General features: G+C 42.7%; 5 protein-coding genes and 1 non-coding gene across 10 annotated transcripts; 2 read left to right on the top strand and 4 right to left on the bottom strand.

Annotated features, from left to right (window-relative positions):
* Positions 1-12,322: 12,322 nt before the first annotated feature.
* On the bottom strand, positions 12,323-17,885 carry LOC101163128 (toll-like receptor 1). The gene is made up of 2 exons (XM_004083114.5): positions 17,268-17,885; positions 12,323-17,170 (listed from the first exon to the last, which is right to left on the bottom strand). The coding sequence occupies exons 1-2, from the start codon at positions 17,279-17,281 to the stop codon at positions 14,704-14,706; spliced, it is 2,481 nt and encodes an 826-aa protein (XP_004083162.1). The 5' UTR covers positions 17,282-17,885; the 3' UTR covers positions 12,323-14,703.
* Positions 17,886-25,957: 8,072 nt separating this feature from the next.
* mkrn1 (makorin, ring finger protein, 1) lies at positions 25,958-41,438 on the top strand. Of its 2 annotated transcripts, XM_023952437.2 has the most exons (9): positions 25,958-26,214; positions 30,648-30,779; positions 35,354-35,535; positions 35,647-35,751; positions 35,883-36,106; positions 37,736-37,950; positions 39,900-40,010; positions 40,195-40,339; positions 40,764-41,438. In XM_023952437.2, the coding sequence occupies exons 1-9, from the start codon at positions 26,147-26,149 to the stop codon at positions 40,974-40,976; spliced, it is 1,395 nt and encodes a 464-aa protein (XP_023808205.1). In that variant the 5' UTR covers positions 25,958-26,146; the 3' UTR covers positions 40,977-41,438. The 2 variants fall into 2 exon arrangements, with proteins under 2 accessions (XP_023808205.1, XP_004083045.1); XM_004082997.4 differs by lacking the exon at positions 35,647-35,751 and having other exon boundaries at positions 26,012-26,214.
* A 2,666-nt stretch (positions 41,439-44,104) lies between these two features.
* On the top strand, positions 44,105-47,927 carry tmem121b (transmembrane protein 121B). Its single transcript, XM_004083113.4, has one exon. It carries the CDS (start codon positions 45,807-45,809, stop codon positions 46,941-46,943), a length of 1,137 nt encoding a protein of 378 aa, XP_004083161.1. The 5' UTR covers positions 44,105-45,806; the 3' UTR covers positions 46,944-47,927.
* Positions 47,928-51,831: 3,904 nt separating this feature from the next.
* Positions 51,832-61,942, bottom strand: il17ra1a (interleukin 17 receptor A1a). 2 transcript variants are annotated; one of them, XM_023952494.2, is made up of 11 exons: positions 61,713-61,942; positions 61,014-61,044; positions 59,683-59,829; positions 59,459-59,580; positions 57,204-57,330; positions 56,741-56,788; positions 56,525-56,667; positions 55,073-55,147; positions 54,699-54,771; positions 53,674-53,781; positions 51,832-53,607 (listed from the first exon to the last, which is right to left on the bottom strand). In XM_023952494.2, exons 1-11 carry the CDS (start codon positions 61,800-61,802, stop codon positions 52,343-52,345), a joined length of 2,229 nt encoding a protein of 742 aa, XP_023808262.1. In that variant the 5' UTR covers positions 61,803-61,942; the 3' UTR covers positions 51,832-52,342. The 2 variants fall into 2 exon arrangements, with proteins under 2 accessions (XP_023808262.1, XP_023808263.1); XM_023952495.2 differs by having other exon boundaries at positions 53,674-53,778.
* Positions 61,943-64,107: 2,165 nt separating this feature from the next.
* arhgef39 (Rho guanine nucleotide exchange factor (GEF) 39) lies at positions 64,108-105,442 on the bottom strand. 3 transcript variants are annotated; one of them, XR_013653638.1, is made up of 12 exons: positions 105,117-105,440; positions 104,424-104,625; positions 101,853-101,947; positions 95,042-95,162; positions 94,562-94,680; positions 84,394-84,464; positions 76,545-76,673; positions 72,189-72,418; positions 67,277-67,365; positions 65,758-65,918; positions 64,887-64,981; positions 64,108-64,612 (listed from the first exon to the last, which is right to left on the bottom strand). XR_013653638.1 is itself a non-coding variant. In XM_004082996.5 (12 exons), exons 2-12 carry the CDS (start codon positions 104,571-104,573, stop codon positions 64,576-64,578), a joined length of 1,224 nt encoding a protein of 407 aa, XP_004083044.1. In that variant the 5' UTR covers positions 104,574-104,625; positions 105,117-105,442; the 3' UTR covers positions 64,108-64,575. The 3 variants fall into 3 exon arrangements, 2 of the variants coding, with proteins under 2 accessions (XP_004083044.1, XP_078798058.1); XM_004082996.5 differs by having other exon boundaries at positions 65,758-65,845; positions 105,117-105,442; XM_078941932.1 differs by lacking the exon at positions 105,117-105,440 and adding an exon at positions 104,800-104,895 and having other exon boundaries at positions 65,758-65,845.
* A 30,678-nt stretch (positions 105,443-136,120) lies between these two features.
* Positions 136,121-136,192, bottom strand: trnaq-cug (transfer RNA glutamine (anticodon CUG)). The gene has a single exon. It is a non-coding gene; the product is annotated as a tRNA-Gln (tRNA).
* Positions 136,193-144,179: the final 7,987 nt, after the last annotated feature.

Below are 144,179 nucleotides of genomic sequence, written 5' to 3'. Positions count from 1 at the left end.
TACTCAATCATTCTATTTGTCAGAAGAACTATTGATGCTTTGTTTTTCCTATTAGATTTTCTTCAGAGTCCTCATTGTCTTTCATGATATTTTTTCTGTAGTGTAAGTTATTCAAGTTATAAACTGACCAATGTGATGCCTCAATAAAACTAGGTGGTCTTATGTCCAATGTTCAAAATGTTTGATTGACATTGAAGACAATTCCAAGTAGTTGGGGTGTGGACTTCCAAAAATCTCACTGATTGACCTCAGTGGTTGTCATAGAAAGGTAGACTCAGACTGACTCAGACAAATCCCTGCTTACCGACGATTTCTGGTTCTAACATTGTAGCATCTGTAATGCAAAAAAATGTCGACTGAGTTGACTTCATTTGGTTGGAGCCAGAGAAACCATTTTCTATGGATGATGCCACACTCATTCAGTCCAGTTCTTACATACAGTAAATAGCTGTGTGCCAATCACAAAATGGCTCTCTGTTGTGGGGGTATCAGTAATACCTCAACAGTCCGGTCCAGTCCATTTGAGTATTTTGAGTGTTTCCATGATAAAATGGACCCATTATGTCGGACTGGACTGTACCATTTTTGGACCCACATTGGTTGTAGGGCCAAGAAAATTGAACGGACTTGTTAGGGCGGAGCTAATTTTGGTACCTGTGAATTGGCTGAAGGTCATTATGACAAAAGGAAGTTCCAACAAAGGGGCGGTATTCATCTTCACCACACTTGATCTTCTCTCAAACAACATTAAATGCTTTGTAACTACAAAGAACCAAAAGCCAATGAGCTGCTGGATGACTTCCACTGTTGTTGTTGTTAGATTTACTCCACATGCGCCGTGACTGTCCATCTTTGAGTGGAAACGCTCACCTGAATTGCCTGGACCTTTTTAAACCAGACCCGACTGTACCACTCAGTGGAAACTAGGCTCAGGATGTTTTGGTTGTCTGACACTCTTCACGGATTTCTGTTAATTGTATCCACTTAGATTTAAAAACATGATAACATGATTTGAACATGTGTTTGAAGATATCCAATTTCATTTGACCTCTGAAAGTCAGAGATTTACTGTGGTTGGCACCAATATTTGGAAGCAGACATGATCGTAAAAATTTACAAGGGAACAAAAGAAAAATATCACCGTTCCAGGTGTGAAGGTGGATCCTACACTGATGTATAGCGTCTGGGAGTCCATCTTAGCAGCCCTACGGCTGGCAGGGGTCCGACTGGAATCAGTATGGACAACGTTTATGCCCGTTTGTGTGTCTTGACTTGTCGGACTGCTGTGTTCATGTTACTGTGTACCCCATCTCCAGAAACAACTTATGGACACACAGAGCTAAGCTGGAATTCTGGGATCTCTTCATTAAAAGAGTTCCAGGTGTGCGTGTTGCTTCCATTTATGCTGGGGACCGGTTTCCTTTCAAAACTCAAATGTGGTTTTCTGTAGAAAAACACATCATTTCAGATATGATGAAGAGACAGAACATGGGATGTTTATCTATTCAGTGTTTTTTTTTTATTAAATAAAGCAGCTGTGGATCCATTTCACAGAAACTGTGGTCTTTTTCCATCTTCTGAAACAGACACAGCTATAAGTTTTTCATCAGCCCTCAGTCAAACGTCTGTAAAAAAGCTTTTTACTGTGATGGTCTGAACAGGACTTTGAGCTCTTATCACCTGAAGTTGACACCAAACCACAGCTCCTATTGAATGAAAGCTTAGCTAAAATAGAAAATTAGGAACTGAAATTTTTATGTCAAACAGTTCTTTGTACAAAACACCCATAGATGAGGTGAATCCAAAGACTGTGAACTAAATAAGAGATATAGGAACCGGTGGTCTTATGACCCCTTGGTATTTTTGGTATCATTAGAAGCCAACTGTTCAGTCATGTTGATCAGATATAAAGACATTGAACCCTTTTTTTTCTAAAGAATGGGTGAAATTGCGGAGTAAACTTGTCTGTCAGTTGTTAAGACATGCCCACTAAGGCTGCTTCAGCAACAATAGACATATCTCTACATGTCCATCTGAAGAACATGCTTCACATCAGTGGACTTTAGACCTTAACCCTTTACCACCAAAGCTTCAGCTTCAATGTTTATATTCTTTCGACTACCGTAACTCTTCAACTGTTTATGCAATTTAAGTAAATCAGGCGAATTATGTAGCGGAGAAAAAACAGGCTTGTGCTGTCATGCAACTACATGTTTGAATAGTAGCAGATGGGCTTCATGACATGCGTTAATTTCTGATATGCACACTTTGTTGGTCATTATCCTACTTAGTAAGGGTCATAAATCCTGATATGGATCAGCCATAGTGAGGCCAGTTTACTTTGCCCACTGCAACAACATCCTAAAATGACCAGCTGAGGCAGGATAAAATTAAGCGAGTTTTGGTTGAGTTTATCCATAAATATACCTACCTGCTAGCAAAAATACACCCCCAAAATATTATTATTATTAATTTGAGCAATAAATAATAAATACATTTTTAATCCAAACACCTGCACACAGATACAGTATTTAGAGAAAATACAACAACAACAATAAAAGAATCTACACTGCACTGTGTAACAAAATTGTAAATCGTTTATTTTTGTTGTAAAGTTGGAGATTTTATTATGGATATCAATGGTAAATTGCTCCCTACCGCCACCAGCCTGCAGTGGTCATTTGAGGACCTGCAAACGTCTTGTTTGGCTTTACCCTTTAACATTGATGCTGTCAATGGCGACACCTTAAGAACACACACTCTTTGACGTACCGTACCTCCTCAACTGTTTATGCAATCAATGTGAATCCACTTTCGCTGTTGTATGGGAGAAGCAACTTTTCATGCCAACTTTGGACGGCGCACAGCTGCTTTTCTCCACTTTAGAATCCAATGGAATTGCTTTTTTTGCATAAAAAAAAGTCGAACAAATGTAAACACTGGCGCTAAAACTCAATTAAAACCTAAAACTTAATTAAAAAAGAGGTGGAGCCAGAGTATGAGTGTCTGTGCATTTCTGTGATGTAGTTGAAACATTACATTGAGGTGAATGGGGAATTCTGTGAAAGGGAGTACAAAGACTGTGCACTTTTCAGTTTTGTCTTTTAAGAATAAAGCTGTAGCAACTGTAAATGAAAAAAAGCATACCGGTAAAATGAATAATTGTAAAACACGCAAAGAGGGATATAAAGAGATAGTTGACCAAATGAACCTACGTTCTTCCAGATGTCTGTAAAATAATTTCACACTTGCACATAAAAGACTGTAGAAGTAACCCTTTCTCGGTTTGTTTTTCCTAGTGGATGCAGGAGCTGGAAGCTCTGCTCACAAAGATGACACATTTAAGTGCTGGTAAAAAGCTGGGACATTTGGGTTTTTTCATTCAAAAATGTGCCCTGTCATCACTGTCAGGTGGAGAACAGAGTGCTTAAAAGGGAGGAGAGATGGCAGTGCACAGAGATCACAGGTGCTAAAAATAATGTGGACACTCATGCGAATGTGGACAGAGCACAAGTTGACTGTCATGAAGGTTCAGCGACGCTTCAAGGAGCCCTTCTCTCACCAATTTAAGGCTTGCATTCAAATTGGCTGTAAAATGTACTCCTGTTTCCATTATGTAAGAGTGGTATGTGACAGAAACCCCTATACAGGGGTGACATCTGTGAAGGGCTGATGGGTATCAGGGATCTAAACACAGATAATGTTGGTTAATGCGTGTGGTGTGTGTACACTCCTCCAGGCACAGCACTGACAGACATGATTGACAGTTTACCATCATTCTACTCCGACATGCCACCTCAACAGCATCACAATCACTGCAGGACTGCTGCAAAAAAGGTTTTCACCTAAAAATATGTTGCTGTGTATGTCAGGCTGTCTACAGCTCACTGTGGGGTTAAAGAGTCATGCCTGGAAGTTAGCATTCATTATACATGGATCCATGGAAAGTGAAACCGCTCTGCCTCGGCAGGCCTCCTGTCTTTTTGTACATAGCAGAAACGCTGCAGAACTATTAACTCAGGTTATCGAAAGGATGGACAGAGAAGCCAAGGAAGCATTTATTATTCTTCCATTTATCTATCCATCCATCCAGTAAGTCATTCATAAATTTAATGGCCAATCCATTTGTTCGTCCTTCTTTTCATCTACTGAATGTGTCCTTTTGTCTATCAATCTACCATCTACCCATCGTTCGCTAATCTATGTATCCGTCCATATAGTTTTCCATCTGTCTACCTGTTTATCTATCTGTTCATTAACTCATTTATCCATCAAGCTATGAATCCATCCATTGATCCATTTGTTTATCTACCCATTTGTCCTTTCATCCATAAATCTTCCATCAACCCTTCCAAACAACAGTTCATCCATCCATCCATCTATCTTCAATTAGTTAAATGAGGATAGATGGATGGTAATCAATTCAACTTCCTATCTATTAATCTTTTTAATAATAAGTCTTCCATCCACTGTCAAGAAATCTGTTGATTCATCCATCCATCCATCATCCATCCATCCATCATCCATCCATCCATCCATCCATCCATCTATTCATCCATCCATCCATCCATCCATCCATCTATTCATCCATCCATCCATCCATTTATCCATCCATCCATCTATTAATCATCCATCCATCCATCCCTCCATTCATCCATCCATCCCTCCATTCATCCATCCATCCATCTATTCATCATCCATCCATCCATTCCTCCATCCATCCATTCATCCATCCATCCATCCATCTATCCATCTATTAATCATCCATCCATCCATCCCTCCATTCATCCATCCATCCCTCCATTCATCCATCCATCCATCCATTCCTCCATCCATCCATCCATCCATCCATCCATATATTCATCATCCATCCATCCATCCATCCCTCCATTCATCCATCCATCCATCTATCCATCCACCCATCCATCCATCCATCCATCCATCTATCTATCTATTCATCCATCCATCCATCCATTCATCCATCCATCTATCCATCCATTCATCCATCCCTCTATTCATCCATCCATCCATTCATCCATCCATTCCTCCATCCATCCATCCATATATTCATCATCCATCCATCCATCCATCCCTCCATTCATCCATCCATCTATCCATCCACCCATCCATCCACCCATCCATCCATCCATCCATCCATCCATCTATTCATCCATCCATCCATCCATCCATCTATCCATCTATTCATCCATCCATCCATCCATTCATCCATCCATCCATCCATCTATCCATCTATTCATCCATCCATCCATCCATCCATCCATCCATCCATCCATCTATCCATCTATTCATCCATCCATCCATCCATCCATCCATCCATCCATCCATCCATCCATCCATCAGTCCGTGAATTATTAATTATTAATTTTTAATCTGGGTCTGTTAGTTTCTAAAAAGAAGTTTGTATTTTCCTGTAAAAAGTCTCAGCTCATAACAATTTCCACAGTTATGTGTCTCTGCACTGTCTCCATCTTTTTTTGTTGAAAACCTGAAACCTCTCTTGTTGATGTTTTTTTCACTTTCTCTGAGCAGGAAATCCTTAAAGACGAAAATCTATTTTGAGGAAGAGCGTGGAGGCAGGTGAGGTTTGACCCACATTCAGAAACCGAGAGGATGAGGCTTCACTGAAGGAATGAAAGGCTCAACTTTAGTGCTTAGCTTGTTCCAACCTTTTTCTTCTTCAAACATTTGAACATCTAATGATAACATCCCAGTGGAAGACAATTTTTACAACTAATATTGGAAGTCATAACAAAAGCAATGAAAGTAGAAAATCACTTGTGACAAAGTAATGTGAAGCAATTCTAGTGACATTTAATTAAAAGTTTGATTTACATTTTCAGTCCCTCATGTTTACACCAGACTTACACCTGTGCTCAGGTGAGTGTCTGTGTTGTACTGTGGATAATTAAATGTGAAAAGAAGGGAAGTGCCCATTCACCTCCACACCAAGACCCTTGGTGAAGTAGCAGTGGCTGCCACGGCCCCCAGGGACCTGCACGGACCCAGACCAGGGCCGGAAGGACCACCACAGGGGCCCCCAGTGCCAGAGAGCAGGGGGACACAGAAGCATGGAGAATGCAATCCATTCAACCCAGCCAGAGAACAGCCTTCCTACCACCCCAGGAGGCCCAGCACAAGGCCCCATCCACAGAAGAGACCCTCATCCCCAGACAAGCAGCCCACCACCACCTGGGAGTTCTGAACATCACCCCAACCCCAGACATGAATCAGGGGCCCCCAAGGGAGACCCGCCCCACACTCCAGGCAACCACTCACTTCCCCCACAGGATATCCAGTAGAGAGCAAGGCAGGGCCCACTCTAAGGGTTGCTCCTTTAGCGGTGCCCTCTGTGCTTTCACTTAGCCGAAATGAATTGTGTTATTTATGTTTTTTATATAGATTTGCTGGATCCTTATGATTATTAAAAGGATCAGCTGCCCTCCAAGATTTTACCCAGCCTGATCAAAGCTTTCATGGGGGCTCAAACGGCACATTTCGCTTCACTGGAGCATTATCTGAGGCCTCTCAAATTTGTTTCTTAGTCACCATTAAGAGCTGATGGCACACTTTTCAACATTGTCCTTGTGTGCACAACGTTGTGGAGGTTCTCATCTGCAACTTGCTGCTCTCTGACAAATCAACCCCATAGAGAGGCAAGTCTGCAAAGCAAGAAATTGGATCAACAACTTCCATTTCCACTGCTTTCTGCACATGGAAAGATAGAGTCACCAAAACAGAGGTTTCTAGCTTCTGCATACAAGGCATGCTCACTTTGCATTTCCAGAAGCTTCTAAGGTGTTAGATGGAGCTTGGGCATCCCGCAGGAGAACTGAGGCCCAGCTAAACATCCAGACCTCGGCTTCAGAAACATCTGCAAGCATGACATGAAGCTGATTGGTTCTAAACTGCACAACTGGAAAAATACATTTGAAAACCGCATCCATCCACCGTGCAGTGGACTGTCAGCCTCTGTCAGAAATGGGGTCAAGAAATCAGGGGGATTTTTCTGCTTAATGCCAAAACAGCTGCAAGAAAGACAGGAATAACACTGACCAAAGCGCACCCCCACCCCTCCCACCTGTATGTAGTCAATGCAGAAGAGACTGTCACTCTAGAGGGTATTAATTTAGCCACTCCAGGAAATCTTTACAGAACTAATCTCTTAGATTGCTACTTCACTGTCCTCCCAGACAGACAGATGCCAGTAAATAGATGAACAATGTCAGTTACTGTGAGATGTGTGAGTCCAACTTTGTGACCCAAACCTCTATAAATAATAAATAAAAATGAAATACTCACTCACTTATATCACGACCTAAAATCTGATTGTGTAATACCAGCTGTGGAAGTTTCTGGAAAGCTTCATCAGTGCAGCACCTCTGCATAGAGCTGTTCTACTGACGATGACACTCTGGTTCTACCAATCAGTAACTCAAACGATGCAACAGGCAGTGATGGATGGATGGATGGATGGATGGATGGATGGATGGATGGATGGATGGATGGATGGATGGATGGATGGATGGATGGATGGATGGATGGATGGATGGATGGATGGATGGATCTGTGTGTTGTCTCCACATTGGTTGTACAAGACGTGTGATCTTGGAATTGCATCTGTGCTGCTGCAGAGTTCAATGTTGTGCATCAAACTGTTCTTACAGATAAATGTTTTAAGGCCCATCTAACTTGTAAGGCTGGTGCTGGTTGGCCATCAGCACATATTTTCTTTTTTATGTATGATTTATTTAGAAATTCTTTCAAGTAAGCAAAAACAAAAAATTCAAAACCACAATTACAAAAATAAAATAAATAAACAAAAAAACAAAAGAAAAAAATATATATAAATAAATAAATACTATGGTACTAATCTATGTCCAGCAAAGACATTAAATACTTCATACCTGTTAATATAGTTGAAAGTTCACTGGGTCGTTTCTAAGGTCAAGGACATGGCATGTTCTAAGAAAGGTGACCACATTTCAGAAATTGTACATCCAGAGCCCTTAAGAGAATGTCTGATTTTTTCCAGGTTAATAAAAGAAAGTGAATTCTTTATCCATTGTGAATGAGTGGGTGGGCGAAGATCTTTCCAGCACATCAAGATAGTCCACCGGGCAAGCAGTGTCAGAAAAGCTACAAGATCCTCAGACCAAGGAGAGAGGGAATGATTGTCCGGAAGTACACCAAAGAGGGCTGTCATTGGGAATTGCTGTACTATGACATTACAGACAGAGGATAGAGAGTCAAATACAGCGTTCCAGGAATCAGAAAGCGACGGACATGTCAAAAACATGAGTGAGACTTGCAGGGCCTAGATCACATTTTACACAGTTAGGATCAGTACCGGGAAAAACTCTGGCAAGTCTGTTTCTAGACCAATGAACTCTATGAACCATTCTACATTGAATGATATCAAATCAAATCAAACTTTATAAAATAGCGCTTTTCATGCATTTTGTGAGGCTCGAAGCGCTTTAACATTAAAAACAGAAACAGAAAACACACAACATTACAGTAAAAACCCAACCCACCCTTCACCCTTCCCACTCCCCTCCATTAAAACATATGACCCATGACCCATGACAATGAATATTGACTATGCAAGTTTGAATAAATAAATAAGCAAACAAACATGTATGGCTTGGCTCTGCTGTGAGGAAACGGTATTTGGGAATCTCTTCGTACCAGGAGCCAGCTCGGCCATGGGAGCATCGCCACAGCGCCCACCCAGACTGGAACAACACTGGGGTCCATCAGCCGTGAAGCTGCAAAGTTTAACTCCAGCTGCCCCAGCAAGGGCGACAACTGCAGCAACAACCACAGACCAAGCCGGCAAGCCCTGGAGGAAAAGATCCCCACAAGAAACACTGGGGCTAAAATCATGATAAGATACTAAAATTAAAGACATAAGATTTACATAAAAACATAAAACTGAGAATAAGATGCATAAAATAAAATTAAATACATAAAATAGCCTATAATAAAACTAATAGAATAAATTAGCAGTTAAAATCAACTAAAAGCTAAATTAAAAAGGTGGGTTTTGAGCCTCTTCTTAAAAACTTCTACAGTCTCTGTGGCCTTGAGGTTCTCCCGCAGGCTGTTCCACAGGTGAGGACTGTAATGGCAGAACGAAGCCTCACTATACGGTTTGGTCCTCACCTTAGGAACAACTAAGAGGCCAGCACCGGAGGACCTCAGGGTCCGCGAGGGCTTATATTATAAAAGACTATCATTTAAATAAGAAGGCCCAAGACCATAAAAACATTTATAAACCATTAAAAGAACTTTAAAATACATCCTGAAACGCACAGGGAGCCAATGCAGTGACTTTAAAACCGGTGTAATGTCTTCCCGCCCTCTGGTCCTCTTCAGAACTCGTGCCGCTGAGTTCTGCAATAGCTGTAGATTTGAGATTGACTTTTTGGGTAAACCAGAGAGCAGGGCATTACAATAATCTAAACGACTAAAAATAAAAGCATGCATCTCTGTGCAAGAGAGAGGAACGGTCGGACTCTGGCAATGTTTTTGAGATGATAAAATCCTGTCTTAACGACATTTTTAATGTGTGGGATAAAATTTAGCTCAGAGTCAAAAAGTACGCCCAGGTTTCTCACACATTCAGAAGGTTTAAAATTATGAAGATGTGGTAAAATCATCTCTCTCTTGTCTTCAAAACCGATGATTAAAACTTCAGTTTTGTCCTGGTTGAATGATACAGTGATACAATGATCAATACACATATTGATGAGGAGTGAAGAATTCGTCCAAGCACAGATCTCCACTGATCATCATTTGTGTCCACATGGAGCTCTTCTGACCAAGCCATGGGTAGATGTTCAGATGTTGAATCAAGTGTGGATTTTGCAAGAGGTTTTACATTTTTGATATTGTACCCTTCAGAGGGGGGTTGATCCCCATGAAAGTATCATTGGGACACTGGAAGGGTCAGGGAGGTGACGACGAATAAAACTACAAGCCTGAAGATACCTGAAGAAGTGAGTGTTGGGCAGATTCAACTTTTTAGATAGTAATTCAAACAGAGCTAAAGTTCCCTCTGTGCAAAAGTCTTTTACTGAAACTAGGCCACGACTTCTCCACAGGGCAAAAGTCTTATCAGTAAATGATGGAGGAAACAGAGGGTTAAGATGGAGTGACGACATGAGAGATATTTTTGGATTCCAAGGTGCTGTTTAACTTGTGTCCATATCTTTAAACAATGCTTAACTATGACATTATCGGTATAAGATGTGGGAGATAGTTTAAGAGGAAAACACAAAAGAGAGAGTGGAGTAGCAGAGGCAAGAGTACAAGACGACTCCTCTATTGGTAACCAGGCTGGCTTAACCCTATGACCAAAAGATTGTTGTTCTGATATTTGCAGCCCAATAGTAAAATAAAAGGTTTGGTAGGGAGAGGCCGCCATTATCTTTGCTTTTCTGCAATATATTTTTTCTCATTCTTGGAGGCTATTTTCCCATAAGAATTGAGCAATAGAATTGTCAAGGGACCTGAAAAATTGCTTTGGAATGAATACTGCTAGGCATTGAAAAAATAGAGAAGTTTAGGAAGCACATTCATATTGATGCAGCTCATTCTACCTGCGAGAGATAATGGCAGCATGGACCAACGCTGTAAGTCACAATTAATTTGATCCAGTAATGGGATAAACCAGCAAACATTTTCCTCATGTTGTTCTCATCTGTCCTGTGATTGATTTACTGTTCATCACTGGCAATCATGTGCTGCCACCCAGTGGTAAATGTGCTGAATGACAAAGCAGTACCGGTCCACTGAGGATTGTGACAAAGGAAAAGAGATGATCCAGAATTCCGAACTAGAACCAGACTGTTTCCTCTAACCCTTGTGCTATCCTAGGCACTTTAACATTGGGAGTTGGGTCATCTAGACCCACTAGACAGTGCTCTGAACCATTTTTCTTCAATGATTTGTGATCTTCACTGGTGTCCATGAATTACATGAAATCTTTCCACCTTTGTCCACCTTTGTCATGGTAGGGAGAACACGTCAACGTAAGGGTGGGGTCATCTAAGATAGCACAAGGGTTAAATATGAGCCTCAACTACTGATCCTACTCTCTGCTGAGGATTCCAGCGTTTAACGGAGTGTGGGATTCCTCTGTAACTGAAACACACATGCTTTATTAAAGAAGGGGGGACCTCCAGTTCAGTTTGCCATCGTCACTGACCATTTTTTTAATCATTGCTGTTTGTTTTGCTCTTATGGTTCTGCTGTTTCACCGTTTTAACACTTAACAAGATTCTGTAGCCTGCATTACTTTTTTCTTAGTTGATGTCAGAAAAGGTGGAAGACTGTTTAAGGGGAATTTACAAACCTGTCTTTCTATCTCCATATTTTTAAGTTCAAAAAGAGAACAAACCTCCTAGAACGGGGGGGGGGGGGGGGGGGGGGGGGGGGGCTGCTCTTCTGGTTGGGCTGGAGCTTGCACTCTCTGTCCCCCCTATGCTTCCCTGCTCTCTGGCAGTCTGGGGTCTGATGGCCTGGGTGGTAGATGTGATCGCCTGGCGGGCGGTTGTTCTCTATCTGCTACCGTGCGGGTGTTGGGGGGGTCCTGGCTGCCTCTGCGGCGGGGGTCTTGGTGTGGGGAGGACTGAGCACTCTCCCTCTTTTTTTTTTTACATTCCATCATCCATTTAGAAGGACATAAACAATCACTCGAGCACAGGTGTCAGCTCACCTTTGCACAAATAGTTTGCATGACTGAATGAAATGTTTCACACTGGCTAGTATGAATACATAAGTGTGCGTGTGTGAACATTAGTAGTACTGTATACTATGTCCATGTTGACATGTTTGTATGTTTGTATTATTGGAGCCAACAGGTATGTTTGTAACATCTGAGTGTGTGTGAACAGGCCCCGCCCCTTTTTAGAATTGTTTTACATCTAAACCTGACAGTAATGATTGTAAACATCCAGCAACTTGTTGCTCTATGATGCTTTCTGATTTTACCCCCCCCCCCTTCTATAATCACCCTCTACCCCCCCTCTCTGACATCCCTCTCTTCTCTCCTTTTCCTTTCTGTCAATTCCAACAAAAGATCTGCTACAAATATAATTAAGATGAATACAGTTTAGCATAAATCACAAAAGGGGTTTATTCAAATATACACCGTTTGTGTCTGAAGGTTCATAACCCATGTTGTAATAGTAAAGCCTGTCACAACAACACAAGAGGCTTTCAGCTCCCGTCTGTTTGCTCAGCTGTTGGACAGGACAAGCTGAAAAAAAAAAGAAAGAAAGAAAACAAACAGTCAAACAGGAACATATCCAAAAGTTGTTTTAATGTTCTTGGTAAAGTCTGGAAAGCGTACATCCCACAAATAGACCATAATTTACACTATAAATCTGAACAGGATTTTTTATATGTTTTAAAAAAAAACTAAAAGCTTTTAAAAGCACCACCCCTTCACCGATGCAAAGTATTACTTGAGCCATGTGGTGTTCAGTCACTTCATCATTTTTTTTTTTTTTTTTTTTGTTAACTTGTCCTGTCCAACAGCTAGGCAGACAGATGAGAGCTGAGGGCCTCTTGTGTTGGACATATTTTACTTTAACAAGAGGGGTTATTAATCTTCAGACAAACCAAAGGTATGTCTGAATAAACCCCTTTTGTAATTGAGGCCAAACTTTATTAATTTCAATCATGTTTGAAAATCTTTGGTGTTGGACCGGACGGAAAAGGAAAGAGGGGAAGAAGAGAGAGGGACGTTAGAGAGAGGGGGGGGGGGGGTAGGAGGGTGATAATAGGAGGGGAAGGGGGGTAAGACCATGAAGCAGCATAAAGCAACAAGTTTACTGGTTGTTAATCATTATGGTAAGGTTCAAATGTAGTACAAAAAGGGCGGGGCCTATCCACACACACACTCAAATGTTATAAACACACCTGCTAGCTGCAAAAATGTCCACCTGTCGACATGTACACAAAACAGATAGTGTTCACACGCATACTTATGCCTTAAAACCAACTAGTGTGAAATATTTCAGTCATTCAATCATGCAAACTGTTAGTGCAAAGGTGAGCTAACACCTGTGCTCAGGTGAGTGTTTATGTTCTTCTAAAATGGATGGTGGAACGTGACAAGAAGGAGGGAGAGTGCCCAGCCATCCCCACCCCAAGACCCCCACCGCAGCAGCAGTGGCAGCCGAAATCCCCCCAACGCCACACGAGAACCGGCAGGGAACAACCGCCGCCCGGGCGACCAAGCCCGCCACCCAGGCCAGGGCCAGCAGGACCGCCGCAAGGCCCCCAGAGCCAGAGAGCAGGGATGCACGGAGGGAAAGAGAGCGCCGCCCCAGCCCAACCAGGAGAGCAGCCCCCCCGCCGCGCCGGTAGCGCCCAACGCAGGGCCCCACCGGAGAAGGACCCCCACAGCCCCAGACAAGCACCCCACCACCACCCAGGAGTTCCGGGCATCCCCCCGCCCCCACCCCAGGTACGAGCCAGGACCCCCCAAGGGAGACCCGCTCCGCACTCCAGGCAGCCATCCGCCCGGCCCACGGTTGGTCCAGGGAGGAGCAACCGTTTGCAGTCACTTCATCATTTGATACAGCAGCAGCATCTTTGGATCTATGAGAACCACTGACTATAGACCGAGTGTGATGTCACCCATAAAAATGGTTTGCCTCTGGTTCAACCAAATGAAATCAATTTAGTCACCATTTTTCTGCAATATGGATGCCGCCATGTTGGAGCCAGCATTGACTGGTCATAGCAAAATTGTTGTGTGTGTTTGAAACCACATATCTTTGTGATAATAAATAAAACAAGGCCAAAGGATGAGCACTTGAATCACATCCTGAATGTGGCTGCCACTCAGGATGTGAGTTCTGTGGGGCTCCCACACTTTTTATCACTACATCAAACAGGACACTGCCCAACCGGACAAACGCCTGTCTGACCAGTAACCAGTGATCCAAAGACCCGCTGATACCCATCAGCCGCAGATTATAGAATTATTAACAATACTGTGCTTTTACTATTTTGGATACACTGTCTTCAGGCTACAGCCATATATTTTATATTGATCGGAAGTTGCTGTTTTTACCACAATTTTACTGGTCCAACCCACATGGGAATAGATTTGACTCCATGTGGCCCTTGAGTTAAAATGGTTTTGACACCCCTTGACTAGTGTGTGGTGAAAGGCGCTTATAATCTGTACGTCATAAGGGCGTATGGCTTACATTAGTTTTATGAATGCAATACAAGAACCACACGAACAACTTGAATTCATTTAGGGGGGTTGGGGGCCTTTAAATTCTATGGGCTGAAACTATGCAATAGAATGAAAAAATAATAATAAAGTCGCAAAAGTATCCTTTGTGTCCATAACAACCAGCCAGCAGTGGGGAAAAAACTTTTTTTCCCAGCTTTTATTTTTACAGAATTGCATTCATTAAAAAAAAACAAGGGGGGGGGGACTGTTATGTTAAACAAATTAACTAAACTACACGTGTTTCATGTTTTTTTAACTGTAAAAATGTATGAACCAAAAATTAAAAAAAAAAATTAAAAAATTGATTTTTACCACATTTTTCCGCAGAACCTCCCCCAAACACAGCTGCGGGTTTACAGTTAAATGTCTTTTTTTGTTCACTTGGAAAAAGCAGGAACTAAACATTTTCACTGAGATTGTCACGTTTGCTCTGTCAGCAGAGGGATTCTATCTAAAATGTCCTGTGCTGCATCCCTCAGAACCACCGCTTTGTCTGCCATGTGCAGCAAAGACTTCAGACTCGCCCAGAAAACCTGCTGCTTGCGCTCGTCACTGGGCCATTCCAGGTAGGTCTGCTGCTTCAACAAGCTCCGGAGTCTCAGGAACCTCTTGGGAAGAGAGTCTGGTGGGATTGGCTCCAACAGAACAAAGACTATGGAGTCGCTTTGGGTGCTGATGGATCTGTGCTGCGCAAAGAAGAGCTCATAGTTGCACCACTCACTCTGCACAAAATGTTTGGAGAGCACAAATAGCGTCTTGTAGCTGGACTCTACGCAGTTGATGATGTTATCCAGAATCCACTCACCCGGGACAAAGTCCCGCTCATGGACGCAGAGGGAGAAACCATTTCCTTCTAGAGAGGGCACCAGCTGACTGTCCACCCAGTTGGAGTCCTGGTGGCTGTACGAGATGAAGGCATGATAGTCGAATGAGGCGTTCTTCAGCAGGTTAGAACGCTTCTTGCCTCTCCTCTTCATCCTGATCCAGGTCCACAGCATCCTTGTGTACCAAGCTCCGTCACACTTCCAGAAAATGACACTGATGGCTGTGCAAACGGCTGTTAGCACAGGCAGAGCCACCACAGACTGAAGCCACATTTCGCAGGACAGCTTGCTGGTTTTGTACTCAGACAGAGACAGTCCAGTGAGGGAAGGCGGCGTGCTGCATGTGTAATCGAATGGCCAGTCTGGTAGTAAGGACTTATTGAAAGCAGTAATGAACCAGTGGATGTCACAGGAGCAGAAATAGGGATTGTTCCCAGCGATCAGTGTCTGAAGTCTGGGCAGCCCCGCTAAAGCCTCTCTGGACACAGAGGTGATGGCGTTCTGGTCCACATGGAGCCTGAGCAGAGTTGGGACGCTGAGATCTTCAGGGAAAACCTGGATGCTGTTAAAGCTCAGTGTGAGTTGCTCCAGTTTGGGAAAGCGAGACAGGACTTCCTGTGTTATGGCTGTTATTCCTGTCTTTGTCAAGTCAATCTTTACAAAGTTTGGAGACAGGTAACTGAACACAGCGTTGCCCAAATTGTTGTTGCCCAAGCTCAGTTCTGTCAGCTGAGCCGGCCAGAAGCATGCGCCATCCAAATGGATCGAGTTGAAGCTGAGGTCAAGAGATTTTAGTGTCTTCATTTGCTGCATTTTCTTAGAGATAAATGAAAGACTAATGAATCTATTTCTGCTCAAAGAAAGCTTCTGCAGCTTTGGGAAGGTGGAGGCATATGAACACTGAAACCACCAGAAGCCAGACTCTGACAAGAGGTTGTCCGACAGGTCAAGCATTTCCAGAGACGGTAGAGTTGAAATGAGTCCGCAGGGTAAAATGTTCATCCCGGTGCCTGAAAACCTCAGATACGTGAGCTCTGAGAAGGCCTTGGAACTCATGTTGAAAGTCGGATATTTGTACTGGTAATGGTTCACACTGTTGAAGGTAACTGAGCGGAGACTGATGCTTTGGTTTATGGTGGGGAGCTGAAACCCCTCCGCCGTGTCTTCATTATAAGTGATGTTAACAAACAGGAGTTCACGAAGAGAGGAGAGCCACACGTTCTTCACGAAACTCTCCATGAATGAACTGTTGATCCATGTGCTCTCAATGCTGAGTCTCTGCAGGAAAGGCATCGTCCTCAGCTTGAAGAAGGGGTCTCCTGTCACACGGCAGGTGTCAAGAAATACAGATGTGAATCGAATTGACCTTACTCGTGCCTCAGCCAAATCCCTTAGAAGGTTGTCCAACATGATGAAATCCTCACAGAATGACACGTGGAGGGAAATGTTTTGGAGGTTAATTCTTGCAAGAGAACCAGAATCATATTTTCGCCACGGAGTTCCAGCCCCCAAGAACAAATGGTTCAGGGAAACATTCACGAGCGCATCAAAGTCATGAAAACGAACCGTTGTGGCCGCTGTGCTTCCCAAGACCAGAAAGTCCAGAGCTCTTAGATCCCGAAAGGAAGCAGGAATCTTATAGCTGCTGTACAGATTATTGTCCACAGCAAAAACCTGCAGCCTTTTCAGTGAAATTGCTGGAATGAAAGACAAGCTGTTGTGAGAAATGTTGAGGACTTTAAGCCCCGGTGTGTGTTTGAACACCGTGGGGGGAATCACCCGTAGGCCACAGTGGGTTGCTTTCAGGAAGCACAGCTGGGACAATCCAAAAAACTGATCTGCGTCCCACCTGTGGATGGGGTTGTAAGAAATGTCCAAATACTGTGTGCTGTGGGGAAGATGGGAAGGGACAGCGGTCAGGTTATGGTTGGAATAGTCCTTCAGTCCTCGCCTCAGAACGCCACACAGTTGAAATCCTCTGTCATCTGTCTCTGCAGCTCTGGACACAGGATTCAGAAAAGCCACCACGAAAATGGCCCCAATCACTGGAGCAATGCTTGGCCTGGAACACCAAAGAGTTTGGAAAAAGTAGGTGGAACATAAGTGAAAGAGCACAAGGTAGGAAAAAGCAATGTGACGCATAAAAGAAGCTGGTTTACCTCTGCAACTTCATGACTTTAGAAACGGCAGCAGCTGTGACCTAAGCCGGCGGTTCCCCTCGGCACTCTGATCTGCTGCTGTCAAAAGCACAAGTCTTTCCTTCCCTAAATCAGTTTCTCCTTTCTGCCCTCTGCTCTCCTTTCATATGAGTGTGACTTACTAAAGGGGAAGTTCTAAGCTGGTGAAGCCCAAAAGAAAAACATGCTGTCTACACCATGAAACTGGAAATCATCATCAAAGTCTTTGTTTTAAAGACCCAATGTGCCAACATCAGTGCTTCGAAAGGATTCAAGCTTGTTTGAGACTTCTCCTGAAATGAGACAGGTCTAGACAACATCAAACAAATGCTTTAGAGATGTACTGCACCGTGACTTTACAGGTTTTCTCAGAGAACATATTCACCAAAAAAAAGTATAAAAAATAACTTTGATCCCAGCGCTCTTTATTTGAAAAAAGAAAAATCAGTCATTGAACCATAATTTGGATTGAGCGCTGTTTATTAAAGAATGTCATTTTTGATCTGAGTTGTGAATCCAGCTGACTTATCTGTATGTAACATTAATAGTAAATGAGAACTCGACTGAATGACCCCTCCCCCCCAATATTCCAAACAGGACGACAGGACGAGTTTTTACTCTAGTTACAAACTGACCAATCAGATGCCTTGATAAAAGAAGGCGGTCTCACGTCAACTGTTCAAAACCTTTGATTGACAAATTTTGTGTAGCTCCCCCCCCGTGGCCTTCCAACAAGCTCACTCCTGATTGAGAGTGGTTGCCATACCAGCTTTGACTCGACTGACTTGGACCAATCACTGCTTACTGATGTAATTTGGCTCCAACATTTCGATGTCTGTATCCCAAAGAAAATGGTGACTTAATTGACTTTATTTGGTTGAAGATGCAAGTAAACCTTTTTCTATGGGTGACGTCACACGCATAATTTAAAAGTGAAATGTGAGCCATATACACAATATAAAAGTTATTCATCGGTGGTATATGCGGGAAAAGTCTGTTAGACATACGTGGAACGATCATGGAAAGCCACAAATTTGCATATGCATCTTGCAAAAATCCCACACAATTGTGTAAGATTCATGTCATAATTGTGTGTAAACTATGTAAAATACGCATAAACTGTGTAATTCTCTACCAAACAAAAAATTTAAACAGATTAAAACAGAATTCATGATAAAGACCCATCGGCCGAAACCCTTGACGGACACTTGCAACTCATCGGTCAATGGCAAGAAACACTTATGAATTACATATTGTGTGCATCGCAAAAGACCAAAATTTAATTTGTGGAAAATGTACAAAATGTATGTCGTAGCTGTGTGAACAACATTTCTAAATGAAAGGATTTGGAGTTTACACAGAATATCTGTATATGCTGATGATACCCTAGTTTTTTTAGACCTGCTAGTCAGCTGTTTAACAAAATTTTATAAAACCATGTTGTAAAAAAAAATGTCTGAAAGCTCAGATACTTCTTTATAATTTTGCATGAGATCATTAAAGATGTCAAAATTTCTTTCTGTTAGTCACGGTTTTAAGCAAAGAAGAACAAGCTCGGGTTTTGTTCAGTCTTCTATTCCGACTGACTTATTGTGTCACAAATAAAATAAGCTCAGAATAAATAAAAATTAGTGATAACCTATTAAACACTCTGATAGTTTTTAGAACTAAGAACAGGTGCTTTGTAAATAAACTCGTACCTGAAATAAAACAGTTTTTTTTCTGGCTGGGTTGCATAAAGCATTCACTTGAAGAATCTGGATCATCCAAATGGTCATTGTAAAGACAAAGTCTCAAATTCAAACAAACTGACCTCATCCCACCCACAGCAAACCAAAAGACAAAGAATTGACTTTTTAAAGGATCATTGACCAAGATAAAAGAAAGAATGACATAAAATTATTCTCTATTCTTCCAAGTCTTAAAAATGAAAACAAAAGAAATGGGCTGCTGCTCAGAGCACTTCCTCTTCCACAAAGGAAATGTCCATAATAAAAAACAATATTTTTATGCCAATTTAAAATAACGATTTTGGAAACACCCGAATTGTGCCACCACATGATTTACGTGGCTCACACTTCCTCAACTTTCATGAACAAATACAACTCAGCTGAATTGTGTAACCAGCAAGTGTGGTTCCTGACCAAGCAAACATATTAATAATTCATTGTTCCATGATTTATTTGTTGGTAAAACAACATTAAAACAGTCTATAGTCTACACTACTGTTGTCAGAAAATGCCCAAATATGCAACTACTACTTCACACAACTGGAAGGAGCAGTTTAATTGCACTACAGAAGATGCTCCAAAGAGTTAATTTCCCCCAATAACCTGAAACAAATTTTTAGTTTGAATACACCCAAGCGCACACTGGACCAGGAACCCATCTTTCGAGTTGGTCTCAGTTCAATTCCAATCAGATTGAGCTTTGGTTGGCTCTGAGTATCCTCGGTCTGAATAGGCTATGTGCTTGGAGCGAAAAAAACAACTGGACGAAAACAGCCACTGTACACTGTAGACGGAATAATGGAATGTGGTTGGATGAATGAAGCCTCATTATAAAAACTTTTAACGTGATGCATATTGCTTCACACTTGTTTTCCCAACAAACTATATGTCAGCGTTTCAGCGTACCTTCTTAGCATAGCAGTCATCTCCTCAGTAACTGCCTTGCAGCATTCCTCCAACATACCAAAATAACAATGTGGGTTAAAAATAATCCTGAATCAAAATAGTTTATAATATATTGCCTTTCAATTACGGTAAATATCTATGAGGATTGTGCATCTTGGTTTGATTTTTGGATAGGTTTTTGACTGAAAAATTAACAGGGATCAATCAATTTATCCTCTTTTAAATCCAGGTCTTTTCTGTTGTTTATCCATGTGTATTTTCATTTACTTAATATTTTTGTGTTTTTGATAAATTTTTACAAAAAAAATCATTGTTTTATTTTAAACATGGTTGATTAGCCGTCATATCCTTTTTTTTTGGACAATTGCCTTGCTTTGCGTTTCCTTATGTGTGATACGTTTTTTGTGTGTCTCTCTTGTTTGAACACTTGATTTAGTTTATAATTACTTGTGTTCACCTGGAGGAATTCATTCAGCAAAACACTTTGCGCTCAAACAGTGTGTGAAAAGTAATTATTTAAGCCCCAAGTCACAACTGCCCTTATGGGTGGATTTGGGCTGTCTACAGGCAAAAAATTGGACAACCCTGTAGGGGGCAGGCAAGTGTCCCCCCACGAAATATCAAGGTCATGGACCGCTTTGTGAACCCTGAAAATAGGCACATTTTTTAGAGCACACTGTGAATGAGAGGTCCCAGTGGACACTTACACGACATGGAAGGGTGCAGTCATCGTACGGGCGCCCCATGAGCACTTGAGTATCACCTGCACACTCCATGCATGCAGCATTTGCGTGTGGCACGCAACACGCACATCACTAATGACTAGAGTGTGGCATAAGGTCACAGTACATGTGTGCGACCTATATTAGCCTTACATATACTTCACAATACATTTACCACACGCATGACAATGGTACATTCCATTTTCATGATGTTCCATTGAGGGACGAGCCTCAAGGGAACTATAAGACACACCTGCGTTCCCCTTAAAATGCGGTTGCTTCTCTCTACGACTCTTCACTGGTCCAGACAACCCAAAAGCCCACAGCACCTTTATGGACGGGTGCATGTGACTATTAATGACCGTTAAAGGTTTGTTGTCGTTCTGCTTTTGCTGTGACCATGTCAACAGCTTTTTTGGGTTTATTTGCACAGAAGCAAATTGGGAGAGAGCAATTGTTTTTTTTTTACTTTAACAAAGTCTTAATTATCCTTAATTTTCTAACTTGGACTTAATAAAAAAAGGTCTTTCAAACAGAAAATCTTTGATTCCATTTAAAATAAATCAGGGAAAGTCCGGGATGGACCCTCAGAAAGACATTAACAGTGCAGGTCTATTGCCTGATGTAACCCTCAGTTTTACAGTAATGCAACTCCAGAATTTACCATAAATCAAGCATTTTGATCTGCAAAGAGAGAAGGAAGTGCAGAATTTGACCAGTTTCAGAAGGGAAGAGAAGGCAGACTATGACTCAGTGGTACAGCAGTTGGAGCTGGAGAGTAAACTATTGTTGCATGCTTGAATCAAGGCAATTGAGAAGTTCTCAATTCCTTTATTTTACAGAAAAGTCAGCATGAAACATGGAGGAATGTCTCTGTTTATGGCGACCAAAACCAGAGCCCACATGCTTTACCTTCTGCCGGGACATTAGTCTCAGATGAAGCCAAATGGATCAAATCATCTGTAAAAAGTGGAAATGGATTCCTAGACCACCCAGGCAACCAAACCCTTTCTCTATTTGGCTGCACCAAGAAATTCTGTCCATTAAATTCATGATCAGAATTGGTGGTAAAAGCAACCTGGTTATAGTCAGAGGAGTCTGCTCTGTTTATAAAGAGATCACATGACCACATACGTCTCCTAATCTAGTAGTGGAAGGGGGGAAAGTACAGAGCAGATCCTTTAAAACATAGACAGTGTTCCTCCAGAGGCTAAGGTTGTACTACTACTGGACTATCATCTCTAGAACTCGAACATGGACACAGAATCTAGAAGTCTAGTTTCCCTTTTATGTGCTTCTGAGCATCACATGACAAAGCAGATTTTATTGATTCACGATGTTGGAGCCCGAATGTCTGATTCAGAAGTTTCCTGTTGCTGTTTCTCCAGAGGTCTGTGAAGTACCTCTCAGTCCTTCACTTCAGATGCTGCTCCTTTATGCTACATTCACACCAGGCATGTGTTGCACGTTCAAGAAAGCCCCATAAACGGTTTCATGAACGCAGATTTAGCCTGTGGTGTTCAACCAGACCAGCACCAGACAAGCAGGGAGCGGCAGGGAGGGGCTTCTTCTTCTTTTGTTTTTCTACTGTTTACTAGCGCATGTCCGCCCCGCACAGTTGGAAGAGGCTTGGTGTGAAATGTCAAAGCGGTGCAAATTCTGGTGAATCTTGATCCAGACCTTTTATTCCACAACTCCATTCCGACATATGAAAGTGATAAAAAAAAAATCCAGACGGGCACAAGCCGCAATCAGTAATCTCTCATCTCTCCAGAATAAAATCATTCTAATCCTCATCATGCACAGCACTTTTTCTCACCAGTCACCATTTTGGAGCTCCTCCTTTTAAGTCCTTAAATATTTATGTTTTTAGGTCTATGTTTTACTCTACTTGAATTTTTAATGGTCTATATCGCCTGCTTTTCTTAAGACTTTCAGAGTCAGCTATTTCCATATATATCAGGGGTGACGAACATGCGGCTCTCGAGCTGCATGCGGCTCTCGGCCAATAAGCATGCGGCTCTTTGCGTCTCATCACATTGTAGCGACCCTGGGGTTAGCCCCGCCCTTAGCCCCTAAGACTCATGGGAAGTGGGGAATTGTGGGTGTAAAGTTTGTCACCATAAGTGAGGGGGGCTATGAGCAGAAAGGAAGTTCATGCTGTTTGGTTGTGTGTGGGTGTGTTCAAAGAAATAGGCACAGATACAGTATAGGAAAGTATGAAATATAACTTTGTATTTGCTACTCTCTCTCTGTGAATGTGCAGTCTCATGTGGTGGACTGGTCATGGCTGTGTCATAGCAGTAAATTATTTATTAAGCCTGATTTTATATTTGTTTACCTTTAGGACTGTACTCATAACCATCAGAGGGTATTAAAAATAAATAATAAGAGTAAATTGGCACTATGTGTGTTCTGATTCTGCTCCCAACACATAAGTGACCGGCAATCATTTGCACGAGTTACGCCCAATGTCGGAAGAAATTACTAAACATTTGATGTGCGTGCAGACTGTTACCCTCATGGTCAAAATGGTGAAATTCAGAGTATAAAGATAAACACAGGACGTTTCTGGAAGAATGGGAAGAGTCTTACTTTTTTACTGAACGGAATGGCAAGTCACTATGTTTATTATTACAAGCTTTTGGAAGCAGTAAAATTGTTCATGGCAGAAAAGAACAAAACGTTAAACGAAAATTAAAAACTCTAAAAACTGTATGTTTTTAATAAGTTGGAGTTTTGTGAAAGTCATTTGTTGAGTGCAATGTATGTAACGTGTTTATTGTGAATAGGAATTATTCAGACACCAGATGGATGCTCTGTCCAGGTGTAAGAGTCAATAGCCGCGGTTACATGCGCAAATATCTTGATCGGATCAATGGTCGGATAAAAATTCAACCGTGTACATGGGCCCAGAAAAACCTTTTCCGATTAGAACGAACGTTCACCTGGTCACACTTTCGATCGGAATAAATCATTTGGGCATGCTCAGTAGTGTTGAAAATACCGGAAGAGGAAATGAATCCCACAGTAAACAAAGTGAGCTATACATTTATGTAGCAGCTCGGTAATATACGGGACGATCTTCTAAATGTGCTTTTATTATTGTTATGATTATTATGAAGCGCCTGTTCGCTCATTATTTTATTTTTGATCCCTGTGGTCGGTGCTTTTTTTTGTGGAAGAACGGAGCTGGAAGAAGCCAGAGTTATTAGAAGGCTGACACGCACGCATAACATTAGCCTTGTTTGATGAACATAAAATCGATGCAGGAAATGCAGCAATCTGCATCTTGGCTGCACGTAAATATGTGGGAATATTATCAGCCTTTATTTTGTCGGGACACGACTGGAAACACAAATCCACGTGAATGTTTGAACGGTATCTAAGGACTGAGCGACATTTCTGCCTTTGAAAACCTCACACACCCAAAGCCGCTGTGTGAGCTGGTGGCCCGAGCTCTGCTCGGACACAAGGTTCTCCTGAGTCCGTCAGCCGCTAACCCAGAGCGGCGGGGTCGGAAGCCTCCCCCCAGGAGCGCACACGCAACACAGCACCACCGCCCTGTCCGCAAACACAAAGCTATAAGTCCGGCTGCTCTGCTCACAGACACGGTTCACTCGCATGGAGCAGCCGGCCAGTCATGTATGAGCTCCAAAGCTTTCGCTGAAGCACCGCACCATTTATGCGTGACGTAAACCAGAGCAGTAGTGACACACGATCGGAGTTAACAGTTTACACTCACAACGATCGGATTAACAATCGGCATAACCCACCTATCTCGATCGGAAAGGTTTTTTGATCCGAACGAGTCTGATCGGGGCAGACTATTCCGAATGGCGTGTTTACGTGACGCATTTTTCTTCCGATCAGGCGTTCTTTCTGATTACTTTTGTCCATGTAATCATGCAGCTAGTGAAAGAGGAATGTTGAGATACAAAGAATTACCAGTTAAAAACTGTTGGATGAACAGTGAAACATTCAGTTTTTATCATCGTAAATCTGCCAACCATCAACCTCACTGCACGTCACTGAGTAGTTGTGTGTGTTAGAGAGGGAGAGAAAAGGGTGAGAGAGAGAGAGAGAGTGTGTGTGGAGGGGGTATCTGACCTCCAGGGTAGTCGCTGTGTTAACTTTGGCTAAGCTGCATTTAATGTGTGTATTGAGGGTGGACACTTTCCTTGAAATAAACACAAGTACAATACTTGCTGTTGTTTTGTAGGGAGAGGAATGTTTTATGGAAAATAATACGGCTTTAATTGTGTGTTTGTGTGTGTACGTCGTGGCAGGTCAGTGCCTGGTGTGGCTCTTTGACTCTCACAGTGAAAGAATTTGGCTCTTGGTGTCAAACTTGTTCGCCACATCTGATATATATGATCATATATCACCTTTGGCACATTAAAGAAGGATTTTTTTAAAATGAAATATTAGTTGTTTTTGCAGCAAATTTCTTAACCGGAAGTGAAACGCAACAATCTCTGAGGCTCTGCCTCCTTTCCTTGTGGTTGCCGCCTATTTCATGATGTCAATCGAGAGCTGGCCTCGATGTGAAATGGTCTGCATTTCACCCACAAAAATGATCAACATCCAAACTTTTGCATTGATGGATTTGCATATTTTGCATACAAAAGGAACGCTTATCGCCAATCACTGCTAGCTCTGCAGAGGAAGCGGGTGTGTGTTAACCTGGAGGCGGAGCTGGCAGCACAGACTCTTTCTGGAGGGACTGTTCCTCACTTTGTGACGTCAAAGTGTGAGAACCATTATATAATACATAAGTGAACGAAGTGCGTGTGACATCACCCAAGAAATTGCTTTGCTTCCGGGTCCAAATAGTTTAAGTCAATTCAATGGACATTTTTCCGTGACATGTCTGTTGCCGTGTTGGAACCCTTACGTCCTCAGTAAGCCGTGATTGGTTTGTCTACATTTCCATGGCAACCACTCCCTGAGTCAGGAGTGAGCATGTTAGAAGGCCACACTCCTCCCACTGAAACCGAACTGGGGATAATCTGTCAATCAAACACTTCAAATGCTTGACATGACGCCATCTACTTTTATTGAGGCATCTGATTGGTCAATTTGTAACTTGAATACCATGCATGACAGCAAAATATAATGATAAAAAAATAGGATTAGCAAGACCATGCTAATAACAGCTATCAGTGCAAGAATGTAAGAAGTTGATTTTGCATGATATAGGTCTTCTAAATCTTTTCCATGTCTTTGTTTTTTTTTTTGTTTTGTTTTTTTTTTGGACATTTGGAACTCGAGTTTAAAAAAAATCATATTCAAAAAATTCTAAAAGCAAAACAAAGAACCGCTTTAGATAAAAAAGTACATACATAAAATAACAAGAGAGAACGTTAGATATCCGGGACATACGACAGTCGTGTAAACAGACTCTCGGAAAGGTTCGTTTTGAAATGTGTGTGACGGAAATAGCCGAGTTGAGGCGGACCTGTCCGGAACATCCGGCTGGGGCTCCTCAACATAAACAGAAATGGCGGAGGCAGCAGCAGCGTCTACGGCGGCGGTAACAGGAGGTTGGACCAAACACGTAACCTGCCGGTGAGCCACCGTAACCCCGCGATATAGTGTCCAGGGGGCCTGGGGTGTTGTTGGGCCACAGAGAAGCGGGGCTTCGGGGCGCGCGGCCGGCCGGCTGACGCCTGTGTCCGTGTTACTGTTAGCTTAGCTGTGTTAACGTCACCAGATTCCTCCGTTGCTGACTTGCTCTGCGTTAGCGCAGCTCCGAGGCGACTCACCGCCGTCTGCGCGAGCGACGCGGTCAGGATCTCACCGACAACCCGGGTCACACACACGACACCGGCCCCTCGAACTACGACCAAACTTAACCCCGTTTTAGCTTTTAATTTGAACGGAAGCGTCCTGCCGGCTTCCTGGCTCTGTTGCGGGGTCCCCTCCGAATTCCGTCCCCGGCGTCAGCCCCGCTGGTTGTCGGCCTGTGTGTTTGAGCTCCAGAGGAGCAGCTCGGCTCAAGTGCTGCGGGGAAAGTGCGACAAGTCAGCAGATTATTCCTCCATATGGATCTGCTCCTCCGTCAAAACTGAAAACATTTAGTTCAGGTCGTTCACCGATCACCGGGTCAGGGCAGGAGAACCGACAGGTCTGTCTGTCCGGTCCGGTCCAGATCCACATGATCAGGTCGTCCAGACTCTGCTGAACGACAGCATTTCAAACGAGACTCCTCTTCTGATTGTTTTTCTTCCTGTTTTCAGCATCTTGCTGCTGATGTTCCTTTACTTTTGGTTCCAAAATAGAACACTGGTTTCTATTGAAAATGAATAGAGCAGTGTTAATAATAATACAGCTGGAAGGAAACTTTCAGCTGGTTCAAAGTTTACACAGTTTGAACACTGAGCACGACCCACTCCAATGGAAATGTTTTTGTAGCATTTTTCTGATGATAAAGGACACATTTAAAGAAAATTATGACTAAACGTTTCATTTCTGGTTAGTTCTTTATTCAAATCATTGGGAAATGGGAGCAAACGAGGAAAAAAAGAGCAGTTTGAAAAAGATTGTAGTTTTTTGTAGAAACTACAACCAGCACAAGCTCCCTGCTCCACTCCATTCTGATGCATCCACCTGCAGACTAATAGATCCATGAACGTCTTTGTTTTCCTCATCTGAGTTGGAATCTGGATCAAAATTTGGAGAAATCCATTTTTGTTGCACCGCTAATGTTAGGTTGGGGGTGTGAGGGGCTGTAGTCTAGCTGGAGAGAGTTGTAAACAAAGGGATCATGGGAAATGAGTGCAGGCTTACCACACCTACAGTTGTGCCCACTACTCGCAGGTGAATTTCCAATAAGCTCCTCCTGTTCTTCAGAAACTATGTCCTAGAATATGACACAGATTTTGGGGAATTTTGTTTTAAAAAAAATCACAAAAGAGCACTGGGAACACTTTAAAATAGATCAAAAGATGATCTAATAACAAAGGTTTTAGATTTTTTTATTTTTTTTAGAAATACATGAAATGTTCTGGGGGCTGCACAGGGGTGTAGTGGTTATCACTCTTGCCTCTCAGGGTTCAAATCCCAGCTGGTTTGTTTCTGTGCAGGGTTTGCATATTCCCCCTCCTTCAGGTGTAACCCAACCTGTTCTCCAGGTTCTTAGTTTTTCTCCTACAGTCTAAAAACTGGCTTTAAAGGGCAAATGATGAATCCAATCCAAATTGTCGTCGCTTGGTGTAAATATCTTGACTTTCTCATAAATCTAACTGTAAACTCAAATTCAAAAATGCTGAGAAAACAAGGACAGATTCAATAGAGATGTCCTAGTTCTGCTTCCATTGTATTTTATATAAAGTCATTACAAAAACGGCCTGAAAACAGTATAATGTTTTATTATTGTTATTATATCATTGACATTAAAGCTGCAGGTGTGTCACGAGGAAGAGGGGCAGGGGGATTCACACCTGACAGGTCACAGGTCACACAAAAAACTGTAATGCAACAAACACGCTGCTAAAACACAATTGTGTTATTTATAAAAATGCAGTTTTTTATTCATGTCCAATGAATTAATTTTGTTGTATTGATCCGTCACGTCTTAACGGCCGGTCTGTGAAAATATTGTCCGATTTTAAACCGTCAGTGTTTACATTTAAGTGACAGAGGGAACAGCTCGTTAGCATAGCATCATAGCATTAGCGTCTAATAACAGCGCGGTCTCCATATCAACACGTTTTATTCATCTGATTGTTGCTGCTGTAAGTGAAGCAGCTTTTTATCCTCCAGTTCTGACTGGATCCTGGTAAAAATCACTGCATATTCCGCTGTTTCATCACTCAAAACTGAAAGCTACACAGGTGAAGTGACCTCATGTGCTTGTTTCACTCTCGTGCAGGCTGTAGAGGAGGAAAGGAGAAACAAGAAATTTACCAAATTGAAACGACTAAGTTTATGCAAACATTAACTTGTCATGTGATGATTAACCCGCTAACTTTTAATCTATAGTGAGTCTATTTTGATAGACTCATTCTATTGAGAAAGTTATATCGAAATATGTTTTATCATTTTATTGCCCATCCTTCACATGACACATTCTGATCATTTGGCTTTCTTGTCTGACATTTTGCAAAAATCATCCAATTGACCTCAAAGTAATTCATCTATTTATTTTTGTTAGTGTTAGTAAAAATAATATTAAAGTCTTTTCAGCTAAATTAGCATTTAGTAAGGTCTATTTTCAGGAGGCATTATAGCTGCAGTTGATGTAAAGTTTGGTAATGTTTTCTCTTTCCACTTTATGTTGGGTTTAACCTTTTTAGAGGTACAGCACAAGGACAGAAGCACAGACCTTTAAAGTATTTATTAGTTATTTCAGTTTCTAAACTTCCTTTAGTTTTTAATTAAATTCCAGAATCTTCAGAGACCTCCTTTAATTAGTTTTTAAATGCATTTTTCTAGTAAGTGTAGTTTTAAGCTAATTTTGTTTTGCTAAGGACGCAAACAGATTTCACAAAGTGTTTGAAGCACGCCCAAGCCTTTCAACATTCACCAGAATTAGGCAGGAAACGGAGATTAGTTATTACATCTGCATGAAAGGAAAATATCAATGTTTCACCCGTAGATGAATAGACACTGGAGAATGTCTAACATGTGGAATCTGCTCTGTGAACAGGAAGTCTAAAAGTGAGACAGAAACTTAGACCTGCGCTCCAAAAAAGACGGTTAGGGAGGGCAACATAACCTTTGAAGCATTTTTGAGTCCTCCCACCTGAAAATAAAGGGGGAAAAAAACTCTAAATGTCTGCAAATTTGAAAAACTGATAAAAAAAAAACACACACACAGTTGTCAATGATGGGGAACAGAGAAACACACACTGAAAAGATCCTTGATACCCGATTTTATTTTTGGTAGAATTTCTCGAGCCTTTAACATGGGAGTCAATGGGAAATGGCTTCCTTTTGCAACCTGCCTCCAGTGGTCTTTGATGGAATAGCAAGATTTGGTGTTTCTAGTTTGTATTATATTCATAATGGAAGGCGAGACTTGTTTACAACCACATATATTCATGAGAAACAATGACCTAATTCTTTGAAGGAAGGATGCGGTCCTATTTCCATTAATAATAAAAGCAATATTCGTGTTGACGTCACAGTGCCAGCGGTTAGCAGCGTCGTAAGACTTTATTTGTTGCAAAACCGCAATCCCTGACTAAAGCAGATGCCAGCGATGGATGAAGAAGACAGAACATGTCACTTTACGTCTTGGCAGAGGTCATTAAGAACAGAAACAACTGATGGAGCTTCTGGAAGAAGTGAGGAGGCTAAGAGCCCGAAAGACTGCCAACAACTCTGACAAACACAGTGAGCTGGAGCGGAGCAACAGGTGGAGGCTTTTTCTCAAGTCTAAAGGGATTTCTCTGGATGTGAATAACCTTGAGACCTGCCAGCCCATCCCCAGGACAAAAGAGTCTGATAAACCAGAGATAATCACAAAAGTTGTGAATCAAAAACAAAAACCAGCTTCATTGAAGCAAGAAAATGTAAAATACTCATCAAACTAAATGGACCAGCAGAGCTGGCCAAGGTTATGGTAGCTGGGAGTGTTGAAGACTTGGAGAAGTTCTTGGTCACAACAGTCTCAGTTAAAGATAAGCAGTAAAAGGAAATCACCATGGTAACTGAGAACTTTACTGGACTCACGAGGTGAGAAGCTGAACTCTGCAAACAAGGACATCAAAACTTCAAAAGCTATCCGTGACCAGGATTTGCAACAGACTGTTCTGAACCGAGAACATCTTGACCTCAACGTCTGATAACAGCTTACACAGGAAATGGACCCTGATTCGTGTTTATTCTTCGGTTAGCATGGACTGCAAATATTACAGCATAGAGAACTTCAAAAACTGTAGAAGAATGTGGACCATCTTTGGGTTTGCTGTTGTTGTTTATTTGTTTGGCCCTCGGAGTTGCATAGAAAACTTTAAACAACGGTTGTCTAAAATGTTTGTCCTTTGTGCTTTCAGATACTTCATGCATGGTCTTTGCAAAGAAGGAGACAACTGCCGGTATTCCCATGATCTGACCAGCAGCAAACCTGCAACCATGATATGCAAGTTCTTTCAGAAAGGAAACTGCGTGTACGGAGACCGCTGCAGGTAAAGACCCGCGCAGCAATGCAGCGCCGATGTTATTGGATGTGGAGGAAAAGTTTGGCCCGTGGCTGTTGGGTTTTAGTCATCTACCTGTGATTTCATGGATTCTTCTGGGGTTCTGTAATGGTCCCTATGGGGGTGCGGCTACGTTCTGTCAGGGCTGTTTGTGTCTGAAGATGCTTTGCTGTTGCTGCAATGGTGACACATTTAGATCAAAACCAACCCATCCCCATTTTACCGCCACCTTAACCAGTATCGCCACCGTTTTGACTACCTCGCCGGAGGAGATCAAAACACGGGCAAACTAAGGGTTCCCTCTTTTACACTCTCATCTTCTCAGGACTAAACATCTCATTCTTATCAACAGTCACTCAGCTGTGCTTTCAAACTCTCACCCTCTATCTGTGCAAGCCATCTCCTTTCTGTCTGGAGAACGCTGCCAGACTCCTTCACACCCTCACTCTGACGCAGGAAAGCTCCTTCATGCTTTTGTCTCCTCCAGACTCCACTACAGCAGTGCTCTCCACCCCCACCCCCACCTCCTGGAAACTCAAGGACTTGCAGATTGTACAGAACTGGTCCTGTTGTTTCTCAATTCTTTTTTTAAATTCTGTTTGTATGTGTTCTGGCACTCTGAAAATGTCATTATTCTCATGACGTGAGACAGCTGCTCCTACAACTCTGCCCTTTATTTGTTTCTACCTCTAGTCACTGTTGACAGGGAAGAAATGACCGTTCCAAAGACACTCAGAGTGTCTCCTGACTTCTGATCCACGGCTCAAGAGCGCAACCAATTTAGTTGCAAAATCAAATTATTTTTTTTCAAAGGTGTGACCAACAACAGGTGCACTTTAAACCCATATCATGGTCTAAAGCAGCGGTCCCCAACCTTTATATCGCCACGGACCGGTATGACGTCACACAAAGTTTCTACGGACCGGTCTTTAGGAAGCAAAGCTATGCTGAAGAAGGAACAGACACGTGACAGGACTTAAACCGTGCTTTTATTTTGACACGCACAACATAGTATATCGCACAGGTGTCATCATTCTCTCTCCCCTTCCCACAGTCATGGTTCAAAAAAGAAGTACTGTCTATTAAATGTAGCTTTCTTTTTTTGGAAGTGGAAGGCTCCTCCTCTGTTTCCTGGCTGGGCGTTTTCCCCTTGGCAAAGAAACTTTCCAAAGACGTTTGTTTTTTACCCGGGGGTTGGGGACCACTGGTCTAAAGCAATCAGTGATGTACTATATTAGCAAAAGTATTGGCTCATCCATCCAAATGGTCAGAATCAGGTGTCTTAATCACTTGGCCTGGCCACATGTTTGTAAAATCAAGCCCTCAGCCATACAGACTGTTTTTACAGACATTTGGAAGAATAGGAGCTCCGTGAATTCCAGCGTGGAACTGTCATAGGATGCCACCTGTACAACAAATTCCGTCATAAAATGTCCTCGCTCCTAAATATTCCACAGCCAACTGTCAGCTCTATCGGAACAAAATGGATGAGTTTGGGAGCAATAGAAACTCAGCGCTTTTGGAAGAATGCTCAAAAATTCCTATGAACACACTCCTCAACCTTGTGGACAGCCTTTCCAGAAGAGTTGAAGCTGTAATGGCTCCAAAAGGTGGACCAACATCAAATTGAACTCTATGGGTTAGGAATGGGATGGCACTTCAGTTCATGTGGGAGTCATGGCAGGTGAGCAAATACCTTTGGTGATATAGTGTGGTTAAAGGGGCTGCACGGTGGTGTAGGGGTTGGTGCTCTCACCCTAAGTTGAATCTGGCTAGCTTAGTTCTCTGTGGAATTTGCGTGTTCTCGTGTATGTATGGATTTTCTCCAGGCACTCCATTTTCCTCCCACATTTCAACAACATGCTTCATAGGTTTAGTGGTGATTCTAAATGGCCCCTAGGTGTGAATGTGAGTGTGCGGTGCTGTAATGGAGTAATGAATGACCTGTTCAGGGTCTACCCCACCTTCACCCAACAGTAGCTGGGATAGGCTCCAGCAACCCAGTGACTCCAAAAGGGATATTCTCTCTCACTCTCACTCACACACCCAGTAGGGTGGACCATAAGCTCCCTGCAACCAGAGATTCTAAGAGAATATCATCGTCCATCCCGGTGGTTTACTGCAAACATCGTCAACTGCCAATTTAAGGGACATCGCCCAACCCTACCACCCAGCATATTTTCTGCATCACAACTACAATATTTTGTTTTAAAGGCCATTTTTTTCACCTGCTCCTGATTCAATATTTAAGTAAAGAAATACCCCGAAATGCTACTTCAGATCAAGTTTCTTTAGGTAAAAACACGTTTTACATTTTTTTTAATCAATCAGTCATAGAAAAGTTCTAGAAACTTTTTTTTTTGGTTTATAGCTTTCCTTTTTTAAACCATGTTGATGTTTCGTATCCCTATTTACTTTGGTGATGAAAATTCTTAAAGCATGATTTTAATTTAGTTAGCTATTTCAGGGATTATTGATCAACATTATTGTCAGTTCTAATAGTCTTTATAGCTGTTTGACTTTATTTTGTCTTTACTGCAATAATTTTACATTTAAAATCTAACTGAGCCTTTTACTTATTTTTCTTGTTATTCTAACAAAATGGGGGAGACAAAAATAATCCAACGTGCAAACATGGAGGAAGTGGAATGGAGAGAAAAACAAAACAAACAAAACTGTGGCAGGAAAATCACATCATGGGTTGTGTGTGAGTAAACAGACACTGTTCAGTGGATACTAATATTTATAATACTAGCATTACACATTACCAATAATGACAAAAAAAGTTACTCTTCGTTATCCCAAGTATTCCATTTATATTTATAAGTTCCTATAAAAAAGAAAGTACTTGCATGTAAATTAATATATGTTATTATGATCAGTGAGGATTATTTTACAAGGACCATTAAAGTAATTTTAGTCTCTCAAGTATGGCATGGCTGCCCCCCCCCCCTCCCACATCTAAAAATAGAGCCTGTCTTTCAAGGAGTCCAGTTAGCCTCCAACATTTAACTTGGCAGCTATTGCTGATCATTTTTCTGCATTATTGAAGCTTCTAAATTCGTTGGTCCAGAAGCCTCCTCGTCTGTCAGCAGACGTGTTTGCTGTCTGAATGTTGAACGTTTGTCAGCGGAAGTCCTGACAGGAACAAAGACACAGGAGGTGAGTGGGTTCAAGCTGGACTGATGCAGACAGCCTCCTTCACGCTCAGACTGTCTGCAGCAGCCTTTCTATAGCAGACCCCCCCCCCCCCCCCCTCCCATTAGCAGCTGGGATGCATGTGAGTCATTCACAGCCTCCATCCTTGCTGCCTGTTGTTGTGTTGTGCTGCTGTAGTCAGGGGGCTGCTTGCATTGTTCGTGTGACTCGGCTGGGCTCAGCTCTTTTCTCCGTTCTTTTGTGATGCTCTGTCTGGCGCCCTCTCCCTCTGCAGGAGTGCGTTTCTCCCCGTTCTGCAGCAGGCGCTGTCATTACATAACCCTTTCTCTGCTGCGCTTTGTCAGAGCTGCGCCTCCTCCTGTCCTGGGTTTGCAGGTTCGTCCTGCTTCCTTCTGCTCCCCCTTTCCCGTTCCAGCTGCCTTTACGTCATACCTTTACCCTCCATGTTCCAGGAGGCAGGCGTGTGCGTGGTCTTTGTGTTGGAAAATCGGCACACACTGACATGCAAAATCAACCGTAATGAATGAAAGCAGCTAAAGAGAGCACAAGGAATTCGAGTTGGTGCTGAAAGACGAATCCTCTGCTCACACCTGGCTACTCATACCAGAGTCCATTTCACCCCAGCATCCACTGGCTTTGTCTGGTTGCTCAGGTGGTCTAGAATTAAGGACTTGGGTGTGTGACTCCAGCATTTGACCCCGGGGGAGCGTGAGCTGTAGACACAACCATGCTTTGGACCCTCCCCCCCTCGATTCCAACCCCTAACTGCTGAGGGTCAAGCAGGTAGGGATTTGATCACATTTTCAGAGTCTTTGGTGTGACTTAGCCAGGGATTTGAACTCTCAACCATCCAGTCTCAGGGCACAAGACCACTGAGCTGCTATGATCACTAACACACTAATTCTCCAAAGCTATCACGTATGTCACACCCTGAATTAAAAACCAAACTTCATTCATGGGGATGGTCACGAAGAAGCTAAAGCTGCGTTCACACCAGACGCGGTTTGCTCGTCAGGTACGTGAAGTTTCAATGTTAAGTGAATGTGCAGACGTGATCTGAGGTCCTGTGGCACGATTTGGCCGTTTGAGGGACTCAGCTTTTGGGCACGTAGATCCAATAAGCTCCCTACTCTGCTCCACCTGCAGACAAATGGATCCATGAACGTCTTAGTTTTCCTCGTCTGAGCTGGAATCTGGATCCAAACTGTACGGCTGGATAGCTCTGATATTGCTCACCATTTATGTCCTAGAAAACGACAGCCTATTTTCAGCCTCACCAAAGCCTGTCTGTCATGTCTGACTTTATACTTGTCTGCGGTGCAGAGAAGGTTTGGAACTGCTGGCGTGGGCGTCCCATCGTCTGAGTCTACATGATCATGATCTAATCTGTCTGGTTCATTCAGGTTTGAACACAGTAAAGTTGCGCGGAAAGAGGAGCTGCCAACCTCCCAGACGCTGCTGCCGGCCTCCGCCTCGCTGTCTGACCCGTCACACGCAGAACCCAGTGGGCTGACACCCGCACAAGGGGGGCAGGACTGGGTCAACGCAGCCGAGTTTGTTCCTGGACAGCCGTACTGTGGACGCCGTGAGTCACCAGCGTTAATTCACACAACATTAAATATCTGCTGTTGGTTCTGGCGATAAATGTACATTTTTAAATAAAGAAAAACCTTCCTTCATCTCCTCATATATGAAGCTGCCCTTCCTGAAATTGGGGGTGGTGGTGTAAACCTCAGAGGGTCCCACCACCACCCGCTGTCTGACTGTTTAAGGCCGCAGGGTCAGACTCCAGGCCTCAACGGTTGGTTTGCTGCTGGTTTTTCAGCAAGTTTTCAGAGGAAAAACTTCAAAGTCACGTTAGTGACTAAATGACACAATATGAATGAGTGTTAAGGTTTCTCTAACCCCTAGTGTGTGTTTGTGTGTGTGCAGCCGAGCCGGTGAAAGGGGAAAGCTCTGTTCCTCTCATCGAGGAGTTTGACCCGGACGCGGCGCTGGAGAACAAAGACCTGAGGAAGGAGCTCTGTCCCTATGCTGCCGTTGGAGAGTGTCGCTATGGGATCAACTGTGCCTATCTCCATGGCGACGTGTGTGACATGTGTGGGCTTCAGGTCCTCCACCCCACCGACAACAACCAGCGCTCAGAGCACACCAAGGTGACGGCACACATGAACAGTGGGGGGCTTGTTTTTTAACATCTCTTTGGAAACTACAGTTATCTGTGTGGTAATATGACACTGAGAAAAAGCTGCAGTAGAAAAATGGACAAAATTCATGACTGTATTAGTACTCCCCCTCCCCCCATGTCTGTATCTGGCTACGGTTTGACCAGAACCTTGTAGAAATAGTCTTAACCTTTCTCTGTGTCTTCTCATCTTGTCCATGAACTAAAGGGATGGTGGGAGGAGTTTAAAGTCTGTCCATATAGAGTCATAAAATGACCTTCAGCAGTAGAAGCCTTAGCAGCTAAACTCAAGTCATTGCTTAAGGTCACCCTTAAGGTACCTCCTGAACTGTTGGTTCTACTAAATAGCCCCCCTCCATTTAGTATATGAAATTCAAGGAAGCGCCTTCTATGGAGTCCGTGACCTGATATGGGTAAAGAAAAAAATAATAATTCGTTCCCATGAAATAACCATTAGCTTCCCTGAAATAATCGTTCCCACAAAATAATAGCGGGTGAGCTATGCCCGGCTGCGGAGCACCAAGCGGGCGGCTGGCTGGCCGGCAGACGGAGAGCCGCTGCGGTAAGGGATGTTGTACTTTAAGGTCGAACAGGAATAATAATATTCAGGACGTCCTGAGGTAACTTGTCTTTTATTAACATAGTTGTTAGCAGTCACTTGGCATCCGATGGCTACATACTTTGTAAGTATCCCATCATGCATCACACATATCCCATAATGCATCTCAACCAATCAACATGTCACTGTACCTGAGGTGCATTCAAATACAACAGGATAAAATTATATTCTAAAATATTACAAGGGGAAGCAGCAAGCCATCTGTGTTTATGAATGACATCACGAGAATTATTATTTCGTGAGAACAAATTATTATTATTTCGTGAGAACAAATTATTATTTTTTCGTGGGGACGAATTTTTTATTCATTTTTACCCATGTCGGGTAACGGGCTTCGTAATCCTGCAGACTCAGAACAAAATGTTCTGTTCGGAAAAAATGGGACTATGAGGTCTTTGACAGAAAATGGAGCTTCTCTGTTTAAATCTTTAAATCTTAGTAAAAGAAATATGAAATCTATTCTGTTTTTAACTATCAGAAAACAATGAAAAGAAGCTAAAATGGGTTGAATATGATCTACCCTTATTTTTAGCAAACTCTGGCCGCAGCATTTTGGAGAACAGTTTGATACTAAAAAATAACCGCTGTCTAATCTTGATTTCCATAAAGTCATTTTTCTTTCTCATTCTGGATTTTGTAATATTTCAAATATGAAAGATGATGTTCTAGAAAATTGATTTATGAGCTGAAATTCAAGTTTTGATCAAAAATGATACCAAGGTTTCTCTCAGTTTGAACAAAGACCAAATGAAAGACATTCAGTGTGATGATGAATCCATGAGAAAAAAAATTAACCTCAGTTTGATCGGAGTATAGGAAAAGAAAAATCAGTCTCTAAATCTTTAAACTGGGAGAGATCTCCTGTTTATTTGATAAGCAGTTCAGTATCATCTGTATAAATGTCTGCTGTTCTACATGACAGTGTTGCTTCATGAAAGCCTGTTTGGACTAATCACTGAGTGCTTGCTCCTCTTTTTGCAGGCTTGCATTGAAGCGCATGAGAAAGACATGGAGATCTCTTTTGCCATCCAGCGCAGCAAAGACATGATGTGTGGCGTCTGCATGGAGGTGGTGTTCGAGAAAACCAACCCCAGCGAGCGCCGCTTTGGGATCCTCTCCAACTGTAGCCACTGTTACTGTCTCAAGTGCATTCGCAAGTGGAGGAGTGCTAAGCAGTTTGAGAGCAAAATTATCAAGTGAGTGAAGCTTGTTTTTAGCATAAATCAGTCTGCCCCAGGGCAGCTGTGGCTACAACCGTAGCTTACCATCACCAAGTATGAATGAGTAGTGAATGAATAATGGACACAATGTAAGCGCTTTGGGTGTCTTGAAAAGCGCAGATAAATCCAATCCATTATTATTATTATTATTAAATGATTTTGTATATCAGACGGGTGTTTAACAGGTTTGTATTTCCACAAACTTTGTTTTGATAATGAAAGCAGTTTGATTTAAAGCATCTGGATCCGATCTGTGCCAGCGGACTTCCTGAGGTGGTTCACAAAACGTTTTGTGTTCTTTAGCAAACTTCAAGCTTAAGCTCCATATCTGGGCGTATTCAAACGGCTGTCACCCGTTTGTCCATGGTCGGATAGGTCAGGGTTCAGTGATGTAATGTCACTTTTCAATCTGTCACTTTCTACTTGCGTAGTTCCTATGTATAGAAATGCTCTAAAGTTTTTCCATTACATAAAGTTGGGGATAGCCAAAATGTAAACAACTATCAACCTATTTCGGTTATTAATAATGTTGTGAAGGTTTTTGAGACAATTTTCTTGAATCAATTAATCAACTTCCTCTCTTCAAATAACATTTGCTCTTTATCAATCAGGATTCAGAAAGAATTTTCCTACCACTGCTCTTATAACATTTACAAATAATATTTTCTCTCATTTTGATAACAAAATGTTCACAGGTGCTCTTTTGTGGGTCTAACTAAAGCGTTTGATTGAGTTGATCATTATCTGCTTTTAGATAAATTGTATGCAGTTGGTCTTTCTAATAACTCTCTTCTTTGGTTTAATTCTTACTTTTGTTTATGCCACCAGTGTGTATCATTCAGGGGTAGCCATTTAGATTTTATTTGAATAAATAACGGTTTTCTTCAAGGATCTTTTCTTGGGGCAGTACTGTTCTCTATCGTTATTAATAACCTACCAAATTTCTGTACAAAATGTAACATCCATCTTTATGCTGATGATGCAGTTATTTACTGTTCTAAATGAAGCATCTCAGACATTATTGGGTTTTTGCAGCACGATTTCAAGAACTGTGTTCTTTCAAACGCAGTCTATGAACACTTAATTAAACCTTAATGTACATTTTTTGTATTCTTCTCCTCTAGAGTCAACAGTCTTTTAAATATCTTGGTGTTTGGTTAGAACCAAATTTATCTTCCCAAGCTTACATTCATTCAACATCTGTAACGCTTTAACTTGCATGTAAGAAAAAGATTAGTTTCTCAATAAATGCTCCCCGTTTTAGATTATGCAGACTTTATTTATTTTAATGGTATTTCAGCTTGTTGACATTCCCTGGATGTTATCTACAACAATAAGTCGTTTTGTTCTTCCCTGTCCTTATTTGACTCACCGCTGCTGATTCGATGTACGCCTTGGTTGGCTCTCAGCATCAAACAGAAGACAAGTTCACTGGCTACGATTTATATTTAGATGTTTTTACTTCAACTTTGTTTTTATTTCAAACTGTACTTCCTTTCCTATAGTTTACAATAGGACTGGGCAATATGGAATTTTTATCATCACGAAATAGATTTTTTCATATCGGGTGATAATATCTACCACGATATAAACTAAATAACGATATTTGTTGAAGTCGAAAACTCTACGGCTCTTAAAACAAATGTGTAATCATCATTTCCTGTTTGGGTGGTGATGTACCTGAATTATGATACCTGAAATGTATCCGTCATTTTCGTACCTTTAATCTAAAAAAGTGAAATAAATGGAGGCTTTCTTTTGAACCAAGCACAGCAGACGGCCTCTGAAAGTTCAGTGAATGGAGAAGACGACTGCTTCAGCGGTCACAAACTGACTTTCCTGTCATGGTTAACCCTTTGTGCACGGCAGTGTTCCTCCTCTCAGGTGAGTCTGTAAGCACACCTGTCTGTGTCTGCGTCTGGCAGGTCCTGTCCTGAGTGTCGCATCACCTCCAACTTTGTGATCCCAAGCGAGTACTGGGTGGAGGACAAGGAGGACAAGCAGAAGCTGATTCAGAAATACAAAGATGGCATGAGGTATAGAACACACACAGAAGAAAAGGCAGTGTGAGTGTGTCAATCCAGAAGCCCCTGTTGTGTAGATGTATCATCCAGGTTTCAGCTCCGTGTTGTGAAGACCTCCAGGATCTCCTTTTCCCGCCCAAAAGGCGAACAGAGCGAGTGTTGGTGGTTTCATGTGTCTGTTCTCGGGTTCCTGCAGGAACAAACCGTGTCGGTACTTTGACGAGGGCCGTGGGACCTGCCCCTTCGGCTCCAACTGCTTCTACAAGCACGCCTTTCCTGATGGGCGTCTGGAGGAGGCTCAACCACAGCGCAGACAGACCGGCTCCAGCAGCAGAAACCGGGTAACGCTCCCCCTCCCAAAAAATGCTTTCGTCTCACCTCCCAAAGCCCAGAAATGGAGAGGTGACCATGTGACACTGTCAAAACAAAAATCTATCGTCTTCCCAGCGTTGAACCTGTTCAAGTTGAAATTTACTCAAATTCACAGTGGGCCAAAATTAAGCAGTGAAGTAAAGTCACGGACTAAACTCAATATTTATTGAAAATTGATAAGTAATGTCCAGCTCTAATGCACATTTGATATGATCTCGCGGGCCAATTATAATTGCCTTACTTATGTGATCTATGACATCACAGACTGGGAATAGACGAAGATGGAGTCTGTCTGCTTCTACCTCAATGCCACGCAGCCCCACACCTCCCTTTTTGCAGGAGGTAACCGCTTTACTGAGTGCTGAGTTTGTTGTGTCCCCCCCTCCCCCACAGAGCTCGCGGAGAACCCCACTGTGGGACATTCTGGACGAGCGGGAAAGCCCGGACTCGCTTGACAACGAGGACGAGGACCTGGTGACGCTGGAGCTGAGCGAGATGCTCCTCATGCTGCTCACCGCAGGAACGGACGACGAGGTGACGGACTCGGAGGACGAGTGGGATTTGTTTCACGAGGAGCTGGACGATTTCTACGAGATTTACCTATAGCAGTCCCCCCCCCGACCCCCGACCCCCCTCCATTTATGCTAGACACTAGAATGGACTGTCTTGTGCAAGTTATGGACAGTAGCTCCCTCTGTGTTGTGGCAGTGCCTTGAAGCAGGCCATTCATAACTGAACTTCTAAAACGCTAAAAAAAAAAAAAACCACCTCAGTGCGCTCGTGCTAAATATTTTATAGACCTCTATCCTCGTGACTCCTTCCTGTTTGTGTCCATGAGAAGAAGAGTAACTGTTGCTAATAAACTGGGTCAGGTTTGTACATATTCTGACAGTCTGATGATGCACTTGAACTACTCTTACTGTAATCCAGCTGGGCATGTGGTCAGGTTTTACAGGCGCTTTCTGAAGGCCGGATCTTCTCCTGTTTGTTTATAAAAGCTGCTCAGAGCCAATATATTGTGCTGATGTTTAATAAATTGACAGTAATCATTTTCATGTTGTGCAGAAATTCTGCTTTGATTTGTTGTGTTTCAGTCGCGTTTGAAGAAGCAGAACCACCGATGGTGGAGTGTACTCCACTCACAAGAAGTTGAGGGTTTGATTTCGTCTGAATTTTGATGAAATACTCAAAAATCCCTTTGATATCACTAATAATGAATGAGAAAAAATACTACATTTTTCATTAGTTTGATATTCTTTACCCCATTAATGAAGACAATAATAAAGATAGACCCAAATAACAAACATTGATCATGTCAATGGCAGGTATTTCCACCAGTGACAGCTTGTCACCAGACTCATGATGTTCTGAGGCGTTCCACTCTACCACAAGTTCTACATACAGTTCTGCAGGTCACTTGGGGGTCCGATCATCCAGTTTCTGCTTCAGCTGGTCCCAGATGTGCTCAATGGGGTTCAGGTCAGAGGTCATTGCTGGTCATACCGTATGAGGCCACGCCCACTTCCTAAAGTCCAGTTGTGATCATTCTGGTACCATGTGGTGGAGCAATATCTTCCATGAACAGAACGTTGAAGGGTGTTCTGGTGGAATTGGGGGATGAAGGAGGTTCTATGATCTTTCTGAGGTAAGTACCTGCCTGCGACTGAACCCTCTACAAGAACCAAATGGGTTTTGCTCTGACTGGGGATGCCTGCCCAGACTGTTGCTCCTCCTCCACCACAGGGAACCCTTGGGACCATGTTGACCTCTGCGTATTGTCTTCTCCATCAACGCTGACCTCCATCATATTTATGTAAGGTTACCCGACACCCACCAGTGAACAGGACGGTAGACTGTTGCTGCATTGTCCAGGTCACATGGTCTTGTACTGCAAACGTTCACAGCGATGTCTGGGGGTCAGTGGAGTCACCTGCAACGGTGTCATTCCAGTCAAAGCGGTGGAGTCGCTTACCGCCCTGATGCCCCTCACATCTGGTAAACGGGCCTGCAGCTGTGTGGTGTTTACTAAACCATGTCTGAGGTCAGAGGTCCTTAGGTTCTGGTCATGGAGGTGGTCTGTCAGTCGTTCTGAGTGGTGGTGCAAGTCTGCCGATGTCACTTTAAGGCTCAGCAAGTCCACCTGCAACACCTGAATGCCTCTGAGATGGAATTTTTTCAAAGCTGGATTCTATAAAAAATTGAAAGTGAATCATTTAAGTGTGACGTTTGAATAGAATTCAATCAGGCTCTTTTTATTTATTTTTTTAAATCTGCATAGACTGAAGAGTTCTCTGGCACAAGGGTGGACTTCCCATAAGGCAAATTTCCATACCCAATATTGTTTAACTCGTAAAAAAACACTAAATCCCTGAAATGGCATAAGAGGGTTTATTGTCGTCCCCTGTCCCTCTGCAGCAGTGGACTATTCCACCAACAGCAAGTTTATTTATTTATTTATTCTAACTTGTCCAACAGCTGAGCAAGCAGATCAGAGCTGCAGTACCTCTTGTATTGGACAGATTTTATCCTTACAGTTGGGTTTTATGGATCTTCAGACAGACAGAGTGTGTATTTGAATAAACCTCTGTATTTGAGGCTAAGCTTTATTTCTGAAAATTATATTTGTATGCATTCCTTGTTGGACCGGACGGAAAAAAAGAAACAAAAGAGGGGAGAAAGAAACTGAGTGGGATGTCAGAGATGGGGGGGGGGGGGGGGGGGATAGTCGATATTACAAAGTTAAAACAAAAAAGTGTTGTAAGTAAATTAAATTACATAACTTGGGTCACACAGCAACAAAACAAACAAAAAATAACCCAGCAAGTTTTTGACTGGTGAGCTAGTTTGCCATTGATGCAGAGAGACACTTTGATGATATAAAAAAAATGAAGTTTTATGAGCAGTGGGGAAAATGATCATTATTGTTGTAATAAAAGAAAAAAAGAAAAGCATCTGACATGAGTTCTTAGTGGAAGTTCTCATTCATCCAGGTGACGACTTGGAAGTTGAGCCATAACATCTGAACTTTAGATCTTCCTCCTTGAAACATTTTGCTGCTCGTCCAAGTGATGAAGACGAGGAAAGGCAGAAAATGGTCATTTTGTGAATGTTTTTTATTTTTAACAGTTGCCACAAGGAGGCATTTCTCCGTTCACACTCTGAACCCGCTTGTTCCTGTACTTTATCAGGGGGTAGTGTGAGCGGGGTACGCCCTGGACAGCTCCCCAGTCCAAAAACACGCATCAGAGGTTACTAGTTGATAGGTGGTTGTTCTTTTTTTACCGTTTTGTGTTTTCATAGACCAGGCTCCTGGAATGTTCCTCGTCATCATGTTTCATGTCAACTGGACGGCAGCTCTGAGTTTGTCCTGGCTGAATGTTCTTGAAACCTGGTCTACAGGAGAGAGAAAACACTAAACGGTCATAAAACCATCTAGTTTGACGTCCATTCATTCTTTTTTGAACTCTAGTGGTATTCCAAGTTCTTGTGGTCAGTAAGCATGCGAATGGCAGATGTTTTTTAACTGATCCCCCGTTGCCACCACTGTTTTGATCCATCATTTAAGTACTTTTCAACCTTTTGCTTTCCTTCTCCAGAAAAACCTGACAAATTCTAGAAAAGACAGAAGATTGTCATTTGTTCCTGCTACAAAGTGAGTGGGGCATAAATAAGTGCATTCTGTAAATGGAATGTTGTTTTCCAAGTAAAACTAAAGGATTTAAAACACATTTGTTTAACATACATATACATTTATTTGGAGTTTTTCAATGTTCATCAAAACATTTTAGATTCTTGACATTGCTGCCGTCAAAAAGTGGTTACAAGGATTTTACAAAAAAATAACAATGAATACAACTGCTGCAGGGGAGGGGCCTGTGTTATTGTTCTAGTGGGGCCCCCAGACTGCTAAGTCCTCCACTGATCTGGTGCCCCACAACTAAAAGCGGTACAAAAGTTTCAGTCCAACAAACCCAAAACATCTTACACCACAAATGATGTAGCCGCTTTTCTACCTTTATAGAAGGCTCGAAGCACTTTAATCCCATTCACACACGCACGCACACACACACACACATATGCACGCGCGCACACACATATGCATGCACGCACACACATATGCATGCACGCACACACACATATGCATGCACACACACACACATATGCGTGCACGCACACACACATATGCACGCACGCACACACACATATGCATGCACGCACACACACATATGCATGCATGCACACACACATATGCATGCACGCACACACACATATGCATGCACGCACACACACATATGCATGCATGCACACACACATATGCATGCACGCACACACACACCTCTATGCATGCACGCACACACACCTATGCATGCACGCACACACACACACACGCACGCACACACACACATGCACGCACACACACATATGCATGCACGCACACACACACACACCTCTATGCATGCACGCACACACACCTATGCATGCACGCACACACACACATGCACGCACACACACACAAAGCATGCACGCACACACACACCTATGCATGCACGCACACCTATGCATGCACGCACACACACACCTATGCATGCACGCACACCTATGCATGCACGCACACACACATATGCATGCAACGCCAAACACTGGCACCAACCAATGACCACCAGGAGTGATGTGGGGTTCAGTGACCTAGCCAAGGAGGACACTTCAACACTTGGCGGGAACCAAACTTGCACTCTGACTAGAGGTCAACCGCTGTACCTGTGGACCACAGCCGCCCCATCAGAACACATGGAAAGTATTTTTTCACATAACCGTTTCATGCAACGGATTTGAGACAAATGGGAACTTCAAGATGTTATACATGATAATGTAATCAATGTTGGCAGAGTTTGAGAGTAAAGTTACTTTTACTCAGTTACTGCTATTCAGTAACTAAAATCAAATATATGTTCCCAGGTCCTGGATGTTAGTGTCTGAGGTGATGTTTGTGCGTCTGAGGAGGTAAAGATGTCTGTTTTTATCAGAATGGTTGGTTCCAGCTAACAAAGGCTTTTCTATTAGGAAGAAACTGCTGGGACTTGAACCAACAACCCTCCAGCCACATCAGAATTCACTACGTTTTTTGGGTGAAGGTTTTTTTTCCAGCTTTTGGATTAATTTATGATGGATCCAGAAACATGACAGTTTCAGGTTTGATTTCAGCTTCTCCCTTTGATGTGAATGGAAAAATTTCATAGATGATCAAATTGATCAAAGATGTCAGACCGGAAGTGACGAAAAATCTCCTTAAAAATCGTCTCAGATGAGATTTGGATTTGAAGCCGGTCCTCCTTCAATCCCCCCTCCCCGCCTCCGTCAGTCAGTCTGGCTCCTCTGCTCCTTTAAAGGCTCCAGGAAGCGGAGCAGCGATGGCGGGGGCGCGGCAGCTGCAGTAAGATGCTCTCTGAGACCTGGAAGCGCAACCCGCAGGCCGATCACCTCCACAGCTTTGGGCCGGACCCCCCCTCCTCTTCTTTCTCCTCCCTCTCCGGGGGAAGCACCCCCCACAAGGACAGCGGCACCCTCCAGCCCCTGGTCTCCTCCGGATCCTCGGACACCGCCCGAAGCATGACGTCCGGGGAGCTGATGCAGAGCGCGCCGCTCCTCGCGCACAGATCCACGCGCTGCGCGCTCTACAAGGCGCTGTGCTTCCTCCTCCTCATCCTCCAAGGCGGGGTTCTGGACTTTTACCTGATCTACACCGACCTGTACCGGTGCTCCTGGATCGCCACGGACCTGGTGGTCATCTCCGGCTGGGGCATCTTCTTCGTGAAGAACGCGCGTAGCAGACGGGAGCGCGCCTGCGGCTTCCACCAGAAGAGCTCCATGTTCGGCTGCAACCTGGGCGAGTTCACGTACGCGTACCTGGCCTGGCTCATCTACGTCATCGCCTACACGCCGAAGGTGGTGTTGATCCTGGAGACCTCCATCCTGGACCTGATCGCGCTGAAGCTCCCGTGCGGCGTGACCGGCTTCAAGGTGGTGGCGCTGCTGTCCGCGCCGCTGCTCTTCTGCCTCATCAGCTCCGTGGTGCTGGACCTGAACGGCCCCACGCGCCACCGCGCGCACAGCTGCTTCATGAGCACGTGCCTGGACCTGCTGGACAGCTTCACGCTGGTGGAGATGCTCCTCCGGAGCGAGGTTCCCTCCGCCTACCTGAAGTACGCGGTGATCGCGGCGTTCTTCGCGGCGCTGGCTGCGCCCGTGATCTGGCTGTACGAGCTGACGGCGGCGGAGCTGCGCTGCGCGTGGCTCTGCGCGCGCTTTTCCACGGGCCTGCTGGTCAACGCGCCGCTGCTCGTGGTCAGATGTTTCCTGGTCTTCGTGTACCGGATCCCCGTGTCGGTGTTCATGCTCAAAAACGTCTTCTTCCTCGCGTGCAGGACGCTGGAGCTGGTGGAGCAGTGCGCGGCGGTGCGCGGGGTCCGGAGGCTGGCGGGAGGAACCAACCCGGCCCAGTTCTCCCACTGCGTGTCCGATAATGACATGTGTCCTCACGATTACGTCAACACCCTGGCGGTCAGCCAGTCATAACGGGGGCGCGTCCAGCTGCGTGTCACGCGCACGGACATGGGAGTTTATTGATGCAATCAACAGAACCTTCTCCTCAGCAGTGTGGGTTTCTTCTGGTTCCAAAGATCTGTCACCCGTCTTGGTTTGACCTTTGAGGGTCCTCCTTGGATTTTTGAACGTTTTTCTTCTTTTCTTTAATTGTCTTTAAATTCAAACTAACTGCAGGAGCCACAAGCTCTTCTCCCAGCATGCAGCAGTGCTGGACTGTGGAGTTCAGGAGCACTCAGCACCTTCTCCATCCAGATGGACCCTGATGTTGGACATGTCAGGGGTCAAAAGCCTTTAGCGTGTTACCTTTTGTGCTTTAGTTTTAGCTCAAAGAGCAGGGCCTCGTGCACGTGCACGTGCAGGATTTTGCACAAATCGCTGCAGTTAGTTGTGGAAGGCCGTGTTTCTGTGAGGAGGATTTTCTCACTGGTTGGGTGACTTTACAGAGTTCTGGTGACGTCCTGTCCTCGGATCACAAGAACTCCCCGACACCACTAGTCTCTCTTATCAGATTCAGTGACAGGAGGGGAGCAACGGGAGGAAACACGCCGAGGACAGTTATCTGAAGAAGCACAAGTCAAAAAGATTCAAAGCGGGAGGGTCATAGTTCAGGCTGGGACATGTGCATTTCCTCCACCCTCATTTCATCACTGTGGTGCCCTTGAGCAAGGGACTCTGTTCTGGAGGGGCTGATCTGTGGTTGTAGTGGAAATGGAATAAGCCGCCGCTCACATGATGCAACCATAGCTCGTGTTGGGCTGGAGGATGGAGGATGGAGGATGGAGGGGGTCATTTGTCCACACAAACTAAATCCCTTTTTATTGGGTGGAGTGCAGGTGGAGGTCAAAGTGTGGTTTCAGGGTTAGACTTGGATTGTGGTCAGGATCAGGGGATTTATAGTCATGACGTCAAAATAAAATGCATTTCTGTATAAATGTGTGTAAAGGTCAAGCCCCCACAGGCCCTTTACTTTCATAACGGGGGGTGGGGGTGGGGGGGCTGTAAGGGTAAGTTGGTCCTTTGAACCAGCCTGGGTGAGTCCACTGCTCTAACCCCACTGCAGAGCTTGACAATAATTCAAACCACATTTTGAATGATGCAAAACATTTAGGTTCTGCAGAAACTCTGCAATGATGGTTAACCCTTGTGCTATCTTAGATGACCCCACCCTTACATTGACGTGTTCTCCCTACCATGACAAAGGTGGATAAAGGTGGAAAGATTTCATGTCATCCATGGACACCAGTGAAGATCACAAATCATTGAAGAAAAAAGGTTCAGAGCACTGTCTAGTGGGTCTAGATGACCCAACTCCCAATGTTAAAGTGCCTAGGATAGCTCAAGGGTTACACGCGTCTGTTCTGCAGCAGAACCGCCGGCTCATATAGACCATGAGCCGGCGGTTCTGCTGCCTGCTGGAGGTCTCACTGAAAACTCACACCTGTGGGTCCATGGACTCCACCAACCACAATTCAGAGCTCGACCCTCCCCAAGTGAACAAAGACTCAAAAAAGATCAGTGAAGAACAATTAAAAGCCTGTGTAAAGAGGTGTGTATGCAGTCGTGTATGTGCATGTTTGTGTGTGTATATACACAGATGTGTGTGTCTGTATACAATTGGATGTATGTTTACAAGTGTGTGTACACACATGTGTGCATACAGTTCTGCGTGCAAAGGTGTGTGTATACACATACGTGTGTGTGTACACAGGTGTGTGTATACACATTCGTGTGTGTGTACACAGGTGTGTGTTTACAAGTGTGGGTACACACGTGTGTGCATACAGGTGTGTATGTACAAAGGTGTGTGTAAACATATACTTGTGTGTACACAGGCGTGTATACAGTTGTGTTTACAACTGTGTGTACACACATGTAGAACTGTGCGTGTGCAGGTGTCTGTATACAGCTGTGTGTTTGTTAACAGGTGTGTGTACACAGTTGTACACACACTTGTAAACACATGTGTGTAACCCTTGTGCTATCTTAGATGACCCCACCCTTACATTGACGTGTTCTCCCTACCATGACAAAGGTGGATAAAGGTGGAAAGATTTCATGTAATCCATGGACACCAGTGAAGATCACAAATCATTGAAGAAAAAAAGGTTCAGCGCACTGTCTAGTGGGTCTAGATGACCCAACTCCCAATGTTAAAGTGCCTAGCATAGCACAAGGGGTACATGTGTGTGCCTGTACACAGGTGTGTTTTCAGTTCCAGCAGTGAGGAGAATCCACGGTTCTGTTCTGTAGCTATAGCTCCGTTTTGCTTCTGTCTGGAGTTTTTTTTGTAAAAAACATTTTTGTTGCTACGGTTTTTTTGCACAAAAGATCTTCAGAAGAAGTGAAAAAGCTGCTGAATGTTTTGGTGCCGCATGAACATCAGCTGAACTCCTCATGACCTGCTTCCTCCATCAGGACGCCGGTTTGGACTCTGATGTTTCAGATCTTCTGCAGGAAGCTCCTTCATGTCAGGCGGCATCTGTTCATGAAACGGTTGAACGTTTTCCTCGGTGCTGCTGTCAGACTGTTCTTACACTTTAAATGTTTGACGTAATGTTCTGTGGACGCTGGAGAAACATCTGTCAGCATCAGGATGTCTCTGCTGACCAGGAGACATCTCAACTCATCAATGTGGTGTTTAGAAGCAGAAAAATTCTGAACGTTGCTTTGTTTTCAGGAGAACTGTGTGTTTATCATCTTGCAACAACCCACAAAAGCACATCAGATGGAAAACTGCACGGAAACCTCCTCTAAACCTTCATGAACCCTGATGGGACTCTGTGCTTCTCCTGCCTTTGTCTTCATGAAGGTTTCCTCTCACCTTTGGCCAACATTTTTCTATATTTGATATTGTTTCTATCAGAAGTTGTCAGATGGTGCCGACCCGCGTCCTCGGGCCCAGTTTGTCGTGTTTTAGCTGCAGCTCTCACTCCTCGGTTCCGTGTAGCTGTTGTGATCCGTGCGTCTGGAATAAACCACATGAAGACCCAGAGTCTGCTTTTGTGTCTGAAGCTCCACTTTTTAAAGGACGCTCACGTGAAGTTAGAAAACATGAAGGATCTTATTTGTGCAGTTGCATAAAAATTCTCGTCATAAATTGTTTGAAAGCTTCAGACCTGAGGTCATCTCCAGAATGAGAAGACAGGAGCATCCAGCCCAGAAGAAACTAAAAACATCCAGATTCTTGAGACACAAACCTTTCAAACGAGGACAAACTGACTTATTTTTAGTAGGAACATTCCGCTTCGATTCTTTAGCCCCAATCCGGTTTCGGAGTCATTTGTTTTGGAGTATCAGCCAATACCGAATTCCGATCCAATACTTTGGTTGCACATGCATACAAAAATGACCTAGATAGTAAAAATAGGTGATAATTAATTGATAATGATAATAATTAATTGACTGAAGCTTCAGGACCATCAGAACTCTTAAGTGTTTTTGATCAGACCTCTTAAAAATTCTTAAAAATGCTAACTTGCTTCCAAAATCGTTGTAGTATGACTATGATGAGTAGCTCATATCAGCGTAAAGATTTATCAGTTATGGTTGTTATCAAGAGATTATGGATTTCTTTTCTTTTTAATCACTTTTTCCTTGAGCTTGAACTTTGTTGACGGTCCCTTAAGGCCGCGTCACACTGCCGCTACATACAAGTTGTGCATGTTACACGGATGAAAACCGGTCATATGTGAATAAATGTGGAAAAAGTGAGAAAATTGCGGTCTTTATGTGAAATGTTAACAGATGTTTCACGAATAAACCACATTAAAATGACAGAAGACTTACAAATAAACCACGCTAAGAACATCTAAACCCACGCTGCGTTGAATTTCTTCACTTTGACCTTCAGAGCACTGAGCAGAAATCACATGGCGTCAGCACCATGGTCAGCTCCCGCCGTGTTGTTTTGTTTAAACGGATTCCGCTAGTCCACGCCAGTTCTAAGTCAGTTGCTAGGCGCTAGCTGAGGCAGCCTGCCGGGGGGCCCCACCGAGAGCCAGAGTCACATCTGCGTCCTCCCGTAACCCTCACCCGCTTCCCCCATCTGGACGAGCCGGATGGGGGGAGAGAGAGCCCAGCTACAGACTGTTGGAGCGCTGAACAGTTGTCCGCTTTCTAAACCTGTCACACAACACACCAATCGTGCATGGACCATGCGTGATCATTGCATTGTTCCTGATATTCAGTGATTCCTGTAATTTTTACGTGACGTGTGCGCCGTTTATGCGCGAAAAGTCCATTAGAAATACGTGAAACAGTCGTGGAAAACCATAAATTTGTATATGCGTCTCACAAAAATCACGCATAGTTGTTTAGCCCTTGTGCTATCCTATGGGGTCAAGATGACCATTGACGTGTTCTCCCTACCATGACAAAGGTGGATAAAGGTGGAAAGATTTCATGTAATCCATGGACACCAGTGAAGATCACAAATCATTGAAGAAAAAAGGATCAGCGCACTGTCTAGTGGGTCTAGATGACCCAACTCCATTGTCAAAGTGTCTAGGATAGCACAAGGGTTAAGATTTATGTAATAATTGCGTATAAACTACATAAAATACGTGTAAACTGTGTAATTCATAATTCTCAACCAACCAAAAATTTTGAACAGCTCAAAACCAAACTCACGTAAAGACCCGTTGGCTGAAACCCTAGACGGACATCTGCAGCATTGAGGAAGGACTTATGAATCATGTATGTCACGCATGGATCACAAAAAAAAGAATTACATACATGGAACATGTACAACATGTAGGCTGCTTCTGTGTGACACGACCTCACAGCACAGAGAGCAACGCTCAATACAAAGAAACCAAAGAGATTTTTTCTGTTAAGACAAACCCAAAGAAACCCTTGGTGTCAGTGTGAAACATTTATTAAAATTCCAAATCTGTGAACATCTTTCTAACTTCACCAAACTGTTTTTGTGCGCCTCCTGATCAAACCGCTGACGTTTTCCGCTGCGTTTGACTTCCAACAAGAGTATTTATCGCTTATCATAAGCTGGAAATATACAGAAATGATCAAAATAGGAATAAAATAAGTGATCAGGATCCAACATCTGAGACCAAGTGAGTCTGAAATCTGTCAATCACCAGCAGGTTCCATAAAGAACCCCCTCCGGACTGCTCCATTTGAGGGTCCAGGTCTTTCAGTGACCTCTGGTTCTGGAGGCAGATCTTCATCAATTCAGCATAGAACTCCAGCAGGAGCTGCCACCGGCGTGCCGCGCTCCTGCTGGAGCTCCACACTCACTGGGTTCTCCTCAGGGTGTCGGGGTTCTGCTGCACCGGTTCTGCTGCAGCACCGGTTCTGCTGCACCGGTTCTGCTGCAGCACCTCCCTTGCAGCGGAAGCTGCCAGCTCCTCTCACGACGCAGTCAAGCTGTTGGAGATGTAGCCTTGGTCGGACCCGCTCCTGGGCCCCTTTCTGTTGGGCTCCAGCTGATCCTCCTGCTCCTCATCCACTTCCTCAGGAATGGAGCATCCGTCAGGAACGGAAGGGAAATGCAGAGCCTCTGGGAATGCCTGTACAGACGGAGCAGAGGCATCTTCATCATCCTCAGCGGGGCTCTGAGTTAGGATCCGTTCCTCCAGAGAGAGCCAGGTTCCTCCTGAGGGGGACTGGAAGTCCAGAACCGGCTCGTGGATGTAGAGCTGTGGAGTGGTGGGGTGTGGGGGCAGCGGGACCTGGCTGGCCAGGTGCTGAGGATGATGAAGCACCGCTGGAAGGAGTTCAACCATATGCTGAGGCTGCAGCGGCGGCCTGAGCTCAGGAGAGAGAAGCAGAACGCTGCTGCAGGCTTCAGTGACGCTCACGTCACAGGCGTAGACCGGAGGCCCGTCTCTGATGGCGGGAACACACTCCAGAACGGCGGGGATCTGCTCCTCGACCTGCTGGACCTCAAGCGTGACGTCCTCCTCACTCTCCACGCACTCCTTCTCAAACCAGTCCGGGTTCTCCTGCTGGAAGGCCTTGAAGACCTGGATGGCCTCCTTCAGGGCCCTCCCCGAGGGGCTGCTGGAGTACTCCTCCTCCCCAATTCCCAGGATGTGGTTGATCCGATCCGGCTGGTACTTCTCCATGTCCAGGAGTCTGAAGAAGAGCTCCTCAAAGTGCTTCATCAGACTGTATTTGGCCGCGATGTTGAAGACGGAGGGCACGTCCTCCGCGCTGCTGATGTCCTCGAAGTACGCCACCAGGTACTTTCCCAGCATCCCTGCCTGGTGCATGTCGGACAGGAAGAGGTTCAGGAAGGGGATGAGCATGTCGTCGGTGGGGGAGAGGACGTCCTCCCTCAGGGTCACGCGGCCCAGACCGCACATGGCCCTCCACTTGGCCTGGACCCCAGGAGAGCACAGCACCAGGATCTTGTCGGACGGGTTTCTCAGCTGCTGCCGCTGCCACTCCAGCCAGCGCACTCGACCCACCATGCTGACCGAGCTGGAGTCCAGCAGGTCCACCACAACCTTGGTGCCACACTTGGCTTGGAGGAAGGCACACAGCTTCAGGACCACGTCCCGGTACAGGCGGTGGTCCTGGGAGTAGATGACCAGGACTTTCGGAGGATGCAGCAGCGGCTCCAGACGCTCCTTTTCTGGATCCCGGGGCGGCTCCGGAGGAAACGCTTTCCCTGAAACACAAACCGCCATGAGGAGGACAAACGGGCACAGAGGCGGGGAGGGGGCGGACAGAATACCTTTCCTTCTGCAGAGAAACCAGCCGGCAGCTGCCAGCACGACGCACGAGAGGCTCCCCGCCACCACGGCAAACGGGTACGGCGTGTCCGGTTTCTGCGTGGGAACTACTAGAAGAAACACGGGAGAAACAAAGGCGTGAGGTCAGGAGCTGGGAAAGTTCAGACTCTTCAGGATGAAGATGGAAGAATCTCTGCTGTTCTTTTGGTTTCCTGCTTAGTTTGAAAGATCTGCGGTTAAATCCCAGAAAAATGTTCAGAAATCTTCTGGATCTCAGCTTTATGTGCTCAGCTCCTTCAGGAGGAGATCCCTGCTTCCTCTCGTGGTCTTTTGTTTTACACCCACTGCAAAAACAGGCCTCCTAAAAAGTCAAAAATATTTAAAATAAGCCCAAAAAAATCTGTCACTAGGGTAAGAAGATGGTTTTATCATAAAATTCCTGTTTTAAGAAATCATTTCTAAGATGAACTTTAAGATGATTTTTCTTGCACGACAGAAAATTAGCATTTTTCTTGAAGCAACGCTCTTTTTACTTTCTTCAGATTCCGTTTTTTTTATTTGGGAATATGGATCTATGTGAAGCCCAGATTTATGTCTTCTCTATCTCTTCTCTGCCCAAAGAAACTTGATTTTTTTTATTAGCTTTGGGCTTTTAATTTAGTGACTAGAGCAGCCGCTTTAAGGAAGTGGCGGATGGATTTAGGACCAATGAGGAGGCGAGCGCGCCCTGACATGAGGTGGTGGACAGAATCCTGTAGGTTCCAGAACAAAACGTTCTTTTGAATCCCAAAAAAGAAAAGAAAAACTGTATGGATTCTGTCATTCTTTGCCTGCAGCCCAGTACCAGGTGACGGACAGAGGGGTACTGGTCTGCGGCTCGGGGCTGGGGACCACAGTTGGATCAGTTTTCATGTAAAGAACCAGATTCAGCATCAGAACGCGGTCCAAAGCAAACCAGTTTTCCCTCAAAGACGTCTCTGAGGATGTCTGGAGGTCAGTGACGGTGTCAGAAAGCGGAGCTTCGTACCCGCTCCACAAAGATCTCCAGTTCGTCTTCTTCTGGGACAGTCGCTTTGGCAGAGCGGGAAAAGGGGTTTGATCTGTAGAGAAACAATCAGACGAAGGGTTCAGGCCACAAAACCACGTCTGGGTCTTCGTCCTCTGTAGGGGGGCAGTGAAGCTTTATGAAGCTCAGAAACCGATGAAACCATTTCCAGCTTCAAAAAGAAGTTGTCTCCACAGAGACACCTAGTGGCCGTCTGCTCTAATGACCACATTCTGCTGAATACCTGAATGCTGCTGCTCATCTGCATTCAGCAAACGGAATCTTAGTGCACCCACCATCCCAGACGACCCCCCCCCCCCCCCCCCCATGAATGCGTAGATGACTGGGAAACAAACCTCGACATCAAACTGGCAGCAGGACCTCGGCCACTTGGAGAGCATGAAGGTTGCATTCAGGATCTTCTGGCCTCCCTGGGAAAAAAAAACAAGAGTTTCAGGTTTCTGATACGAAGGCTCTGTGAAAATGAAAAAAGAAAAGAAAAGAGTAGAAAAGAAAAGACTCAGTTAATGATGTTAATAAGTTTCCTTTGAATTTAAGCACATGTCAGTTACGGTGGTGATGACATCATCTGCCGCTGCAGGCAGACTGTGCCGCTGCTTCGACCAAATGAGAGCAGGAGAAGGTTTTTTTTCTTTGACGTTTTGGGCCTTTGATGATTTAAGTGAGTTTTTGTCGATGCAGGTTTGCCTTTGGGCTGTTTGTTTAGTATTTTTACTTCCTCTTAAATTGGTAACGTGCCGCTAGATGAGCACTAATTTACCCATAAGCAGTGTAGAGCGCCGGCTCCAGTCCGGCTGCTCGGCATTATCTCTGCATGTACATGTACATGTACACATCCAGATCTGCTGCTGTCAACAGACAAACCTATGAAGTGAATATGCTCTGTAAAAAATAATAATGTAATAAACTACAGTGAAGCATTTTTAACATTTATCTTTTTTGTAAACTTGTGTTTTGAGGACTTTAAGTATCTTTTTCAAGTCCTTATCGCTGATGTTGACAGCGATGGATAAAGAAAGTGACCGAGGGAAAACTGCAGAGTTAAATGCAGTCAGGTGGAAAAGGTGGGAGCACGGAACCTTGGTGCTGGTGCGCCGGAGAAAAGAGGTTAGGCGCGGCGGTGGAACCAGTGCAAACATTTCATCTACTTGTGGACTTTGTTTCCTGGAAACAAACTTTTTCTTCATCATCTGGACAAAAAACAATGTGATAAAAAGGTGAACTTTCTTTCTCTCGGAACTGACGCTTTGGATCACTTTACGTGACGTTTAGCTTACAAACCACTTTCCTGCAGGCTCGTTTACCATGACAACACGCCACTCTGCATATCACAGTCTGCTTGTTTTAAACATGAAAAAAACTTTATTGATTATGTCTTCCTTTCTGCATTGACCATGGTATAAGCGGGATAATGTCCATTATCAGGAACGAATGGACTTTGCAGAAGAAACCGTCCGACTCAAAGAGCCGTCCGTGACTTTCTGACAGTGGAAACCTCAAAGGACGTTAATGAAAGTGTTTATGTTCGGACTGCTGAGAGAAACTCTCTGAACTGCACAGGAATCTTCATTTCAGAAACCATGTCAGACGTTAGCCAGCTTCAAAAGTCTTCAAAACTGGAGAAAAAAAGAAATTCAAAGTTTCTCTGGGACGATTTCTTTGGAGAAATGAAGACATGTTCTACCTACTTTCTGAGAAAAAGATGTGCAGGAGGACACATATAAAGTCTTTGGTCACATTCAAGCACATCAGGGAGTGACATCCAGCAGTTCCATGACGCCACTCACCTCAGAAACCGTGACGGTTTGGAGCTGCTGTCCACATTTCACAAAGACGTCGTAGCTGTGGCAGAGCGGGTCGCCAGCGAAGCTGACGGCCAGAGAGCCGTCTGCGGTCTGAGCCATGCTGATGTTCGGCTGCCACAGGCTCCCTGCAGAGAGGAGGCGGAGTGAGCCAATCACAGCGCACGCGCGTGTGCACGCTCACCAGAACACAAGACTCACCTGTCTCTATGCAGTACTGGGTGTTCTCCATTTCAGGGACGTTACAGTCTGAGGAAGCAGAGCAGCATCAGGTTAGACGACGGTCACGTACCCCGAAACCCGAAATGAGAGTTTCTCCACATATCCGGCAGGTGGCCGCATGGCGGCATTAGCGACCGGGAGGTGGTAGTGGCATTTTTACACGACATGGGTCAGTGGCTGCCCGGGCACATTTGGAGGTGGTTTGGTGGCTGTCCGGTGACAGGCGGGTGGCAGGAAGGCAGCAGTGTCATCATTGACGGAAAATGGACTGATCGTCTGCTGATTGGCCGATTTCTGCCACCATCAGATTGTTAGTAATCGTAAGGCAGCAGGTAGTCGGGCTGTTGACGAGCTCCGTGAGGACCGCTGTATGTTTTTGTACATTTACCTCATTCTTACATATTCCTGTCTTCTGCTCATTAGTCTTTCAGTCTAAGCTCACCTGGAACCTGCACTCTGGTGCTGACGTCGTAGAAGCTGTGACCTTCCTCTGGTTTGGGGATGTTGAAGACGGAGACTTTGTACTCCTGACCCGGCTGCAGAACCAGCATGTCTGAGGAGATCAACCACTGGAAGAACAGACCAGACCATCAGCTGACACCAATCTGGACCCGATTCCACCCCGGTCCCGCCCTTTTTCAGCGCAGCCTGCTGCTTCCGACGACCACCGACCTAAAACAGAACTAGACGCTCAGAGAGTACAGCAGCTGAGTGTGTGACCTCCTCTGTACAGCTGATTTATTCACTAAATGATCACATATTGCTCCATCCTCTCAAACTATCAGGTAACTTTAAAGCCGCGGTTATTCGGCCATGAACACTCTTAGCAGTGGGCGGGCTGTGTTTTGATTGGTTTAGCAGTGGGACCCACCAAGTCCCAATAAACAGGAAGACACTAGTGGGGGCGTGGCCTCTAAACGGGAGGCTTCCTGCTTCACATCACTGGGAGGTTCTGAAGTTTTCTGGACATCTTCAGTCAGGAACAGATCAAGTTGGATAAAAACTTTCAGCGCCCCCATGTGGCTGGTTTGGCTCATCACTGACATCTAGGAAAGAACCAAACATATTCTGGAGTCTGTCCTGGCCGCTCCACGTCTCCATCTCTCTTTTCCTCAGGCAGAGCCTGCATTTCTATTTAGGGTCTTTGTCTGGTTGTTGGATAAACCCCTGAACAAATGGGTGCACGAAAGCGTGTCGTGCTGGTTAAATAATAATAATTGATACTTTATTCATCCCAAAATGGGGATAATCTTTCCTCGCATTTGACCCCTCCCCTGGGGGAGCGGTGAGCTGAACTGCGCTCGGGATAAGGGTACAAGCCACTCATCCTGAATCCAGCAAAACATCCCCTTATCATCACGCTATCTTCTCCGTGTTTTACAGTCTCCATAGACTCTGGAGCCATCCTTTCAACCTTATTGACAAAGACTTTGTGGAAAGAACCAAAGATGTTCCGTTTTGGGTCTTTGGCCCATAATTCCTTCACCCCCTCCAGTGTTTCTTGGTTCAGATGAGCCGCTTGATCTTATTCTGACGTCTTAGGAGGGGCTTTGTTGCTGAAGCATCCAGTCAACCCTGCAGTTCTGGTGCTGCGCTCCCACTGGGCACATGTCGCGGGTTCTACAAAGCACTTTAGCATATACTGGGTTGTCCCCACCTGATACTCGTACATTTATCTACAGTTGGAAGAGGCTTATTGTGGAACCTCAAAGCGGCGTAAATCTGGTGAATCTTGTTCCAGGCTTTTTCTGTCTATTCCGATCCATGAAAGCCTTCTAGTCAGGCACAAACCACTAAAATGCATTTCTCCCTCATGATCAATTATCCAACGTTTGACACTTCCGTAAATTAAAAAGGAAGCTACCAAATCAAAGTCCCCTTCAGCGGATGGAAGTCTCTGTTGGCTGGCTGTAGGACAGGAAACCAGGTTCTATAGGGCAAGACCCTTCGTGTTACTCTATATGTGGCCACAAAGGGGTTCGGGTCTGCGTCCCCCTGTGCCGGTCCCCAGCCTGGATACTACAGAGTTGTCAGGAAGAGGATCTGGTGTAAAAATGTCTGCCAAACCACCTGTGGGAAATAGTGAAAGCAGACTCGCTGTGGCGGTCCCTGATGGGATATGCCTAAAGGTGAAGAACAACCAAATCAAAGTCCCTGATTGGTCAAAGTTGAACTGGTTTAACTTTTAAAGCGTGTTCAATAGCTGCGGGTTTTGTCCACAGAGCCCACAAACTGACGTTAAAACTTCTGTAGTGACGAATGAATGCGAGTTTTGAACACGGAAGCCCGAAACGTGCGTTTATGTAGACGTTTGATTGGATGTGGTCGCTTGAATGCATGTTTCTGAGCCAGGTATGAACGTAGCGTTAGTTTTCACAGTTCAAACGGAGACTGGAGACCACAATGAAGCTGTTGTCTTGTGAGATGCTGATCCTGCCGTAGTCCCACCTCCCCTTACAGGTGAGGACAGGCTGTCTGATACAAAATATCTAGATCGTAGACCGCTTGGCGATCCCCAGAGCAAAAATGTTCGTGTACTTTTTTTTCTACAGGCATGCTGTGAGCGACAGGTCATAGTGGACCCGGACAACCCAAAAACCTGCAGCATCTATATGGGTCAACCCCTGGTATGACTGAGGCTTAACTGTCAGAAAGGTGTCAAACATCTCTGAACCTTTAAAAGTTAGTGACCCTCACCTTTTTATTTGACGGGTCCCTCTGGGGAAGTTTGCCCTTAAAGGAAAATCGAAGACAATCGTTGCGTCCGGTGGAGATGGTGAGAAGGTGGAGCTCGGTGGCGACCAGGTAAGAAATGCTGCCTGCAGAAGAAGATGATGAGCTGCTGCTTCTTCCCCACAGAGCTATCAGGAATCAAACCCGTGACACAGAAGGGGGTGTTGATCCTCTCTAGACTGACTCACCATCATCCTTTATCTCCCACTGCGCCTGCAGGACTGCCTGGCGCCGGCCTTCATCGTCTGTCATGGTGATGACCTGGACATCCGGCTCCTCTGGAGCGCTGGGTGTGTAATTCTTCACCTTCAGCCATTCGGGGTCCATGCAGTTACCTGCATGTACACACACAAATACACAAACACACACAGACACACAGGGGATCAGACCTGCAGTTTCTGAACCCTGAAGGTCATCAGAGCATCAAGACAAAGTCCCAACAGTCTTCTGTCCAGCTCTTACCCACAATTCATTCACTCATCTGTCTGTCTCCATAGAGACGGGTCCTTTTCCAGAAATGATGCTTAAGTTTTCTGAACGCCTCGTGGTCATATTGAGTCACTGGAACGTTAATCACCTTCCTGCCGTTTTGTAATTGTTGTAACATAAATAAATGTTTTTATTAAAATAAAGCAACAAAACAAAAAAAAAACTCATGTCAGGGATATCCAAAGGAAGGTTTGAAATTATTATATCATGTTGTGGCCAAGAATGAGAAACTTTGATTCAAGGGATCCTTCCAAAATATCACACACATTCCACCAGTTGAGGTCTACAATCACAACCAAAGTAATGTTGACCTTTGACCTCGGGAAGAGGCCACCATCTTGATTTTTTTTTTTGTTAAGCCACCTTTAGTACCATCTACAAATATAACCTCTTTCAATCTATCGCCTCCTAACTCCTCAAGCATCATTGGGAAAGTAATTAAGAAGTAATGTTGGTTTTAAAGTTTGTACATTCTGAACGCCGTTAGCATGGCGAGCTCACTAAAGTGGCGTCCCCCTGTTACTGGCACATTTTCTACGATATGTTGTGAAAATATCATCAGCGAATCGTTGGCTCAAGCTGTACGAAACAATATGACATAATATGAACACATTAGGAAAGTAGGCATGGTTAACAAAACAAAAAAACCTCGGTTGCCATGGAGACACAGAAATTTCCTTTTGCCGATTCTTCTAAAAATTACTGCGACCCGTTTGTCACCCCCGGACTAGCAAAAAATTAAATGGTTGCTATGGAGATAAAAACAACATAAAAGCCACAGTTTTGAAAAAAAAAGTGTTTTTTTTTTTATGTGCAGCTCTGACCAGGATGGCAGTGGCAGAAGGGGGGGGGGGGGGGGCGTGTACCAGCTGCCAATGAGGGCCGGTCAAACGGGGGGGATGGCAAGGCCCCCATTCAATGCCGCTCCTGATATAAATGTGCATTTTGTTCATTTCTGTCTTTGTTGTCAACAGAAGTGCAGGAAATGATGTGCGGTGTTCTGGCAGGAGTGAGGAGGAGTGTGACTCACTGAGGCTGATGGCGCAGTTCAGGTCCTGCAGCTGAAACACAAAACAACCAGGTCAGATGAGGAGGCGGCAGGTTCAGCGTCTCACGCAGACAGGAAGTCCATCTGCTCCAAAATCAGACTCGATGCCATCCGTCCAAGCTCTGCTGTTTTCAGGCGGTGAACACTGAACCACAGCCAGAGGTTTGAGTCCCTTTTTAACTAAATTACAGGCATGAAGCTTTCATTAAACTGTAACCAGAACTTTACCACATTATGCATGAGGAAATATTAACTCAGCTTTATCATTGAAAGAAATATTTCATCGAATGGATCAATAATTTACCATAAGGGGACATTTTTCTATAGAGTCGGGATTATTAGGGACAAAATAAACAGTTTTGTCTATTCTTTAAAATAATCAAAACTTTAATCTCTAACTCTTTTTTTAAAATCCCAATTTCTTTAGAAATTCTGAGAAACTTTTTCTTCTGGCCGTTCAGATCATTTTCATCTTTGTGTTTCCGGTTGGTTTCGTTTTCCGAATTAAAATGTATTTTTACAGATTTAGGATGAAACGACAGGAATTATCCCGGGTAAGATTAGACTGGATCGCATTCAAACTCTGGGTCAACAGTTTCTTCCAAAGAATCCAGAACACAAAGGTTTTTCTTTTTCAAGGCAAACAACACAGCAGGTAAACAAACAGCGCGCGCGTCTCACCTGTCGCGGGCACGTGAGGTTGTGTCCAGACAAGACCGTGACCGCTGACAAGCGGGCCACGAGCACGAGGATGGTTAGGAAAGTCCTCATGTCGCTTCGCGGTCATAGAACCAGAACCAGGACCCGCTCGCTCATGTCTGAAGCAGCAGGAAAAGTCTCGAGCGCGTTGAATGTGAAACTTCCTGCTAAAAAAAAAAAAAAACCTCGCGCAGTTTACTGGAAAAACCTGTCGAGTGATGCCTTCAGGTGTCCCCGGAATTTATGGCTCCGCGAGGACAGCGGCCATTCGCGGAGCCGCGATTTTAACTTGGCAGGCGGAGCTCCGCGCGCGGATATTCACTTTTCCGATTTTCCACGGTGACATGAAAGCGCCACGAAAGATTTCCGCAACCCACTTCCTCATTCAGAGTCGTGACCTCACCTGTGTAGGTGTGTGCGCGGGCGCTGTCTACACTGACTGGGCCTCCGGCTAATTCTGAACTTTTTATTTATTAGAACTCTTTAGATAAATTAAAATTCCCCTCTGAGTTGAGCGCAGAACTATTGTTGCAGAGTAAACCTTCCCTCATTTCCCACGATCCCTTTATTTATGCTCTCTCCCACTAGCTTACAGCCCATTTAAAGCCCACAGGTAACAATAGCAGTGCAACAAAAATGGTGAGCAATATCAGCGCCGTCCAGATTCCAGCTCAGACAGGGAAAACAAAGACATTCATGGATCTATTTATTTGCAAGTGGAGGCATTAGAAGGCTGTAGGTGTACATTACACCTACAGCATTTTCCGTCTGTTTCAGCTGTACCACTTTAAAGAAAAACTTTAGCCTTAATTTTCTTAAAATATGTCCTCCATCATGAAACAAATGCCACATGAACATGTAAAATCTGACCATATGACTGTCCATCCATCCTTTTATTAATATAAATCAGTCATCCTGTCCTGGTCCCTTTGCTGGAAAACAGCCCCAAAGCATGATGTTTCCACCCCCGTGCTTTACAGTGGGTCTGGTGTTCTTTGGAATGTAACAGCATTCTTTCTTCTCCAAACAACAAGTAGAGTTCTTACCAAAATGTTCTATTTTGGTTTCATCTGACCATAGGAAATTCTCCCAATCCTCTTCTGGATCATCCAAATGCTCTCTAGTAAACTTTAGACGGGTCTGCACATGTACTGGCTTTAGTAGGGGGACAAGTCTGGCACTGCAGAGTTTGAGTCCCTGGTGGTGTAGTGTGTTATTGATGTTTTACTTTGGTCCCAGCTCTCTGCAGGTCATTTACTAGGTCCCCCATGGGGTTCTGGGACTTTTGCTCACCGTTCTTGTGATTATTTTGACCCCACAGGGTGAGATCCTGGGAGTAGCCCCAGATGGAGGGAGATTATTTGTGGTCTTGTACGTCTTTCATTTCCCAATATTTGCTCCCACATTTGATTTCTTCACACCAAGCTGCTTAACTATAGCAGATTTAGTCTTCTCAGCTTGATGAAGGTCAACTATTTGGTTTCTGGTGTCCTAAGACAGCTCTATGGTCTTGTCTATAGTGGAGTTTGGAGTGAGACTGTTTGAGGTTGTAGGCATATGTGTTTCTCCCAAATATGTCAGGAAATTCTTGAACTCTGGCAGCCAGGGCTAGTTTTCATTTGATTAAATATAAATATTTAAATGCTAATACTAAAATAGAGGGCCCACCCATCTGCCAATTAAACAGAAACATGTGTTCAAAGTCATAAAAAATTTGAGCTCTAATAAAATACAAACGACTAATTAGAAAAAAGAACTCACCTTAAACAGCGATAAAAATCAAAAATGTTTTTCAAACCAAACTGAATGTGTTCCTTTTTTTTACCAGAAATGTTACATTTTTAACACGAGCCACTGGAAAACGACTCCTTTTCCCCCAGTGGACCTTTCAGGAACTGCAACGGTACTTCAAGTTGGTAAAATGGTAAATACTTCTATAGCGCTTTCTACCCTCTTTCAAAAGCCCAAAGCGCTTTACAGTCACAGTCCCATTCACACAGTCACACACACATTCACACACTGATGTCGGTTCCGCTGCCAAAAACTGGCTCCAACCTCGCACCAGAGGCAAGGTGGGGTTCAGTGTCTTGCCCAAGGACACTTCGACACATGGGTGTGCAAGGCAGGAATCGAACCTTCAATATTTTTGATCATGGGTCGACCGCCCTACCGCTGCACCACGGCCGCCCAAGTGAGGTGGAGGATCGCATCAAACAGTTAAAACGTGGAACTGAACAGCCCAAAACTGTTTTAAATAAAATGGACTCAAAAAGATCAGAAAATATCAGTAGAGCAGCAAAAGGCTGTTTGGGAAACAAACAGAGGCTCCAAAAATACGGTAAATTACTTTAATGATAAAATAATAGGGAAAAAAAAATGTTTGTAGCATTTTTATTGGGAAATTATAATTTCCATTTTACATCATAAAAAAACACAAGAAAGCTAAAAGATCATACCATACCCACAGTATACGATAATGTTTAGGAGTAAAGATGAAAGTGTCAAAGTGAAGATAAATAAAGGTCATTAAAGACCATAAAGTGAGCATAAATGATGAAGAACATTCCTGCTGCTTCGTCTGGAAGAACGGATCAGTTCTCCTGCAGTTTAAGGAGTTGGGTTAATAAGAAAGGAGTCCTTATCAGGACTACATAATCCCTTTAAGGTCGCATTAAAGCCATGAAACCACCACGAAGAAGAAAGCGAGTGTCAAAGACGGTCAGGTTCTCGTTTGCTCCATCGTCTTCCTCAGTGGAGCTGCAGAAGCTGCATGTGAGCCTCGGTTAGCTGCAGAGGTGAAGCTCTGCAGCTCCACCTCCTCCTGATCCCGACCTGAACGGAGCCATCAGAGGATCACACAGCTGGAGGCGGAGCTTTCTGCACTGCTGACACAAAGGGAAATGGGCGAGGGTCACAGGCTAAACAGAACTTTAGTGTGCTATAGTATTCAGTCAGTTTGACGTCCGTGTACTGGTAGAGGATTATGGGAAGGAGCTGACAGAAGAACCAGTTATTCATTCATCTACCTTCACTTTTAGGCTCATTGTAAACATTCTGACCTGCTGATGTGTCAAAACTAGAAGAAATTGTTGGAGAGGAACAGATTTCTGTCAGGAAGATCTGATGGAGAAAACGAACCACGACCAGCGTTCCCACCTCGCTCCTGCCTCATCAGACTCTTTCATCCTCTTCGGCACGCTGCAGTCCTGCTCGGCGACAGTTGGAGCATGCTCAGTGGCGTCGGCGAGGGGCTGAAAGGGGGCGGGGCATTCAGATAGTTGAATATGGAACCTTTTATGCGTCAGAAACTACATTTCTTTAACGGCGTCACTCAGAGTTTTACAGAGATGTAAAAAGGCGGAATCACGCAGCCGCTACGTCCATTTTCCACGAGTAAAAAGTCGTTCTTTCGTCATTCATGTGTTTCTTGCCTCGTTGATCTGCACTGATGTCCATCGAGCCTTTCAGGATTTTACGTGAATTCCATTTTGAGCTGGTCAAAATTTTTGGTGTGTGCTGTTTCCGTGTGTTTTATGTAGTTTATACACAATTATTACGTAATTCTTATGCAATTGTTTGTGATTTTTTTTTGTAGATTCATACACAAATTTTTGTCTTTTCACGACCGTTTTTCGTGTGTCTAACTGACTTTTCATGTACGTCCCAACTCTGTATGACTTTAATATCGCGTATATGTCGCACAAATCATGCTGAAATGACGTTGATGCATGAATAATTTATGATGGCATCTAAACAGGACAACAATCACACATGGTTCATGTTCTATTCTGTTTTTAACGTGATTCATTCGAGAAAACTTCACATGAAGACCACAACTTTCTCACTTTTTCTACTTATATTCACCAATTTCCATCCGTGTAATACGTGTTAACCGTACGCAGAGGCTGTGAGACTCGGCCTTAAGGTTTTGGCATCAGCACACAAACATGGAGGATCTTTGGACCAGCAGCACAGGAAAGGTGGCTGGCTGTGCACGTGCGCGTCCGTGCACGTGAGCAGCACTCACCATGTGCCTCTTCCTGCCGCTGCTGCATGGCTGCCCCCCCCATCCGTCCTCCCTCTGATGGATCACGGTCGCTTTGGGCTGCAACTTCCTGTGACGACCACACCAACGAGCCTCTTTGAGCACTTCTGAGACCACAACATTCAGGTAACCATGGCAACCTGCTGCTGACGCACAAATTGAGAACTAAAGAGATGAAAAGTTCGGAAACAAAAAAAACCCCAAAACAACCCACACTCCTCTCTTCAGGGTTTTACAAATGAGAAATACGATAAACATCTGAAACGTTCTTGACACTAGACTATAAGTTTGTTTGCAAAACGAAAAAAATTTCCACAACTCTGCAAACAACAAATCGGAATATTTAAAACTGTTGCTTTTCCCTTTTTAAACCCAAAGTCTGCACTTTTTTGGTATATGAGGACAGTTTCACTGCATAAAGCTTTAGAATGTGTGTGTGTGTGGGGGGGGGGGGGGGGGCGGGGGGGCGGGCAGGTTTGGGTGGATTCCTTTTCTTGACGTAAATCTATGATGTGATCTTTGGTGGAAGATCCTGTCAGGAGTTTTATTGAGGAAATCTAAAGGGTCACCTATAACAGGAGCCAGGAGCCTCACTTTGCTGTTTGGGTTTAGTCTCACATTTACCGTGTTTGATCACAGATTCTTGGGCTCTTTCACTGCTTCCGTCTGGTCTTTTACGCATTCAGACTGATGTTTTTTAACTAATTTTTCAAACTTTGCAAACACTTAAAGACCCACTCCAATGAAACTTTGTTTTTGGTGTGTTTTTTGGAGATTTTCTCAGGTTTGAGAACATACAATGGGTCAAAAAAGTATTTCGTCAACCACTAATTGTGGAAGTTCTCCCACTTAAAAACATCCCTGCTCTAGAGGAGATCTGCATGGAGGAATGGGCCAAAATACCAGCAACAGTTTGTGAAAACCTTGTGAAGACTTACAGAAAACATTTGACTGCTGTCATTGCCAGGAAAGTGTATACAACAAAGTATTGAGTCGTACTTTTGTTATTGATCCACCATAATTTACAAATAGATATTTAAAAAATGAGACGATGGGATTTTTTGCCCCCCCCCTCATGTTGTTAAAATTACAGGCCTCTCTCAGAATTAAGAAAATGAAGATAAAATTGTGTTTACAGTTATATTTTTGTTTGTTTTGTTATGTTTGAAGTTAAGCAGGAACCTGACAGAAAAACAAGGGACGTTGTTTAAAGGGATGAATTTAATTTCTTTCTCAACCTTTCTTTTTGTATTATCTTTTGTGTATTCTGATCTCATGTTTTAAAAATAAAGGTATGCATTTTAAAGGCACTTCATTTTCATACATCCAGTAAAAACACAAATATGTAGTAACCATTCTGGCACAATATATTAAATAGATAGAATTTTGGTCTTATCTGTGTATCGAATCAAAACCTAACTAATGATCCACAGCCCTAAGGTGTGTGTGTGTGTATGTGTGAGTGTGTGTGTGTAGGTGTGTGTGTAGGTGTGTGTGTTACCTGATGGCTGCGCTCAGGTTCTGGTGCCAGTCATTCAGGTCCTCCTGGTTGTTGGACATCAACAGAACTTTGGCTTTGGGGAAGGTTAACTGGAGGAAGACGTCATGTGTTACAAACATTCACCAGGAGGCTGAAGTCACATTATCGGAAGGAACTCCAGTAGAATACTTTCAAATGACCTCAAAGTTCCTGCAGGTCAGAAAGTTTCTTCTGTGCTTCAGAAAGACTTAATGAGGAGGTCAAAAACAACAGACCGACCGGGTCAACCCCAATATGGGAGTCCACACGGCTCCTCCCCCACCTTAACACAAAGCTATTACAACTGAACCCGGAAGAGATCAAAGGAGAGAAAAACCAAACAACCAAGAAAGCAACCAGCTGGTCTGCCGTCACAGTCGGCTGCTATGATCACAGAGTGCAAAAGAAGGGGCCGGGAAGGCGGTCCACGCCTCAGAAAAGGTCCAAACAGAACAACCCTATGCAGGTCATCAAGCATATTTAAAACATGTTTAATAGTGATGAAGGCGGAGCCTATTGATGCTGTCGCCTTTCCTTTCCACTACAGCATTCGCCATGAACGAATATGCAATGTAGCATAACAGTGGGAGGAGTTTATGATCACTTTAAGACATGAAATGTGATTCATCAGTGATTGTGTTTAGATTTTGCATACCTGAGCCAGGTGCTTCACACTAAATCTCTGCATTCACCGAGGGATAACTGGCATGTGGCGGCCAAGCGTTCATAGCGACGTCGCTTTTTGTGAAGCAGAATTCACCAAGCGTTGGATTGTTCACCCACTAATAGGGAACGTGAGCTGGGTTTAGTTAGTCTTACCCTACTGATGATGTGTTGTTGCAATGGTAATCCTGCTGCCTACAACTGTGATGAAGGCAGTGGATCTTCTCTGTTCACGCGCAGAATATTAGCGATTAGGATTTTTCGAGATCTCCAGTCCAGCACGGCAACATTTTTAACATGTAAAGAAAAGCTCAGCACGCAGTGTGGCTCCAACCTGCTCACTAGAACCCAAACAGATCCTTTTGCTCCTTCCTCCAACTCAAGCAGTCAAATGTGGTTTTCAGCTTTAAAGGATATAAAAAGTTGAAAAGTTCCTAAAAGCTCTTGGTAGTTGATTCATATAAATTCCACTCTGATCATCTTTTGCTCTACCTAAAAAGTGTTCCCAGTGGTCTTCCAATAAATCTTTTTAATGCCGTTTTTAGCCAAAATCTAAAAACCTGTGTACTAGGACATAGTTACTGTGGAGGGGCAGGATTTCACCTCTGTGTTGTGGATGGGACCATTTGCACAGAGTAACACTGCCCTTATTTCCTGACATGCATCTGTTTATACGCTCTCATGCTAGCTTACAGCCCCTCATACCCCTAACTTAACATTAGCAGTGCAACCAAAATGGCGAGCAATATCAGAGCTATCCAGCCGTAGAGTTTAGATCCAGATTCCAGCTAAAACGAGGAAAACAAAGACGTTCGTGGATCTATTTGTCTACAAGAGGATGCATCAGAATGGAGCAGGGCAGGGACTTGAGGCCCCGCCCAGCGTATTTTCTACGCCACGAACTTTTCCAACAGCGTGTTTTTATTTACATTAAGCTATTTTTATTTATTTTCAGCAATTTTTAGTAATCAAAGCAGCCCCCACAAACCATGATTCATTTGAATGGGCTGCAGTGATAATACAATGCCAGCAGAGGGCGCCCCAGACCAAGAATACACCATGATTGTTCAGGAGCAAACTGCAGATGCTTTTACAGATGTTTATCGATAGAAGTCAAACTGATGTAAAATATCACAACCATGTATAAAGAAAAAGCAAAATGAATTTTAAAAAAATGACACAGCATGTTAGCAATCAGGCCATGTTTGCTTAAGAACTACCTTTTGTTGGTTGTTTGGTTCACAGAACAGGTGTGACGTTTGTTCAGCAGGACAAAAGAACTAACCACAAAAGACAGCTCAGGAGCGCCAAGAAAACTAACAAAGCTTCAACATGGAGCTCCTAAAGTGTCCAGCTATTTCACAGAACACACTTGGATTCACTAGCAAATCATCTTCCTGCATCCAATCCTCTCTGCATCCTCCTCATTCACACCATCCACCCTCATGCTCTCCTACATCCATGAACTTCCTCTCTGGTCTTCCTCTAGCCCTCTTTCTTGGTAGTTCGGCACCCTTTCACCAACATCATCACTGTTTCTCCTCTAAAACCATCTCCATCTCCTTCCCTGCATTTATCTCCCAAACATCTACCATGATCTGTTCCTCTGATGGATTTATCCTGATCCTCTCCATCCTAGTCACTCCCACAGAACACCTCAACATCTTCATCTCTAGCAACACCATCTAATTGCAGATGACCTTCATTCCTCTTTTTCCAGAACCTCTCTAGACATTCCTTCACCTGCTCTCACTATAGATCACATTGTCATCTGCAAACATTATGATCCAGACAGATTCCTGTCTAACCTCATCTGTCAGTCTGTCCATCACCATAGAAACAAGAAAGGGGTCTGGCGAAGGACCAGAAGTTACCTACCCCCCCCCCCAGAAGACTTGATTCAGGGACTACAAAATTCAATTTGGACAGTTGCCATCTTGTTGATTTTCTTGAGTCCAATTTCTTCCTCACGGTACAGGAAAGAGGGCATTTCTGCCAAATTGTTGGAGGGAGGTGTGTGTTTGTAGGGGGGTTCATACAGTCCATCTACTGCTTCTTATGCATTTGGACAGAAGAACATTAAACTCATCAAACACAGAAGCTGGGGAGGGGTTGTCTTAAAGATGAAGATTTCAAATTCAGCGTCGTCTCATTAGAGGGTTCATTGAGTAGAGCCAAAAATGAGTAACTCATAAGATGAAGCACTTTCCATTTGGCAGACAGCCGTTATTTCCAGCATAAATAAATTTCACTTGTATTGCAGTGGGGTAATTAGAGATTTGTCAGGAAATCTGACCCTCTTAGGTGGTAATTACTTTGTATAATAAGAACGGCGGAGCAGAGAGCCTGATCGCTGCACATAATTTAGCTTGATTATTTATACATCAAAGAGAATCTGTCAGCCAAGTGGAAAAATATTCAAGCAGAGAGGGAATATTAGCATGAAGAAGGCAAAGGGAGAAGGTAGAGGAGGAAGGTTGAGAGTCAGAAGAGGAAAAGGCGAAAGCTGGGAGGGGGGGGCATAAATAATGGTCATTGCTTTGCCAACATATGCGAGTAAAAGAAAAGAAAAACCAGCTAGAAATTTTAATAAAAGATCTTTTTTCAGACTTTGCATATAGATTGCCGTGGCATTTACAGCTGTCAAATTTAATTTGGCTTTAATTCTTCATGGTCCTCCATGGAGGGGGGGCCTGAAGTGTTTACAGCCTTTTTCCTGAGGCTCAGGTAGACGCCCGGGATCAATAATGTGTCGTTATGAGAAATTATGTGTAATGCTATTGAGTATGCATGCGGGCCTCTGTGGGAGAAGAGGCTAATGAAATGCCATTTCTGCCATTAGATAAGCTGTAGAGAGATCCCAGAGAGCGGCGACAGGCTGGAGGAAGATGCATTTACTGCAGGCCTGGAAGAGACGCATTTGCAACTTAATCTGATCCAGCAACTGGAGGACTCTCTCAAAAGCATGCGCACGTGCACACGCACGCGTGCACACGCGCACACGCAGGCGTGCACACGCGCACACACAGTAGGTACTTGCAGTAATTTCCTGGAGATTTATTCCAGCTTTAAACAAAACTATTACTTATTCGACCTTAAAATCAAACATGACCTTTTTGTGGGCTTCACAGCGGTGCGGTGGTTAGCGCTCTCGGCCTGAAAGCCCTATTCAAATCCCGGCTGGGTTCTTTCTGTGTGGAGTTTGCTCCTTCTCCCCGTGCATGTTGGGGTTTTCTCTGGTTTCCGCCCGCAGTCCAAAAAGCGACGTACCTGAAGTGTTTTTAAGTGTGTGTGAGTGGTTGTGTGACAGATTGACAACCTGTTCAGGGTGCACCCTGCCTTCACCTAAAAGTAGCTGGGATAGGCTCCAGCAGCCCGTGACCCTGAAAGGGATTAAGTGAGTTCAGAAAATGAATGATGGATGACGTTTGTTTTGCTAACTTTGACCTCAGAATGCTGTGACTTTAGCTGGTGGGCGTTGATTTTAGCCCCTACAGGGAGAGGAACAGCGGCTGGGTAGCTCGGTTGGTAATGGGGTCAATTACCATAGCAATTAATATCACCCAGTGGGGGTCCTTGGACGAGACCCTTAACACTACCCAGCTGTAAGCTGACGCACCCCTGAAACAACTGAAAATATGTCATATTGTAGGTTCTTCATAGTAGCCACCTTTTGATTTGATTACTGCTTTGCACACTCTTGGCATTCTCTTGATGAGCTTCTAGAGGTAGTCACCTGAAATGTTTTTCACTTCACAGGTGTGCCCTGTCAGGTTTAATAAGTGGGATATCTTGCCTTATAAATGCGGTTGGGACCATCAGTTGTGTTGCGCAGAAGTCAGATGGATACACAGCTGATAGTCCAACTGAATAGTCTGTTATAAGTTGTTTTATGGCAAGAACAAAGCAGCCAAGTACAGAAAAACTTGTTCTGCAAAGGTGCAGAACAAATGCGGTTCGGAGAGCTGCTGTGATCGCGCCAGTCTCTGCACTATGACCATCTGCTTTTAAAACAACGACATAAACCAAACTGCAAAACAACGTTGTGCTCTGAAGTCAGACCATAGTGGAAAACATTCAAAACACTTTTAGATCTAGAGGACTTCTCTGCTCTGGGCGCCTGCAAGCTCTTCATTTATTTCTGGGTGGAAAACCAAAGAGAAAATGTGGTAAAAGTATAACCCACAATTAGGATCGGACTGTTTTGTACAACGTCAGGCGGATGACTTACGCTGAGCAGGCCTCCTTTGCTCCTGGTGTGTCCAAAGACCTTTTCAACGCTGCAGTCCTGTAGGGGGTAAGCATGCTGGCCAGCAAATTTCTCTCCGTTGGTAAGATCCAGGGGGCTGCAGCGCTTGGCCTGCAGGAGCATGTCAGAGAAGAGGAAAAACATCCTGGGCTTGGCCTCGTCACCTTTTTGGGGAACCTTGTTCAGCCAGCCCTCACGGATGTACCACCTCCCTGTGAAAGGGGACATTAAAAGGAGACGTTCAGCTCTTGTGCTTGAGCTGAAGGTTTGCCGAGAGCTTTTGAGGCGTCATGACGGACTTAAAATATAAGCTGCATGTTAAAAACAGGAAAGAGCCAGGCAGAGTTATGCAACTGTAAATTTAGTCTGAATAGATTTTGAAACTGCAAAATGTTCCCAAACATTCTCAGTCACTTGTGAAACTAAGGTAACATCATTTTGATCTTCTAGCAAAAGAAAGTATAGAAGTTTTCTTTTACATTCAGGTTTTTTAGACCATGGCTGTAAACGTAGGCTGGGCCTGCGGTTCTGAACCCAGAACCAATCAAGCACTTCATCAGCAACTTTCTTCACTGTCATATTGACATTCATTCTTGATTACTTGTTAGTTTGTACACAAACTTGATTATCTGGAAGAAATCTGGAAAACTTCAGCTGCACTGTTCAGTACCAGGTAATTCTCTCTGAGTCACACTGGATGACTCAGAGAGACCAAGGTGCATCAGAAGGGCGGTCGACCCACGATTGTAAGGTTCGATTCCCGCCTTGCAGGCCCATGAATTGAAGTGTCCTTGGGCAAGACACTGAACCCCACCTTGCCTCTGTTGGTAGGCGGACGCCTGTGTTTGGCAGCGGAGCCGCCACCAGTGTGTGAATGTGTGTGTGACTGGGTGAATGGGACTGTGACTGTAAAGGGTTTTGGGCCTTGTAGGTAGAAAAGCGCTTTATAAGTATACGCCATTTACGCCATGAATGTTTGGCTAAAGATGTCCTGGATCCATTGTAGGTCAGTGAATCGTTCAAAATGAACCAAAATTAATTATGAATCGTATCGTCAAGCACAAATAATGATGACGTCCTCTTCAGAGAACAAAGGAAAATGGACGAGGCACGTGACCACCTGACTTACAGTTAAAGCTAAACTGTGTTAAATGCATTAGACGACGCGACATGATCCAATGACAGTTGGGTTTGTTGTTTGTCTGTTACCACTAGGAGGCGTAGGTTTAGAGGTCAAGAATGTAGCTGCTCGGTTCTACAGGACTGCTCTGAAACCCCCCACTGCATGACAGACTACATTACAAACTATGTGAAGCTTTGATGCAATTTTAGTGAGGAAGATGTACCTCATCTCCATGTATGCAGGTGGCTGATTCATCACTCACGTGTCACTCAATTGTTCCTCCCTCTGAGCCAATAGCTAAAGTACTCTTCATTTTATTGTGTTAAGTATTTAACACAATGAAATGATGTATTTATGACATCACAGATACAGAACGAACTTCCTGGAGAAAAAATGAGAGTCTAAGCATAATCTACCGGGGGCGGGGAGAGAGAAATCAGCTGATCCGCTTCAGATTTAGAGTCAACTAATTTCTGTATTTAACAATATTGTTAGAATTCTAACCCAAAAACTAAAACTAAAACTAAAATTTTAAAAAATTCCCAAAAGATCGGGCCAATTAAAGCAGAAACTTCGTTTCCATAATGCAGCTGGTAGAAGTTGTACCCGACACCAAACTCTTCTGTTTCATCATTTCAATGCTCTGCCAATCAGAAATGTGCACTTAATTGATTTAGCAAAAATCCTTTATGATTGTCCCAACCTTTAATTAAACAAAACAGTAAAATGACAAATTTCATATCTCACACTTTGTGTTGAGTTCTGCTTAACGTGACATGCACACTGATGCCCCCACCCCCCGCAGAAACAACCTGTGCTGTACGCATGTCCAATTGACTGAGGCTGTACGACTCCCTTCTGTCCCGCAGAGCTACTTAATATGTCTGAGAGGCCCCGATGCTTCTCTGGTGTTAAAAGGCAGAGCTTTTCTTTTGCCCACATTAGAGGCAGTGACAGTGGGGAGGAAGGAGAATGGGTCGGCGTGGGGTCGAGGCGTGTGGAGCCGCTGCAGCCGCTCTGAAGTCTGCCTGGTGGGACCGGAGCTTTATTGGCTAAAAAGGCTGCCTGCAGTCGGACGAAGGCTTGAGAACGAGGATGAGAGAAAGCTTTTGAAACTTTGCACGCCGACATTAGAGAGATGAGCAGCTATTCATGGGTCCCTCTTAGCCAGCACAAACACCTCCACACAAGCACACTTTAAACACGCCTGCATATCTAACACACAGACCCCCGTCACAAACACACTTTTCCCTCCTTTTTATCTTTTGGTCTGAGAGACGAAGCTGGACTCTAATTGGTCCTGGGGGAAGCTGGCAGGGCGAGGAGCACAACAATGAGGCCAGATTCTCTGGAGACAAACACCAGGAGGGGGAGTGTCAGGAAGAAAAGAGCCACCTCTTCACAAGAGAGAGTGGGGGGGGCACAACAGAAGAGAAAAATGAAGGAAAGAGGAAAAAAACAGGGGGGGTTGTTCACATATATGAGCTTTTTAACGTTAGCTAAATCTAGTAATTCTCATTACTACTAAACTTACAGATTTACTAAATTAGTTTAGGTGTTCATCCACTCTGGCAGGTTTGGTCCTGGTCTGATCCAGGTCTGGTTTCTTCTGATGGCTCACCTGAACTCTGGTTTGGACTAACCAAGAGAACTCTGGCTCTCTTGAGCTCAAACGTTTGCTCATCTGCAACTAAACTATGGTATGGTACACTAAAGTATGAATGCAGATGGATTTGTCATGGGAAGGGAAAAACAGCCAGGAGTTGCAGATGTTTCTTAGTTTGACGAGTACCAGGACTCACCACTTGTCTTCCTCCTGCTTTTGGACAATAGCGCCCTCAAATGGGCAGTTTTTGGAACTGCCTGATCTTTCCAGGTGGTTTGGTCTGCTTTAGTCTTTGGTTCTGTGTGTGAAGATTAATCAAACTAGATGCCCTCTAACAGATAAAAGCAGTATCACTGATGGCCTTAAGGTAAATGACACAAATCTGGGTTGGGTTGAGGGTTGGGTTCAAATCCTCGTACCATGTCTGGTCCAACCATGTTGGACTAATGTAGTAAGTCTTATATTTGCGCTGGACTGGCAGCATTGCAATTTGAGTCTTGCAGCGTGGCGCCTCCAGAGTTCAAAAGTATGAACTTTAGCGAAGAAGACAAGTTGCGTCAAGCAATCAATCTTTGGCCCATGACGTGTTCAATAGCAGAATCAGTGGGAGGAGTCCAAACCCAACCGGGGGGGAGAATCTGATCGTTCTTCTCCTAAACGTCATGATTTTTTTGCATCAAGACAATAATAAAAAGTTCGTCTAATTTTATTCCTATCTTTCCCTCCTCGGACTACTGCGAGACAGCAAGTTGTCAAACTAGGTCACAGATAGACAGAAGTACCGCTAAAAGCGTCCGTCATTCAGATGCAGCTCCTGCAGTAGATGATGAAGTTCACCGTACTCAGAGAATCTCTGAATGATGTCATGAACTCAGACGTGGAGGCGTGATTATTGATGCTTTTGTAGAACTTCTTATAATAAATCAACCTGATCTCTCAGCTTCATCTTTGTCTTCCAGGCATTGTAAATGAGATACATACAGACACCACTCCAACTAGCGATCAGGCTAAAAACACTTGGCAGAAGCTCCTCCCACATGCGTCCAGGGCATCAAGTTTGTGAACACATTTTTGGACAAGCGTCAAGCAGGGAATTTGCCGCATGTACGAATAGATGGACCCAATGGAAAGTTGATGCTTGAATTGCATTTAGACTGCTAGAAGTGACTAAATTACACAGTCGGAGTGTAGTTTGTGTGGACATCCTATGGCACTTAGATATTCCGTGCATATGGCAGTGTAGGCCAGTTCACACACCTTTCTAACAACAAGAGGGTGGTGCATCACCTGTACGTCATGAATCCATGCAACTTCCATTAGCCTTACGAATACTTCACGATACAACTACGACACACACGATAATTGTGTGTTCAATTTTTATGATGTTGCTTAAGGTGGCTGTACGAGCCTCAAGGGAACTACGAAACCCACCACCTCTCCCTTTAAGATGCAGTCCCTGCTTTCTACAGCCCCTTTAAACATGCGACTAAGGCGAAAAGCTTCAGTGGATATTTGAATCTGTGGCTGTAAACAGGATGTCATTGTGATATAAAAACTGTTCACTTTCCGTGGAGCCTACCTGTATAAAGAAAAGGTGAAACAATCTTACCTGCAGTCAGGATTTTGGTTTTCTTCCCTTTAAGCAGCTTTTGCACTCGACAGAGCTGCAGGTGGTTCTCATGGCGCCTTGTATTGTCCTCAATGCGCTGGAACACCTTACTGACTTCATGAAAGGCCTCTGCAACAAATGCAATTAAGTTTAGACAATCGCTCATATCTGCAACATGACACACTTTAACCTTCTAACTTAATTTGTCAGCAAATATGTGATTTGGCATCCTAGATGACATTAGCCTGAGGATTTTCGGGTACATCTGTAATCAGCCAGAGTTTTTCTAAAATGGAAGCTGGTGAAACTAAAACTATAAGCCGTCTAAGTGAGAACACTTGTAATACTTAAACAATTCATAGGAGCGAAGGGTTTTCAGAGTGCTGCCATTAAGATGGAACTGTACAATTTACTTTTAAAACAATGCTAAACTTTAGCCTGACAATGAAAGGCGATCCCTTAGGCTGTACTGCAAATGCAGGAATTGAAACTTTCACTCATCTGTCCTTTCATTATCTTTGATGGGATATGATTTTTTTTTCCTTTCATTAAGAAAAGATTTTATGATCCAGAGTAAAATGGTACTTCATAAAAGACTTGGTGAGCTTAAAGGTCATTCGTTTTTTCTTTTTCACGCTTGAATGCACTAGTCCAACCAAACTGAAGCAGAGCAGACCAGAAACGATGCTGCTAAAACATGACATCATTAAATAAAGCTCCTTTAATCAGACCGTTTTACTGGCTGCAATGCAGAGCATATACTAGTGCGCTAAACTGTTGCAGAACTGAGAGGAGAATCAGAGACAAAACACAAGAGTTTGCTTCATCATGCAAACCAACAGCTGCAGCTCAGTGATATTCAGATCCTTTCAAAGACGGACGTCAGTCTAGATTATGAGAAGGTGAAGAGGATGAAGGCTGCAGGTGAGCAGACCTGCAGATTATGATTATGAGACATGCACAGCCACACAAACACGTGTCACTGTTTATGGTTTGATTTTAGTAAGGAGTTTAAATGCAGTGGCAACTTTGACATGAAAATACTCTTAAAATAAATGATATTTTCATTTCAAAGGATGTCTTCCGTCTTACAAAGTTCTTTTAACGTTGGGGGTGTCTGTCTGTGGCCACAATGGTCTGATAGTTTACATCGACTCCATTGGGTCTCCGGTCCGTCCCCCTCCCCCCTGGATCCTGGAGGAATGGTTTGTCCTGTAACCCCCGTGTAAAGTAGTTTGTACCGCTGTTTGCTCATCCAATACTTAAATAAACAAACCTCATGCCCTTTCCTGAGTCCTTGTAAAATATAAGTTTTGTGTCATATATGAGGCTATTTCATCGTCTTGTTATCCGTGGTGTTCACGTCAGTATAAATAAGAAATTAAGTCTTATAAAGTTTATTTTGAAAGTACAGCAGAAGTTTTTATTTTGAAGCCCACACCTGTTTCACGTTAACCGGCTTTTTGCCGCAAAATGACGGGTAATTGGACTGGAAATAGAAAAGCGTGTATTGCGGTACGGAGGGACACACGTGGAACGCAGACAGGATGAAGGCGAAGTAAATATCCGACTGATTTATGAAGCTTTTATTTTTTTGTGTCTGTGCAACGTAGGCGTGCTGCAAACGGACCAGAAGAAATCCGCCTTTTCTCCATCAACACGAGTCAGTGGATTCACAGAGAAAAACAGATTTACGAAGCGAATTTAAAGCAGCTTTTCACTAACACACAACACATTACTAACATAAAGTAATGCATACTGGCGCAAAGCCACTTTTCTCCAGTCAGAATAAAACTGACTCACTTTTATCATGTTAAGGGGTGAAAGGTTCTGGTGGTTGAAGGAATGTAAACACCGGAGCTTAAAAGGGTTAACAGTTTTAGAAAACGTGGCACTTTTGTTAATAACAATTTTTAAAGAAATAAAATGAGTACCGCTTTTTTCCCCCATTTTAAGCTCATCTTCCACACTAAAACTTTTTTGTACTGGAGATCATAATAGTAACCGTTTTATAAGATAAAGGTTTAATAAAAGGTGCCACAATTGTGAAAACTTGTGGAATTTCCACTTCTAGCTACTGATGTCTGGGCGCCATCTTGTCTGCAGCCAGGCCCCCTGAAATGGGATTGATGTAATCGGCTCAGAACAAACACAATTAATGGAGATAAAATTCCTATCCTTTTTCCTAGAATGTATTTTTTTTTTGGTAACTACTACCCCCATTCATTTTCACTTCTCTTCATAATTCTATATCTGTTGCAACTCCGGCCTTTTTTGTGAAAAGGTGGTCTTTCTACCCCCCCTTGTGGGTTCACCTCCAGAGGATATGGGCTCTTTGTTGCGCTCTTTGCTCTGTCAATCTCCCGTAGGACCAATTATAGTCCAGCTTTGTCTTTCTGTTTCTGTTTTTGACATTCAGACTGTCCTACTGCAAGACGACACACATGAGCACAGCACTGTAGTTAAAAGTGAATTCAGATCAACTCCTTAACAGCACTTCATTAAATGGTAAATGGCATACACTTATAAAGCGCTATTCTACCTTCTTTCCATTCCCCCACACACTGATGGTGGCTCTGCTGGCAAACCACCAGGAGCTATGTGGGAGTCAGTGTCTTGCCCAGGGACACTTGGACAACCAAGGCCGAACCGAACCAGAGATACTCCGATCAGAGGTCCACCACTTTGCCTCTGCACCACGGCCACCAGAGATTCAAGGGAGATTTGATCAAAATAGATTTAAAAGATCTAGAGATACTGACTTCATAAAAAGCCATTCCGAGCTGGGCCTCACTAGAGCTCAGACAAGATTAGAAAAGTCTAACAATGTTTGAACAACAATGGAAAAGTCTACACAGTTTCCTTACATCTATACAAAAACATAGAAATAGTCTAGTTAGGGGTGTGGTAAAGAAGGATGAGAGTGGGGCAAATGGCACACTAATCAAACTGTTGCACAAGGGTCATGCCCTTCCTGTGAAGCTGAACCCCCATGAATAATATCAGCCAGATCATTGGGCAAGTGAGGCGCCCACAAATCCATAAAAATGTCATCATTACACTTTACCTTTGTACTTAACCCTTTTTTATTGGTCAATATTTTTGAAAACGTCTTTGTACCACTGAGTTTTAGTAGGAGGTTTCTCTCTAACCCAGTTCAATCAAATAAATTTTCATGCTAATAAAAGTAGCTTACAAAGGAGTTTAGACTTGTGTCCTATGTGGTAGTTTTTTGTCGCATCCCAACAGGAACTGACCTGGATCTTTACATGATTTGCATTTCAGTATGGATCTTATTTATCTTGTAACACATAGCCAAAATTTACGGATTTTCAGACAGGTCCATAAACGGCGCGTGTATGTTCCCGTTGGTGATTTTTGTGCAACACAAAAATGCACTTAAGACTACTTGCGTGGATCTAACCAATTCAAAAAGTGTGGTGTCTGCTGTTGTCCATATAAGATTTTATTAATCAGTCAGGGTTTACTTCAGAAAGTCGTGATCACACCAGAGCAGCAGATTTAGCTCGAGGTTCACGGCAGGACCAGTCAAATCTTGCATTAGAATAACTCTGACACGAGAGAGTTGTTGTTCGCTTTTTTAGCACATCCCACCACAGCGAGTCAGCTTTCACAGATTCTCACAGGTTATGCATTTTTACGCCGGATGCCCTTCCTGACCCAACCTTGTATTTTACCCGGGCTGGGGACCTGCACAGGGAGACCCTGTGGCTACATACACTGGAAGAAGCTCATTGCGTTTTCTGGTTTCCTGCGTGTCACCACCAGCTGCACTTTTTTCCAATCCTCCGTTGTTTTCGGTCAGGATTCGTTTAATTTTAGCAGAAAACTCTGCGGTTTCTTTTCACTAAATGGATTGAGTGAGTTACACAAAAAATACAAGGAAAGTATCAAACCAAGCCAGAATAAATCGATTATTGACTATTGTAATCCACTTTAGCCCTGATCCTTCCAAACAGGCCAAATTATTTTATCATTATGTGAATAGTAGATTCTGCTCACAAATGAAGCAGGTTTGTCAACATTTGCCCAACACCACAAACCACAGTTTTATATTTTATATTTTTTACTTTTAAGGATTTTAAATTGAAGTGTTTTTCTATTAAGAGTTAGTAGTTGCTGCTATGGAAGAGCAGCAGACAAACTTTGAATGTCTTGGCATCATAAAATCATTAGTGTGTCTGTCTAATATGAACTGCACGGCTCCACTGATACCTGCATGAAGACATCCCTGCAACAAACTGGGAGAAGCTTTGAAATGTGGCGTGAAGAACAAGCAGAACAATCACCAAGACAGACAGACATGTCCAATTACAGAGTGTCAGCTGCCGCGATGCCTGTGAACTTTCAATCGCTCATTAACGCTTCCAAAATAGCTGGAAACAGATGGACTCTAATTTCAAGATCAACTTAGCTGCTGTGCTGTGGAGACGGAAACGCTCAGCGACTCGTCTGCGCTGAAAGAACAATCAGCTAATTGGCTCACTTAACTTCACCACAATTAGCATGTAAAGCCAACAAGGTGTCCGTGCAGAGTTTCCTTCCGTTACAAGTGTGTGGAGTCTTTTATGCCACCTTCTTTAGAAAAACAACTCCTAACTAATTACATTGTTCTCGGAGTGAGATTTCAATAATACATAGAGCCCATTAGAGATGCTGAGGACATCTGCCACAGCAGCTCTTCCTCTCATTTACTGTCCGCCGGAGTTCAACCACGAGCCCGGCACGCCGACCTCCTGACAGCCGCGTTCAGAGCGACGACAGGCGTTACAGTGTCGCTGTGAAGCACGCCGAGACAACCACTAGAAGCGCCGCAACAATTAAATCCAGAGAAAAGAGGAAAGCCTTAGAGGAAAAGCAAACAAAAGCAAAGCAACAACACAACAGACTCCTGGGATTCTCCGAGCTAGTTCACTTAATCAAGTACAGAATGATTTGTCTGGATTTCTTTTCAACTGCATTTCCTCAAAAACACAAGCAAGCTGAGAACCCCCCCCCCCTCTCTCTCTAATGAGAGGAGGATGGAAAAGCGGGCACAACCACAGCTGTACCTTCATCTTAGAGGCCATAGCGGTTTTAATTTGTAAGCAAAGGCAGCGCTGCAGCAATGAGATTTTAATTGATGCACATAAATAATTCCTTGTGTGTATTTGCACTTGAGTCAGACTTTCTGTTTATCTTACAACTGAAATTAGTCATTTTGAAGATTCCTGTTGACGCTCAAGATTTTACTTATTAATACAGCGCCCACTTAATATCCTCTGATCCGTTCCCAATTAGTGATGTCAAAATCCAACTCACATGCAGATGGAGCTGCTTCTGTGCTTTCTTTTTTCCCCCCCACTTTAAAAGTTGATAACAACATCACTTTACCGCAGTCTTCCTGTTGGCTGCATAACCAACCTTTTTCAGGCCACGGACCAGTTTAACGGAGCAGTTTTTCCCCGGATCAGCCTGTACCAGGCTGAAGCGGGCGTCCTCAGAATCAGATTAGAAAAAGGTTTTTTTCTGACAGGGCTCGACATAGCCATTTGTCCGCTGGCCCGGTCCTGTTTTTCGAGCAGTGCGGACCACAAGACTTTACTTTTCACTTGTCCGCTCGGGCCACTAAAATATCTAACGGTTTATATATTCTTCACCTTTTTCAATAAAGTAAATTTTGCGAAAACGTGTAGATTTACCTCGTCTTCATAATTTAGTTTTTCTGCTAGTCCTGTGTTCAGACTTCAAGGGTTTCTATGGGAAACCTTTGATCACTTCTCCTTCTCTCCCGCCTGCGCGCGCGCGGCTTTCACTGCCGAGCACCACGCGGCACGCGCTCACTACTTTTTTCCCCCAAACTTTATTGAATGTAACAATTCAATACAAAACAATGTTAAACAGCAACAACGAAGGCACAAGCCAGTGGGTTATTATTACATTTGATTATAAATCCGACACCGTCACTGAAGAGAGACTGAAGCATGTCAGAGATGTGGAAGACATGGCAGGAATAGATAGGAATATGTTGGATGGAGTAGTGGGTATAATTAGTAGTATGGACAACAAGATATTTAATGAATGCATTGAAGATGAAACTGTATCCACTAAGCTTTAAGATGAATGTCAAAGAATCAAAGGCAACTCCAAATACCTGAATCTCAGACTCAAATGCAGTAGAATGTTAAACTACTTAATTTTGTTTTTCTTTACAACACTCTAAGTAGTAAGTATTTCTAGTTAGCTGAATGATCTCAGTTAGACCTGCACAATATGAGGAAAACTCGCGATATGCGATATCAGAGATTAAAATTGCGATAACGATATAATTTGCGGTATATAAACAAACAGCAAAACAACCAAATAACCATTCCCAGTTTAAAAATTATACTCCAAATGACCCACGTTGACATAGGTTACGAACATCTAACATAACAGGGCTCCATCTGATTGGTCAACAATGTGAAGGCGTCCATCCGATTGGTCAAATGCATTAAGGGATTTATTTGATTCGTTAAATGGTTCAAGCTGCCATTAGATTGTTTTAACACATTTAAGGTTTATGATTTATTGCGATATTTGCCGTTAGAAGCACCATGAAAACTTCTGAACTAGTGTTACCTACTACACTGCAGTGCTCTCTTCAAAACATCTGAAACAGACTAGAGCAGATTTAAATTTGATATGGTCTATTTTCAGTCATTGAAAAGTGTAGAAATAAATGATGTCACCAGAATGCACCAAATTGCACCATATTAAAAGTTTCCGTGGGGGCATGCCCCCGGACCCCCCAAAGTTGCAAGCACCTGCGGAGCGGCGGGTCCCGCTATGCGCGGTGTCGGGCCAGTAACTTTCAGGCAGGGCCAGTAAGTTTCAAAAACTACTGGCCCTATGGGCCAGTGCAAATTTCTGGGCTATGTCAACCCCTGTCTGGTATAGACCAGAATATACAAAAGCCCTTTAACACAAGAGAACCCCCTAGTAATCCTCCATTTAAATGACAGGAAGTGGCTAAAAAGTATTAAAGCAGAAACAAATATAGATACTTATGAATGGAGAAGGTTGCATTTACAAACACATTTGAGACAGGAGCAAAGGCCTTCCTCTCTTTGGACTGTGGGAAGTCAGTTTGCGTTTACACTGAAGTGAACCCCACCTGAAAGGTGAGCCTTGGTCAGTGGAAAAATAGTGTCGGCTTCAAACCAGTTTAGGGTCTTTGGATAAAGAAGCTTTAAAAAATGATGGAGAAAGTTGTGTAAATTAGGGGTAAATGTGTCCACAGATGCAAACATCCATATTTGTGTGTGTGTGTGTCAATCACACAGTGATGTCTCCCACAGCAGAACATTTAATAGGACAAATGACTGTTTTACACGTCACGCACATGAATCACATTTGTGCTCTGATGTCTTCATATTCGTCAACACCTCGGTTGTAATTGATTTGATGGATCAGGCAGAGACATTTCTATTACATATAATCCATTCCATTTTATTAAAATCAATGCACTCAGAGGTTCAGAGCTATAGAGGAGGAGAAGGAGTTCGCCACCGAACACAGGTTGTCCTGTCAAACATCTGGGCTGAGCCTCCAACTGAAACTTTCCGTTCTTCCTCCTCTGTCAGCAGCGCCTCAGCTTCACACTGACAACGGCTGACTTCCTCACTGACGTCTCGGATCAGTTTTAGTGATGTCTCCACCCCACACTATCTTTTATACTTCAGTTATAGAAGAAAGGTTTTTTTGTTTTTTTTTACTATTAAAGGATTCTGTAAAAATCAAATTTTTATTCACCCAATTTCTGCAGAGTAAGACGAGGAAACAGAAGAATGACCAACAAGACACTCACTTGAAAGCTGCTCAAACTCTGGGTCATCTGGACTCGTGTTCGCGGTCAGATCCTGTAGGAAATGTTTATATCTGCACAAAAAAACACAAACAATATTTACTCTCTTGAAAACAAAAGTACAAAAAACTATATTTTAGAAGCCAAGATATATATAAAATGTCATTAACCTTTAAATTGACTTTGGCTGACCACTACGGTGGCCTTGAAGGGCAAATCCCTCAATGCGAAAATCATAATAAAAGATCAAAACAAAAAAGCAAAAACAAATGAAAAAAATAACATTACATTTTAGAAATTAAAACAAAATTTTAGAAACCAAAACACTATTTCAATAAAATGAAACAAAATAAATGTAAAACGTTCGACAAACCAAAGTAATTTTCAGAAATCAACATGAAATATTAAAAAAACAAAACACAAGAAGAAACCGGAAAGGTAGGTATTATGGGACATTCCTGACTGGACGATGATGTTTGATTTTTAAGTTTGGGTTTTTTCAAATGGGTCTTTTATTAGAAATCAACCGATAAAAGGTTTTTTTTATAAATAAATAGTTTCCTCAAATTTTTGAAAACAAGTGGCTTTTTTTTTTAATTTAAGCTAAACATTTGATACAGTCGCTACTTTTTAAAATGTGAGCATTCTGGTATTAGAGGAGTGGTTAAGAACTGGTTGCCAAGTTATTACAAATAAAAAAGACGATCAATGTGTTGAAATTGATGATGTGTCAGAACAAATTACAATAACATGTGGAACTCCCCTGAGCTCTGTTCTGGGACCAAATTAATTATACTTTATTTAAATGATCTTGTCAAGGTATCAGAAAAATTAGTGCTTGTTAGTTTTGCAGATAATACAAGTTTATGTTGTTCAGGTCAAGATTTCCTTTCAATTCATTTTAGAAATAGACAGGGAGATGGTTAAATTTAAAAATTGGTTTGAGATTAACAAGTTATTTGTTAATTAAAAGGAAAACAACATTTAAGGTTCTTGGTACAGATAAAGCCAAGAACAATATAGAACTTCATTTTGATGGAACAGAAATTGCATATGTTCATGAAAAAAATTCCTTGAAGTCATTATTGACCACCAGCTTAGTTGGAAACCACATGTTGAATAAAAAAAAATAAAAATAAAATCTAAAGCCATAGGTATACATCACAGAACCAAAAGAAGACTGAGTAAAAAATTCTTGCCATTTTATATTAAACCTCAATTATTTTATACTTCCAGTAAAATAACTATTGATTCAAAAATTAAATTTCCAAAAAGCAATAAATAATGTTATGAATGCACAAATGAACTGTTTAAAAAAAATCAAATACTTTAAAAATGTACAGATAATGTGTTTTATAAGAATTATGGAAATGTGTTTTTGTGCCTTAAAAAATATTTTGCCCTTGAGAGTGCAGTCATTAAAAAAAGAGGAACATTCTAATTTGAGAGGTAATTTTATGTTTGTATCATGCAGAGTAAAAGCAAATGTAAAAGGGAGATGTCCCTCTGTTTTTGGAACTAAACTTCTATTCTTCAACTATTCTTTGGATAAAGATCTTAAATAATTTAATACGGGTCAGCTGGTCAGACAAATTACACGCACAAGAAATATAAAAGAATGTGGGGGGAAAATCTGGAAAAAAACATAAATAGCGGAAAATAAAACATTATAAATAAGTGAACACATCATAATAGTAACAAATATTAAACAATGATATATCCTTTTATGAATGATAGATGAATTTTATTTATCAAATGCATTCTGGATTAACAACAACATTACCGTCATTACAGTGAAACGCTGGTGCTGCTGATGCAAAACATAAATTGCTGTTTCATAAGGTACTTTAGGTGGAAAGAATAATTTATGGAGCATTTATGATAATATAAACAAAGATGTGTACAAGACTGATTTATACCATGATCCGAGTGAATACTCGATTCTGATTGGCTGCTCAGTGTGGATTAAAAAGTGATAATCCACAGTGATAGTGCACGCCTAAAAAAGAAGTTCCGGTCACCTACCTTAAATGTTCTGTATCACTGCGCCGGCTTCTTTAAAACAACCTTTAGCTTCATCAACTGGACAAAAACTTTCTCTCTGAACTGATGCTTTATGTAACCCATCATGACGACCAGCATATACGGTATATCGCTTTCCTTTGCCGCTGCAGTCGAGGTCAGTGCTGTTGTCATGTTTCTGTGACAATGCGCCGCACCATGTAACAAAATTGTCCACTTTTTGTGAAAAAAAGCAATTTAAACTGAACAAAACAAAAGAATAGAGTACTAAAAATTGATAAAATATGTATTTCTTTTGTAAGTGACCATGGTATAAGTGGGTTAATGGCCTTTGAAGTGTGCATTATCAGGAATTAACGCACTTCCGGAAGCAACCGTCGGACGCGAAGGACGGTTACTTCGGCTAAGTGCGTTCATTTTTGAAAATGCACACTTGAGAGGCCTTATGCAATAATTCGGCATGCTTTGATATAAATTATTACACAACAAATAACGTGTTAGAAATCTAGAGGTGGAAATGATTTGGATTGACTTTTAAAGGTTGGAATTAGCTTTCCAGACAATAAAGTAATAAGGGCTGAACAAGACCAATGCAGACACCCGGTGAGAAGGTTCCACCTCTACAAATGACCTAGAAATATACTAAATTGTAGCCTGGTGTTTGTGTTTACATTTCATAGAGAAAGGAAGCGTAAACATTAGCAGGGAGAACCAAACAGATCCATACACAAAACGCGACCTGGTGCCTGGTTTTTATCTTCAGCTTCCAAAAAGTCTCACCTCCTGTCGTCTGGACAAAGTGACCCTGAAGCGCATCGACAGCTGAAATTGATTTCCAGTGTCTGTCTCAGCCTTCAGTCCTGCCTGGCTCTGCTCTGAGCCACTTTTTCAGAGGAGAAGTGCAGCAGAAACTGGCAGCTCATGGCGCCTGCACGATCCTTAGCTTGGCTGCGATTTGGTCGCACGGATAAGAAGTGGTGTATGCAACAGGGTAATTTGAATGCTAAAATATTTATAGAATCAAATTTTAAAAGTGCAGGAAACAAGGAAATGGTAAAAAACAAAGCCCCTCAAGATTGCTTAATTGCGCTTTTTTAATGCACAATAAAGATTAAAACAGCAACAAAAAAAAGGTGTAGCTATTCGTTTGTGACAGGTTGCATTTATTAAAACGCATAAATTCACAGTTACAGGGAGGGCAAACTTTTTCCTGCCTTCCACTGTTTTTTATCTGAAGTATTTACATTATTGCTGCAGAGTCTCTATTTAGAACAGTTTTCATGAGGAACCAAACATGAAGGCTGGAGTACCAGTAGAGACCACTGGTTTAATCAATTGAACGATATAAAAAGTTCCATGAATTTACCCCTGAGCTCATGCGCCTGGCAGAAAATGTGTAGTTCTGGCCAACATTAGCGCTTGTGTAGACTGTAGAAGTTAATCAAACAAAAAATGTGTCTGGCCTGAGAAAGACAAACACGCACACACATGCAAACACACACAGACCCTGAACTTCAAAATCGACAAAAACAGTTGAATAAAAGCCCTATACGCTGATAACAGCGGTTTATAGATTGTCCTTCATGAACCTGAAAATTTAAAGACTAACTTCAATGAAAATTGTGTGTTTGGTGTTTTTAGCATGTTCTTCTTGCCAATCAGAAAATAAATAAAACCGAACAATGTAACTTATGAGTTCTTGTGTGGCTTTATACTAATTGATCCACAGTCCTGAGTCAGTTCCCCGCCCCGTTTTTTGGAACTTTTGAATTAGGGGTTAGCGTTTCATTGGAACACACATCCGCCAGCGGCGCAGTGAGAAGGCCCTGGTTCAAATCCAAACTGGGACCTGGGAGTTTGCATGTTCTCCCCGTGCATACGTGAGTTTTCTTCGGGCACTTCGGCTTCCTCTCAAAGTCCAAAAGCATGCTTCATAGATTCATTCATTACGCCAAGTGTCCCTAGGTGTGTGAGTGTGTGTGGGAGTGATTGTGTACCCTGCAACAGTCTAGTTTGTAGCCCACCTTTGCCCAACAGTAGCCGGGTCAGGCTCTGGCAACCCCACAACCACAAAAGGGATATAGTGAGTTCAGAAAATGAACGGATGTGATTGTACAACAACTCAAATCATAGCTGTGAAATTCATCATTTAAAGATCGTTGGAGAGGTTTAGGCAAAAGCTGTGCATTGGCAGACAGGGGAGCACAAATATATTACGCTAATTGACAATTCATGCAATGTTCATGCAAACAAATACGGTAGTTCAAATTAACCTCAAAATTCTTTGTGAATACTGAAGTAAATATGCACAAGAACAGAAAAAGAAAAAAGAAAAAGTGTATTATTTTATAACATTGAGATACGTGTTCTGTATTGTGATAAATGAAAGACTATTGAGAATTAGCCCCAGCCCTATAGACTTGTATGAAATGCTGATTAGTGGTGGGAAGTCCTAAAAGTGCATGAAAATCGGCTGCAAGTTGACCTGCTCACTTGTTCATGCATGAGCTCAGCTTGTTCAGAGCTCGACATGACAAAAAGACAAACAGAATCAGCTTTGGCCTACTTCACTTAACAGGAGCTTCTTGTCCAATCTTGTAATAACAAATACATTACAGGCCTAATTAGAGCAGAGCCCTTTGTTTTAATTATGGAGAGGAGAAGAAAATCTAATTAAAGCAGCTATGGAACAAAAAGGAGAGCTCTAATGAGGACTATTCTGAAAAATGTGTACCAATCCTCACGAAGCTTTGCTGTTCCGGCCATTATGAGCAAACCAAAGACAGAAAGACGATTAAAAAAAATGATTCAGCTCCAACGCTGCAATTTATGATAACCTCAGCTTCAGAAAGCTCTGTGCTGGGTGAGTCCAAACCTTTCCAGTGTGCACAATTTCTCATTCTGCTAAACACCAGAATGCTGTTAAATAAAATGTAGCTGTATAATTTCTAAATGTGGCTAACTCTGCTACGGCTGCCTTTCATCGTTGAATCAAGTCTAATGAACAGAACAGAAACTGTCTCCTGTTTGCTGATGACAAGCTCCTTCATCATGCCTTCTAGATCATTGAAGGTTTGCAGCAAAATGTAAAGAGAATCAGAGGTCTCTTATTCAGTCTGAGGCTATGGCCATTAGTTAAAAAAGGGTGCAATGTCCCTTTCAAAGTTAGAAATAAGTCCCTCCCATCGGGGGAGGGGTTTAAGAAACTGAGCATTCTGTTCGGAAGTGAGATAAAGATGAAGCACAGCAGTAATGTAACATGGCCAGCAGCACAAAGCTCAGAGTACAGACAGAGAACATGTTAACATGGTTGGACGACAGAGAAAACCCCTGGAAGCTGCAACTGCTTATGAACAACAATAAAGATAGAACACTTAGAGACACAAGTCCGTTTACCGTGCTGCCCCGGCTTTAGTTCAAAAGAAGACCAAAACTCTGGCACGACCACACCCAAAACATCCTGTGATGGGCTTGAACCGTTGACCGTATAAGAGAGATCTGGACAGACGCGTGCACGTCACCCATATTAGAAAACTTTACATCCTGCTACAGCAAAATGAAGTCACCAAATTTAGTCGCCATGTTGGTCCGAGTCAACATTTCTATACCAAGTACCAAGCAGGGCTCCAGACTAACTTTTTTAACTAGGAGCACAGTGGCCCCCAACTGAAAATTTTAGGGGCACAACCAGAAAATTTAGGGGCGCATACCGTAAATCAACATTCTAACCAAATCTACTAATTTCCACTGTATTATGAATAAAAACTTTAAAAATAGATGCAGAAATTACAATGCGCTGTTTCAAATTCAATGTCACATTTTAATCTGCACTTTTGAAGGTGCAACAACAAGGTAAACTGACAGAAGAAGGTAAACTGTAAAAGAACGGGCGATGTTCACTAGATATCAGAACAATCGATACAGATACCTGAGATCAATAACTGATGGAAATTTATCTTGGTGACACCAAATAAGTGCAGCCAAGACGCACAATAAGCGTGTTTGAGATCACCCAGGTGGACGCAACGCTGTTCAGATCACCTGGTGTGTGACATGTAATTTTGTTTTTGCTCCAACATCACCTGTCAATCATCACAAAAATATCAGGAGAAAGGGGCGGGGGCATCAAGGCCCCAACCTACCGAACGCAGCTGGAAATTTAGTACTGAACTGACTGAAAGCTGCCCTATGACTACAAAACAATGCATTATGGGACATGTGTCCTGATGGTTTTTGTAGTTAAGTGAGAAATTGAAATAATTTAAAATACCAATTGATTAAAAATAGGCTACATCCATTACAAAACATTCAAATAAATATAAAATATATAATAACACAGATCATACTAAGGGGGAGAGGAATATTAAAACTAAATTGAACTGAACCCAATGATCCAGGCGAGCCGCTGGTTCATCTCAAACACTTCTATCCTTGCATTTTCACCACGTGTTTTAAGTGCGTCTCAGACTAAACCGTGTTGTTGCTCGCACGTGTTTAAAGTTCAAGCCCCGTTAGCTGTCACGCATGTAGGTGTGGGACATTTATTCTCCTCAGATGACCCGACTCCCGCGGGAGCGGTGTGCTGCCCTAACAGCCGTGCATAAACCCTTTTGTTGGGGGGATGCGACGCCGCGCGCTTAACCGTAACCCCCGTAACCTCCGGGTCTGTGCGGCCCAGAGAAAAGTTCAGCACGGACTTCATGCATTTAGAAAATTACGAGCGAATAGATACGTTCTAAAAAGGAAAGTAAGGAACTCCTTCATGTGGTCTGGGGAGGGGGCTGTCAGGTTTCCTGCTTTCAAGCCCGGTCATTGTCACGCCCCCAATAGTCATTTACTCCAGTGTGATTGGTTGGTTTGTCAGCTCCGCACACGACAATGAAAAGGTGTCATTCATACAAACTGGCAGGACGCATTAAAATTAAACTTTCATTTCATTTCAAGGTACGCACAGGTTGTGATGATATTTGTCTCCGTTTCCTTCCCACAGATGTTTACGCGCGCTCGATTATCTCTAGGCCCCTCCCCCTACACGCATTTAAGCCACTTACCCGAGAGTGTGCTCTCGTCTCATGAGTATGTGTGCGAGTTTGTGTGTGTTTGCGTGCGTGTGCGCTTGCGTCTCATTGATTATTTCATTGATCATTGACGTGCCGTTTTTACGTTAAATGTATAAAAAATACGGAGGGGGGGGGGGGATTTACTGGTCGCACACTCTCAAATTTTGGTCGCAAAATGCGACAGACGATGCTAAGGAAAAGATATCAGATCAAGAATGGCTATTCTGACCGTTAGAATGACGGAGTAACAGCTGTTTATTTCTCTATAGATGTCTATGGGATTTTGGTTTCTTGGATCAAGCGGGTACTTCTGGTTTGGAACGCGAGGGGGGAGGGGGTCGTTTTGTCCACCTCTCATTTACAGTCAACAGCTTGAATCCAGCACCTCTAAGACTGATGAAGCTACTTGGATATGTGGAGAAACCTCAAGTCCAGTTGACTTGACTTGACATAATTTAGGATTATGCCGGTTTTAGCCATAAACTTGTGGCATTCTAAGGACAGTTAGTGTCTGCAGAGCGGCAGGAGTATTAGAACTACTGCCTCATTCACATGCACTGATGTTTTCTTCTGTTCTGTTAAAGTCATCTCAGATCAAATCTTGTGAACCCACCAAATTTGGACTTAAGCTTCGTGTTCTAAATGCAAAGACAGAATTTGACAGCTGCAATCCAAGACACTGTCACACTTTTGAGGAAAAAGTGTTGCACAGCAAATATTTAAAAAGCAAACACACACAAACACTAATGTTATCATTTTTTTGTATTGAAGACTGACATCAAATTCCTGAATCTGTTTGATTTATGAATGTAATCTGATTTAAAATCTTGATAACCTTTTCATTGTATAAATCACGTTTTTAACAAAAGTGCAATTTGAGTAAAGAAAATGATTAAAGCAAAGATTATAAAAAATAAAATAAAGGAAATATATAACAATTAAAACTAGAGGAAAAGGGAAAAAAAAAGATATGTAAGGATTTGGTCAGGTGGTTTTGTTTACGGGTTTTAGACTGAAAACAGGAAAGTCCAACTGACAGCAGTCGAATACAGACCAAACCCAAATGTTCAGGACTTGATCCGGACCAAGTTAAGCGGACTGGATCCGAACCAAACAGTTTTCCCAGTCTGATTAAACCTTTCCACCACATCCAAGTCATCTTGACACACCCCTACCACTTCAAATCAAGCTCTGGAGAATTTGTCAAACATTCCAAACGTTCGACACACGACCACCTACTTTCATTAAAAGCACCTGATTGGTCAGTTTATGCTTGAATAACTTGACCTACAGATAAAATATCATGAAAAAGGATTAGGGTGATTTGCTGTGGCGACCCCTGATGGGATATGCCGAAACGGGAACAACATCTTAAACTGTTTAGATTAGGTTTTGGAGAGCTGGCTTAGGCCCCTCATCAAGAGGCGCTTACTGCCCCTTAACACTGGAGGACAAATGAAAGATTCTGGGACGGTGTGTGAGGAAGCAACTGCCGCTATAAAACATAAGTAAACGTAGACCTGGACGAGACAGGCATCTTCAGAACCGGACAGAACTCTGTGTTTGGTGCTGTGCAGTGATGGCTGAATTCTGATTTCCCACAATTCTTTTTTATAGTAAAAACACAACATTCCTTTACGCTTGTGGTTTTTACAGCACAGCAGTCATGTCTGAGAAGAAGAAAAGCTCCCCCTCTCATTGTTTGGTATAGATGAGTTTTTTTACACATAAGTGTGTTTTTATCATCTGTTGTGAAGAGAAAGTCAGCTGTGTGATAACTTTGACATGAAAGGATAATCCCTGCTGCAGTACTTGAATTGGTTCCTGTGCTGGAAATGACAGGCAGTCGTAAAAGATTTGAATTCTGCGGTGATGGCGGGAGCTCTGGACCTAAACCTCAGACTCTTGTGGAGCTGGAGAAGGAATGGACTCATCGCTTGTATTTAGAGGCAGTCAGCAGAGCCGGCTCCAGAAGTCATTAGCGTCCTCCCAGCCAAGGTCGCTACGACATCCGTGGGGTCTAGAGCTGATTGTGGCTGTGAATAGCAGCCCTCTTTGCTTTTATTGGCCGTGTTTGTTAAATAATAGAGGTAGAGGTGCTGGAGATGGCAGTAATTGAAGGCCTTGGGTATCTGCTCTAACACCGTGTTTGGTACAGTGAGAGAATGGCCCAGCGGGCAGCTCATTGTAAAGAGGCAGCATGCTTTATGTGAAGGCTGTGCAACTGTTGAGGTCCCAAGGTCATTATGTGCTTAGTGCTCAGAGGCAGGCAGCTGTGTAACCGCGGGAACCGCTCTCCGTCCTGCTCTTTCCTGGTTAAGGTGGAACTGTGGACAGTTTGTTTTGTGTCTTTAGTCCATAATCCTTAACAAATCAGTGCTGATCTATGTCCCTGTTATTCCTCAGTTAACCTTCAGCCTGTTAGGACGTTAAAAAGAAATCCGTCAGAATAGTGCTTTAAACCACAAATTCATAGTTGTTTGAGCTGGATCTTCCTGTGCCGGTCCCCAAGCCCAGATAAAACACAGGGCTGCGTCAAGACGGGCATGCGGCGTAAAAATCTCTGTCAAACCACCTGTCCGAATCCGTGAAAGCTCATTCGCTGTTAACCTCTGAAGGGACATGCCGAACGGTGAACAGCACAGCAATTTCTTCGGTTCTATGGAACTGGTCTTGGGACTTCAGACTTGAAGCAACAAACCGCACACACTGCAAAACCTGTTTGAAGAATCTAGTTTCTACAAGTGGAGTATGATAAATTTGATGCTCAAGCTGGCAACAGCTCACAAAACACCTGCTGCATTCTTTTACAAACATATTTATTACTTGTATTTAGTTGTGCTTTGTGCTTAGGCCAACTACCAAAGGAAATGTTAAAATAAGAGGTTTTCTTATATATTGTATTTTTTGCTAAAGAATGTAAAGGGAGGAAAAAAAGATTAAAATCGGAAATCGATTTTTTTTTTTTGCCGTATCGCCCAGCACTACCTTCTTTTCTTTACAAATTACAGGTCAAACAAAAGAAATCTGTACTCTAGAAGTGACGTGCTCCAACTGAGAGGGAGGAGAAAGAACCCCCGGCATCTTACTGATGGATCCGCTCAATGGGTAACTGAAGTAAGTCCTCCAGCTTGTGGCTGCTGAACTCTGGCCGAGCTTCCTGCAGCTTCTTGAAGCGTCTGAAGGCCTTGTTCTTCTTCAGCTGAACCTAGGAAACAAGTTCAGAGAAGGGGAAGTTGTTCTCAGTCTGGTTTGATCCAACATGCCGGATCACATCAAAATGAGGCCTTCAAATTAACTTCAGGACGTTGTCACACTGGTGGGCCCAGTTCTTGTACATTAGATGTGTGGATCTGCGTCACTTGAACCTGGTTTAACTGTTACAACAAAAAGGTGTCCAATCATATTAATTATATGATATTAACGACTCTTTCTCCCAGCTGTTTGGCTGAGAGAAAGAAAACCAACATCAGATTGAAATTGGCTTTCCTGCTTCTGTCTGTTTAGAGCACTTCGGCAAAAAGCAAAAATAAACATTTCGGAGGGGTTTGACGGAAATCTGGTCTCACCACAAGCACTTTCTTGGCATTGAAAATGTTGTCCGCATAGACAGTGTAGTGATGCAAATGAGAGCAGAACTGAGCCAAGCCCTTTCCAAAGTATCCATTCTCCAAATGGACAAGCAGGGATCTGCAAAGGGAAAAGAAAACATATTTCAGGCTATAAAAACAACAGGTTTCAGGTATTTTTGTAACTACTTAGGATCTGTGGATGGATGAACTACAGAAGAGCTTCACATGGAAGACAACATTAAAGAGGTGTGATTCCCAAAGCAGAAGAATGCAGATCATGACCAATCCCAACTGAAAACTGGCTGGTTATTTGACACACATGCCTCTCATATATTTGTCATATTTATTCATCTTCTTTCGTTTTGGTTGGCTGCCGGAGCCTATCCCGGCCACTTACGGGGGAAGGCAGGGGACACCCTGGACAGGTCGCCAGTCTGTCGCAGGGCCACTCATCACACATCCATGCACACTCACATTCACACCGTTGGAGCATGCTTTTGGACGATGGGAGGAAGCCGGAGACCCCGGAGAAAACCCCATGCAACTCCACACAAAAAGGTCCCCCATTGATGTACTGTTTCAGGTCCCCCAGCCAGGACTTGAACCGGGGGCCTTCTTGCTGTGAGGCAAGGGTGCCAACCACTGCGTCACCGTGCAACCCTTGGCATATTAAGCTTTTATAAAACGTCATAAAATGTGGTGGATTTCCCATCTACCAGATGGTTTCCCCACATCTGAGGGTTCTGCAGTATTTTTGCCATGTGTGTTTTTTTTATATATTAAACTCTTTACATTTACGGAGGCTTCAGAAAGTAGTCAAACCCTCTACAATGTTTAACTCTTTGTGTCATTGCAGTAATTTGCCAAAATCAGAAAAGTTCATTTGACTTCTCTATAAAGACCACTAGATTAATTATCTTGACAGGAAAAACAGAGGTGTAGAAGTTACTGTGAATTTACAAAAAAAGAAAAACTAAAAAATCCCATGGTCATAAATATTCAGAGTCTGGAGTCTGGAATATGGAGTCGGGCTCTGGCTGGGGTCACAGAGTTTTTCTGAAGCCCCTCTGTTATTTTAGCACTGTGCCATGGGTCATTTTCTTATTGGAAGGTGAACCTCAGCTCCAGATTGAGGTTCTGTTCCCTCTGGATGAGGTTTTCTTCCAAGATATCTCTGTACTTAGCTGCATTCATCATTCCTTCGATACAAGTCGTCCTGTCCCTTTTGAAAAAAAAAGAAAAAAGTTCAGTTTTGGTCTCGTCAGACCAAAGAATCTTATTTCTCATAGTCTATGAGTCTATTTTGAGATTTTTTTTTGGGCAAACTCAATGTGGGTTTTCACACCTTGCACACTGAGGAGAGGTTTCCGTCATCAGGCTCTGACTGATGGAGAGCTGCAGTGATAGTTGACTTATTGAAACTTATTGAAATCTCCATGCAGCTTCTCTGGAGCTCAGCCAGAACTTTGGGTTCTTCTCACTAAGACTCTTCTCCAACTAGTGCCAAGTTTGTCTGAAAAGTCAGGTTCCGGTTGTCCCATACTTCCTCTATTTAAGGATTTATGGAGGCAACTGTGTTGAGAACAGCAGCAATTATTTTGTAACCTTGACCAGAGCTGTGCTTTGCCACTTTACTGTCTCTGAGCTCTTTGGGCAGTTCCTTCAACTACATGATTCTCATTGGTCTGATATGCACTGTGAGCTGTAAGGTCTATGGACAGGTGTGTGGCTTTCCTAAGCAAGTCTGATCAGTTTAATTAAACACATCTGGACTCCAATGAAGAAGAAGAATCGTCTCAAGGAGGATCAGAAGAAATAGACAGTATATGAGTCAAATATGAGAGTTACAGTAAAGAGTGTAAATACTTATGACCGTTGGATTTTTCACGGGTTTTTTTTTGTAAACTAGCAGAAACTTCTACACCTCTGTGTTTTTTTTCTTTTGTCAAGATGAGGCTCTCAGTGTGCATCATCAAGTAAATATGAACTTTCCTGATTTTGGTAAATGGCTGCAATTATACAAAGACTGACAAATGTAAAGGGGTCTAAGTACTTTCTGTACCTGCTGTACATCCTCTGGATCTGGACAGACTCCAGTCTGAATCACAGGTCTGGAAATTTTTTAAACAAAAGCCTCTGCTTGTCTGAGAAGACGCTTCGCTTAGCAGTTATAGCGGTTTGTTTTCATCCTGATAGGTGCACATCAATGACCTCATCGTCTGTGTCGCTGGATTTGACATCCAATTTTAGTTAAACTGCTAGCAGAAAAAAATTCAAAGAGCTGAACCGGAATGATGGAATCAAAGCAAATAGCTGAAGAAAACAAGTACAAATCCTTTAATTCTCTGATTGATTGATCATGTATGACACATCTTCTGTGATCACTACTCGAGTACATTCTGAACACCTATGCAGATATTATGGATGTAAAATATGGGCATTGAAAAACCTATCAAGCAACTGTAGTATAGGTTAAAAACTACATATATACAAACAAGATTATGCTGGTAAAAAAGTATAAAATCAATCAGGACGTAAATAGATGGTTCCTGGGAAATCCCCCAGCGGCCGTGTTGCACACTCAAGAACGCACGCAGCTTATAATGGAAATGAATACAATGGAAATTAATAATTAGAACGCAGTAAATTTGTTGTATTTCCTCGCGAGACGGAAAGCTCTGTTGTAGAATGAAGATGTGCATGTGCTTCTGAAACCGCGCACGTGTGTGAAAGTAGAGGGAGCGCGTGCAGCGTAGAGGGAGAGAGAGAGACGCGGCGCAGGGAGTGAAGGAGAACAGTAATAAAAGGCTTCCCCCAGAAACCCTTGAAGTCTGAACACAGGACTAGCAGAAAAAGTAAATTATCAGCAAAGATGAACGTGTTTAATGTGTTTATTATAGTTCCAATAACGCACCAGATGCAGAACTTTAAAAAAAAAAAAAAAAAAAGCTTTTAAAAAAAAGTGCAATGATGCGGTGATGAGGTTATCGTCACACCCCTAGGTGGGAGGGAGCCAGAGTCCCCAGGGAAAACCCATGCATGCACGGGGAGAACATGCAAACACCACACAGAAAGATCCCCCATTGGTGTTCAGATTCAGGTCCCCTAGCCGGGACTTGAACCAGAGGTCTTCTTGTCGTGAGGTTGTGAGGCAAGAGCCAACGTGCAGCCCATAAATTGTGTATTATTGGTAGAATTTTATAATTTTATTGAAAGCATTTCTAGACTAATTTTTTTTCTATGTGAAGACATGAGAATTACAGCATGCCATTGCATTCAACAGTTCATTTATATTTATCGTTATTAAAATAGTTCAAAGAATGTCAGGTCCTCAAACATTTCCACCTCACCAAATCTGGCCCTCTTTCCAAAGTCTGGACACTCCTGCCCTAGCAAAAATATATATGCTCGACCCCAAAATCAATTACTTTGCAAAAGTTAAAACATCTGCATTTATGTATTTATGCCAATACTTCATTCAAATCAAACAGTAACCAGAGAAATGGCGTGATCCTTTTAGATTGGATTTTTAGAGCGATTGAGTCACAGCAGCGTCCCCAACCACCAGCGCAAGACCGGACTCCAAACATCACAGCTGCCTAGTTTAAACGAGCATTTCAAAACGCCCCTCCCCAGAACGGATTTAGCTTCCAGTCAACAGAACGGCTTCGCCGTTTTTCAGAAAAAGTCTGCGGCGTTTAGAAGAGAGCGAGGAGGCGGAGCAAAGTTCTGAGGATTTCTTCTCTGTCAATTAACAGCGTGGCAGACGAGGTTATTTGAAGGCCTCTCACTCCGGGTGATGTGTTTACCGGGACCCAGACGGGGACTCTACCTTCAGGGCACCCGGGCCCACTTTGTAGAAACAGCACGCCTGCTGAACTCGGGAACAAAACAAGAGCATCAAGGCTCGGGAAACGCAGCCGTTCAGCCTGTCAGGCACATTTCAGTAACACGGCTTCAGCAGGTTGAGGGTGTTGACACCTGGGAAGGAGCTCGTTATCTAAACTTAAAGCACCCCCCTCCCCCCAACACACACTCACAATCCCACTCTCTAATGATGTTCCCAGAGACTTCTAACAGCGTGCTCTGTTCCTGCATCCTGGAAGAAGCGGCACTGCCATTGAAGTTGATTTAAATAGATTTTAATGAAGTTGCATGCTAAGGTAGACTCTTCAGATAATCAGGAGATGCAGAAGCAGCCGAGAGGGTTCTAACGAGGGCAAAGGGCGGGAAAAATAGAGTTTCCGTGTCTTCCCCTTCTCTTTGCCGTAGGCCATTATGATAAATATCATATTAGGGATTACATTTTTATACTTTTTCCACAGCAATCTGGCTATCAGCAGGTGGGTGGAGGTGACATTAGCATTCCAAACATGGCTGAAAAGTTTCCAAATATTTCCAAGCCGACATTTACTCTCTATGCAACTTCTAGATAGAGATCCAGGTCCTTTATGGGGGATTAGAAATGACTCATCAACCAAACACATGAAGAAAAGTCCAACACGATCAAACAAACTCCACAACAGACACAAGAAAGAGTGAACTTCTGACATAAGACGCAGCAGCATTTATTCCCACTGCAGATACAAAGTACTTTTGTACTCACTTATAAGTACTTTATCTAAAACTGTACCTTAAGGAACAACACGCATTTTTAATAGCCAATGTCTAAGGAAAACATGGAATTCTTCCTCTGCTACAATGAGCTGTGTTCAAATCAATTACTTTCAAAATTATAGTTGTCTAAACCTTCTGACGATGCACCAAAATAGAGAGATGAACATCGACGATTATTCTCATTCATCCACAAAACATCTTAATAGTTGAGTCGTGGCATCTGGACTTGTAGTTCTCTCTCCTGAAATGTTTTGTCACTCATCTATCCATCTACCAAAACCAAGTATTAATGTAGCCCTAAATCCAAGTAGGGTGTCCCCTTTGCTTTATGGCAGATCATTTTTTGAGGTCTTGCAGATTTGTGTGAAGCCTTTTTTTTAATACAAGGCAAACTGTGCTCTGCGTCCTGATTGTTTGTGGAGCTTGTCAATCATTCTCCTCTGTGCCGTGTCTCTTGTACAGACTGCCTTCAGTTTGCCACGTTACAAAAATCTTTGATTGTAATCAAAACTTTTGTTTTATTCTATAATATTGGAAATTTAGCCACTGCCATATATATCCATCCATGTATTCATCCATCATCTATGTATTCATCTATCTCTTCATCCAGTTTTCATCCATCCCCCTGAGCAGCCATACAGGTAACCATGTATCCAGCCATCCATCCATCCATCCAAGTATCCAGCAATTCATCATCCCTTTATGCATCACACTGGTGGAGATACTTGGGTGTAGGGCTGCACGATATGAGGAAAACTCAAGAGATGCCATTTTAGTGATCTATATATATTGCCATGATGATATAACTTGCGGTATACTGCAACAGTTTAATTTTAATAAGAGTTAACCCTAGTCTACATAGGGTTACATCCAACATAAAGGAGCTCCATCCGATTGGTCTATAACATGAAGGCGTGCATCTGATTGGTCAAATGCAAAAATGGATTTGATTTGATTTTGATTTGTTAAATACTTTTGACGTTTAGAGATATTCGTATAAAAAGGTCAATATTGGCTTCAGCCAAGGTTCTACGGCTCTAAGACTTTCAATCAGATATGTTCAAACATAACCAAGTAATTTTGTTGGTGGTTTCTTGACTACATTTGACTTCGACTCAAGTCAAATACTAAAGTTGCGCTGTTGAGAAAAACCTTTTGAGTATTTCATCTATTTATGGCCTCAACAGGTGGAAAATAAGGATATCAGAGGAAACAAAATTAAAAGAGTTGCATGTAAAAGTAGGTGAGGATGAATCATAGAATGAAAGAAGCTTTAAAAGTTTAAGTGAGCACTTCTCTTAATGTTCATGAAAAAAATAAAGTAAAGATACAAAATCAGCACCTATGTGCTGAACTGAGCAGACAGCATCACTTATGCCCTCCACAGCTTTACACTGTTAGAGCAAAATACCACAGTAGTATTAATGTGTACAAAAATGACAGGAGCATTTTGCAGTACGGTCTAAAAAGTAAAGAACTGTGCTGAAAAAGCAGCAAAAAAATGTATACACTAAGTGACTGAGCCCACAGCTTTCCATGGGTCGACTAAAGCACTAGTGAGATCTTGAGAGCCTGCAGAAGTTTTTATTAAAAACGATGCTGCTCAGTCACCAGCATGAAAAAGTGGTTTGGACATGGACCAGAGGGATTTAAGGAAATGTCTAACTGGGAAGAAGTCCTTAAAAGTGATTAAAATGTTCCACTAATAAGTGTAAGGACAAAGTTGACATTAGAAATGCATAAAGCCAGAGAAACGTTCTCACCATTGAAAGTCTTAAAAGCACCACAGCTCTTCAGCTGTTAGCAGCTGTCAAGACTAAAGACGTTGCGTCTTCTCCTGATCAGAGGAACAAACACTCCAGGTTCAGCAGTGATGAAGAACACCCCACTGTGCAGAAAGCCTGGTTTTTCTCTAAAGCAGTTCTAGCAGGTGACAGGCGAGTGAGAGGAAGAGGAGCTGCTGACTGGCACTGTGCTCCAACAGATTGTTCTTTATTAATTACATCAGGATTATAATGAAGTCCGTATTGAGAATTTCATCTTGCTCCAGACTGTTTATTCAGTCATCTTCTCAACGTGAAGATCATTTGAAATCTGAACATGATTGTCAGACATAGGAGCCTCCAGGTGAAGAAGAGGTTCATCAACTACAGCTGGGAGAAATTTTGTAAAAATATCAGAGAACACTTACTGGTTTGCTGAGTGAATGTCTTTAATAGAACTGAAGATCGCTTCTCTGACGTTCTGCTTCAGGGTTCCTTTGGCCTTCAAGATCTCCACAAAGAACTGTGAGAAGGGACATTTGCTCCGGTAAACAAAGATGGAAATCCTTTTTTTTTTAAGAAAAACTGGTGCACGAGCTCTTTTCCCCCCCAATTTCTTTCTTTGTCAAATTTTTCATAATAAACATTTTGTTTTCCTTTCCGTAACTCCAGGATGTGACTGCTCTGAAAAAGAAAACATGTTTGCAATTATTTAAGCTTGAAATATCCTAGTGTGTTCAATACAACATAAATTCTGTAAGAAGAGGTTTGTTTTATGAAATGAAAGAAGTTTTAACCAAAAATTGAAGCTGCAGGCAACATGAAGGCGTTACATGGACTGCCTCTCCCCTCCACCCCCTTTTGACCCGCCCTCCTAGGCCAAGCAGCTGCTACACGCCCACCCTGCACATGACAAATTCCTAACCACTTTTTTCAACAGGACTTTTAGAAATAAACCCACAAATGCAAACTTTTGGATTTCCTTAGCAACTGTGGTTTTTTGTTGACCACGCCCACATTCCTAATATGTTCACATTATATGTCATTTTGTTTTGCTGAGATTGAGCCAAGGATTCTTTGGTGACATTTTTAATGTTCCAGTTAGGGGTGTCACTATAACTGCATCACCACGGTGATGACCTCATCACTGCATCACCGCACTGTTTTTTTTTTTTTTTTTGGTATTTGAAAGTTGTTGTTTTTTTTTAGTTCTGCATCTGGTGCGTGATTGGAACTATAATAAAACACATTAAACACATTCGTCTTTGCTGATAATTTACTTTTTCTGCTAGTCCTGTGTTCAGACTTCAAGGGTTTCTGGGGGAAACCTTTTATTACTGTTCTCCTTCACTCCCTGCGCAGCGTCTCTCTCTCTCCCTCTACGCTGCACGCGTCCCTCTACTTACACACGCGCGGTTTCAGCAGCACATACACATCCTCATTCTACAACAGACGTTTCCGTATCGCGAGGAAATACAACAAATTTACTGCGTTCTAATTATTAATTTCCATTGTATTCATTTCCATTACAAGCTGCGTGCGTTCTTGAGTGTGCGACACGGCTGCCCGCCGGAGGATTTTGTGTTGGGGGGGGGTTCTCCTTCACTCTTTAACACCAAACATGAACACGCATTGTTAGATTTCGATGAATATCACTACATGTTTAGTTTGGGAACTATTTTGTGCAGCGCAAAGTTACGTGTCTGTATAAACAAAGGCGGAGCCTCCTGCCCCGCGTTCTTCATGGGTGTCAGGCTCACGGCTACCGGAAAGGTGACAAAGTGTCTGCAGTCTGTTTATTACTGGGCAATATATAATATTCTGAGAAGATGTCTGTAACCAGAGAGCTGCAGAAGAATCAACACGCACCCACAACACACCTGTGCACGCTACTTCCTTCTACACATGCAGCGCGCTGACACACACACACACACAGTCATTCCACAACACCTATATAGTTAGTCATTAGTTAGATAGGTAGTAATTAGTTGTTACTGTTTTTTGTTAATAAAGAATGCTGTGTTGTAATTGTATTCATTCCCCCGGCCGCCGGGGGGATTTGGTGTTTGGTGGTGTTTGTGTGTGTGTGTGTGTGTGGGGGGGGTTTAACCACAACACTGGTTCATCATGGTGATCAAAAATCCCACACCGTCAAAGCTCTAGTTCCAGTAATAAATGTTCCAGCATCCAGAGAACGCCACTTTTGCGAGCTCACCGCACTAACTCCATATGAAATGTTCAAACTTTAAAACCAACCTGTTTATCCCCCAAGTGAATTTCCAGTGACGCTCGAGGGGTTTTGAGGCGAAAATATGGAAATCACTAGTAAGAGTTCAAATTTGTAGAAGGCGTTTTTATTTCCGAAAACTCAAGATGGCAGTATCTACTCACGGTCAAAGGTCAACAACAATTTGGTTGTGGTTATAGATCTTACTTGGTGGCACGTTTGGGAAATTTTGTGAAAGATCGCTCAAACTGAAGTTTTCTTTTCCCATTTTGTGCAAATATGTGAAGAAAAAGAAAAAAAAACGCCAAATTTCACACAATCACAAAATGGCCGCCAATGCGCAGATCCCAGGGCCATCCCATAATAATTTCAACACTTGCTTTAAATATCTCGAAGTCATTTGTTTTTGTTTCATTAGAAGATTTTGAAAACATTTTTTAAGGGGCCATAATGGATTATGGCACCATTCGTTTTTGACGGTTTCTCCCAATGTGATGTCATCTTTTTAGGGGGTGGGGGGGTCATTCACTATGTCCAAAACAAATTTTCAGTTGTTACTAGGTGTGTGCAAATGTTGGTGAGTTTTTGAGCGTGTGGCAGTATGCGTTGCTCAAAGGCCCAATAAGAAAGAACTATTGTGAAAACAATCTGGTCGTCGTCGTCGTCCGGTAGGCGGCGGGACAGAAAAAGCCTCATGTTTGTCTTGTTTTGGTTACAGGACAGATTTTTTATTTTTGTTTTGGTGCACATAAAGAAGCAGAAGGTGACATACCGTGGTTACAAGCTGGAGCTGCTGGCAGTAGCGCTGCTCTGTCTGGACCAGTTCTTTGGCTGTCCTGCAGCGTTTCCTCTGCCAGCGCTCCCTCTGCTCCTGGATGCTGCAGCCGCCCGGACGCCCAAACACATCTGGAGAGAAGCTCATCGTCGCCACGACACAGAAGACGCCGTCGGATCAGAAGTGGGCCAGGATCCTCCTACAAGCCATACAAAGTAACAAAAAGGGCCTCATGATGACACACAATCATGTTTAACACCTAAGTGTATGCATTTGTCACTCTTTTTTCTTCTTTCATAGAGTCAAAATAGTTTCTGCCACAGACTAATAAAGTTATTCTGCTTCAAATTACAATCAAGCAGCATGGACTGACCTGTCCATCATGGACAGGTCAGGTCAGACTCCGTCAGATCTCTCCTCCACCTCCTTTCCTGACCTTTATGGATCAGACTCCTTCCACAGGAGGAAGGAGTCCACAGGTGGGTTACATCAAGCCCTTCTGTAATGTTCAATACTCCATTCCATAGTAAAAAAATAAAACACGGATAAAATGCTGCTGCGCTCATTCTGTCTCGACTAACCGTGCCACTTTTTACAGCATTTCTGGAATGAAACGCCCATAAACTCAGAGAATTGTCGGTCTTTATGGCCTATAAACATAGAACAGGTGCTGTGTGTTTGCTTACGTACCTGTCCGAGCATGAACTACAGCGGTAGGAGGAGAAGCTCAGAGCTCCGAGTTCAGCGGAATCACAAAAACATGGCGTCGACGATTCCTTCACAAAACTCTCGAATTATGTTTTGAGTTTAATAAAAGTAATGCAGACGGTGTCTGCGGGAACTTCTTCCTGTGGTTTTGGGTGAGCTTAAAGTCTTACACATAAACTTTTTCGCCTCCCTAACGTCTCCGTTTTGAACTGGGGCGCTCTTTTCTTCCACAGCAGCTTCCTGTTGACGCCCGAGCTCATTGGCTACAACACATCACGTGACCAACCCTCTGTCCAATCACTGTCCAAGCAATCCAATCAGCCACGCCCAGACAAATCCAATAACGTCATGTGAATTCAAATACAATTTTGACGCTTCAAAAATGTTATCTTCTGAAACAACCACTCACTCTCTCCGTATTAAATCTGTAATTGTATCAGATGTGTTTTTTAATATAAAATAAGAGGTTTTAAATCATAGTTGTGTGTATTTTGGTCTAAGGGGAACAGAAATACAGTAAACATTCTCAAAAGTATTAGTAACCTGGAGGTTTTAAAGAGCTTAATTTACATATAAAATGAACTATAAACCATAGGCACATTTAATAATTATATTACTTTGCATATCGAGTTTTTTTTAATATAATATAGTACTATTAATTAATTAATTATTAACAGTAAAACAAAATATTAGAACCCAGCTATTTAGACAGGTTTTATTGAGTGTTTTGATAATCGCCCATTTAATCGCCCATTGGTCAACTACAGCTGTTTTAAACTGAATGTAAAAAAGTTGACTGGCTAATTTAAATCTGAATCGATGATTGGCACTGAGAACAATTTTAGACATGACATGGACTGTTAAATTTATCTTTCAACAGAAGGATGATAAAGCTGAGCCAGAGAAAAAACGGTTTTAATTTAGTGAAGACTCAATCAAAGTTCAGCTGCAAAGACCCCAAAGCTGTAACAAACCAACAGAAAACAGTAAAAATAAATCATTTCATAAAGAGGCACTCCTATGAAAACTGCTTTTGGTGTTTTTAACATGTTCCTGTGGCATTTTCCTCCTGACGGAGGACATGTATAAAGAGAATTAAGCTTAAAATTGCATTTCTGAGTATTTATTTGCTCAAATTATTGTAAGTCAGCATCTGAAAAAGATCCTATTTGTTACATAGAAAAACACTGGGCGGGCCACAAGTTCCCTGCTCCGCTCCATTCTGATGCATCCACTTGCCGACAAATTAATTCATTGTACAACTTCAATATTGATCGCCTTTTTTGGTGCACCAGTAATTCTAAATTGGCGGTGTGGGGGGCTGTAAAATAGCGGGAGAGCACGAAAACAGAGAGTTCTCAGGAACAGGGAGGGGAAGGTGGGGCTGGGTCGCTCCTAACCAATGATCCCGTCCACAACTCAGAGGCAAATTTCTCATTTATTTCCTGCAGCTCTGCAGAAACTTTGTCCTAGAAAACAACACAGGTTTGTTATGGAGTGATATTTCTGCCACCATGTTGCACACAAAACTTTGTGTTCAACTTAGAAAGTTTTGTGTGCAACATGGTGGCAGAAATATCACTCCATAGTTTGTGGGTTTTGGCTAAAAACAGCAGAATTATAATTAAAAGGGCACTGGGAACGCATTGAAAATAAATAAAAAGATGACTGGAGTGAGACTTCAACACTTTTTAATGGGGGGAGGGGTCTTCATCATTGAGAACAAACAAAAGAGCCACTTCTTCCAAAGAACTTCTTAAACAGATCCACATATATCAGGGACCGTGTCCCTGCTCTTTTGTCCTCTCCACTGAGTCTCACCCACAGGAACCAGACAGCTGATTCATCCAGACTCTGGTTTTTCCACAAACCATCTGCTGGGATTGAGGTCAGGAGGATCCTGTCATGATGAGAATCTCACAAATTTCTCAAGAGCCCAGATGCATTTATCTGCTCCTCTACACCTGCAACAACATGTCATTGTGCTCAACCCTCTGGACTGACTGAACTCCGTCTGTGGCTCTGCTGGACAGCGCTCCAACATGGCCCCCCTCCCCTTCCATCATGCGGTCTGTTAGTGCAGACATGGCAGCTTCTCTGCCGGACAGGTGTGAAGAATTGCCTTTCTAACGCCGCTCGGCAGCAGAGTAACTGACTGTGAGCGAGTTCAGGTGACAGAAAAGCAGGAGTCTGACTTTACAAACAACACAAGCAACACACCAACGTATCACCGACCACTAACTTCAGGATGACGGAGAAGCAGCTGGTTCTGACTCTGTGTTGGATCTGCTGTGGTTATCAGTCTGACTTACCAACTCCAACTCTCTCACAAGAAAAAGAACAATGGAAGCTAAATAAATGTAACTTTCAAGTTATCGTCTTACTGCTCAATGAGATGTTCGCCGAAGGGACACGTAAAAGTTTGACCTTTCTGTCTGAACGTTTGCTCAGAAGAGTGTCTGAAGAGTATAAAAGTGTCTCAGATTTCACTTGGATCTACTTTTCAAGGGCTGTGATGAGTTGAGCGTAGCAAGTCTCATCAAACATTCAACTTATTTTATTTGTGGTTTTAGTGGGTGATTATTTACTGCAGATGTTTTAGTACCAAGTCCTGTTTCCACAGAGAAGTTCGGTTAAATGTGGACCTTTTGGCATTTCAGGTTTTTGTCATCCGTCATGGTTTCTGACCCTGGACCTCATTTCGGTCCTCCTCACAGCAGTCAAGTCATACTGATCAACTCTAGATCCTGAGTCTTCACTTACCCAAACCCCTCCCTGACCAGCCCCCCCCCCCCCCCCCACGGTTCACAGCAGTGTGGGCCTGAATGCATGCCGACGCCCTTCCATACAGTAGGTGGCTGTGTGTCTGTCAGTATCCACCACTAAATGAACGAAAAGCTTGTTGGGGCAACGAGAAAAAGAATCTTCTAGAAGCTGTTTCATTGCTTCCACTAAGCTTGTGTTCAACACACATTCTTGAACGCTCATTTAGCCCATGGTGTTCACACTGGACAAGCATGGAGGGGCTTTTCTTCTACTGTTCACTAGCGCATGTCCGCTTTACCTACAGTCAGAAGAGGCTTGGTGTGAAATGTAGAAGTAGTGCAAATCCTGCAAATCTTGATCTGGATTTTTTATTTCACAGCTCTATTCTGAAAAACGAAAGACTTGGGCTGGGTTGCTTCCCCACTCCTCTGGCTCCTCCATATTGCTCCAACTGAAGGGGGAATTAAATCTATAATGGTGTCATAAAGTTATCTTTTAAGGAGGAGTGAAGGGACTGTAGGGATGGCTGTCCCCCTTCAATCGCACTTGTAGGCTTCACCTGGTTGTGCTCTCAGAGGTTCACATTTATACGTTAGTATTTTATAATTCAAGGTGACTCTTAATTGCGTTTTGGTTTTTGCATGACTTTTTAAAGTCATCATAAAGCGGTGGTAACGTCTGAATTTGACAACACTATTTTTCCATGTCTCTCTGCTTGGAGGGATAGATATACCGTAAGTGCGGCTCCGTCTAATTTCTGAAAGGCTCACATAAGCTGTAGAGTCGGAGCTTATAGTTGACGCATCTTTCTTAAATGAGCTTTCACAGTCCAAGATCTTCGTTTTCAGATGTTTACTTTCCAAATGTATTGTGACAAAAAACGTAAATTATGTTATAAAACATATAAACATGTTATAAGAAGGTTAAAATGCGGTAAAAAACTAGTGCGCTCTCTAGCTCTAGCTTCACTGAACTGACAAAAACAATGCGCATCTACTACGTCATACATCTCATCTACATAGAACTGCTGGGCTCCTAAGTTGACCTATTCTTTTACAAAATCCAGTAAAAACGTTGTAGAATGTTTAAATGGCTCTAACAATAAGGTCGGGAGAAGCCGCAGTGTCACTTAATTGTATGGGGTCATATAACTCCGTTTAGGCACAAACAGCTCTTCCATGACCAATTTTCAAACTTAGCACTTCCATGAATTACAGGGAACATCATCCATATATCACTGTCAAATCTGAGTCCCTGATTGGTCAAAATTGAACTCTTAACACGAGTTCAATGGACGAGTCTTTTGCATGCAGAACCCAAAAATGACTGTAGAAACTTGCGTAGTGACGCGTGAACATGAGAGTTTGAATGTGGAAGCCCGAAACATTTTGATAGTGTTTTTATTGGAAGTGTGGGCCACAGAGGGAGGTGTGAAGGTAGGTTTAGAGAACTGCCATGTTTAATGATCCCAGCCAGCAGATCCGTACGGAACCACAGTCTCTGAACCAAAATCTGGTCCACAATCGTTTTTTTTTACCTTAAAAATGCTGTAACCAAACCTAAAAAATATGTGTAAGCAAGAAAATGTTGGGGTTTAAACCACATGTAGCGTGGCTGCAAGATGACTGTAGTGGTTACCACCCTTCTCTTTCTCACAGTAAGAAAGACTTGGTTCATATCTGGTTCTTTCTGTGTGGAGTTTGACGTTCTCCTCATGCATGACTGTTTTTTCTCCCACAGACCAAAACATTGGCTTCATACGTTAAATAGTGTTTCTAAAGGTGTCCTTTGTTTGTGTGTTTGGTTGTCTGTCTGCCCTGCAACTGAATGACAAACTGTCCAGGGTCAACCCCGCCTTTTCCCAACATGTGCTGGGTAGGCTTCAGCGACCCTTGACCCTGAACAGGAATAACCAGGTTTAGAAAATGGATGAACGAACAACCTGAAGCACAAAGCTTTACGCAGTTTTCTCAGTAAATTGACCAACCAGCCTGCAGACAGTTAGAAATGCCGCCATGTTGTTCTCCTCCTAATGCTCACCTCGTTTATTCTTAAACTGACTAAAGTATTCTGTTTCACCCTAAGTGCTCTTTTAGGAGGAAAACAAATGTTTCAGCTCATCTTTTTGCAGTTCTGGAGTTTCCTGGTATATGTGCTCATCTGCCTGAACTGTTAGCCAAAATGTTGATTTGTTATTTCGATGCAAAAACGTTCTCAATCATGTAATGTAACAGGTTGAACATGCAGACTGAAAATGTCTGATGTTTTTCTCATCTGCAGCTTACTTACCCTTTAAGGCCCACCCCCTTTATTTTGGGGGGTTATCCCCCCCCAAGGAATCACAGCTCAGCAACCCTTCAAGTGAGAACCAGAAAGAATTTTCAAATCAGTCGTATTGTCTTTAAACTTTGATGATGAATTTGTTTTTACAAAACAGAACTTTATTTAAAGACAGAATAAAGAATGAAGCAGAGAGCGTGCTTGAACGTGTTGAATTCAAAGAGCGCCACAGCTGGAGTTAACCAGTCTTCTTTTGAAAACAAAGAAAACCTGAGGCCTCGTTTGTAAAACTGTGTGGGGATGAAACTGTGTACAGCAAATCTGAAACGGAAGAAAAAGTTCAGATTTTGAAAAAGACCCCCGCATGTTTCCACTTTCTGAACACCAACCTGTGGTCAGTTGTATGTAAAAGACTGTCATGTTATTATTGACCTGCATTCTCCTGATATTGATGTAACAAAAGCAGTAAAGTACATGAATAAGACAGCACACACACACAGAAAGAGTTAACACAAGCTTCTGACATAATTCAAACAAAACAGCAACGGAGAGTTAATAGATGCATCCCAATTATTCACAAAGGCAAAAGCTAATTTATTCATTGAAGGTCTCTGTTAACTAGGAATGCATCTGCAACCTTTTCTCTGGTCAGTTGGTCGGGAAACAAATGACTTTAGCAGAGAAAAATATATTCATGGTGTGCTGAGAGGTTGAAGCTCAGAGGGAAAAAAGTTCAAATGTCAAAAATGACAAAGTTCTGCATCCTTTGCCAACAAAAGAAGAAACTTTAAAGCTACGTTCATACCGGCCATGTGACATGCCAGACATTTATGCAACGGTCACAAATACAGGTGCCACTCCACGATGGGGAGGAATCAGCAGGATCTTCAGATGAGTTGCCGCTGCCGGATTTTTGAAAAAATTGTCGGCGTTGTCATGAATGCAGATGGCGCCAGTCTGTCAGGCGGGAATGAAGCCATTATGAAATCAGGTGACGGCTGGGCGGCCACTGGGAGGTGGCAGCTGGATCGATGGCCGGCAGCATCTCTGACTGGACGATGTGTAAATGTTCCGGATGGCGGCAGTCCATGTGCAGCTCCGCCAGCCGCCCGGTCAGTTGGACTGCCACCAGTGACTGCAACCTTGAAATGCAACTGCCTCCTGATTACAAATGCAACCGCTGATGTCTGTCTGCCAAATCTTCCGAAAAACGTACAATTCAGATTGCTGCGCAGTGGCATTTTGGGAGATGTGACCACAGTATAGGGTTGGGTTTTACCAATAATTTCCAGAATTGATTTGATTCATGATTCTTTTGATCCATTCCATTCAATTTGATTAGATTCAAATTTGAATAGACATTGTTTACACGTTTAGAAATATTTACACAGGTCAAAGTTTGATCTGGTTTAAATTTTGATGTTGTTTAATGGCTGTGTTTTTTTTGGTACATACAGCCCAAAAACTGACTAAAAAACCTGCAAAGTAACACATGAATATGAGATTTGTGAACGCTGAATCCTGAAACACGCATATGCGCCCAATTACATAGACATTTTCTTGGAAGTGGTCACTTGAACGCGAGTTTTCGAGCCCGGTGTAAACCAACGTAGCTTAAGACCTATTCCATAACCGTGTTAGTTTCTGAATAGACTTGTTCATGGAAAGTCAATACTGTGAATACAGGCTGTCTTTGCTAACAGAAGAGTTTCCTTTCACCCGATGTGCTTTTCTCCTCTTTAGCAGGTAATCTGGCAGAAATCAAGGTGAACGAGGCAAAACTCTACAAACTGCTGAACAGATAAAATGCATTTTTAATGAGAAGATTATTAAAATGCAGCACTTTGGAAGCTCTTTATTGTTTTCAATTTGATTGTGTTTTCAGCACATTTAGTATTATAATAATTGGCCCCAAAAGAGTCTGGTGCAAATTAGGCCTCTTTTGCCTGGAGCGATGGAAACAAAAGCGTGTAGAGTCCACTCTTTACCCGAGGATAGGAAGAAAAAACAGAACAGGCGTCAATAATGTACACAAGGTGGGCAAGTCTCTCAAGGATTTGGAGCCTTTCAGTGTTTTATTTATGCCAGTTATTGCCAGAGGAGTCATAATTGACTTCTGCACTTTGTGGAAAAAAAGAGAAAACTTTATGAGATGAAACGGTGTGATGGTTTGTAATTCAACTTTGCAGTCCCTCCATACCCAGTCCACCACTATTGGATTGGAAGCCATGAATTATTCAACAAGCAGGAGGCCAAACAACAGTAGCTGGAAGACGTGAATCAAGGTTGGAGGACTAAATGAGAGCAAATGAGTCGGTCCAGAAGGAAAAACAATCAACAAATAAAAGTCATCTGAAAGTAAATAAAGTCTCTGCTGGGAGGAAACCTGTCCACGCTTCTGCAAAAAAAATTCTCCTCAGAGTTAGTCGATGTTGACGAGGATCTTTTAATTGAAGGGGATGGAGGCTTCATTTCTATTCCAGAGCCTCTTCACTTCAGTGTTTGAGTTGTAATTAACAATGTTTTTCTCAAATGATAATCACAGAGTCAAGTGTTGCTGTTAGGCTGCACACAAGTACATAATTATATCTGTTAAGAACGTTAATGTGTTTGGAGATGCGTTTGATGAATCACCACTCAAGCAGGTTTTAGCTCAACTTCTGCTAAGAAACTCTCACTTTCCTAAATCCTCTTCTGGAAATTGCACTTTAGGTTTCATGAAGATTTTACATCATTAGCGTGTGGGTGTCCTCCTCTCCAGGTCTTCTATTAGTTTTTAATGCATCGCTTCTGAGGCATGAAGGCCTCAGGTCCAAAGATTCTGCCCAAGGAGCCAGAAAGGCACCATCAACACACAATTCTGTTCAATCTCAGTTAGTATCTATCTCTCTGTTAGACATTTCCATAGGTGAAAATATCATTAAAGGGCCTATATCATGCTAAACCGACTTTTTGAGCTTTTAAGTGTATTAAAATGTTAATTCCTCCAGAAAAAAATGTAGTATTTGGATCAATTCCTGCATTTCTGGGTATTCCTATAAAAACCTGCTCTCTGAGCACCTCTCAACCCACGAAAACAAGTGGGTTCTCACATCGTGACATCACAAAGGGAAGAACAGCCCCTTCCAAGAAGCGTCTGCTGCCAGCCCCGCCCCCAGGCTAACACACAGACTTTCTCCCTGGAGCTAGCAGTGATAGATAGATAGGTAGACAGACAGACAGACAGACAGACAGACAGACAGACAGACAGACAGACAGACAGACAGACAGACAGACAGACAGACAGACAGACAGACAGACAGACAGACAGACAGACAGACAGACAGACAGACAGACAGACAGACAGACAGACAGACAGACAGACAGACAGACAGATAGATAGATAGATAGATAGATAGATAGATAGATAGATAGATAGATAGATAGATAGATAGATAGATAGATAGATAGATAGATAGATAGATAGATAGATAGATAGATAGATAGATAGATAGATAGATAGATAGATAGATAGATAGATAGAAACTTTATTAATCTCCCAAAGGAGAAATTCAGGTGTCCGGTAGCAAAACACACAACCACACACAATAAACAACAGTAAAATGACAGTTCACAAACTAAAGTATCAGTTCATATCAGGCAGGTTCATTAAACAGCCTGATAGCTGAAGGGACAAATGAGTTCTTAAAGCGTTCTGTCCTGCAGCGCAGTGAAAGGAGCCTATTACTCCGTGTGCTCCTCTGACCAGACATCGTGAAAGATAGTATGATCTTATACCGACCACCAAGAGCTCCAAATCACGAGTGCAGATCTTGTTTTTGACCGTGATGTGACCGGGATGGCACCACTTGTTGCTGACCAGCACAGCAAGTCCACCACCCTTTGTTTTCCCGCATAGTTCCACCTCTCTGTCCAGTCTGGCGAGAGCGTAGCCGGCGATGCTAACAGCTGAGTCGGGGATCACTTCAGTCAGCCAGCTCACTGTGAGCAGATATAAACTCACACGGTATGCCTCGTCCGTTTTTATCAAGGCTATCAGCTCCTCACACTTGTTCGGTAGAGAGTTTACATTTCCCATGACAATCGATGGCACGAGGGGCTTGTTTTTCCACCCTCTAGCCTTAAGTTTAGCCCCAGCACGGCATCCACGGAAGGGCTTCTTAATCTCTGGAGGAATCAGATGTTTACATCCGTTCGATGTATGTCGTAATTGAAGGAGGATATCTCTCGAGTACTTGTAGATGCACATTTTGGTCAAAAAGGATGAGAAAAAAAAGCACAAAAAAGCTATTTTAACAGCAAAAACACGATCTTGCTGCCACTTCAGTTGGCGCAACCGTTAAAAAATAAATAAATAAATAAAATCGATCGGCTGAACGCTTTCATTTTACATGCACTATATGCACATCCATCTTTGCAAAAATTTAGATGTTTTTTTGTTTTCGTGGACAAAACCCAGACATGCTGCCTAGGCCGACTCTAGGTTGACGTCATGAAATGGACAACACCAATATACTTGGATGAGTCGGCTAGAAAAAGAGCTTGTGAAAATAATGAATATTTTATATTTAATTAATTCGTTCTTCAGTGTACCAAGTAGTGACGTGCAGTGAGGTTGATGGCTGGTGAGGCACCGACTCCTCTGAAGTCAGATTTACGATTGAAGAACTGAATGTTTCCCCGTTCATCCCCGTTCATTTCCCTGTTCATCTGTTTCTACTGCACCAGTATAGCTACAATGTTCAAAGCGAGTCCTGTAGTAAGACATGAGGCGAAGTGCTCCGGAGCCTCACCCGGAGTTTCCGCTCCGTCTGTGATCGCGCAACACTCAAATTTGGCGATTTTAACCTCAGAAACTGTGGAAATCTTTAACACGAATCAATGGAAAATAATATTTACTTAATTTACCTTTTTCTATTTTATCACAATGACAGGTGAGGCCAGTGAGGGTCCGACTTATACTCCGCATATTAGAACTAAATTGAAATAAATACATTGTTAACCCTCCTGTTATGTTCATTTGTGAGGAACAGAGATGATGTTCCTGGGTCAATTTGATGTATGAGGTATGTTAAGTGTTAAGAGTATGTTTAGTGACTCAGAGAATCAGCAAACCTTTTTTTATAATAAGATCTTGAAGGCTAACAACATAATATTCTATTTTCCAATGATTTCATAGATTCAGAAATGCAATAAAAATGACAACTGTTTCTACAAATACAGGATGAAAACAGAGTATTAGTTGGCCAATGATGCTTCATGAAAGAAATAAATAAATAAGTATGCATTAGAAAGAATTACTGTGAAATTATGAGATAAACAGTCTGCTATGATTGTGTCATATGAGGTTGTGGAACTTATTAGTTCTTGGTCTCCGATTTTGTCAAATAAATTTCCTGTCAAAATGCGACTTATAGTCCAGTTCGACTCATCCGTGTTTTTTTATACTTTATTATGCATTTTTGGGCTGGTGCGACTTATACTCCGGAGCGACTTATAGTCTGGAAAATACGGTAGTTTCTGCAGAGCATTGCTGCCTTCCTTCCACCCGCCTGTCATTGGACTGCCACCACGCGATCTCCAAGTGTAAAAGGGCGGCCACTGACCGACGTCAAAAACATCGTCCGGTCTCCATAAAATTTGAACTTGTTTTCAATCTACCTCATTATTGTTAATTCTTCATTGCAAACGCCACTCATCAATTAGTCAGCACTTTAGCCATTGACACTTTAGCCAATAGCTAAAGTGTTGACTTTCTTCACAACCAATCACAATCAAATTCCTGTGTTTAAATTAATTGATGTTTGTTTATCCCCATTCCAGACGTTTTGCCAGCTCACATCCACCCCCTTCTTTCCACCTGATTCTTCGATTCGGAGCGGTCTGGCCTCAACCACCATCGACATCTGGGACCCGGGGTCCCTTCATTTGGGCCGAGGTCATCAGAAGCATCAAGGTGTCTAACAGCCAAAGACTGCGGACTATTTCATGCTCAATTCCTCAAGATCTCATCTAATTGAAGTGAAGTTTGCACTTGTGCTACTGTCTCAGTAATGGTCTCAATTTCGATTTGAAAATCTGCACAAACGAGCAAATCCTTTTTGTGCATCAATACAAACTTGCAGTTCGGTTTAAACATATACCTGCCGGATTTCTGCTGCTTTTCTGTTCCTCAAAGGCCTGATTGTCCGAGAAGTTTTTGCTTTGTCCACCATCGTTTCCATGACTCGTGTGTAGAGAAGCATCACCTGCTGTCCCTTTGAAGCGCATAAAGTGTTCATGAAAAACCCAGAACTTTTATCAAATTCAGTTTTCTATGAAACCTTTATGGATTTGTCATCAAAACATTTTTTCCACAAACATTCTGAACGCACTAAAGAAGCAGAGAAACAGGTTTGAAATGATTGCCTGTGATTATCTGAGTTCTACTTTTAGCAACCTTGGTTTAAAATCTCTCCATCTGCCTCTGAAAGCTCTCACTTCAAAGCACAATGTGCACTTAGATTTTGTTCCGGACTAAACTTATTAAAGCAAAATGACCTTTTGAAAAAAAGAAAGAAAAGGAAAAATAATCACGGCAACCAAACTGAATGGCGCTCAAGTGGTGAAGGACCATCAAAACATCCAGGTTTCATTAAATGCAGCAGTTTTCAAGGACAGCCATGGAGTGTCGTGCATGTAATTACTGACGGCGCTGGATGGCAGTTCATGATGTTCTTTATGTGTCAACAAGGTTTGGTCCTAATTGACTTTCAGGGACACTGGAAAACTGTCAGTCGAGTGTCAAAGGGAAAAATGGGCAAGTATGGAATCATCAGAGCAACAAAGAAAGCATTAATGACATCTTCTTTCTGACTGGGATTTATTCAGGTGCGACCACGTCAAAGAGCCTGTCGCCGGGCCAACAAGAAAAGATCTTTTCATTTGCGGCCTCAAAGGGTGCTGCCTGAATGCTTGCATGCTCTCATGGGGCAAAATTTGACGTTGGATGAGATTCTGTTCTGATTGATTGATAGGTCATGAACATTGGGTTCATTTCAATGTGTGTTTTACTCCAAATTATGACTGAATGTTTCTAAACAAACACAATTTGAACCACAGTGCTTCAGAATTTGGATACAGAGCTTCATTTTGAAGTTGGCTCAATCAGCCTGAGTGGTGCAGGATTCAGTCCTCATTTGTATCCTCCACATTCTTGCAATTGAATGCCTCATTACGGGAAACAAAGGCAGAAAAACCAGAGTATGCACATTTCCTCTTGTAATCTCTTCAGCACCCATCATAGTGTTGTTGGGTGTGACCGCAATGGAGTTTCAGTCATTTTGAGGAAGATTTTAGGTTCAGTTGGTCTGACTCAACTTCAAGACAACGTCACCTGGATGAATGAGAACCTTACGACTTTTTTTGTCACCAATCACCCTACCCACCTATTGTAACCTTCTTTACCCACCCTAAGAAAAATAGGTGCGCACTTGCTGCTGCTGCCTCAGTAAAACTCGAACTGTATGTGTATTTGTTGTATGTCTGATCTTGTTCGGGTTGCACTGGAACAATATCGTATGTCAGTGTAAAAGCTGTGCGTATGACAATAAAAGGATTCTGATTCTGATTCACCGACACACAGAGCCGGATCCAAGCTAGATAATGATGAAAAAAGGGTCTTTGTGAGATTTTCCTAACTCAAAGATGATCGCGAGTCTCTTTTTGCATGGTTTGAACTAACACTTCCATTCATCCATTTTCGTAATTCGCTATATCCCTGAAGCATGTCCCAGTTACTGTTGGGCAAAGGCGGGGTACCCCCTGGACAGCAGTGACGTGCAGTCACTCTAATTCAATTATTATATTTTATCAGTAATTTGTGCTTTGCAGTCATTTTCCATTTAAATGTACCATTTTTGGGTGTTTTTTCTTTTCAAAATCGCTGAATTTCCCCATTTGCCGTTCAGATACTAAGTGATACTAAGTGACGTGCGATGAGGCACCAGCCCGCTGAGCCTCACCTTGGATTGCGCAATACCTATGCAGTCAGACGGTACTGCTGTCTCTCTGTATGTCGGTTCAATCACTTGTACGATATGATATGATACATAAATTAGCAGATGTATATGATGTACAGTGTTTGTTTTTATAAATAACTGTATGTGAGGGACGTGTTTCTTGTGCTGAGCGCTAAACGCCAGCGAAAAAGCCGCTGGGTGAGGCCAGCAGTTCTCGTGCCTCATGTTAGGGGGCGCCGGTGAGCCCTGAGATTATGACGCTAAAAAATAATAGAAGAAGTGATAGCAAGCAGCAAGTCATTTTCTTCAGAAGGAGCGGCGTATGGACTTTATTTACAAGTAAATGTAAGATGATAATAAGGTTTGTGCTTTTTTCTATGCTGCAGTTTGTATATTAAAAAAAAACATGTTGAAATGATATTTTAAACAAAACACGTTAACTGTTGTCAATTAAATGGTGAATAAGTTACTCGGTATGGTTCATATGTTTGTAAATCTGACTGATGACGTCAGTGCCTCACCAGCCATTAACCTCACCGCACGTCACTGCTGTACAGGCCGCCAGTCTGTCGCAGAGCACACTTGCACTTTGTCCGCCATCCTTAAATTCAAAGAAATTTGATTTTCTGCATAATAAACTTTAGTGCTTCAAGTTCACATGTACACATTGTTGTTGTTGATCTTTCGGCATATTCCTTCAGGGGTCATCACAGTGAATTAACTTTCACTAATTTGCACAGGTGGTTTGGCAGAGATTTTTATGGAACAATTTTTATTCATGCGGGGGGACCAGCACAGTGGGACCCAGACTTGGGCCCCCCTTCTGGCTACAGTGTTAGGCAGTTTAGCAAAGGGTCTTGCCCAAAGACCCACACTGGATGAAGCTGATGGCACCCCCTGGTTTTCCCGTGTGGCCATCCTGCACTTAACCAACTGAGTCATCCAGCCTCTTGACTATATAGACATAGTAAAATGTCGAGTTTAAAATAATGTTATTTTATAGAAAAAAATGAATTTGAGTATAGATAGATGTATATACCATAAATAAAATCAGCCGGATGAGTATTATTTCAAACCAGACGAGACCAAAACATTTTTTCTGTTTCTAAAATCATCACAGTACAGGACAGTCCTTTTTGAAAAATGTAACCCTTACATTTCTATTTTAATACTGAAAGAACAAAAAAATGCTGAAAACCTACAGTATTCAAACAGTTTGAAGACTCAGTGATGATGTTTAAGAGCTTCTAAAAGATGAAAGATAAAGATGTGGAGTTAAGATTTTAATGACTGGCCTGCAGTTTGTTCAGGTGTTTTTTTCTTTTCTCATTAGGTTTGATTTGGTCGATTCCTGGATGCTTCTCAGCGGTCTCTTGTCTTATTAAGTTGGTCTTTGTGTTTTTGAATGTAAATTTAAATTTGAAGGTGAATTTAAATAACATTTGGACTTTGAATTCCATTTTCAATTTGAAACCAAATTAGAAATTGGAAACTGAATTAGAATTTGAATCCGAATCTGTATCTTATTTTAATTGTAAGTTAAATTTTGAATTTAAAGAGAATTTGAATTAGAAACTGATTTAGATTTTGACTGTTAACCAGAATTAGATTTTGAATTTAAATTACATTGGGAATTTAAATGGGATTTGAATTTAGATTTTTAATTTAAATTTAAATTTGAATTAGATGATAAAGTATTTCTGTCACTAAACCTACTTTTATGCTTTCTTGTTCCTCCTTACCCTTTCTTGACCTTTGAAACAGATTAAGGTTTATAGGAAACACTGGCTTTATTTCCATTTGGCAAACCAAGACTGACCTTCAGGGAATTATAGAAAATGATTTTAATCTATTTCTGGACATCATTGTCTAAATTCCTTTCTTTTGATGGCAGTTATTGTATTTTTGTGGTGGAGTTTCACTGTTTTTTTATTAGATTTAAAGACTTTATGAACACTTTGCTCAGGTTAAAAATCCCAAACTGGGAAATCTCTTCAGTTTGAGAAAAACTGATTCTTTTTTATCATTTCAAAACTTACCTGAATCGAATTCTCAGTTCCTCAAAAGCTGTAACCCTTGTGCTATCCCAGGCACTTCAACGTTGGGAGTCGGGTCATCTAGACCCACTAGACAGTGCACTGAATCTTTTTTCTTCAATGATTTGTGGTTTTCACTGGTGTCCATGGATTACATGAAATCTTTACACCTTTATCCACCTTTGTCATCGTAGGGAGAACACGTCAATGTAAGGGTGGGGTCATCTAAGATAGCACAAGGGTTAAAAAAGAGACACTTATAATGGTCATATATATATATATAATGGGACCTTTCTGTGTGGAGTTTGCATGTTCTCCCCGTGCATGCATGGGTTCTCTCCAGGATCTCTGGCTTCCTCCCACTGTCCAAAAACATGCTTCATAGGTTGATTGGCAACTCTAAATCGTCCATAGGTATGACTGTGAGAGTGAGTGAATGGATGTGTGATTGTGGATATTCTACCCTGCGACAGACTGGCGACCTGTCCAAGGCATCCCCTGCCTCTGCCCACAAGTGGCCGGGATAGGCTCCAGCAGCCCTGTGACCTCAAAAGGGAAAAACGGTATAGAAAATGAATGTATCTTTATTTTGGTATAAAAAAACTCAACATCAAAACTACACAGCTTTTCTTTTTGAATCCAGACCTGTTGTAAATGGATGTTCTAACGTTCTCTAACGTCAGAAGGACTGAAAGTTCAGACTGGGAAGTTTGGTCCGGCCTCGTCTTTCTTCCCCACTGCAGCTCTGGCTGTGAAGATGACCTCGCTGCCCCCATGCAGACAGCTCTGAGGGTTATAATTTGCTTCCTGAATTGCAGCTTTAATGACTGTTGAAGGAAGATCAGGCATTAGTCTAATGATGTTTTAATTGTGAGTGGAAGAATGCATTAACTGTGACCTAAAGGCTTTTTGTGACAGCCTCAATTCAATAAGCACTCGTGTTCAGGCACCTTGGGGTGCTTGATGAACCCTTGATGTTGGGATTTCTCTTTCACTTAACACATTATTGTTCGTTCGCTCACTTCCTAACCTCTGATGCTTTTACCGTGACAAAAGCCACAAAAAGTCCCAGATCTGTTCAAACTCAAACCAAGTTTATCTGAAGACGAGAACAAAATGTGGGAAATCAAGCTAAGCCATAATTAGCCTGAACACGTTTTAAGAAATATTGGAAATTTCATTTGAAGCGTCTCCCCCAGGAAACCTCAGATACATTTCAAGTGATTTGAACCCAACAGCACCCTTCATCCCTCCATTAGCTGATCCCACCAGGAGCCACTTTGGCTTAACTTTGCTAAACCACAAAACAGTGACAGTATGAAGAATACCTTTTTATTTTTTTGTTTTTATTTTATTTATTTATTTTTTTGCACTCCTTTTGGTCTTGCAGCAAAATGCATTTCTGCCTTTCTTAAACTTGGTTGGGTTTACTTCAATTAACAACAGTTCCGTGGTTTGTAGAACAATAAAAAATGGAACCATAAGACGTGGAGCACAGTAAAAGATCATAGTGTCCTCAGAAATGGTAATGGTTTGAAAGTTCTCTTCAGGTGAAATTGTATTCAAATGAATGCATCAGAACGGAGCTTGTGGCCTGCGTTTTCTACAGCTACAAGTATTTTTTAACACCATTTTTTGTCTGCTTCTGATTCAAGACAATTGGAATAAAGAAATACTTCAGCTTCATTTTCTTAATATATGTTCTCCGTCATCAAATTAACCCCTGTCTCTTTTATCCCCTTCTTGGCGGCTCTTCTCATCTCCTCAAACATAAAAATATACATTTTGTTTGCCAAAAGATCACACAGTTTGTTGTTAAGTGCATGTATGATGAGGCTCTCAGCTCCAAGTTTACCCACAGGATGATGTGGATCTGAAAGCTGAAAGCCACAGGCGGGTGCTCCAGCTTTTACAGGAGACTGGCCCATGGGTGCTGCTGTTCCTCCACCTGCAGAAAGCATTTGTCAGTGTGGTGACAGGCTCCTCCTGAAAACAGGGTTGAGTCATTAGTTCAGTCTTAGGTCTGGTCTAAATGCTGTTGCCCGCTGTTTTGGCTGCTGCATGTCCTGGCAGCTCGATCTGTTGTCAGCTCTCCTGGAGCCCACAGCTGCTCATAAATAACCTGGTCAGGCCTGAAGCTCAGGAAACAAGTAAAGGGTAAACGTAAGGCGTAAATTCTACACATGGCCTTTAAAACAATGTTAAGGAGAGGGGAGTGGTACTTCTCTAAGGCCGGACAGTAAAGGTTGCAGACCTGACAGTCCCTCAATGTTCTGCTCTACTACAAGTGAACGAAACACGCTAAAGGTTTAGGAACTTTAAAAGATGACCTTTACCTATACAAAATGTTTGTTTTTGTGTGTACTGTATGTGTGTGGTTTTTAGGTGTGTGGTCTGTATACCAGTACTACATTGTGCATTGACTGTGTGTGTATTTCTGGGTTAATCTATGTGTGTGCTTGTGTTTGTATAAAGTGTGTTTTTAATTTTGGTATGTGTTTGTAGGTTTTTGAACTTGTGCGCGTTTGTGTGTATGTGAGTTTGTGTGTGCGTGTAGGTGTATGGGTGTTTTTCTGTGAGGGTGGGAGTGTGTTTGTACATGCTTGCCGATGAGTGTTTGTAGGAGTGTGTGTCTGTGTGCTGGGGGGCAGGGGCGGGGGTGTACTAAATAATGTGAATGCCCATCTATTCCATCCCTTGGTACCTGCAGGGTTTGTCCGTTTTTTTGGAGGTTTGGAGACAGACGTGAAGTGTGGTGAAACACAGATCCACAACCCAGAAAGAACCCAGACTCAGCAGGAGTGATCTCACGACAGAAGAGTCAGGGAGCGACAAATTCGTCGCACCCTGACTTTGTTTTGGGGCAGTGATCGTGTAGTCTAAGGAGCAGTCAAGCTGGCGATGGTGAGCAGGCGGCACCTGAAAGTACTTTAACAGTAAAGCAGGAAACTGGGTTAGACAGTGACAGCAGCTGCTCACTTCCTCTTTCTCTGCATCTCTTACAACAGACAATGAGGGAACCGCCGTCAAATAAGAGATTGAAGTCAATTAAGTCAATGTTGGAGCTGGACGTTGTGGGTAAGCGGCGATTGGTCCGAGGCAACTCTCACCAATCAGGAGTGAGCTTGTTTGAAGGCCACACCCCTATCACTTAAAAAGCGGGCTCAGGAGAATCTGACAATCGGACATTTTGTCAGTTTACACCTTGAACAATTTGCAATAATGTAAAAACTTCATGAAAAAAGAGGATCATATCAAGAAAACGTTCAAAAAAGGTAACAGAAAAAGTGGTTATTTTGACCAATAGAACAACTGCGTAGCTGTTTGAGGAGTTTCATTGTAGAGGAGAACGGGACGGAAGCCAAGAAGGAGCAAAAGAGAAGAGGCAAGACCAGAAGGTCTTGAAGCTCTTCTTCTTCAAAAAAGAGAGGGGCAATTGCTGGTCCGGCATGGTTTTTTAGGGGCAGTTTGTTCTACTTCAGCCTTTGGTTCACTTTCAAGAGCACTGTGTGAAAGCAAAACCATCCAGCTGAATAGGTGGGAGCCTTTATCCGTAATCCTTCTCAATACAACCAAATCCACTGTATAGTTCCAGAAAGCAAGGGATATTACAGGACAAGGAAGACAGTCGGCTCAGCAACGGATTGACCCCACCTTCACCCAACAGCAGCTGGGTTGGCTCCAGCAACCCTGTGACCCCAAAAAAGATTTGGCGGGTTCAGAAAACGAATGGGTGTAAGAAAGTCCTGGCCTCCTTTGCATAGCTGTGAAGCAGAAAAGTGCCAAAAGAGAAGACAAATGTGAAATACTTTAAACAAGATGAATGCAGATGCAAGCAGATTAGGTTTTCTTAATAAAACATCCTCACAATCCCCTAAAAAACCCTAAACTAAGAAGAAGGCTGTCATGTTTACAGAAATCCAGTATTTGCCAACCTCTTCAGAACAAGTTTGTCTCCTGGATGAAATGTCCTATGAGACTGTCATAATCCACTGCTCTCAATTTTCCCACAGCCACAGAAATCTAAACCCAATCATAGATTTTGTGTTTACTGAAATGAAATGCTTACAGGAAATACATGACTGATCCTTTTTTCAATATGCATCCCATTTCAAATGAACATGTCAGCAGTGTTTGAATGTTATAAACATCCAGGTTCTTTGATCGCACTCATGGATGGAATCACGTCTGCGCGACTGAGGTGGGTTCAGGGCACGGATGGGTTTGTACAGATTACAAAAAAAAGGAGGGTTCCCATCAGACAAAGAGAGAGAACGTAAAAATTGCACAGGAGCTGCAAAAGTGACAACACAAAGGTTTTTAAACCTGCTTTAATCTTTGGAAGTTTGTAGTTGTGCATAAACACACCACTGGGTTCCCCATAGCCAGTGCTCATCAGCAGGAACGTTGCAGTGCTAGTGGAAGAACAACTAGAAGAACAACTTTTTTTTTTTAAACAGGATTGCTTCTGTGCAAACAGGGGCAGAGCTAGAATTTTTATATGGAGGCCGGGGGGGCCTTTGAAAAAGTGGCAAACTCGATCATTTCGGGCATATTGCATGGATGAAAATGAGTCATACTTGAATTTATGTGGTCTGTATGTGAAATTTTCACTGATGCATCACAAATGAACCACATTAAAACCACAGAAGAAGTACGAATAAACCACGCAGAGAACAGCTAAATCATGAACAGTGTGTGATTGTTGCACTGTTAATATGCAATTCATTATTTATTTGTGTATCAATTACAGAAGTTTAACAAGATATGTGCACCGTATACGTGACATTAAAGTTACACATCGATGGTACATGCATGAAAAGTCCAAAGAAATACATGGAACGGTCGTGGAAAGAAACACATGTGCTGGTCTCAGCTGGTCTCTGGTTTTGGTGAACCGATGTGATGAAGCCTACTTGCTTTGTTGACACAGCGAAGTTGAAGCCTTTGGCTAAAACCTCTCCATTGTGATGGTCATACTAGACACTGCAGAAATACTAAGATCACCACATTTTTGAATGACTACCGTTTTAACTAAAAGGTCAAGAAACCTCACCCGGAGTGATAGATGCATTTTATCAATTTATTCTGAAACTGAGAACCATAATGGTGGACTTCCACATAACCTTTTTGCCATTTACAGCATATTCCTGTCAACTCTCCATCCAACTCACACAGCTAATGTACAAAGATTCTTTTTGATAAATGGTTCGCTGGGTTTTAAGTGGACATCTTGTCATGGTGCCTCTGGCAGTTTTCTCCTCCCCACTCCTCTCTCTGCTCTGCCTTCCTGATTGGACCCAGCTGTGGACACTCACCTTATCACCAGCCAGCTCTGTTTCAATAGATCCTTCACCAGCATTCATCGCCAGTTCGTTGGCCCTCTATGTTGCATTACCTGGTCTAAAGTCAAGTTTCTTGTTCTCGCTTGACATGGTTTTTACTAATTGCTATTCTTCACCTCGTCTTCAGGAAATACTGCCACGAGTGTCAATCTGGGTCCTACCTCCACACAAGCAGTCAGTGCTTCCAAAGCCTCCAGCCACGCCACGACTCCAAGCTACGCCACGAGCCCAAGCTACGCCACGACTCCAAGCCAAACCACGCTTCAACTGAAGTCTCAGCTCTTCTCCACGTCATGCCACAGCTCACAGTCTCTACACCTGGACTATTACGGCAACAAATGCTAAATCAACTTACTTACCCACTGGTCCTGTTCCAGGGAAAATAAATCAGTTTATTCTCCAGCTCATTCTCCTGTGGTCCTTCCAGGTTCCAGTGTCTGGCTCTGCTCAGCTTTAGCCGATCATGACACATTTTTTATTCTCTTCAGGGGATATTGTTGTTGGAGTATAAAGGAAGGTGGTCAGAACAATTCTCGATGTTTTAGATAAACAATTGTTTGACTCTTTTCCTTTTGGCGCAAAGTTGGCCACACCCAACTTAGAGCTAAAGATGTTCAGCGGCCAGATTATACCAAATCCATCAGCTTGAAAGAAAACAGGAAATATTTTACTGTAACAGAAACTGAACGTGCCATTTCTGATTAAAAAAAAAGATGGACAGGATCAGGAATGCAGATAACGGTAGATGTTCTGGAGATAAATGCAGGGGACAAATGGGGATGTTTGGACACGTTGAGATGAAGAACAGTGATGATACTGTTTTTCAGGATGCCAACCACCACCACTAGTCAAATATGGTAATTGGGAACCGTCCACCGTCTAGCAAGATCCCACAGCAAGAAGTGGTCTCCTCCATGAAGCGGGGTGTATCCGTCCCACCAAAAAAACAAAAATGGCAAAGCAGCAACTTTAATTCCCTATTCACGATGAGCCAAGGAAGAAGTGCAGCAAAAACATGTTTCTGGAGGAAAGAAATGAATGAGATGCAGGAGCTTGATTGTTAGGAGCAGGAAGGCCAGCTTAATAACAACAGGTCACTGACAGGAGACGGGTCTAGGAGAAAAAGTCCATGTTATGCTTGCAGGCTACTAACGCCACTCAGCAGATGCGCCAAAACCGACCGACTGCCCGTGTACAGTGAACTGTGAATGAGACTACTCCCTGTACACATCTGAGCACTCAGAGCCTGGCTTACCTGCCTGCCCACTCACGCTCCCACTACCTGGTGGCTGGGTATATGGCAACAAAAGAGGGGGAAGAGGGCTTTTAAAGCACAAACTCCTGATTAATACGTGTGTGCCATGAGCAGTTTCATAATTAGTAGGCGTGTCCTACTTATCACACTTGTCTGAATCTTTCCTAGCTGTGATCTGACAGCTATGTTTCTAGTGTAGTGCACTATGAATTATGCGTAATGTGTCTGTGCGTGTGCAAGGCAGTATGTTCACAGCCAATGTGTAAACAACAAAATACATTACATACAATGATACAAGAAAAGTATTTAGTCAGACACGAGTTGTGCAACATGTCTCACTTTAAAAGCTGAGTTTGGTCTATGATGTAAATCATAGAAACACTTGATTGCTTGATTGTTGAAGTAATTATTTGTAAATTATGGTGAAAATTGAGTATTTGGTTGATAACTAAAATTTAACTTTAATACTTTGTAATGTAACCCTGGTTAAAGAGACAGAGGTCAAAGGTTTCCTGTAGGTTTTCACCAGGTTTGCACACACTGTAGCTGCTATTTTGGTCCGTTCTTCCATGCAGATCTTCCCAAGAGCTGTGATGTTTTGGGGTTGTTGCAAGAAAACAGATTTTTAAATCCCTCCAAAGGTTGGAGGGATTTAGATCTGCATATTGGCCAGGCCAGAAACCTTTCTTGTTCGTAGGTGTTAGTATGTCACCAAATACTTATTTTACAAATGAGTTTAGTAATTATTTCATTAAAAGTCATTCCAATCCGACACTGAGGAGGAAGTCTTCCATGGTTTAGCTGCACAGGAGGAAGATAAAGAAAGCACTCAGTGACTTTTACATTTATGTTTTATAAAGCATCCCTGTTAGTGCTGTGTTACGGTGTGTCACTGTTGTGGAAGAAAACTTCTGGCGCACACCCTATGCAGCTCTTGCCTCTGCGTGGCACACGCCTGTAAGTTACTGCTGCTCTAAGTGACTTTTACCAGTATGTTTTTTTTAACCAGCCCTGTTACTAGCATGTTGCTGCCGTGTTCCTGCCGTGTCACAGACACTGTTTGGAAAAAAAAACTCAGGTATATCATTATTTTTTACCTCTTGAGAGTGCAGACGCTTTTTTCCCTGCTCCTGCCGCTTCCTGCTTTATTTGCTTTTTAATCATTTAATTAATCATTTTTAATTATTTTACCTCATCCACAAATCCTGGAATATCAGACTGGTCATCCTTTTTTGTGACTTCCACCTATACAAATCAATATTTTTACGTCTGACAAGCCAGCGACATGTCCGGAAGAGGAAGAAAAACAAACTCCCACTGTGAACGCTGTCGGATCTACCAACAAGAAATAAAAGAGCTACAAACACGGATATTTACTTTGGAAACTGAAAATGGACTTCACAAGACCCTTCCAGTAACATCGGGTAGTAAGAAGCCCACTCTTACTACAAATGAGAAGAATAACAGTGACATAGACATGAGTGATGTTGTGTCCTTTCCGAAACTTTGTGCGGAGGAACTCTGTGTTAAGCCAAAGCGTAAAGATGACAGAACATCCAAAATAAAGCTCACAAACAGATTTTTTCCCCTTAACACAATGTGATGTTAAAGAACAAAGTGAAATTGGACCACAGAATAGGAGTCATAACGTTGGCAACAAAGCACAGGCGGAAAGAAAATCTGTGCCAAACATCAAGGTCAGAGATACGCTGCTGCTTGGAGATGGCGCTACCAGTGGAGTCAGCCACAGAAGAATGCAAACTTTATGTTGCCCAAGTTCTACTGTTCCAGTGATTACAGGACTCTTATCTAAAGTCTTGTACCAAGGAGTTAAACGAATAATCATACATGTAGGTGCTGTCGATATCAAAAAAGAACAATCTGAACGTTTGAAAAAAGACTTCATGAAGTTATTTGAAGAGATTGACAAAGTAGAGGTTGAAGCATTCATCAGTGGACCTCTTCCTAACATCGATGGGGTGTCACTCAAGTTCAGCCGTCTGTTTCAGCTGAACAATTGGCTCTCCAGAGAGTGTGTTTCCAGAGGATTCCATTACACTGAGAACTTCAATATATTCTGGAAACGAAAGGACCTATTCATGGGAGAAGGCCCACACCTGAACAGAGGTGGAGCAAGAGAGTTAGTGAAGAACCTCCTCCACGCTCTGGGGCATAGAGGCCAAGGCCCTGAAAAGGCAGTAAGGAAGGACCGAGCCAGTGTCCCAGGAACCACAGCACAACGGCGGCAACAACAACTACCTCCACCACCACCGGTCAATGACTTAGATCCAGCAGCACCAGCACCACAACCACCTCCATCAAAGCACTCAGCTGCACCAGCATCACAACAACCACCGCCAGCTAAGGACCCAACCGCAGAACCACAATAACAACCACCAGATTTGGCCCCAGAAATACCACCATCTGACCAGCTGTGGGCGCCCCCTGCTACATCTACTCCCAGTGAAGACTCACTTTCCTTTTCGTCCCCCCCACTTTCACCCATGGCCCTACCTAGCCATTTTGAAGGAATTAAGATGGCTCCCCTAACACCTGTGAGCCTCACACCACACAGGAACTCTCCTACCCCTCCAGCGCCCCCTCCTTATCCTTCACCCAAAGTCCCTCCAACACGTCCTTCATCCAAAGCCCCTCCAACACGCCACCTCCGTCGTTCACCCAAATCCCGTCCAGCTCCCGCTCCTCCTGGTCCATCACCCAAACTACCCTCAACTCGACCTCCCCTGCGCGCCTCTAGACGTGCTATCCCCCAGAGCTAGGATGAAACGGGCCCCCAGTGTCCTAGGAAAGGTTATGTCAAACTGGGGCCCTGTGATGAACAGCTTCCTTCTGGTGCTATACCTGTAGTTCCACCACGTAGAATGCAAAAAAGGGCAGTTAGACTTTCCAATCAAAGAAATCTAGTTCATATCCCCTGCAAGAAGGTTTTGACCAGTCCCAAGGAAACTAATCTCAAACTTGCTGCACTCAATGTTAGATCTTTATGCAATAAATCATTTTTAATCAATAATCTTATCTCTTCTTTTAATCTTGATTTTATGTTATTAACTGAAACATGGCTTGACAAAAACACAGGAAACATAGTTCTAGTCGAGTCAACTCCCCCCAACTACAAACATGAATCGGAAATACGAGAAAATAAAAAGGGTGGAGGCGTTTTTGCACTGTTTAGAGATAATATTGCAACCCGCAGACTATCATTTGGTGTGTTTTCATCATTTGAGTATGTGTCCTTTAAGATTGAGTTAAAACAAACTCCTCCCTTACTCTACATAGTCATGTACAAACCACCTCAGCACAGCCAAAGTTTCATTGATGATTTCACTGAAATGCTCTCAGTTGTGTGCACAGACTTTGATGGTCTAGTCATTACAGGTGATTTTAATATTCATGTTGATAATGTCAATGACATTAGCAAAACAGCTCAATGCTGTCCTTGAAACCTTTGATCTAATTCAGCATGTGAGTTGCCACACCCACAGCAGAGGGCACACTCTGGACCTGCTCATCACAAAGGGGGTTAATATTTACAATGTCAGTGTGGTTGATGTCGCCCTCTCTGATCATTTCTGTGTATTCTTTGACCTGTCTGTTGCTCCCAAACCACCGCCTGGCCCTGCAGTTGTCCAAAGGAGACAAATAAATGAGAGCACTAGGGCACAGTTTGTAGAAATGATAAACCCTGAAAACGCCTCTGGTGCCAATGTTGATGAAATGCGGAATTCTGTTACTTCTAGCATCTTGAATGTTCTGGATGCCATTGCCCCTATGAAGGTTAAATTGAGAAAACGTAGACAGAAAGCTCCCTGGAGGAACAATGATCTAGTCAGTGCACAGAAACAACAGTGCCGCAGAGCTGAGCGAAAGTGGCGCAAGTCAAAACTCCAGGTTCATTATGAAATGTATAAGGGGGAGTTGTACGCTTACAACCAGATCTTATGCAGAACAAGGGAAAGGTACTTCTCTGAAATCATTGGAAGTTGAAGCAGCAACTCTCGTGTCCTGTTCAAAACAGTAAACAGATTAACTAACCCTCCAACCCAGCTACCAAGAGAACTGGTTTGCACACCTAAATGTAATGAGTTTGCTGTATTTTTTAATGACAAGGTTCAGGGCATTAAAAAAGCCATCAACTCCACAACACATATAACTATCCAACGGCCACCTACTCACTCTAAGCTGACGCACTTTGTACCTGTCACTGACCAAACTGTCCAAGAGACCATCACCCGTCTGAGCTCGTCTACATGCTGCCTTGATGTGTTACCCACTAGATTTCTAAAGTCTGTCCTGAACAGTGTGTTGCCATCAATTACTCAAATAGTTAACATGTCTCTTCAATCTGGAATATTTCCCGAGGCCTTAAAAACTGCAGTCATTAAACCTCTCCTGAAGAAAAGCGGTCTTGATCCCACTGTACTGAATAATTACAGACCTATCTCTAATCTGCCATTTTTATGAAAAGTCCTTGAAAAAGTTGTGTACCAACAGCTCACTGATTTTCTCTTATTAAACAATTCATTTGATGTTTTCCAGTCAGGTTTTAGATCCCATCATAGCACAGAAACTGCTCTTATCAAGGTAACCAACGACATCCGCCTGAACACTGATGATGGCAAAGTCTCTGTCTTAATCCTGCTAGACCTGAGTGCTGCCTTTGATACTGTTGATCATGGGATCCTTTTGCACAGACTCCAAGAATGGGTTGGCATCTCTGGATCTGCCCTAAGTTGGCTCAAGTCTTCAGGAAATATTTTGTTGAAATTGGGAGTTGTGTCTCAGACTACATGGCCTTGACTTGTGGTGTGCCCCAGGGATCGATCCTGGGAACCCTTCTGTTCAACCTCTACATGCTGCCACTAGGGCAGTTAATACGCAGTAATAACATAACTTATCAGAACTATGCAGATGATACTCAGATCTATGTGTCACTGACAACAGGTGAATATGGGCCGGTGGATTCACTCAGCCACTGCCTCCAACAGATCAGTGCGTGGATGCAGAACAACTTTCTCCAGCTAAACTCAAACAAGACCGAAGTTATTATTTTTGGCCCACAGAAACAAAGAGAAAGTCTCAGCAGCTACCTTCATTCTCTGTCTCTTAAACCCTCAAATCAAGTCAGAAATCTAGGGGTAATCATGGACTCTGACCTGAACTTTAACAACCATATTAAGTCAGTAACATCAGCGGCATTTTACCATCTGAAAAACATTGCCAAAATCAAAAACATAGTGTCAAAGCCAGACCTGGAGATACTTATTCATGCATTTGTCTCCAGTAGGTTAGACTACTGTAACGGCCTGCTCACCGGCCTCTCCAAACGAGCCGTAAAACAGGTTCAGTACATCCAGAATGCTGCTGCTCGAGTCCTGACCAGAACCAGGAAGTATGATCACATTAGTCCTGTGCTCAGGTCTCTGCACTGGCTCCCTGTACCTCAAAGAATAGACTTCAAAGCAGCTTTGCTTGTGTACAAGTCTCTCCATGGCCGAGCACCAAAGTACATCTCTGACATGTTATTGCCATATGAACCATCTCGTACTCTGAGGACCTCAGGGACCGGCCTCCTGTTGATGCCCAGAGTCAGAACTAAACAAGGGGAATCAGCGTTTCAATATTCTGCAGCTAAAATCTGGAACAGCCTCCCTGAAGTCGTAAGACAGGCCTCTTCTGTGTTCATGTTCAAATCTAGACTTAAAACATTTCTGTTTAGCCGTGTATATGACTGAAAGATCCTATCTGCACTTTTCTTTCCTTACCTTCCTTTATTTTTAAATCAATTTTCAAATTTTTTCTTTTCTTTTAAAGTAAATTTTACGTTGATTATTTCTATGATGTATTGTGATTTTAATGCATTTTTCTGTTTTGTGAAGCACCTTGAATTACTTTGTGTACGAATTGTGCTATACAAATAAACTTGCCTTGCCATTAAAACTTTGAACACTCTTTCTGTGTACCGTCTTTCTTTGTCAATATATCATGTGCTGAACCTTTCCTACGATTACATTTTTTCTTTCTTTCCTCCCTGCTGAAGGCGGATCTTCCTTCGGTTGTTCACTTCCCCGTTCGGACCCTCAGAGCCTCCAGAGTGGGTTAATAAAGAATCATTCATGGTTCTTCTGGGGGAAACCTTTTATTACAGTTTTCTTTCACTCTGTATAACAAACAGAAAAACACACCCCTAACATTGCTGCTCTTGCTCCCACTCCCTCTTGCGATGCACTCGCGCTCTCCCCTCCTTCTGCTGCAGCTCCCTGCTCTTTACACGCGCGGTTTCAGCACATATAATATTCATCCTTAGTCTACAACACAGTGTGGCGACCTGGAGGTTAGCCCCTAAGACTCATGGGAAGTGGGGAATCCTGGGTGTAAAGTCCCCCCCCCCTGAGTGAGGGGAAGTAACATCCATGCTGCTTGGCTGTTTGTGGGTGTGTTCACAAAATAAGTCTTAAATGCCATGAACTTCTCCCTCTCTGAGACTGCTCATGATCTAGCAGTGTATGGGGCAGGGTCATCGGTGACAATCCAACTTGTTCAATTCAACATGCTTCATTGTGGGCACATGCAGCTTGTAAACAGGTGCAGCTTGGGTATGTACAAGATAGCTAATCCTACAAAAATGGAATGGGTGCGGCTTGTACTCAGGTGTCCTCAATGGCCCGGAAATTACAGTAGTTTTTAATAAAAAAAAAACAAAAAACTCCACAGTTCCACAGACAAGGTCCACAGTGCTGAAATGTGGGCTCGCCGTGGGTTGTTGCTCTGACTTTTGGGACTGCCTGCAGACCTGACAGCTCTAAGAGGGTCATAAACTAAAAGCAGCTCTGATAAATATCAAGTTACAATTCTATAAAGGCATTTAGAAACCAACAAAAGAATCTTAAAAGTGATCCTAAAGCTACGTTCACACCAGACACAATTCGCGCATCAGGGGTGTCCAGTTTTAACGGACGCCATCATTGGGTCCTGCGGCGCGTTTTGAGCATCAGACGCAACGCAGCGGTCTGACAGCAGTGTGATTTGAATTGCGCGCTTTGGGCGGCTCAGTGTGTCCAGAGTTAAAAAAATTGGAACTTTGGCGAGGTCGCCAGATCGTTTTAACCAATCAGGAACTATGCTTTGGGCATGTGACATGTTCAGTGACTCATTCAGGGGGTGGAGCATCCAAATCCAATATGGAGGATTGAACCAATAAATGTAACCCTGAACTTCCATCCATTTTCTTAATCTGCTGTATCCCTTTCGGGGACTTTTATTATTCTTTTTCTTGTTGCTTTGCCCTGACCTCGAAATTCCTGGCCAATGACTGAACAGATCTTTAGCCACATGCTTTTTTTATAAGCTTTCGAAACATAAATGTCTAGTTGAAAGGCTGTTTGTATACGAACAGGACTCGATGTGGACCAAATTAAGTGGACTCGGTCCGGACCGATTGGACTTTTCCAGTCCAATTTTTTGTGACTGAATACTTTCAAGACACACCTCAATTTGAACAAACCTATGCAAATTTCATTTCATAACTGCAAACTTTGCACAGCATTCACGTGAACAGCATTAAAAAAAGGTTGTATATTTGTACAGAAGCTGGGGCTGAAAGAGCAGCCCAGGAGAGAAGATCAGAGACAGCACATCCCGGGGACAAAGCCGTGGGAGACAGAATTGCAGCTGGTATTGATAATTTGGGAAATGTGATCACCTTTAGTCTGTGCTTTTCAAAGACAGTGGGGCAGGGAACCAGAGGGATATGTAAGGGAGCCTGCTTGTCTCCTTGAATCCACTTGGATCCTGTTGCAGTCTGCTCCTGTAATCAGTGAATCAGCGGCAGTCATCCTGTCTAACTGCAGCCCAGATGACACTTCAATGCCTGGCAATTGGATTTTGGGGCATCTCACTGCTGGAGTCAGGTCGTCTGTGCAGTTTCTTTTGGAATACAGGACACAGCAACATCAACATGAGATGTCTACACGACAAAAACTGATGACAGATCAACTCAACATCTTAAATTCCATTAAACCAGTCATTCAGTTTAAAAAAACTTCTGTTCAATTTGCTTTAATTACTTTTTCAAAACATTTGTGTTAATTTGGCAGTTTTAGGTAAATATAAAACAACTATTTTTAAGATATGCACTCATCATAACTGAAGCTACAATCACACCACTTTCGGCAAAGTGCGTTCAAGTAAGCAGATTCAAGTAAAAGTCTATGTAAACAATGCTAAAAGCGTGTTTTGGACTTCAGCATTCAGAACTTTCTTGCGTTAATGCACAAGTTTCTGTTTTTGGACTCTACGTGTAAAACGCGCATCCACTGAGTTAGAAGTTTCACCAATCAGGAACTCAGATTTAATAGTGATGTATGGATGGTGTCCCCTGCAATTAGTGGAAATGCCAACCGTTTATAAATTGATCATGGTAGAGAAAGTAATAATTCTGTTTTGTAAACTATGTCTTTCATTTATCAGAAAAGAGCTGCGAAAGAAAAACGTCTGGATCAAGATGTGTGAGATTTGAACCGCTTTGACATTTCACACCAAGCCTCTTTCAACTGTGGGCGAAACATGGACTGGTAAACAGCAGAATATGAAAACAAGAAGTAGCCCCTCCCTGCTAGTCCAGTGTGAACACCATGGGCTAAAGGCATTCAAGAATGTGCTCATCACACACTCTGGAACGCTTGTCAATGTGAATATCGCTTCATTGTTCATATTTTATGTCAATCTTTCCCGTGCCCGTTTTTGAAATGATTGGTAAAACTGAATGTACGGTGGCCCAGAAGTGCAAATCACATCAACAAACCAATAAATGAAAGAATACATTAAAGACTGCAACCACAGTTAAAGCCGCGAGTGGCGCTGGTGGGCCGCAGGTGCTACCTGCCCCCGGCCTTGTCCCCCCACGCTCTCACCCTCGCTGCCCACCTCTGCACACCATCCACCCTTGCTGCCCACCTCTACGTGCCACCGCCGCTCACAGCAGCCACCTTTGACCCGACCCCACTTTCTGAGCAGCCACTAAAAGCATCTAACTCCCTCTTCTCTTTCTTCAAGGCTAACCGAGCTGCATGTGGCTAGAAGCGCTAGCATTGGGATTGGTATCGTGGGATTTTTCTACACTAATATTGAAGTGAACAGAATTTTTTCGAAAACAAACAAAAATAAGAATTTGGTTGCTAGAGGCCAGAAAACTAAAGTTATGTATGAAGATGTCTGTTAATTAAAATTCCTTATTATGAGCTGCTGTATTGTTTAGATCTATGTAATAATGATGATTAAGGTTTCAAGGTTCTACTGAGATTTGAACTCAGACTTCTGGATTCAGAGTCCAGAGTGCTAACCATTACACCATAGAACCATGCCAGCAACCAAAATAAAGATTTATTATTAAAATAAATATTATATATAAAAAATAATATGGCATATTTTGCACACTAACAGTGAAGATCATAGAACTAAAACTAAAGGCATGGTTGAGGATGTTTGAATTTTTTTAAATCCTTACATTGAAGCACTAATGAGAGTTAGTTGGGTTTTTAAGGTTCTACTGAAAGTAGAACTCAGACTACTGGATTCAGAGTCCAGAGTGCTAACCATTACACCATAGAACCCTTTGTGCACTTCCATTCTTAAAGGCTTCAATAAAATAAATTCTAATGTAAGTGTTCCTAGCATTCTATAGGGTAGTGATAACACTTTATAACACTATGAACACTTACATTTTACAGGTTAAAAATCCCAACGACTAGTTGAAATTTGTATCTGGTGCTAAAGGTGCTTTCTAAAAAAATAAAAAATAAAAACGGGGGCCTCTTCTCGAGGTCAAAAGTCGACGAAACTCCAGAGTTGGTTGTAAAGTTAAGCTAGCAGCATGTGCATGAAATTTTGGGAAAATCGCTGATTAAAAAATGCGCAAGCTAGCTAAGATCGCAACAGTTGCAAATTCGCTACGCGCACGCCGTTAAAAGTCTACAACTTTCAATTCCAACATTTTTTCTACAGTATCTTGCCATTTCTGGAGGTTCTGGCTCATAGAAGTCATGCATGATACCACCAACGGGGACACAGTTGAATGGCTGCTCCAAATCCTCAAAGAACAACTCCTACAAACCCTCCAGGACTATACAGAAGATATTGAGCTGGTCAAATGTTCCACAACCTGTCAGGATCAGTTTGGACATAATATGCAGGACGCAGAAAGAATCAAAAGTTCCTTTTATTAGGAAGCATAGTGGAAATGAAGGTAAGATGCTCGTAGCGCTCATACAAACACACAAAACAATCCAGCAAAGAATGCAAAAGAGACACAGACTATAAAACAGGAGGAGTGATTAAACAATTACAAACAGGTGCACACAACAGGGAGGAAAGAGAGAGAGACATTTATTTCGGTTATGTTAAACACACAAACTTTAACATAAAAACTGACACTAAGCATTGTCAACGTAAACATTGAACACAATTTAACCGAAAAAGGCTTATTTCCCCGACCCAAACTTACAAACATCACATCTACCTACAAATTGATAGAACCTTAAAAAAAAAAACAAAAAAAAAGAAGAGGAAAAAAACAAACAAAAACACTTCTCAAAACTGCCTCACAACCACAAGAGTCTCTCAGTCCAGAAGGTATTTTTGATATATTTTAATTTTATACATTTTCTTAAACTGATATATGGAGTTTGCATTCTTAAGATGGTCGGACAATAAATTCCACATGTTGACCCCCTGAACAAACATAATATTCCTTAGTGCATTAGTTTTGACCACTGTGTTTTTAAACATACCTTTACCACAAAATCATAATTATTAACTTTTATTTCAAACAAACTCAGTATTTTGGCAGGTACACATTGTTTTTTAACTTTGAACATAAATATTCCAGTACTGAGATCAACTAAATCACCAAATTTAAGTGCCTTTCATTTTGGAAATATTTGTTTTGTGGATTGATTGTATGAAGAGCGATTTACAATTCTAATTGCTTTTTTTTTGCAGAATAAATGTGGTGACAGGTGATTACACTGCGAAGGAGAAGACATCTAAAACGAGGGGACAACAGGAAGTAACACAATATACCAAAATAAAAGCAGAAAAACCGCCCTTTCCCCAATACCTCACACAACCAGGAAGGAAACCACACTAGCCGCGGTTACATGCCCAAAATATCTTGATCGGATCAATGGTCGGATTAAAATTCAACCCTGTACATGGGATCAGAAAAACTTTTTCCAATTTGAACGAACGTTCACATGGTCACACTTTCGGTGCCTTAAATCATTTGGGCATGCGCAGAAGGGTTGAAAATACCGGAAGAGGAAATGAGTCCCACTGTCAACAAACCTAGCTGCCACATACATTTATGCAGCAGCTCGGTAACATACGAGATGATCTTCTAAACGTGCTTTTATTACTGTTATGAATATTATGAAGCACCTGTTCGCTCATTGTTTTATTTTTAATCTGTGTGGTCAGTGTTTTTTTTGTGGAAAATGGAGCTGGAAGAAACCAGGGTCAGGAGAAGGCTAACACGCCTTAACAACATTAGCCTTCTGCATCTTGGCTGCACGTAAATATGTGGGAATAACAGCAGCCTTTATTTTGTCGGGACACGACTGGAAACACAAATCCACATGATTGTTAGAACGGTTTCTAAGGACTGAGCGGCATTTCTGCTTTGAAAAGCTCACACACCGCCCCAAAACTGCTGTGTGTGCTGACGGTCCGCGCTCTGCTCGGATACACGGTTCTCCTGAGTCCAGCAGCCACTAACCCAGAGCGGCGGGACGGATCGCAGTCCGAATTATCCCACACATCAAAACAACAAAACGCACACATAACAAAGCATCCTCCCCTCCCCCTAAAACACAAAGCTATAAGTCCGGCTGCTCTCCTCAGAGACACAGTTCACTTGGTCCACCGGCACCTGAGCCCGGACCGCGCAGGGTCCAGACGTCATGGGCACGAAGCGCTCCTCTCCGGCACCTCCCCTCGTGAGGGGTGTAATAGAGGGGAGAGGCGAAGAGCCAGCGGGGCTAGAGCGGACCGGCGCTTTGCACTGAGCGTCCGTTGAGCAGCCGGTCGGTCCTGTTTGACCTCCAAAGCCTCCTCTGGAGTGAAATACCATCTATGCATGACGATAAACCAGAGCAGTAGTGACACACGATTGGAATGAACCATTTACATGCAACACGATCGGATAAACAATTGGCATAACCCACCTATCTCAATCGGAAAGAAATTTTGATCCGAACGTGTCTGATCAGGGAAGAGTATTCCGAACGGCGTGTTTACATGACGCATTTCTCTTTCGATCAGGCGTTCTTTCCGATTACTTTTGTCCATGTAAACGCAGCTATTGTTGTTCCTGGATCTGATCTGTTGTTCCTGGATCTGGATCTTTGACTATCAGACTAACTCTAATCTCTTAATACCCTTGCATAGACTTTCCCATGGAGGCTTAGGAGAGCGACTCCCCAGCAGTCAGGACTCACCCTCTGGCCCCCCCCCCTCAAAGAAGGAACCACCGCTCCTGTCTGTCAGTCCAGTAGTACTTTTCCCCACTGCCATGCAATGCTGTGGAAACGTGTCATCCAAGACAGTCCCACAGCATTCAGAGACTTGAGGGACTTGAGGACTTCATCCACTCCTGCTGCTTTACCACAGAGGAGCTCGTCGACTACCTCAGTGACTTCAGCTTGGATGATCTGGTCTTCTTCATTCAGTAGAGGGTCTGGTACGATGGGTTGGGGAGGATAGACAAACACTTCCAGGTGAGTAGAAGTGAGGAGGAATTGGAGGGACTAGGTAGCCATGAAAAATCTAACAGTGTGTTGTGAAGTCTAAAGTAAAGCAGCAAAAAAGGAAAGATAAAGGTGACTTAGGTGTAACAATTTCCACAAAGATTTTCTGAACCACTCTTAGTCCGGCTTGTCACCTAGGACTTATTTGTAATGGGAGACCCTAACAAGAGGGTTAACCCAATACAGCACAGCTTCTAGGATCACTCAAGCCCTCCAGTTTATCTGTAAGGATCACAACTTTCTTTCTACGCTGATCCTAAACTTGAACTCTCTGTCCATAGTTCTGTTTTGGTCAAAGAGCTTCTTAATCGTGCAATCATCCATGGCCTAAAGTTTTTTCTCTTCTAGATGTGCATCTTTCTCAAACAGCTGTTTTTTAAAGTCAGCTATTCTTTTTTTCTATATCATGTACATTTTCTTTTGATGTCTTCTCATCACTGGCAGCCAAATGTAAATGATAACTCTGGTTTTCATCCACCCACCCAATTTCTTATCCCGCTTTATCCCTTCTGGGGTCTTGAGGATGCTGGAGCCTGTCCCAGCTACTGTTGAGCAAAGCAACGTTTCTCTTTCTACATTCTAGATGGTTTTGCTGGCCGTCCTCCCCCCCCAATCTCCACCTGGACCAATATTATAACGTGGACTGGCCTTCAACCACCATCACCATCAGTGTCCCACCACACACACCACTCAGAGATTTTGTGTGTGCGGAAGGGGTGTTTTTGTGTGTGTGCGGGAGGTGGGCGGGGTATAGAAAAGATTATTTTAAGTTACAGTTTCTTTTCTTTTGTTGTCTTTAGGTTGTTGATGCTTAATTTGCAGAAATGACAACTTTGGAAAGCAAAGTGAAATGTTTATTTATTTTTTTTAATTTGTGAAGTCTTTGAGTGGTATTCATATTTTCATAACTTAGCACATTTCATATAAATGCTTTACCTTTGACTCTAGATATGTTTCGACTAAATCCCTACTATCAGTCGACTAAAATTATACTAAAACTAATAGAATCAACATGACTAAATTGCGACTAAAACTAAACCTTGTTTTAATACAAACCGTAGGTCGTGTAGCCATCCCATAATGATTTCAAAACTCCCTTAGTTTCCAAAACACCCCCGACACATGTTTTTTGGTTTCGTTACTGATTTTTGACTTTTTTTTTTACTTTTGACTTTCTTTTTTGTTTTTACTCCATTCACTCTCTTCGGCCCATTATTTTTTTTTACGTTATTGCTTGCTGTGATGTCATCGTCATGGGTGGGGTGTCATTTGCCATGGTGAAAATTCATTTTCGCCGGGTCCTAGGTGTGTACAAATTTTGGTGACTTTGTGGTGGGGGTCGCATTTTCTCTATAAAAGACGCAGAAATCTTTCCACATGTGAAAACAATATGGTCCTCTCAGTCAGTGATGCTGCTGTGGGCCAAAATTAAAAAAGCAAAACTGATAATAAATAAAACAACATACCAATTTATAATCAAAACTAAATTCCAGAAAAATAAAGCAAAATAAAAATGAAAGATTTAGGAAAACAAAAATAAACTCCAGAAATTAAAATGAAATGTTAATAAATGAAGCACAATAAGAAACAGGAGACGGTAGGCAATAGCGGACGTCACTGATTGGATGATGTCGTTTGAGTTTTTAAATGCATCTTTAATGTTTGAATACTGATAAATGTCTTATTATTAGTATGGAGCAAATCCATCATTGCTTCACGCCAAACAAATGAAATGATGGACAAACACTTTCATCCAATCAGTGATGTCACATACCGCCTTTCCTTCGGTTTCATTTTTTTAACATTTCATTTTCTGGAAACTACTTTTGTGAAATAGTGTGAAAAATTTCACACTATTGTGACCTTTTTCTGGTGTTGGTTTTGAAAGTTCTGGAAGGTTTTTGTGGATCAAATGGTGGTGCATCTCTTCCTGTTTGGTCCTTTTTGTACTTTGACTGCTCCAAAGTTTAATAAGGCTCAATTTGATTCAATTAGGTGACGTTTACATTGATGACTATTGAGTGCTCGAGCCGCTATGGCCGTTCCCGCGGGACCCCATTGGGCCTCAGTGTGGATAATTAGAGTTGGTGGTGGGGGGGGGGGCTTAACCTGACTCTATGGGCACCAGAACCAGGCAGCTCTACTTTGATGTTTGGACCAGGTCCCTGTGCTCAAGCAGTGTCAGTCAGTTAGGGGGGCTGACATTACATCTGCAGGTTATCATTATGTGTATTTTTATGTTATTTTTCCAGCTGATCGATCGACTGCGATCTTGCTTCTGGGGTCAACTGTCACTTCTACTTAGGGACTGACCAGTGGGCATCATTAAGGGGGGAGGAGGCTTTGTTATGTGGAGGGGGCTGGAGGAGGAGAACCTTTTTCTCCTGGCCTCCCAGACTTAGTTGACCTTTCACTTAGGGAGCAGCTGGAGCTGAGAGATATTTAATTGAATGGAGTCTTCAGATGTATTTTGGAGGGAGCAGAGAAGATATCTGCAGCACAAGATCAGTGAGGAGTGGGGAGGCAGAGGGGGGGGGGGGGAGGAGAGTTTGCTTGACCTTCAAAGCCTAATTGATAGGCTTCTCATAGACCTTGTTTGAGATGTACGTGGTCCCTGTTGTTCGCCAGACCCTTACAACTCCTGCACAAGTACAAAGTCAACCACAGGTAGGGGAGCCCCCAGCGGCCCGCCACAATCAATAGCAGCCGGCTCAGCTAACGAGAGCTGCAGTTGCTCTCCAGCTTTCACAGCCCCCATTAAGAGGCAGCAACCAGCCTAATTCCACTCCCTCCCTCATTAATGTGGAGAAATAAGGGGCAACAGCATCATTATGAAGCAGCCTGGAGAATAACTGATGCTCATATTTGGCAGGAGAAGTCAAAACAGAACGGCCAAATCATGTCTGCTCCTTGATTTATTTGGAGAAGGGGGTACATCAAAAAAAAGGGAGCTCTGCAGAACACCCCCCCCCCCCCCTCTAGAAAGTCTCACTTTTCTCTTTATTTAAGCTCCATTTAAATATTTGATAAAACAACGTGATGTGAGAAACTGGAACGAAGGAAAACCCACAAACTTTGGGGGAGGAGCTGCTTTAATTGCACCTTCCCTGCCTGTCTCTATGGGTTGGGGGTGGGGGGGCTCAGGCAAAACGGCAAAGCTTTGGACGGACACAAAAGGTTTAGCGAGGGATAATGTACCGAGATCATTTGATGAGCAGATAATTTGTGTTCATTCTAAAGAAATAATAGTGCAGCTACCCTGCCCCCCCCCCCTCCCCCCAGCATTCCTTCAGCGGCGAGGATGAAAGCGAGGAGCGCAGCACAGATCTAAGGCCATTCCAGCCATTAATGCTGATCTCCAAAATTAAAGATTTATACCACTTGATCGAGCTCACCAGCCGATGGATAAAGGAGGGGGGGGGGGGCTCTCTCCTTTAAGGCTTTCTTTAAAGTATTTTAATGGGAGGGCGGATGGGGGTTGAGTGATGTTTAATTTGGGAAACGACTGATCTCACCGACACTTTGATGGGAAATTAAAAGATAGGAGCTTTGCACGTTTGTGGAGCAGGTTTCCTCTTCAGCTCGGCTCCGCTCACATGAAAGGCCGGAGCTTCAAGTGTTGAAATCAGACTCGGAGCAAAAGTTTAGAGCTTTGCATGTTCGCTAACCATCAGCAAACACCAAATCAATAACAAATCGCTTTTACACTCACAAGCAAAGAGCACAAGCCTCATAAAATGACTGTGTGAATGTGGAGAAACTTTTGGTTTTTCTTCTGATCGTTTCTCCACAAGTGAAACCTTCATCAAGTGAAACCTTCATCAAGTGAAACCTTCATCAGAGGTCAGTAGATCCTCCACAGATTTCTGGAAGTGAATACTTTAACCACTTCTGATTGGTCAGACTGATGACATGTGATTAAGCCTTCAAGAATGATTGGTGGAGACAGTTAAAGGGGCGGGACTTTTCAGCTAAATCGCGGTATCCCGTTATTCTTATCAAAATGTCTTTAATAGAATCATATAAACACAAAGAAAAAATAATTTTATGATATTTCATATTCTTAACTACTCAGTGTTTTATCAGGGCCTGTTTGGATGAACAAAGACTGATTTCCTGGAGATGGTAATTGCTTTTAGATCAGTTAATGAGGGCAATTTCTCACGGCACACTTGACCATCTCCCACGGCACACTAGTCTGCCGCGGCACACTGGTTGAAAAACACTGATCTAGACCCACGAGACAGTGCTCTGAACCTTTTTTCTTCAATGATTTGTGATCTTCACTGGTGTCCATGGATTACATGAAATCTTTCCACCTTTATCCACCTTTGTCATGGTAGGGAGAACATCTAGGATAGCACAAGGGTTAAAACCAAATCGTATGTTAAACCATTCAATTGAATAGTGGGGAAAATGAATCATGCATACCAGCATACCACATTGAAAGTATCAAACACATGTTGAGCTAAATTTAAGAATGATTTATTATTAATTATTTTATTACATCACACCAGTCTTAGAAAAAGACAATTAAAAGGT

This window comes from Oryzias latipes, chromosome 23 (assembly GCF_053564925.1).
Source record: "Oryzias latipes strain Hd-rR chromosome 23, Olatipes_Hd-rR_3.1".
Classification (NCBI taxonomy): domain Eukaryota; kingdom Metazoa; phylum Chordata; class Actinopteri; order Beloniformes; family Adrianichthyidae; genus Oryzias; species Oryzias latipes.
The sequence above is the reverse complement of the archived record's forward strand: the minus strand, read 5'-3'. Positions and strand labels throughout refer to the sequence as shown.

Excerpts from the sequence above, each read along its gene's own strand:
- il17ra1a (XM_023952494.2), bottom strand. The coding sequence starts at position 61,802 with ATGAGGACTTTCCTAACCATCCTCGTGCTCGTGGCCCGCTTGTCAGCG. Across the intron at positions 59,830-61,013 it reads GAACTGCGCCATCAGCCTCA|GTAACTGCATGGACCCCGAA; the intron begins GTGAGTCACACT and ends GTGTACATGCAG. Across the intron at positions 54,772-55,072 it reads GCTGCCAGTTTGATGTCGAG|ATCAAACCCCTTTTCCCGCT; the intron begins GTTTGTTTCCCA and ends GTTTCTCTACAG.
- arhgef39 (XM_004082996.5), bottom strand. The coding sequence starts at position 104,573 with ATGAGCTTCTCTCCAGATGTGTTTGGGCGTCCGGGCGGCTGCAGCATC. Across the intron at positions 94,681-95,041 it reads ATGCCAAGAAAGTGCTTGTG|GTTCAGCTGAAGAAGAACAA; the intron begins GTGAGACCAGAT and ends CTTGTTTCCTAG. Across the intron at positions 76,674-84,393 it reads AGAGTTTGAGCAGCTTTCAA|AGGCCTTTCATGAAGTCAGT; the intron begins GTGAGTGTCTTG and ends CATTTGTTGCAG.
- mkrn1 (XM_023952437.2), top strand. The coding sequence starts at position 26,147 with ATGGCGGAGGCAGCAGCAGCGTCTACGGCGGCGGTAACAGGAGGTTGG. Across the intron at positions 26,215-30,647 it reads ACCAAACACGTAACCTGCCG|ATACTTCATGCATGGTCTTT; the intron begins GTGAGCCACCGT and ends TTGTGCTTTCAG. Across the intron at positions 40,340-40,763 it reads GCTCCAGCAGCAGAAACCGG|AGCTCGCGGAGAACCCCACT; the intron begins GTAACGCTCCCC and ends CCTCCCCCACAG.
- tmem121b (XM_004083113.4), top strand. The coding sequence starts at position 45,807 with ATGCTCTCTGAGACCTGGAAGCGCAACCCGCAGGCCGATCACCTCCAC.